General features: G+C 50.4%; 7 protein-coding genes and 1 non-coding gene across 8 annotated transcripts; 4 read left to right on the forward strand and 4 right to left on the reverse strand.

The window, feature by feature from the left end:
- Positions 1-60,432: 60,432 nt before the first annotated feature.
- DUSP26 (dual specificity phosphatase 26) lies at positions 60,433-64,299 on the forward strand. The gene is made up of 4 exons (XM_062015864.1): positions 60,433-60,523; positions 62,517-62,789; positions 62,936-63,144; positions 63,591-64,299. Exons 2-4 carry the CDS (start codon positions 62,611-62,613, stop codon positions 63,788-63,790), a joined length of 588 nt encoding a protein of 195 aa, XP_061871848.1. The 5' UTR covers positions 60,433-60,523; positions 62,517-62,610; the 3' UTR covers positions 63,791-64,299.
- Positions 64,300-70,901: 6,602 nt separating this feature from the next.
- RNF122 (ring finger protein 122) lies at positions 70,902-72,738 on the forward strand. The gene is made up of 5 exons (XM_010205695.2): positions 70,902-71,026; positions 71,845-71,890; positions 72,111-72,152; positions 72,437-72,519; positions 72,608-72,738. Exons 1-5 carry the CDS (start codon positions 70,917-70,919, stop codon positions 72,720-72,722), a joined length of 396 nt encoding a protein of 131 aa, XP_010203997.2. The 5' UTR covers positions 70,902-70,916; the 3' UTR covers positions 72,723-72,738.
- A 448-nt stretch (positions 72,739-73,186) lies between these two features.
- Positions 73,187-73,280, reverse strand: LOC133628074 (small nucleolar RNA U13). The gene has a single exon (XR_009820524.1). It is a non-coding gene; the product is annotated as a small nucleolar RNA U13 (small nucleolar RNA).
- Positions 73,281-73,668: 388 nt separating this feature from the next.
- Positions 73,669-76,708, forward strand: TTI2 (TELO2 interacting protein 2). The gene is made up of 7 exons (XM_010203189.2): positions 73,669-74,274; positions 74,505-74,691; positions 74,803-74,895; positions 75,257-75,441; positions 75,529-75,672; positions 76,148-76,310; positions 76,566-76,708. The coding sequence occupies exons 1-7, from the start codon at positions 73,727-73,729 to the stop codon at positions 76,644-76,646; spliced, it is 1,401 nt and encodes a 466-aa protein (XP_010201491.2). The 5' UTR covers positions 73,669-73,726; the 3' UTR covers positions 76,647-76,708.
- Positions 76,676-79,637, reverse strand: MAK16 (MAK16 homolog). Its single transcript, XM_062015973.1, has 10 exons — positions 79,582-79,637; positions 79,264-79,313; positions 79,012-79,121; positions 78,816-78,880; positions 78,568-78,719; positions 78,362-78,416; positions 78,201-78,275; positions 77,824-77,940; positions 77,539-77,595; positions 76,676-77,275 (listed from the first exon to the last, which is right to left on the reverse strand). The coding sequence occupies exons 1-10, from the start codon at positions 79,594-79,596 to the stop codon at positions 77,102-77,104; spliced, it is 870 nt and encodes a 289-aa protein (XP_061871957.1). The 5' UTR covers positions 79,597-79,637; the 3' UTR covers positions 76,676-77,101.
- A 2,062-nt stretch (positions 79,638-81,699) lies between these two features.
- SLC18A1 (solute carrier family 18 member A1) lies at positions 81,700-88,628 on the reverse strand. Its single transcript, XM_010207582.2, has 16 exons — positions 88,574-88,628; positions 88,383-88,493; positions 87,806-88,160; positions 87,080-87,138; positions 86,832-86,915; positions 86,602-86,694; positions 86,361-86,450; positions 85,118-85,161; positions 84,970-85,030; positions 84,747-84,842; positions 82,947-83,025; positions 82,774-82,825; positions 82,563-82,626; positions 82,372-82,491; positions 82,115-82,248; positions 81,700-81,813 (listed from the first exon to the last, which is right to left on the reverse strand). The coding sequence occupies exons 1-16, from the start codon at positions 88,626-88,628 to the stop codon at positions 81,700-81,702; spliced, it is 1,611 nt and encodes a 536-aa protein (XP_010205884.2).
- Positions 88,629-92,279: 3,651 nt separating this feature from the next.
- ATP6V1B2 (ATPase H+ transporting V1 subunit B2) lies at positions 92,280-100,982 on the forward strand. The gene is made up of 14 exons (XM_062015974.1): positions 92,280-92,396; positions 94,577-94,632; positions 95,340-95,438; positions 96,043-96,136; positions 96,237-96,314; positions 96,777-96,916; positions 97,049-97,150; positions 97,491-97,588; positions 97,832-97,955; positions 98,381-98,531; positions 98,707-98,789; positions 98,880-98,984; positions 99,178-99,307; positions 99,383-100,982. Exons 1-14 carry the CDS (start codon positions 92,294-92,296, stop codon positions 99,523-99,525), a joined length of 1,506 nt encoding a protein of 501 aa, XP_061871958.1. The 5' UTR covers positions 92,280-92,293; the 3' UTR covers positions 99,526-100,982.
- Positions 100,983-104,394: 3,412 nt separating this feature from the next.
- LZTS1 (leucine zipper tumor suppressor 1) lies at positions 104,395-109,685 on the reverse strand. The gene is made up of 3 exons (XM_062015856.1): positions 109,337-109,685; positions 108,123-108,944; positions 104,395-107,037 (listed from the first exon to the last, which is right to left on the reverse strand). Exons 1-3 carry the CDS (start codon positions 109,682-109,684, stop codon positions 106,372-106,374), a joined length of 1,836 nt encoding a protein of 611 aa, XP_061871840.1. The 5' UTR covers position 109,685; the 3' UTR covers positions 104,395-106,371.
- Between the last annotated feature and the right edge of the window lie 28,149 nt (positions 109,686-137,834).

Below are 137,834 nucleotides of genomic sequence, written 5' to 3' on the forward strand. Positions count from 1 at the left end.
GTGCCTCGAGTCAAGGTGCGGTTCGGTAACGTGGGCTGAGCTCTGCTGTGAGAGGGTGAGTAGCTCTGCCCCCAGAGGGTGAGTAGCTGCCATGGGCCGGCCCCTGCTGTAACTAGGGGCTTGAAGGAGACTCTCGCTTTTTTGCCTTTAACAGTACTTAAGCCTGGGCTGCTACTCTCTCTCTGGTTTTAAGTCCTTAGCTGAACTCAGCTGTTCCTGCAGCTCTGATGGAGCAGAAGGAATCTGAACGAGGAGCAAAATTTAACAGCTTAGGCTCATCTTGGCCTGTGCTCTGTGCTTTCCATCAAGTACCAAGAGGACACAGACAAAAGGAAGGAGAAAAATACCTCAGATTTTAAAAGCTGTGTTTTCTTGCCCTTTGGGCCCTTCTAATGTATCACTTTATCTTATTTGCTGTTTTTATCATGCTGTAACCTGGTATGCTTCTCAGCATCAAAGAACTTTGCTTTATTGCGACATTTTGAAATGAAACCTACATGCTAGTAATAGCTTTCCAAAGAGTGTTCGTTTAGCTTGGCAACGTTTGTGTGGCAGAATAAAGGGGTGAAAAAATCCCCAACTCTACATAAAACTGGTGCTTTGGGCAAAACTCTGATGATTATTTAGCAAACAGGCTTCTATATTAGAATGGCAGAGAGGAAGATTGCATATCCAGACTAAATTACACTTTACAGAGAGATGGCACAGAATGGCTTTCTGCTGAGGTTATGCTTAAATTATAGCTGTTGCTAAAGCAAACAGCTCACAGTTTATGTGTGAGTTTGAATTATGCATCCAGCAGGCAGTATGGTTATGAAAAAAAAAAGTCAAGTCAATGGATTGCTAAATTGTAACCACATTTGTAAAGGACAAAAATAACTGTGGTAGTAGGACATCCAAAATGAACCACAAACATGCATTATTCACTGCTGTCCAGCAGCAGCTAAAGAAATAGTTTGGGTCTTGAACACCCCAGGAATCCCTGGAAATGATAAAATTCCAAGGTAACAAGGTAAGTTTCTGACTCTTTGAGTGTTTAATTTCATTTAGGTTCTTCAGTGGCTTGAAGGTGCCCAATGGTTTAGAGAAATATGTTCATAAATGTATAGAGGAAGCTCTTGGGAGACCTGTCCTTGCTCTGCTACTAAAGTGCTTTTTAGAGTTCCAGCACTGAGGGTACACGCTTATGCTTCAATAAGTTCATAATGCCTGAGTGTTACTGGGGACATAACAGCAAACTTCCGCAGTGTATCCCTTTCATTTGAAACCATTTGGTTGTTTGGAAATACTGGGGATTTCCTGCTTTTAAAACTGAGCTATTGGTTTTCATATTCCAATAAAATTGTCTTTGTTTTTTTTTCCATTGTTATTAGTGAGTGGAACATATAAAGTATCTAACAAAGATCAAAGTAGTATTGTTACAGCTGTTTTATTCTTACAAAGGGAAGAGTGTAAAAGACAAACAAGACATGGGTTTTCTCTGTCTGTTGGAGGGGAATCGTGCTAAGTGGAGTCCTAGAAGAGACTCTGCACAGTCATGTGCTGCATATTTACTGTGTTCTAATTGCTTTTAATTAGAAGTACAAACCTTAAATTTGTGATCTAATAACCATGATGGTAGGATTGTCAGGAAGTTTTCCTTGCCAGCCTTTTATTAGAACTGAAGTAAAAGCCTAATGCAAGACTCAGTCAAGCGTTTTCTCCATAACATTTCAAACTGTCACTTAAAATGTACAAACATTCCTGAGCAAGGGAGACTTTCTTTCTCCCACCCTTTTACTCCTTTGTGATAACTCCCCTAACAGTACCTTTGACAGCAGAACATGCTTTCTGACTTGTGATCAAAACCACAAGAGAACTCAGTCAGTTCCTCCCGTTGTCTTGCCCTTCTTCCCCCTTTCTTGTGCAATGCTAGCCCTGTGAAAGTCAAATCTAATGATTCCACTAAGGTGTTTGTTTTTTAATAAAGGTAAATGAAGATAAAAATGAACAAGTAATAATATTGCTGCTACTCCTGAAGGAGGTCTTCTGCCTCCTACTTAGTCATACGTTATTTACATCCTTATGAAGCTGAAAGGTCTTTCTAATATAAGTCCATGTAATACAAATGAAACTCCATGAGGTGTCTCCAAGTAGTTGTGACATCTTGTGTGCTGAAAGGATCTGTTACACACCTGCCTTTCTAAAGGAAGTGGAGGTAAGAGTAAGAGGAACTTCCTCCAAAGAACTGGAGTGTGAGAACATTTGCCCACAAGCTGCACCAGAGTGAGGTTTCCTGCACTCATACATCTTAATTGTCTTACAATATAACACCAGAGAATAGGTCAGAGGGACAGAGCTGTTTGTCAGGCTTATTACTAACACTGGGCAGGTTTAGTACATAGTCCTCTTGAGGAGGAAACATGTTCTGTATCAAGTGTGGGAGAGAGTAAATAGATGGAGATGGGTAGTAAATCTAGAGATAAATGACTCATGAAGATGGAAGCAGCCCATAACTTGTCCATGCATAGCAGAGAAAGGCTGAGATGAATAAGGGGATATTTCTTTCAGCAGAGGAAGTAAAATCTGAGACAAAAAGGTGGAGATGTAGGGTAGCATCTCAGCAGGCTATGCTCAAAGGCTAGCTAGTACAACTAAGTATTAACAATCACTAGAAGTGAAAACTGTTCTATGTCATGTCATTTGCTGGTGTGAAGAGCTAGAGATGGCCGAATGAGATGCAAGAGTCCACACTTTGAGGCAAGCTTGCATTCATGAGATACTAGGGGTTTGGATATGGATCTAGGACTGGCACTCAGAAAAGCTAGGTGTAATTCCTCATTTTCCCACAGATCTGAGTCAGCTAGGGGAAACATAGAAGCACTGTCTGCCAAGTTTCCCACCTACAGTTTTCTGTCCTTAAGCTTGTTTCCTGAAAGAACAAAAACTCAGCGGTCATGCTGTATGTGTGTCTGTCACTGCCTTCAGGACTGGAACTGTTTCTTACTGTGTTAAGATGGAGCAATAGGGTCTGACTTTTTGGGAAGATAGTAGTTCCTAATGAAAAGAAAGGTGAATTGGTCTCAGTGAGACCTAGGGATGTAAGCAGTATCTTGGAAAGAAAAACACTTGGGATTCGGGCAGTAAAGTTTGTGAAGAATTAAATTCTCATCTCAGTTCTCAGCTTAATTTTCCTGTTTTACTGACAAACTTGCCTGTCATCGCATTACCAGTGAAGAATTAACTCTAAGGTGTTTATTGTATAAGCCAATTTGCTGTTTCAGGGTGCAGTTGTGTTGTGATTCATAATCTCTTGGTCCCAGATGTTGTGGAATAACTTGATATGCTCTCATGAAACAAATATGCAGATGTGTATCTTACTGAACAAGCCATGAGCAAATGCAGTCATCTTTTTATGTATGCATGAACAGAAGTGCTGTTGGAAACTGCCAAAGAATGTTGCACTCGGATATTTTGTTTTGTATTTTTTCCAGAAAGTTCTCCTGGAAAACTTCTATCAAAACACTAAGAAATGAGTTTAGAATAGCAAACAATCAGTTACAGTTACAGCACCAAACACAAGGAGGCCAAAAACCTTTTTGGCCTTTCTAGACTCTATTATCATACAAACAATAAAAACCAGTAATCCAATTATTCATTTCTTTCCTTTCCTTTTTGAGATATAAAAATACCATCATGAAGAAAGGGGGAAGTAAGGAAAGACCTGTAATTGTTTTACAGAAGCTATTAAAATGTGCTATTAAAATAAGCTTAATGAATAGATATTAATATCTGGTTAGGGCTGCTCTGACCTCCTGTCTTACAGGTCCCATTTATGTCTTGTTTGATGAAAGTTCTCTGAGATTGCGAAGGAAAAGGGCAAACTGATTTATGAACAAGACTTATTGTTGCACTGGCAGATTTGTATAATGAGAAATATATTAAATCTAATGAAGGGAAAGCGTGCCTTTCCAAGGGAGTAACTTTCCACCATGATGAAGTGATTCAATATCCCTCAGTGGATTAATTTAAACAATGCAGTAAAGCATGCAGGCACTATTGCAGCCTTCTGCACTTATGACAAACATTAAGCAATGTCAAGTGTTTGTTTTCTGTTGTTAACTTTTGGTAATGGTGAGAAAAAGTTCACTGAGTGACAAGTTAACAAGTCCCCCAATGCCAGTGTCCCCGACGATTGTGTTGGAAGAAGATGCATCAAAGCTTCTGTCACTTCATACAGGAGAATGTCATTGCTTATTCCATTTGACAGGAATTGACTGTAGGGTATACTTTTTTCATCCACTGGCCTCTATAGATGAAAACTGTGCCTCCAGCCAGTTAGTCATGAGTTCATAGTCCTTAACATTTAGGTTTCAAGTGGGAGAGCAGGGTGAGAGTTGTTGCTGGCAGTACATTATGGTAAGATGTGAAAGAAGCAGCATTGTGAAGAGAATTCAGAGCCAATGTTCTCAGAGCAGGCATTTTCTTACCTAGGAATAACTCCCCTGAGGCTGAAGACTTTTCACTTTCTGAACAGGACTGTATACAACCTTATATCTGTGCTCTATAAATCAGTGTGGGCCTGTTACCTTCTGTTTACATCTAGTGATACATTGGCTTGAGATCTGTACAGTCTAAGCATCCCTGACGTGTTCTAGAACTATGTCCCTTTTGAAAACAGCACATGTGAAGGACCTGCTGTGCTAAATTGAGAAGATAAATGAAAAAAAAAAAAGATGAAGAAGGCTTAATATATATGGCCAGCATCAAAAGTATCCATCTCCATTTCAGCTTTGGAGTTTGTAGTATCGCTGTTCAGGTTTGATCAGATGTCTTGGACTGTGTCTGAACTAATGTAGCTACCTTTGTGCTCTAAGAAATGCTCATATTCAATGTAGATGTGCCTTTAGCATCAAAAGCTTGAACTTAAAGCCTTGATGTCCTCTCTTAGTGAAGTGTCAGAGCATCATTTAGGCAGCAGAGGCCGCAAGTATATCCCTCACTTCCTCTGCTTTGAAATACAAAGAACAAATTTATGTCAAGAAAAAAAAAGAGAAAAATTAAGAAACAGGGGAAAAATATTTCTCCTCCCACCTCAGTAAAAATATTGATTAAACAAAGAAAAGCCTGGGGAAGATGGTGGAAAACAGGGCCAAAGAAGCAAAACATTGATAAACTTAATTAAATTTCTAATGAAAACAGAGGCAGCCTGTGGTGATTACTCTGTGTAACTGAGACTAATACACCAATTAGGCTAATTCATCCCCTGGTGCTCTAAACACAGTTACAAACTTAATCCATACTTCTCATGTCAACAGTTTGAGTTCTTCAGTTTTGGAAGCTCCTGGTTTGGACATGGAAAGCAGCAGATCCTTTTTCACTAGGGAGATGTTATATAGGAACAGATAGTGTCCTATTGTGGCTCTGTGTTGTCCTCCAGGTATTCTCTTTTCTTTCTCAGTCTTTTGCAGGAACCCTAATCTGCATTGAACACTTTATGAACTTGGTTCGAGATACTATTAATTAGTGAATTCAGCAGTTGGAAACATTATCTCTACTGGAACAAATGCACAACGAATGGAGAAATTCCTTATGTCTTTGAGTGAAACCTGCACAAGATGAAGCTCAAACTATTTCTGTTGGGTTTATAATTTTTTGGCTTGATGTCACAGACTTTGACCAAAGCATCAGGCTCATACAAAGCAATTTCCACCAAAACTGAAATAGTTTCTTCCTAATGTGTAATAGAAAATAATGGAGAATTAAAGTGGTTGGTTTCCTGCTTTAAAATGTCTTTGGGTAGGAGTTACTGAACCCAAACTGTTTAAAAAGACACAGAGGTTCAGAAGTGCCAGAACAGTTTGTGTATTTGTGACTATGTCAGAATGCAGGCCTCTGTAACGCTGATTAATCCTCTTTGTGATTTTGCAGGAGTTTTAGGATGTGTTTAAGCTTTTGACATATCTGCACACAGATAAATTGTGTTGCATATGGGAGTTAAATAGTAGAAAGGTCAGAGACTGCTTGATGCCCATTCTGTACATCTTGGAAACCAATCCCAGGCAAAATGGAAGAGCAAACATTTAGCAACTTTGGCTCAGTTGTCTGTCAGTAATGTAAACTTAGATTAGCTAGTTAGATACAGTGGCTGTACCAAATAAATACTCTTCTGGCAATTAGCAACACTTAATTTTGAAAATGAGATAATACAATCAATTATGTATTTTAATTTGCTAGACAGCATTTTACAGGGTTTAATTTTCTGCTACTACACCTTTTAAATTACCTTCAGGTGCTGTTTTGAGTGTTGTCCTTGATGCTTATTCTAATGCGATTAGCACTGAAGATGTCCCCCCCACATACAGCCTCCTCCAGACACCCACAAAAAATGTTAGTGATCTGTGGGATAGAAGAAATTGGTACAAGATGTCTTGGCCCATAATAGGCTCCAGCTTTTTCCTGTGTCATCAAAACTTTTTGGTTTCCAGATCAATGGATGGGAATCTGTTCTGCTCTTCAAAGCACGTGTCTGGCATGTTTTATTTTATCTGAACCTGCTGAAGGATAACACTATTTCAGGAGGTTTTACATGAGTAGATTAGAATTATTACCAGCAGGAGGATATGCAGTATGCAGATTGTGAATGGCATAAAGAGTTTGTGTGTGCATGTATTTCTTTCTCTGCCTCTTTCTGAATCAGATAAGCTGTGCTGAGCTGCCTGGGGTTTGCACAGAATTCGGAATCAAAAGTTTAAAGAGAAAGCTGAAATTAAGGTGCTGCTTTTTAGATAGAAATTACATACTTAGATAAACTATTGACCTGCAAGTCTAATGTTTTATTTATTGCTGTGGCTAGTAATAGATGGTAAATGCTAGTCATAGCTTTATCCTTTCTCCTGCATTCTGCCAGGCAACTAGCATTTCTGGTAACAGGGAGGGATGGAGAATGGATGAATTTTAATGGTGGTCTGGCTGGAGAGATGTGTTGTGCATCCAGGCTCTGCATTTGTGGTTGCAGCTGATGAACCTTTATGGAGTGGGGAAACCCTAAGCCTATACTGCATGTGTGCTCATAAGTGTGATCATCTGGTAGTGGGTGATAAAGGGGACAGTTATGTAGCACAGGGTACAGCTTGTTTCTTAGCATGATCCTCTTTTTCTTCTGACAGAATTCCCAAAGCAAAGGCCATTGCTGCTGTGCTGTCTCCCTGGCATGTTGTCACACTGCCTGCTGTTCTGCATTGGCAGTGTTCAGAGACAGGCAGGACTGGGGATAAGGCCACACAATCTATTCTCAAGAGCTGTTTGCAGAGTAACTAAAAATGTATTGGAAAAAGTTCTTAAGCTCATGTTTCTCAGTTACTGAAAAGATGGTAAAGAAGCTGCCTCCCTCTCTGGAGGGACAGACCATGGCTCAGTGGTCTTATATCTGTCATACACAGCATCTGATCCCTTTTGTATGTGTTTTCTTACCAAGTTGGTAAGTAATTGAGGATGACATGAAATGAAACAGTCTTTTTTCATTCTTACACAGTTTGGGCTTGAGAGATACAAAGCATTCTCTTTGGTGACACTTGTCTCACCAGAAGGCTTTGTGCCTGGCCTAGGCAGAAGAAGGCATTTAAATCAAAGCAATTATATTTATGCAATTATAGCTACTGTGCTTTTCATTTGTTATTTGCAAGGAGTGCTGTGATTGCAAAAAGGCCACTGATGAATAAAGGGTCAGTAGGCATTGTTGGTGTTTGATTTGCTTCCCTTGAAAGGAAAACATGCTTTAAAGCACTGTGGTTAAGTTATGGCTGTATATGTGGAGTCATTTCATTGAGGATCTTCTCCATTTCCTATTTAAATCGGCTGTTTTCATCCAGAGACCCAAGTGTAAATCCAGAGCCAACTGCAAACTCGCTCCATGTTTCCGAGCTTCTTGTATTGCTGGGCAGTAGCAGCCACTCTGGGCCATCAGCCATTACCAAGGCTGTTTTCTTGTAACACCTAACCTGTGCTTCAGAAGCATAGTCATTATAGTCAGCAGCTATTCAGGTAGTGCCTTCCCAACTTTGAGCTGCTTCACAAGCAGCTGCTGAGGTCAGAAGCCCAGATTTGAATGTAATAACGATTTTAGTCAATTTATGGGAATAATGTGATTTCCTAAAACATGGGAATTAGCAAGTGAAGCCCAGAGAATTAAAATTGCCCAGAGGCTCAGATGTTCTGAAAGGATTCAGTAAAACTCCATCTAAAGTTAGTAAGAAACATAACACAGCATCTATTTGTATTATAGCATCCTTGAGGTTAGACCAGCAATGGGGAGTGGAAGAAATTAAAAGGTAGCTTTTCTGAAGACACTATTTTACAACAGTTTCTTCTTGTAGCTTGTTAATTTTCACAGCAGACTTGCCTTGGGATGCGAATTAAAGAAACAGATGAAAAAAGTCTTGTGCCTCTAACTGTACCGAAGGCCCTATGCATACTCCTGTGCCTTTGATGAAAAACATTAAACATTTTTAATTTAGCACATCAATTTGGAAATCTAATTTTTTGTAGTGCTTTGTAGCAGCAGCCGCTTGTCACGGTGCTGTCGCTGCCACAGAAGAATTATGAGAAACTTGAACCGCGAAAAGTAAATTAGAAAAATCTCATTTCAGTTACTCTAAAAAGAGGGGAAATTAGATTTTGATTAAAATCACTCACACATACAATTTTAGGTAAACTAATTTAGCAAGACTGACTATATAATTTTTGGGGGGCTTGCCTTCACATCCTTTCAATAGCAGCTGCAGTGGCCTTGTACAAGCATCCTCTCTAGCAGCCAATAGAAGAGCTGTGAAGTGCAGTCTTTTCCTTGGCCAGTTGTTGCAAGGCTATGGAAAAGAGATACTTGTTTAAATTGTCATTGAGAAGTCAGTAATTAAGGAAGCTAGAATTTGTTTTGCAAAGTGCCATATTGGATATTTTTCTTACGAAGTTGCTTAGTTAACTGTAAGAACAACTACAAGTAATTTGAGCTGCTCAGAAATCTAGTACCCTTGGATGGAGTTTAACATTTTGACTTTGGGGACAAATGAGTGGTTTCCAGAGGCACTCGCTCTGCTTTTTGTTCTAGTTCATGGTGATTCATGAATTACCAATGAATGCACAATGATGTTTCTGCAACGGATTTGTCACTTTAAACTATTGACTGTGTAATGACAGCATCTAATTTTTGACCAACAATTTGTTTGAAAGGTGCTTATTGAGAGCTGCGTCTGGTTCTTAAATGCATTCTGTGTTTTTACTTTTGCTGTGGGATATCAATTATATAGCCTCATTTTTTTCTTCTCCTGCACTGTTACGGTCATTAAGAGGCAGGTTTACAGTGCAACTATTCATAATGTTTGTAAAAAGTTTTTGTATTGTTGCTTTATTGTTTCTGTTCTGTTTGTACAGTTCCCACGCCTCTTGGTGGTTAAGCATCTTAAGTACTTTATAAAATAGATAATTGAGTTAAGAAAGAATGGAAGAGCAGAGAAAGCTATTTACGGCTCTGGATCTGTAACATGAATCTCAGCAGCAGAGTATGAGAACATGGGAATCCCAAATCCTGTGCTTTTGCTAACTCATCCATCACACATTCAGTGTCTGCTATTGTGGTTTCAGATGTGAGAAAAGGTGAGACAGGAAGAGCCCGTCACTGGCCTTAGGTGTACAGTGGCTGTGGAACATCTAGTAACTCCAGCTCCTTTTTTTGAGAGACATGGCAGATAATTGCAGACAACCTGGTGTGATGGTGTGACTATGTGCTTTTGCATTTCAGCTTGGTAGAAGCAATAATGTTGAACTGAAAATAATTGATTCAATATTTTGTTTGACAGTTGTTTGAAATTGACAGCGATTTTGTGTACTTTCAATACTTTCTTATGACATTATCCTTATCACCTCAACAGGTCTTAGTGGGACCAAAGAGATATATTGCATTGGGCTATTGCCCAGGGATGGATTACACCCATGTAGTGCTGCAGATTGTTCTACTTTGTGTTCTGTTTGCTTTCATCAGTAACCCAGATGCAGTAATAAAATATGTACTTTTTCCCTGGATGGTTGCATCAACTAAAGTCAGCTGGCTTTTATCTCTTTTGCTTTGATTTAATTTGAATATCCTTATAGCAGAAATGCCGTGATCAAAAATGAAATGCGTAAACTGCTAAATGAATTGATTTGGTCCCAGTATGTATGAGCTGTTTGCATGTGTTTTAACTCCAAACCTGAACATTTGTGAGAATACACAAATGACAGGGTTTAATTTTATTTTAGGGACCTATGAAAAGACAGGAGACACGTGTCCCTGAGGGGGATTTGAGATCAAATACCATTTGCCTCGATGTGTGGGGAGCTGAACTGCATACACCAGTGCACAGGGAGTGAAGTGGGAAGAGCTCACAGTGGTAAGATTTCATACCCTTTGCATTGGCATGCACAATTACACCAAATAGAGCAGTGTCAGGACCAAGCAATCGCATAAGGCATCACCAGAGAGAGAAGTGATTGATATGATAAACAAAAAATCATAATGACGATGCAGGATAAGCTTTTGTACAAAAACATAACCTTTAAGATGACAAGGCCAATTGACTCTATCCCAAGCCAGTTTCTCTCACCACCCTAAGCTTCTGATCTTTACAGAAGTAAGGGAAATGTTAGTCTATCTTTTTTTATCACTTGTATTAAATTCTGCTTTGATCATTTGCATCTGAGGGAGCAACACAATCTCCCTGTGGGTAAATTTTCAGCTCATTCAATTCAGCTTAATTCCAGGATCTTCAACAGAGGTATGTAATTTGTACCCATGGTGAACTTGCCCTGTAAGTGCGATGCCCGAGCTCTGGCTTTGAAACTGCAGATTGCTGGCATTGTTTTTCCCCTCCTTCACAATATGCTTTCCTTTTATTAGCGTGTTCTGGCCTTTTAGTATATGATTAAACTATTTGATCGTTTTATTGCAAGAACCATAAAATAAGTAATTTACAAAGAACCTTAAAATTGGTTTTATTTCAATAATAACTGTTTCCAGTGCACTGCTTCTGGTGTAATTGTGAGTCAAGTGAAAAAACTGACCTCTCTGTATGAAGAATATGTTTACTTGAGACAATTTTTACTATGATTAGATGAATGACCTGAGCACATGGACAATGGCTGAAGTTTTGACAATTTTTGCAAGCTTTCCACACAGTTCCAGCTGAGCTCATATTTAGTTGGAAATTCCAACTAACAAGTAAGGCATTTCATGAGTCTTCTCTGTATTGTGTGCTCAGATTTAACAGACAATGTGTTCTCAATATCCAGTCCAGGGATGAAATTCACATGGTTGATAACTGCAGGGTGAGCTGTACTGAGGAATAGAAATAAAAAGACAGTGAAGGTGGCAGGTGTGTTTGTCTCAAAGGAAAGCTAACTGGTGCAGTGCTGAGCTTCAACACAGGAGCTTCTCCTGCTGTTAGGAATGGGCTGATAGCCAGTGTACACCTGCCCTCATGACACCAAGGATTACTTCATAATAGCAGGAGGTCCCTGTTGCAGCCAAAGGGCAAGAATACGTGTCAAAGTTTGCAGGAGGAAATCAGTTGGAAAGTGCCTGTGTATAAGCCAATGAGAGAGGTAACATCTAGACTGTATGATGAGTAAATGTTTGCTCTGTGTGGCCTTAAAGCTGCAATAGCTACTCACTAGTGTTAGAAAGAGAAAGCTGAGATTTAGTGTTAAGGCCGAAGTTTGGAGATTTGGCATCCTTAGTTCAGTATATTGCTGCTACTTTTCTGTGTGTTCCCAGGGAGAAATCACCATGTCCTAGCAAATACTGTTCACTGGAGAAGGTCAGAAAAATTATAGCTGTTATGAGGGAAATGACTTAAAGGGAATTACTAGTTTTCTTTTTCCTATGAGAATTTTCTCTGGAAGAAAAAAATATTATTTCTCTTCTCTTTTCCACCTTTCAGTTGTTTTTCATCTTTTATGAATGGAAAAGGGAAAGGAACGGTCAACTCAGTGGAAAATAGGAAGCTTTGCTTTTCTATGGAAACTGGAAAAATAGGTGATAACAAGCTAAAATGGGGGTGGATGTTATTCAAAAAGGCTTTGTTTTCCCAGAAAAAGTACTCCTGGTAGGTTTGCCAGTTATTGTTACAAAGTGCTTTTGGACTTTACTGGGTAAGTGTAAAGTGCCCTAAGCATGTAGATGTTTTCATGTGGAAAAAATCCTGTGGGCCCTTGCCTGATGCCTTTTCTCCTCTAGGCATTGGCAGACGGTGGAAAAAATTGTGTGTGGTTGGTTTTTTACATTAAAATGATTTCTTAACCTCCTAGAATCTAGATGAGGGTGCTTTTTCCAGAGCATGCCCCGGGGTACCTGTGGTAAATGCATGCATCCCACTGGAGGGGTGAGTTTGGGGCACAGCCCAGCTTGGAGCTCTGGGCTTGGAGCTCTGGACTCATTCCTGGTGCTTGAATTGGAGCAAGTGTGGCTCTTTCCTCACTGCAGTGGAGCAGGAGCTCACTCGGCAGTACCCTGTGATTGTGTGATGCAGGACACTGATAAAAAATTCTCCATCTGTTTTTCATACTGTCTCAGTAGGAGTTTTCTTCCACTGAGGTGTCCTGAGGATATGAATTATAAATTAATCTGAATACCATCCACACTGAATCTTTCTCCCTAAGCAAACGTTGGCAGTTAGAGATCATCAATGTCCCATTATTACATGAGGATGATATGAGCTATCTGTGGGCTTGCCAGGGCTGATATTTATTTCCTTCTTTTCAAATGTGTGTTTGGCCAGGAGCACATAGGAGCCAGTGCCCTTATTCTTTCTGCCTTGCAGCCATTTTCCAGAGCACTGAATCACACTCACATGGGTGTGCAGCCAAGCACATGGCTAGAAGTCATATGTTTGGCAGCTCCTTTTATGCAGTCAGGAGCTTATTAATGCCAGCAGAATCCATGGTGATAGAGGAAATGAACGTGGCAATGCTAACCTTGGAAACCACAGAGCTGCCTCCTGTCCCTGCATCCTGCTCACAGGTGCTTGAGAGTTCACTGTAAATTGAGGGAGATAATCTACCTGCCGGCCAGTATTGTGTTTCAAAGTAGGTCCTAAACATGGAATAAGAAGTGTAAAAGACAATTAAACTGCCAGATGTCTTTACCATAGAGCTGACTGATAGGAGGTAATAGTCACCATTAATATGTTGTCATTTATCTTCCCTTTGCTGCCGATGTCCTTCCTAAATCTCAAGTAAGTAAGTGTGTTTCACTCTGAGATCCAGAGCATGTTACATGGTATTGGAGTCAGTAGTACAGTACTAGCTGTTGTGAAAAATTTTACATCTAAAATTAATAATTGCCATCAGCAATGTTAGCCTAGCTATGAAATCCTTCAGTGGGTGTCTAGAATGAAAAGCTATTGGTCTGTCATGGCCAACACTGATCAGGGCAGGCTGTGACTGAGTCTTTTTCTGGACTCTTGTGTTCTCTCTCTAGGAGGAAATGTTCAAAGTATAACACAGGGAGCAATAGCTGGATTCTGAGGCAGATGTGGGGAGCAGATTTAGTGATTAGTGTGATAAGCAGCAATCGCAGCACACCAGCTGCCTTTTCACTTCCCCAACATCTGTGTGCAGAGCTTAGACTTCTCCTTCAGCAGGACCAGAACTTGAGGCATGTTCTGCAGTGAGCCCTACAGTTACTCTCTGCTAACCTGAGATACAGTTTCCCTTCTGTGAGGCAAATGCAGTGTAGAGCATTATGAGCACACATGGGCTTCTGAGACTCTTTCTCAGTCCCAAGTGACCCTTTTCTCCACTGTTCTTTCTGAACTGTAGCCTGACTTGTATGCCAAGGCATTGCAATCTAAAGGCAGATGCCATTTTTCCCTGATCGTCAGATTCTTCTGATGTGTGTCAGCAGAATGCATCCATCTGGCCATGCTTGCTTTGATCATGTGGTAATGAACTGACATCCAAGTAATTTGCAGAGAACACAAATGCACACACAGGCACCCTCTGTGCACCCATGAGAGTGTGCTTCTCTGGTGCTTCAGTTCAAAAACCTTAGATCAGTAATTCTTTGCCCATATGCAAAGGACCTCAATGTGTCCTGGAAGCAGCCTATCTTCAGGATTTTGGTAGGAACCCCCAGGTTTTCCAAGGGCTTAATCATCAACTGTCAGCTTATTTAGCTGTGGCTGTACTCCTGCCAACAGGACAGTGGTATAAAAAGACAGAGGGCTCATAGTTAAGAATAGGTGCAGTTATTTGCAAAGCAGTACGAGTCTGGTGACTAAGCTCAAAGAGCCTACTGCAGCAGCTGCAGCTAAGCCAGATTTTTTCACTGAATCATATGAAGATAGTTGGTGTGCTCTGTTTGACCAGCAGAGCTTTAAGGATAGTAACTTCTGACAAAAGAACAACGATTTAAACCATTGCAGCTATTTTGATAGTGAATCTTTTTTTATAATCTAAGGCCTAGTTTCTTCCCTGATGCAATGAGGCACTAAAAGCATAAGGTGCCTGTAAAGGAAAAGGCATGGTTATTTCCATTTTACGGGTGGGAAACCTGAAACATAAGGGAGATGGTGTAATTTTCTCCAAACTTCACAGGAACTGATAAAAAGCACCAGACTTCAATGGAGACATATCTCTTTTACAGTTATGTCATGGGAAGCAAGTGCAGCTCATGACTGCAATTGTGACATAAAGTTCTGATTTCAAATCTTGTTGGAGGAAGCTGGATGAAGGCAGTGAAGCTGCTGAGAGAACTGTTAACTGTGCCTATGTAATTACAGGCTAGGGAACAGTGATGGTTGAGAGCCTATGGTCTTTCAGCACAAGTAATAGTGATCTCTTTCCTGCTGCAGCATCTAGGGCTAAAAAATGATATTTGCATAGATTTGATGTTTAACCTGAGACCCCTCATGCCTGCTGCTTGACTTGTGTTCCCTGAGGGTCAGAAGGCTGCAGAAGTCAGTTTACAACTTCTCCTTAGAGCAGTTCCTTGCATAGTGCTCTCCTCCATTTACTCTGAATGCCAGCTGGATGCATATTAGCACGGGAAGCTTTTTTGCATATGGAGAAATGCATCAGGAGAGGAAGGGGGATGTGCAAACCTCCCTACAGGGAGTGGCATAAATTATCTGTTGAAGGGCTAGGCTGTGGCATCACCATTACCTGAATTATAGGTCTTTAGTCTGAGTGGCTTCAAAGCAAGCTTCATCCTTTAATATTTAGAAGATGAAAGGAGTGATTTCAAGCACTGGTGGGGAACTTAGGAACAGAACATTCTGTTTTTTACTATATAGATAGAGGATATATCTTAATTGAGGTAGAAACTATGAGCACAGCTACATGGAAATGCTCATTTCTAATGGCTTACGGGATATGCCTGGGAATGTGATTTCCCTCCTTGTGTTCTGACCAATTCAGGCCAAAAGCAGGACACCAGAAGGCCTGGAGTCCTAAGTCTTTCAGCTCAGTTTTTGATCTGTTGGAGAAGTCTCAAGCCAAAGGTGCTGAAGGCTAGTTAAAAACAATGGATGAAGTTAGTTTATCATTTGATTAATAATGGCAAATTACTGCTCTTTTTCGGAAGAAAATGCCAGGTAACAATAGCAACAAACCTCCATTTTGGGGGCTTTCTGGTAGATGAAAAAGGAGCCCTTGTGAGTCATAACAACTGTGTATGATCTCAAGGAGAAATGAGAGCTAATAAAATGCAGAATATACATCATCCATTTACATTTATTGCACATTAAACCTCAGCACACACAAAAGATAATGACAGATGCAAATTGAGAGCACTCAAAGAGTGTAGTGTGTGTCGATGGGAACAGGCACACAGCCAGAGGCCCATATTTTCAGCAACCACATGTTTTGAGGGAGGGTCAGCAAGAAGCAAGCTGCAATGCAGGGTCTATTAGACTGCAGATTAACCTCACCAGAGAAGTGTGCTAGCACCTTTCCTCCTGTTTTGCATCCAGATTCACTACAATCAATTATTTATTTGCAGAGGTGGGACTGAAGCCGAAGCCAAAATACCACCTTTGCAAGCTTAGTGTTCTGATCCAGCCAGCCTATCTTGGACTGATCTGACTGTTCATTTGTATTAGGGCAGCAGCTAGGAACCCCAGAGGAGGTCAAAGTCCTGTTGTATAAATGTATAACAGGCAGTCCCCTTGCTGAAAGAGTTTATGATATAAATGTTCAATTTGGAGAAAGGAGTTTAGCATCCCTCTTGCTCAGGTGGGGTGGCACTGAACTTTGACACACAAAAGATTCCATATGGAATGTACTACAGAGATGGAAATTGCCTTCTAATGTACTGTCCTTATGCTAATTTATTAATTACAAGGCAAACTTTCTAATCAGCTCTAGGAGAGAGCTGACCAATTCTTTTTTTTCTTTATTCTTTGTATTTAATTTCATCTGTAGATCACTTCAACCAGCAAAAGAGTCTGTTTCTCAAATGCAGGAGCTTCCCTTTTAGATGGGATGTGGATACCACAGAGCAAGGTGAAGTTTCTGCACAGCTGGAGCACACCTATAGTAATGGAAAAACATCTGGATAGCGCACAAAGCATTTACTATTACAAGCAAGTTGACAGATCTCTGTCAAAATAGCCACCTGGACAGTTACCTAGATGTCTGATCCTTGTTGAAGTATTTTATTTTCAAGAAACAATGCTGGCACCAAAGACTGAATATGTTTGCTGTCAGCCTTTCTGTATTTCCCTTTCCTTCTGCAAGAGAATTTCTACAAGAACATTTTTCTGCTTCCTTTGCTTCTGCTGTGCCAAAGATAAACAGCCCATCAGCACAGTGCTGAAAAGGAACAGAGAAAGGGGGCTGGAAGTAGTTTTAATTACTGAGAGTGCTTGTTTTGTGTACAGTGTGATTGCTTCCTATGATACAGTAACTTCTCTTTCCCTATGCATGCTTGGTGTTTCTATTTATCAGAATAAAACTGAAGCAGCAAATTACAGAGGCAGAAGGAGCAACTGTATTGCTCTGCTTGTAAGCAAACCTGGCAATTTGTGTGAAAAGCAGCACTTCTTGTTGGAAACATGTAATGGATTTTTTCCTCTGCAGAATTCCACCTTCTTTGGCCTTTCCTGATGTTAATTACATTTTTTAAGTTCCTCCCAAGCTTGAAAGAGTTGAATATTATTACCATTGTACAGAAGGGAAAACTGAGACCCAGAGCAACTTTCATCTGTGAACATTGGTACTTAACCCTTTTTTCAATAAAACCATAGAGTTGTTTGGTTTGGAAGGGACCTATAAAGATATCTGGTTCTAATTCCCCTGCCATGGGCAGGGACAACCTTCCTCTAGACTACACTGCTCAAAGCTCCATCCAGCCTGGACTTGAACATTTCCAGGGATTGGGGCATCCATAACCTTTCTGGGCAACCTGTGGTAATGCCTCAGTAGCCTCGTAGTAAAGAATTTCATTATATCTAATCTAAATCTTTCTGTTTAAAGCCATTGCCTCTTGTCCTATCAAATATAACAAAACTAAGATTGTGTTGAAGCTTGGAAATCAGACAGTTGACAGCAAAGCTGACTGCACTGTGGCCTGGCTCTTTGCTTCCAGGGAGCTGCCTCTGTTGGGCCCAGAGCTCTTCAGGCTTTGGTGGCATGGGCTATGCACCAGAAAACCTGTCTCAGTGCAGCAGTGCAACAGACTGGAAAGATACACTCTGTCCAGGGAATTCAGGTGCAGATTTGTGCACCATTGGGATCTCTGATGGCAGTGGGAGGAAGGATTCTGTTTACATTAGGTAACATTTCCTTAATCACCTTTTCAGTTTAATTTTCTGTGCTTTGTGCTGCCTGCTAGGGATCGTTAAGCAATACTCTAGTTATCACTGCATATCACTTAGTGTGCTTTGCTCTAATAAGCTTTTGTAAATAAAACCTGGAGAGATGAAAAGGCCAATGCCTGATTACGAGCTACCAATTTTGTCTCATTAAGTTCTTATAAGGCGAAAAAAGTAAATAGAATCTTTATCAATCTCATACACTTAGAGCGCTGAGGAGAGCTTTCCACATTCATTAAGGAGGATGCTGAGAACAGAGTTGTGTTTCCAGGCGCTTTCGGCTTATGAAGCTGTTAAAGGATGTTTTACTGATGATCAGCTTTCACTTGAATCAAAAGATGAAGGTAAAGATGGAATTATAAAATATTTATACGTAGAGCCTGTAAGGGCCATACACAATGGTGTGCCATTTTCACCCTATGTGTATGGGCAGTGTTACAGATACTAAGAATAGCTTTAATGCTGGAACTTTCTGTATTTCCATCTTGGTAGCTGTTTACATGAGATTGCCAAGAAATACAGGAAAAAAATAATGCAGGAATGATAAACAATTCGGTTTAGCTGTCTGCTGATCAACAGGAACTTACCTGCCATTTCTCCATCTAAAATAAAATCCCACCTTGTAATAGGTGTCTTTGATCTCTGTGTCCATCTTTCATCCATACCTTCTTGAATCTGTTAGTCATCAGTTTAAAGACAAAGTTCTCTAGTGGTCACTGGTGATAAAAAAAAATCCATAAACTTCACCAGCTTCAGTTCTTACTACATAAACACTTTACACGGGAAGTCTTCCTGTTGCAGGTGTTTCCCTAAAATTTGGGGTAACATTTACCCCAAAGTCCACAGTCAGAAAATGTTGGACAACTATGAGCAGGCTGCAGAATTTTCAGTGTCAATTGGAACTTCAGAGAGTCCTGATGGATTCTTCTCAAGGGCAAGGCTGCACAGGTATCCCTGATTTGTTAGTTGTGCATTAGAGTTCTTATTTTAATATGCAGAATACAAAAAATTCTTCATTCTTCTCCATCTTCTGTTTTATAATCCCCTTTTATCTCTTGCACTTCTATAGCCCATCTTCAGTGCCCTTGTTTCCTTCCTTCATGAAGGCAAGCAATTCATTCATCAAGTTCGTGAAATAGATGAGTAGAGACAGCTTAGTCAGATAATTTCTTGTGGGCGTCACAGCACAAGCAGATGATTTAAAAGTTATAATAGCATTTGCTTTTGGAGGAAATAGTGTGAAATGTCTCTTTTTACTTTTCATATTTCTCAGTTTCTATTTAGTTTTCCTTATTTTACCCAATCTTCATAGAGTTGATCTTTACCTCCTATTTAGGAACAAGAGCAATCTTACCCACAGGGTACAACAGCATGGAGCTGTAACCTTCACTCCTTCCTTTAAATAGGAAAAGGACTTTTGTGAACCAGTGTGGTTTTAGGTTCCCTGTAACTAGCACGTGCTTGGGGTCTGAGAGAGGGTCTGGAGGGCCTGTCCTTCCGATATGATTTCTGTTAAAACCTCACTAAGGCTGACCCAGGAATGCCAGGTACCAGTTGATACCTCTGGCTAAAAGCGAGGTCAGCAGCAGCAGTAGGAACACGGATGCACCAGACATCTTAATGGCAAAGGTATACATGCAGATGTCAGATTTAAATATGGCTTGTGAAGTTAAACTGTACACAGTTTTAGTCTACAGGCAACTTGATTTAATGTTTTCTTTAATAATAATTAAAAAGTGTATTTGCCAGTGTGTTGCCCTTAACAGTAAATACAGCAGCACCACCTTTGGGTCCTGGAAGAAAGTGCACCCTGAGCCGCAGCTGCTCTACCCCTGCTTTTCTGTGTAGCTGACTTATCTGCTGCATTGATGAAGATTTAATATGAATAGTAAAACTGGGGAGGGAGGAGGGAACTGCTGCAGTATTGAAGTAGCCTATCACAGGGTAGAGGCAATGGCAGGTCCATAGCTATCGTATACATGTCTTGATGCTGGTAGTCAGACGGTAAGCACAGAATGCAGGGACAAACTCAGACTTTGTAGGCAGTATCAGGACCCAGAGTCAGGCTAGAGTGGATTTTTCCCACCTCAGATTCTTATTTTTCATCTGGCAATAATTCATGCTGATGTTATGCATTTGACCAGAAGCATTTTAATTAGAAAGATCAGCTCTGTTACCAGCAAGTCAGGTTTGGGTTTTTTTCAGGAGGGTTTGAACCTTCCCCTCTCACAGAATGTACATGTCTGCCTAAGACTGCATCAGGTGGGTGCACGTGGCTCTGTGAGCGTGCATATGTGATCATTGTGCTGATAAGCACAGCTGAGCACATGCGCCGAGTTCCTGTACAGGTCTGTGTGGCCATGGGCAGTCAATTATCTGCATAAGCAAGTGGTTGTATGAACATATATTCACATCGATTTCATACTGGTGTTGTATTTGTTTATATGCTCCCATGGGTATGCTGATGTCTTATTATGTTTATGTAGATGGTGCCTGTGCGTGCACAGATAGTTATTATGCTTGCTTAAGAATAATTCCTATATAACTGAGTATGTGTGCATGTGGGAGTGTTTGCCCAAATACCAGTGAAGTTAAAACATTCCAGTAGAAGTAACTGGGCACAGTTGTTATTGTCAGTGCATTCAGAAAGTGAGATTCCTGACCAGAACAACTTTTCCCACTAAGAAAACAAAAAGTCTCAACCAACCAAGTATATGAAGTAAAAATACTGATGCTTTTATATGTGAAAGGTAAAATTCTAAACTTTTTTAGCCTTTTTTCTTTCACATGGTTTAAGAGACTGGAACCATGCTTATCCCATGGAGGTAAACTGGAGAAGTGTTGCTAACAAGCCTTCAAACTGACAGTAGGATTTGGCAGGGTTGCTGTACTGCTGTGTTGAAGGTCTTTTAACTTTAGAGGTCATTATCCTCTGACCCTGGATAAAACCTTACCAGATATCCATACACACTGGCTGCACAGTTCTCACTCTTAATTGGACATACAAGTGTGCTGAGGAGCATCTGACGCTGCTTGATGGACTGTCTGCGCAGTAATCGTGTCTCTATTTCACACCTTTACAGAACAAGAGAACAGCTTGCACTGTGTATGTCCAAGATGGTCATCAGCCTTACATCAAACTGTGGATGCCAGTCAAAATGCTCCCATGGGCTCCAGCAGGCTTTAAGCCAGACCTGACCAAATCCTCTGCTTTTGGAGGTATTTGTATGTGAGTGTAAATGACCCCAACCTTGATCCTCTGTACTTCATGTTCACAGGACCTGCAGAGATTAGCAACCTGCAGAATGCCTCTTTGCATTTCATGTTCACATCCAGTTGAATGAATTGGTCCCTTTACGTTCAGGCTTGATATTCCTGGGAGTACAATCCTTCAGCACTATTATCCTTCAGTCTGCTTAGCTTTCAGCAAGGTCATTTCCTCACCTTTCGTATGTCCTCTGTCATCCCTTCCTCCTAACTTGCTTTGATGCAATTGATTTTGTTGCTGTTTCTCAGCTCCCTGAAGGGTTTTTTCTCAGATACTGCCAAACATGCTGCAGTCATCCAGCATGTTTCTAGCTAGGCTCTTATTAAGACCTCTTAATTGAAAAGACACCTGAGATGTGGCACTGTATGCATGTGTCATTTGAATTATCTGTATTTTTTTTTCATAGTTCACTTGCATATAATGTTCAAAGGGATTAAATTAGTAAAGTGGAATTTAGCCTATTCTATTTTCTGCTTTTCATTCCCTTCCTCATCTCTGAGGCAATGGTAAAAAAAATGAGGGTCTGCCCATCCATAGGCACAGAAGGAGATCAGCTCTCAGGGGTGGAAAGGACAAAACCCAAATTGGTTCACCTTATGCTCCCTCTGCTCTGTTCACTCCCCATGGGTTCTTATGCTGGAAGACTGAACACAGTACTGATTCCACAAAAACTTGTCTGATCTACGTTGTGGTCTTAGCCACGTGTTGTCAGACCCCTCTGAGCCTCTTTTGAGGCCTACAGAGTGCTTTTAACCACATGCAGCTGCTCTTGGAACAAGCTGTGCAGTGTTTGAGATCAGCCTCTCGAGATCACTTGCTGCTTATACCTTGTTCTCCTTAGGAAGGTCTCTGGGGCCCTAGGCTCTCACTGGTCGAGGTAAGCTATGCATTTTTACAGATGAGTGCAAGGCACCATCCAGATCTGTAGCACTGTGCAGATGATTTTAAGTCCCTGTGAAAAATAATTGGTAGCAGCATTGACACACAACCTAATCCTGCCAGGTAGCGTGGCTTCCCTGGAGAGTGCCATGCTGCCAACTCTCTCTGATCTTGGTGCTTTAGATGGTATTGTGCTCTTGGGGAGGCATCCAGGTAACTTCTCTAGGTCAGGACCTCTTTGTTATCAGGACTTTCAGATCACATCTATTAGAACAAATTATTGGCTGAATTATCAATAAAGGGCAGCTTGGTGAGAGCAGTGGGTGATCAGCTCAACTCACAATCAGATGTATCTTGGGAGAGCTCCTCATAGGAAGGAACAATGTTGCTACTTCCACAGTATTTCTTTAGGGGAAAAAAGAAAGCAAATGAAGTGGAATAAAAGCTGCAAAATAGAACACCACTGACAGTTTGCTACTGAATGTAGTTTTTCATTTAGAACCAAGAGGGTGGTTCATAACGGGAGCAGGATGAGGGGCACACAAGTGTAGGTGCCATCCCAGGGAGATCTCAAAGAAAATCTTGAATTGAAGACTTTGTGTGATAGAATTACACAAAGATGCACAAACAACCTTGGCAAAACGGCATGAGCAAAAAGGGGGAAAAAAATCCAGTGCTTCACAGTGTCTGATGCTATTTTGTCTTTTGATGTTTGTTTTCTTCACAGTGCCAGCAATTTCTGTCATCTCTGGTGCATGTTGCCAAGTCTATTATTTGGGATGATTCCTGCTTTAAATATTTTTAGCAGCAGCGGATCTTTAATCATGGGGAAATTGTTTTCGGGAATGATTATTTTATATGCATCCAAAAGCAAATCTGAAGGTCTAATCCAAAAGCATTTGTGATCATCTTGTAGCCAAGGGACAAAGCAGGAAGGATGGGGCAAACTCAAAGGCCATTAAGGAGAAGGATGTTTCATTTGGATGAAACAACTGATCTCTGCCCTCTGCTGAATCTGTAGGGTGCTTTTGACTGGTAATGATAAATTCGATCTGTGACCAGAGAAAACAAGTCCACCCTCTGATAGCAATAATGCTGGGAATCGTTTGTCTGCAGCATGTTTGTGATGGGCTAAGTAAATCATAACTATAGAAAAGACTTTGTTAATGCTCCAATGTATCCATTGTTCTTTTTAAAAGACGCAGTGATTTTTGCCTGAGAGTTAGATACCCAGCTGGTGTACATCTATATAGTTCCAATGACTTCACTGAGGAAACAGAAAACTGGACAGCAGAAATATAAAGTCAAGCTTGTTTTTATTATTTCATTCCTAAGGTCCTGGATTAAAATGGTCTGATTTTTGAGAAGTCGTATTACAAATTTAAGGACTGTGGCTTTGGAGCTAAATGAGGCATTGACCTCAAATTTGTTCCTCCTGTGAGGTAAATCTCACCCAGGATACTCTGGTGTTTGAGTGCAAATCTTCCATGAATTCCACTGCTGTGTTTGTGTGTGTGCTAAATGCCTTTAACAAGGTTATCTCAGTATCAGAGGCTTGAAGATTCAGATAAGCACATAAAATCTCAGATGATTATCTGAATCAATTTTGGAATGTAAAATTAATACAAAAACTTGAAAAGAGCACAGCTTTTCTAACAGCCTATCTGCATGACTCTCCATTGATTGGTATTTGTGTTAAGGAAGCACCTGTAGTTGTCCACTGAAGTTAAAGGCAAGCATTTTTCATGGTCATGCTTAAAATCCATAACCAGGGCTTGCAAACTCACAGGGATTCTGTGCTACTGGTGAAGGTGTATTGTATTGCTGTTCCTAGTATTGTTGTTGCAGTCTGGCATTCATTAACCAGTTCCTCAACAGCATGGACATACCTTTCTCGGGAAGTTAGTAAGTGTGATTGAGACCATCTTCTGGCTAATGTGGGTTCCAATCGACTCTAAGTCAAAATTTAAATGTATTGGAGAGAGTTTAACCTTAGTAAGTCTCACAATCTGGGTGGTTCCAAGCATATGCTTCTGCCTTGCTTAGAGATAAGGTAACATTTACAAAAGTGGATTCAATTGATAGAAGCATTTGAGGGCAAGGTCAGTAATTTTCCTTTGTCTTTGTAGGACAGCTTTGTTGTTGTGCCTGTAGGCACTGCTATGACAAACACAATGGCGTAAGGTACATGCAGAGCTGGAGTACAGGGGCTGCCTTGGGTCAGCAATGAGGTGCAACAGAAGAGCTTATTAGTAACCTCCGTACTTGAATAATAGTCTGATGCATATTTGTTACTTAACCCTGCAGAGAATCAGTATGTGAAATACTGGTACTGCAGAGGCAAAACAACTATATTTCAAGCTGATACTAAATGCAAAACATAATAATGTACTTAAAATCTGAGGTGCTGTGTACCTGTGTCAAAAGAGATGACTCTAATGAAATTGGCCCCAGGAGCATAACTCAGTACTCATTAGCCTCCTTGCTTTCACGATTATGCTAATCCAGAGCAGATGAGATGGCTGAGGTCATCCTACAAGTGACCTTTTAAAACATATTTTTTAAATGCTTTTATATTTTTGGACTGAAAAGGAACCTGGTCATTAAATCCCATGAGCAATCCCAAAACAACCCTGAAACAAAACAAAATGCTGCTTTTTTGTTTCAGTTCCTGCATCCTTTTTCCGACTCTTAATGTGGCAGTTTCTCTGTGGCAGTGTAAGTGCAAACAAATGAGGGGCCCCAAGAAGGGACTACATTGTTTGCAAATGAGCTAATACAATGCAGTATGTGATTTGGCTGATCCCTTGGCACTCAGAAACAGAACCAGTTAAGCATGGTATTTACACAGTCCAGTCTAGAAGTAAAGGATTGATCTGGTTGCTTTACCAGGTGGGACTCTGACATGTATCAAAGATTTTGTGGCCACCAGCATTCATGGAAACTCAGATGCTTTGCAGTTGTTCAGTAGGAAGAATTCCTGGGCCTGACAGTTCATACTGTAAAGACTGTAATGTGGCAAAGGGCCCCATCGTGGGAGAAACCTGGTCCTGCAAACCTGTGGAAGAATTCCATTTCCTTCATTATGTTGCTGTTGCAAATCAGGGCTTTCACAGAAACCTGAGGCAGTCTGCTTCTGTGGGAGAGCCACACACCGTTTGCTTTTCATTCTTTGTTTGAATTATTTTGGGTTTCTAGTTAGTAAACAGACCTGTATGATTTACATCAGCCAATCTCCCACCACAAAGAGCAGATAGCGATGTAAAATTTACTGAGCAAATACTTCTTGGATTGCAAGCTTTTAAGAATAGGCAGAAGATACTCAAAGTCTCCAAAGGGATTTATAATGTTGCCAGTTTTTGTGATTCTATCAGTACAAGTATCTCAATATTTACTGTTTGTTCTTACAGCTGCATTTGTTGTAGAGATGTGATTACATGTGCATCCCAGCATTATGCACTCGTTTCTTTATGAAAAGTAGTTTCTAATCCTTGTGGATTTAGAGAAAAAATTGGGACATGTGCCTTGCCTGTACCCTGGGGCAGATAGAAAAAATCTAAGCTTGAACTTTAAAGATACTCCATAAATTTAATCAGACTTTTGCATTTGAGCTGTGCCTTTGACATGATAGCCTTAGTTGAGCTGTATGCTGCCTCTGTGTCTCAGTTTCCCTGTCTTTGTTATGCCTGAGGCAGATTGCTGTCTTTATAACACTGTGGCCACTCCAGATGAAAAGTTTTCTGTTTGTTAGTGAAAGTCACTCAGATGTAAATTCCTAATTCCTGATGCTTTATGTATGTTGATAAATCTGTACCAAGGGAATATGATTCAGTCTCCAGGACTCACTGTTTACCTCTGAGCTGCGATGGGACGGGGATGCAGCAGTTCAGTTCAATCATTTCCTCTTCTGCCATAGCCAGAGCTGCATGTCTACAGAAGCTCTTCCAGAGATGTGCTCCCTCAGTCCATATTTCTACTGCCTTACAGCCAAAGCAGGTCCGCTTCCTGGCAGCTATTACCCAGCCTAGTAGTGCACTAAGCCACAGATCTTCTTTTACCCTCTGGCAGTCTTAACTATCTTCTCTAATGTAATTAAGATTATAATTATTCCCTGTCCAGAACATTTCTCTTACTTATAGTCTGTGGAAGTATTAAAATTGATTAAACACATATGCTGCTGGTAGATAGCTCCTCAAATCACATATGGAGTGATAAAGGGTTAGCTAAAGGATGATGAAATATAATGCAATACTCAATGCAAAGGAAAGGGCAACTGGAAAAAAAGGCAAGTCTGTAGCAGTGGAAAGGCCTGCATTCAACAAAAACACCTCTTGCATAAGGTAGGGCTAAGGCAGTAGGGAGGACAAGCCTACATAAGTTTTCTTTGAGAGCTGGGAAAGCATTTCTCACCTTCTTACGTGGTAGAGGTCAAATATCTGCACTGTCAAAACTCATCATTCAGCCAGGGGAGAATCTGCCCTCACTAGGTATCCATGCAATTACTTTGCTTGGTTCCAGTTTGAGAGGTGCACGTGTTCAGTTTTGAGTTAAGAGCACTTGCAGGGAGATGGTGTACATAGGCATATTCCAGGTAGATCTGATCTGTCCATCTGTCTGTATTTGTCTGTCTGTCCATATGTCTAGCCATCCATTTATTCCTGGATTTATTTGCTGTTTTACATGTTTTCTCTCAATGTTAATACAACAGAATCAAAGGGGTAATTATGTTAACAATTATTTCATGGTGTATTTTCTTGCACATTGAAATTATTAAGCAAGGGCTGAGTTTGATGTTGGCACCAAGGGGCCCTGCTGCTATATTTTTCCCCTCAGGAGTGCTTGTGTGGGCTTCCTGCACCTCTCTCCGTTACAGCACTGTCCCAAGCACCCGTGTACACTATGAATGACCAAAGTGGAGCACCATTGCAGTTTTGGGCCTGAAGAACACTCTGGAGAACAGTGTGCCAGCTTGCGTGGATAAAAAGAAATTTGGTCTCTAAGACTTTCAAAGAATTTTGTTTACTGGTGTGGCAACTAATCTGAAGCAAAGCTACCTCCTCGTTTCCTCATCTCATAGACTACTGCAAACTGCTGAAGGTGACTGTCTTCCTCCCCACACACAAGTGTATCTTTATGTATCTTAAAAGCATTAGTAAGACTGTGAGGTGAAAGGGACAGAAATAGCAGTTGCTTTCACAGTGTAATTGCTTGTATTCCATCTGGGGAAGAAGTGTGCATTTTCTAATTTGCAGAAGTCACAATCTAAAATGCTTTAAAATGTATTTTCCCCCCCTTCCCATTTTCCTCCATGGTAAAACTGCTGAGGTAGATTTTTCTTTCCCTGTAAACAGGATGCATTTTATCCTTGTGGTAGATACACTGCAAGCCTTTACAAAGAAAAGAGAGTGGAAGTCAGAGTGAGAGAGAATGACAAAAACTTCACGGATTGAATTTGCTGCCCTGTGTACTGGGAGGAAAGAATAGAAACATGTTGGTGTGGAATGAGGTCTTTGATTATATGAAAAAATAGAGGAAGCTGCAGAGGTAGGGACAATTTATGCATAACTAATAACCAACCAAAAACGTGTTTGGTGCATGCTCTTTGCTCAGAATATGTTCCTTTCTAATTACTACTTCTGAATACTTTTCTTCTGCTGCTGTCAGCAAAGTTTCATGGAAGACTCAGGTTCCTTTTGCTGCTTCTGCCATTATAAGGCTGCATTGCTTGGGCTGTGTATTTTGTAAGACTGAAGCCACTGAAGGCTCAGGCTTGCATTTGCTCACCTTCTTGACCCACACATTTTCAGCCCACATAACCTTCTGTTAATCTGGTTGTATCTCAGGGCTGTTTATTTTGTAATATATGCCTGCACCTGTACCCTGGTGCAAGGGTTAGGTCCAGAGTCTACAGATGCAGTTGTAAATCACAGAAATACCTATCTCTTACTGCCAGGAAATCGCCAACTGTGAGGATTCCCTTCTGCAAGACTTACTTTCCTTCTCCAGAAAAAGCCAGGGATGACTTTTTCCCTTAGGGAGGCCATGAGAAGCTCAAAGGTAAGGATCCAGCTTGTTATTTGACAAGATCTCTAAGCCTGAGATGTTGTTTAGATGAGATCACACCTCTGAACCAGTTCCACGTGATCCTGCCCTCTCCAGTGCCTTGCTCATCAGTGGCTACAGATTAGTGCTCCTGAGTCTCTGAGGGAGATCCTTCCAGGGCATATAATACAGCTGTTCATGACCATCTATCTTGTTCTGGTGCAAGAATGGATGATGAGTAGACCCTATTCTAGTTCATCCTCTGCCCATCTGTCATCCACTTTGCCACCTGCTGTCCCCTTAATGAAGGGAACAGATACAGATGAGAGCTGGACAGACAGACAAATGGACAAAGACTGACAATGGGGTACAGTGCTGGGTTTTATTGCTTACAGCACCATTTGAGTAGAGGATATATTGAGTTAATTGGACTGCTTCCCCTTGGTGGAAACTGTTCCAATTGGGGATTTTTTTCTCTTATTTTTTCTCTCAGAGATTTGCAGAAAATAGTTAATTTGGGAGCAGCATCTGCACAGACACAGCTGTAGGTAAAGCAGGAATCATTAACTAAAATATGTTGGTAGGAACAAATGTCCCTATGCGACCTCATCTAGGTGAACCTGAACCTGCTTCTGCAGGGGAGTTGGACTAGATGATCTCTAAAGGTCCCATCCAACTCCTACCATTCTCTGAATCTATGATAATACTACTGTACTTCTGTGATGCAACATGCTAGACAGAGAAAGGACAGTGTCTGTACAAGTATGGGAACCCTTTAGCTTCACTCTGCACACATGTGTTTACATGGAACCTAACACAAAGGTGATTGATATCTGGGCAAGACTACAGTGACCTTTGGATGAAGCTTATAGTCACAGAGTAAGACTTCTACAAGCATTAGTTGTCCTCAAGACTTTGATGGCAAGTAGGACTTGAAGCAGTTTGCAAAAGCAGGCACTCCAGTACACTACCCCTTGTGCAGTGTTGTTATGCCACCCTGTGCCTGCCAGCCGTGCAATGGAGATAATAAAAAACCTCTCTCTGGCAACTTATGGTCTTAGATTAACACTACCTGTAAGGAGGAACACTCCCCTTATGTCTGACTGTTGTCAGAGAAACAGTGACAAAGCACTAGTTTTCTGAGAGCCTTATCTCTCCCAGAAAAACCACTACAGAATTTCTTCTAACCCAAAGAAAACTGTCTCCTGTGCCAAGAGAACACATACGAGGATGTGTAAGGGCACCATCTGGAGTCACTGCTACAGTGATATTAGCAAAGTCGTCCAACTGAAATGAATTGCAATGAAAGTGCCGTTTGTTTTCAGAAGGGAAGATGGAAATCCGTTATCCTGCAGAGGGGGAAGGTGATGCTAGCGTATTTTTGCACCAGATGCCAGTTCAGCAAGCAGAGATGCAAGCTGAGAGTAGAAGTTCTCAAATATGTACATGGATTCAGGAAGCCATGGGAGGAAAGCTGCCTCGTCTCCAGTTTGTGCTGTTTTACTTTCTCATCTCCTGTGCAGTTATCTCAGGTGAGCTCAAACTCAGAGTTCACTGCTAAAGACTACTGTTGCCCTCGTTATTGCTAATGTATAATTCCATGCCAGAGAATCTCCATCCTCATTTAACTTGACAGAAAATATTACACTGCTACAAGTACCGTTGATGCAATGTTATGTCTGTAAGCTCACCTCTTTGCTGCCCAGGGATGCAAAGATGGAGATGTAGTCTCTGAAGTCTCTGTGCAGTGGGTTTTTGAACAAGGCAGTTTTGTTTGTTTGTTTGTTTCTGTTGTAAAGCAAGCTGGTTTGGTTTTAGAAAAGAAAAAAGAATGGGTGCTTAGCTTTTTGGTGTATACCAGTTCCTTCAAAATACCTTGGAATGAGAAAACCATGTCCTAACATCACCCAGGATTTTCATGGCTCTCCACATAACCTAAAGAGAGATGTTGTGCCAGCTGTATGCAGGACTGTCCTGTATTTATCTCGTGCTTCTTGCCAAGAGGATACAGTGACTAGCATGGATGCTCAGGGATTGGAGGGAACAACATGGTAAGAAGGCAGAGAAAAAACACTGGTGCACATGAAACTCGGCTGCAGAATACCATTGCTCTGCTTCCAAACAAACTCTGCCCATCACCACTAGCAGCTTGCTCTGTGGTATGGATGTATGGTCAAGGCATGACATAAAAGCAGTTAAAATGTATTGCAACCTCCTGAGCCACCTGCAGATTGCAAAGTGTTTCTGATGATATATCAAACCAGACCTGATGAGAAGTCACTGCATTCAAGTTGTACGAGGTCCATTAGAGGCAGGTAGCAGACTCCCCAGGTGGAAACAAATACCTATTAACTGAGGCAAAGTGTCTGGCAGAGCCCTGGGAAACAAGAGACAGAGAGGTATCCATGATCAATAATTAATTGCCATACACAGTGTTTTACTGAGACATGATTACACTGTTCCAAAACTACCTTTCCTTTTTGTCATTCAAGCTTTCTATCCATCAAATTCTTTTTCAGGTGAGTGTCACAGCAGTGGCTGTGGCTTCAGTCCTGACTGGGGACCAGTAAACACAAATATTTTTCAGGCCTCTGATCACATCCAGTGCAAAAGCCACATGAACACTAATTGTCTCCCTGTGTACTTCTTCTGGATGCTGTACACAGGCTGTGATGAACATACCAGCTTGTTTGGCATCATCCAGATGAAGCAAGTCTGCTGCCAGTTATGCCTCTGTACCTCCTTTGCCAGCAGATAATTAGACCTGCACAAGGTGGTGCTGGCAAATGATACGATACTCACATTGTTTGACCTGTGCAGATTCTTCCCTCACTTAGATGAAGATAACACCTTAACATCTCACCAGCATGAATGCTGGATCCTACCAATGCTGCCTCTAGCTAAACAAGGGTTATTCCCATTTTGTAGGAAGAACTGAATCACAGATGGATTAAATGATTTATCACAGGAAGTAGATGGAAATGAATGTAGTTCTGATGCCTATCAACAATTTTGATTAGCCTCTCTGAATCAGGCCACACGGGGTTATTGGGGAGCTTTTAGGGGCTTTGCCTCAATATCAAGAGAACTTTGCCATTTTTCAGTGTTTCAGGGTAAAAACAGATGCTGTTTCTCATCGAGTCCCTTTGTTTAGTCACACAATAAAACTTTTTCAGCATTTAAGGACATTTCACATAATGTCCCACAAGCACAGGGGATAGAAACAGGCAAACCTCCCATTGCCTTGAAGTGAATCTCTGCCTACCCATCTTTCAGCAGCAGGGTATTTGAAGAGAACTGGGAGCTTGTTAAGGTCAATGGGAACCAAGCACAGACAGGAGTAGGGAAGGCTGCAGTGATTTTAATACCATGTTCTGCAGGAAAGAGAAAGGTGCCTTTCTGCTTCAGCTGAAGGGAGAATGGGAAAAGACAGCTCTCTTCTTTCCTAAACGAACCCATCTGCAACACTTCCAATTTGAATCCAAATAATATCAGAGGTTTGGGATTCTGCAGCAAACTAGCTTTGAGTCCTTAATCCCAGCGCCTGATGTTTGGGGGTGTTGGGATTTGGAGCTAATTAATTCAGCCACCTGTAATTTTTGCTCAGATATGCTGTCTGGCTTTTCCTTAGATATATCATATGGTTTGGAAGGCTGCAGACAATGCTGGCCTGAATCCTAATACTCATGTACTGCTTTTTCTTTTAATCTTTCCTTTATTCTTTTTTTCTTTCCCCACACACACTTTTTCTTGTTTCTTCTTCTTTTCTTCCATCTTTCTCCCTCTGCTGTCTCCCTCTTCTGAGTCCTTACTCAAAAAAAACCTCTGACATTCAGTAGGTGATTTGGCTCTGCACGAATGGAATGGTCTTGTTCCCTTCAGGGCTGTCTGCAGAATGATGCTCCCAGTGCCTGTCCCAGCCTCCCTAGCTGGTTTCATCTAAGCACAAAAGATTCAGTGCTGAGTGTTCCTGTTGGGAACAAGGCTTCAGGTGATAAATATTGCAAGATCTAGAAAGCCCAGGAGTCCTGTCCTGATTTATTTCCCTTGGCAGTGAAAGGATGGAAGAAGAATGAAAAGATAATTAGTTTGGAGTTTTCAGAAATGAAATGGAAAAGGTTAGTTCATTCCCTTCTAACGCCAAGTGAAAGCTTGGGCTTAAACTATCCAGGCTGCAAGGTTCCGCAGCCAGTGAATGTGTCTGCTCGCTTGTTCACAAGACACCCTCTGCTTTTTTGTTCCTGTAAAAACAATGCCTTGCAATAACCAAAGCTGGAGTCAGTTTTCCCACATCTGTAGAGCCTGGAGCTGTTATTTTTTACGACTGCTTTTCATATTGCGTTAGTGCCAGGAGAGCCTGGGAGCCTGATTCTACCAGGTGCTGCACACACAGGCGGCGGGAGGCAGCTGCAGCCCGAGCAGCTTGCAGCCGGGGGCCCCTGTCCAGAAACCAGCTCTCTGCAGCAGTCCTGGGCGTTCATGCAGAGGCTTAATGGCTTCAGTGGGAGCGCCGTGCCGAGGAAGGGTGTCTGTGCAGATCTTACCTGGGCCCGGAGGCTAATGAGTATGTGAAAAAGTGAAGAGGGATGGAAGATGTCAGAGCAACAGGAACAAGTTAGTGTTGATGCGCTGGTTACCTTTACATCCAGCTTGTAGGTGCTTCATATAGATGCACTAAAGCAATCAACAGTACAAAGCTCATCTCGTCCTATGCCAGGCCGGTATCAGAATTGTGAGTTCCTGAGATGGTCCATTTGAATTTCCAAATGCTCGCCAGATTTACCTTGATTTTGCGAGGGAAAATGGTCAGGCTTGGCAGGATTTCCTAGTTCAATCCCAGTTTTCCCAGGCTGTTAAGGATGGCTGATAATAAAACTTCCTCTTAGCCACATTTGTCGTTTCATAAAGTGAATTGGTATCAAACTTGAGAAAATCCTTCAGCTGCAAAGCCCTTCCTGGGGTTTGGAAGTCTCTCTTGCAAATATGTGCTGCTGCTCCTGCCTGATTTTAGGTATGCCTGGTAGGTTCAGGTGAATGAAAACCCTTCTTTGTCTCCTGCTACCTTAGCAAGAATCAGCTTATTTTCTTGTCTCTTGCAATCAGGCAGCAGAGCCGTAGTTTCTGGTGCTGGCAGCTGTTCATTAATATTGTCATCCATGCGTACATCTGTCTAGAGGATTCGGGTGAAGCACTTTGATACTGGTATAGTCAGACTGCTGATGCCTGTTACCATTGTTTCTTTTGCAGAAACTTCTTTTGAAGGTACAGAGAAGCCGTACAGGTTGTTTCGATCGAAGGTCAGGGGACGGCTGCAGTGACAAATAGGCCAAAAGGACCCTGGAGCTCATGGGCCATTGCTGTTTGAATGAGATAAAGTTATAAGTATTTAACATTCTTGGGTGTGAAATTAGAATGATCACATAATCTCCTTAGTCTCTGACTACAGGTCCAGCATGGGAATAGGAATCTTAATTGGTATTTTCTTATCAATACACTCAAGTTGAGGGATTAAGGATAAGGCTCTTAATACAACCTGAATTTTTGGAAGATGCTTCTGATTTTAGTGTGATCAAGGAAGCATGACTGGTGCAGGGAGAGCCTGGGGAGGAGGCATGAACAGGAGCATGAACATCAGTTCTCCAGGTGCACATATGCTGTACACATGGTCCCACCCATCGTGTTCATCACCTGCACCCCTAATGTACAGGCTGTGCAAAATGTCTCAAAGAATCAGTAACAACAATAGGTAGGAAATGCAAATGCATCATCACTTGGTCTCTAGGTAGGTTTTTGGGCATTTTATTTGTATGAGAGTGCTTTAAATGATGTTCCACAGATCTGTGACCATGTGAGTAAATATGCAAAGGACTCCTGTTGATTGCTGTATTTTGATTTGCTATTTAAAGTTAAAGTCATGGTTAAAGACTTTGCTGAACAGCGATGATAAGATGTATCCCCTTAATGCGTACCAGAAGGTGCATTACAGCCACACACTGCATCTCCTCTGTCTTCTCCTAAATACAGCGCCGTGAGTTACTGTGTTAATGCAAAACTCTTGCCTTTCTAACAAATGAAGAGTGGCAGGTATAATGTACCATCAACCCAGCCCCAGTGCACCAGCTGCTGGCTTTGTCAGGGTGACCTGGAGCAACAACAAGATGTGTGAATTGGTGTATTTTCCTCCGATTAAGTACAAACTCAGGGCTCCATGGAGTACATTAGTGCGCAGGAATGCCCTCTGTGAGAAACTGCCTGCCAGCACACATCCTTGTCCATCTTCATTTACAGTGAAAGGCAGAGGTATGTACCTTCTGTGATAGTAAATGGGCAAATACAACTGCAATAACCAAATCTGCAATTCTCTTCTGTTGTAGGAGCTCTTCCTATTTATTTCATCCCCGTCAGCTCCGAGTTGCATTTCTCTCTTCATTATGTCAGCTATAACTATATATCTCAACTCTCCCTGCCTGCTCCCTCTTGTTCCCTAGAGCTTTTCCTCTGAAGTTTTTGTATTTCATTCTTTCTTAACTGCAGTTATGTCCTCTGCCTGACCATCAACCTTACAGGGTGAATGGATACAAGGAAATACTGCTATATAGGGGAATATTTCCACCATCTTAGTCTTGAAAATATCTGGGTTCAAAGCACATCTCTCTAGCCTCCTCTCACAGTCACGAGACAAATTCCTCTCGTGAGCAATTTAGAGCCAGACCTAGCTCAGGAGCAGAGGCAGCTTGGAGTGAGGAGGAGCCAACCATATCAGTTTAATAAGCATCCCTTTGCGAATGGGAGCTTCTGTGCAGACGACCCTGAGTGCAGAGATGGTAAGGCAAGCACCTTCACTTGTTTTCAAGCTTGCTGTCAAGCAGGAAGATCACAAGATTTGGCTGTTGTATTGTGGTGTGTATACATGCTGGGCAGACAGAGACTGACAGAGCTGTAGACCAGACAGTGGCCTAATCCAGCCTGTGAATTGCAGTGGGTCCTACATTAGCATGCATCAGGAGTATGTACAATTGCGTGTTCCCACCTTGTAACCAACAAAAGAGTTGTACTTTGTTTTCTTAGCTTCAGTGGATGAAAGGTTAGATTGGGAAGAGGCATTTTATTCCTAGAACTCAGGGCATTTACATTTCCCTCATTGTACAGATGGAAGTAGGGGCACATGAAGGGCATGACTCTGTGTATTAAGATTGTCATATATTAAGTCAGTAGCAAAAACTCTCATGAGTTCCAAGACCAAACAATATTAGAGGGACCAGAGGAAACACCTGGCAGAAAATGACAAACACTTCCTTTCCAAGGAGCCAGAACCCCATCTAACTCAAACAGCCCCATCTAACTCAAACAGCCACCAGTACTGTTGTTGGCACCATAGTGGCAGGTCTCCTGAAATTGCCCTGCTGCCTGATCCTTCATATCGAGCATAACATGATGCTTAATTAAACGTACTGTTTCCTCTTCCAAGTAATGTTTCAGGAGCAAATAGAATCCTTGGCCTCGATGAACAGGCCATTTTGTGTGTAGTTACTAGAGTCAGTTTGTGAAATGAGCTTGCTGTGCTGCAGAGATGAGTATTATAATACAGCTGTCAATACTCAGATCACAGAGGGCGAAGGTGAGGCTGCCCAGTCCAGGGCAGCACAGCATCCCAGGCCAGCCCCAGTCACTCAGGCTGGAGCGTGACAGGGCAGGGCTTTGTTATCAATGCGAGCAGTAGCAGCCCAGGTTATATGCAGGACAGCATTGGGTGAGCTCACCCAAGCTGTGCTGCTACCAGCCTGCTTTCAACTAGCTTTTCTTCTCTGTGTGGGGTAGCACCAAACTCCAGAACTTAGGAGCCCGGTGATCCCTGGCTCCTTAGTGTGACATACCTGCTTTTTGCACACTGCCAGCATAGGAGAAATGTGCAACTGGTGAAACCTTTGTAGGGAAACAACAAATCTCTGCATGGTGCAGAGCTATCAGGTTATGTCTACAGCTGTAAGCATGCTTTGCCCACACTCAGGGCCAGCTGGATGTGAGCCAGGCCTGAAATGGAAGCCATATAGAGGTATTAGTGCAGCGCCAGCACCAGACTGGTCAGCTCTCCTGAGAGGCTGGGCATATTATCTTCAGCGTTGTTCTGAAACCGATCCACCTCTCTTTGGACTGGAGCTGGCTCAAACTTGCCCATAGCTGACCCTGTAGATACTCCTTTAAATGCATCATTTCCATACAAGTTCTCTGCATAATGATGTATCTCACCCAGTATAATTACTGTCCAACTCTAGTCCCTCAGGTCAGAAGCTGATTCCAGGGTGTTAAAAGCATATCCAGGACACTTGGGGTGATGTGGTATGCACAGGCTCAGACACAATCTGGAATAGTTCAGTTCAGGAAGCTGCACTTAATTAAAACTGCAAAAGGAACAATTAGCTGAGGCTGAAAATTTCCTACAGCCTCAGCTGAGTGTAACGGGTGTTTTCTAATCTCTCTGTTGGTCTTATTGTTAATCTCTAGCTATCAAAATACTTCAACCTTTGATGGGTCCATTTGGAAACTACTTAGATAGCAACAGAATAATTTAACTTTTCTTTTGTGACGTTTAGCTTGCCTTCGCTTTCTTTTCAGTGCTTGCCATTAGGAAAGGGAATTTATGCTCTGGTATGTTCTGGAGGATGCATCTGGGGTACCAGAGCTGGCTAGGCTGGTGGAAGGGGCAGAAGTATAATGTATGGCAATGCTCAGATGCTGTAGTAACTTCCAGTCATGCTGACAGTTTTAGTCAGTTGAGGAAAAACATTTCCTCAGCAGGAAATGTTTTGGGCCAGGAAAAAGCAGTTGAGGTATGGAGCCTTTGAAGTCTGAAAATTGATTTTCTTCAAAAGGGAAAAAGCTTCCTATCAGCTCACAGCTACGGTCATGGGCAGTGGTGGCGTTCTGCTGTAGTCACAGTTCAAATCCAGACTACGAGTTAAAGAATAAATAGTGTGTAATGCTTAGTCAGTCACAAGGCATTACTTTAGGTCCATTTTCTGCTAGTCAGGCTGGGGGCATCTAATTGAATTGGCACTGGTGAGAAACTATATTGCCGGTTCAGGGTGTCACAAACTTCTGCTGATGCAAGGAAGCACAGTGCAGTAATTTCGTGTGAGCCACACAGCCTCTGTCAACCTGTCAGTGTGTCTGAGGCCACCTTGCAGGGAGGCTCTCTGGGCTTGGAGAAGATTTAAGTCGTGCCATTCTGTCCTGGATCGCTCTGTTTGCACTGTAACAAGGCTGGCAGTCCTGGTGCATGTGCATTTTTTTTAAGTCCAGTGCAGAGGCTATTCTTTCAGGCCATTTCACACAAGTTGCTGGGCAGGCAGAAATAACCTGTACTGTCTGCTGGCCTCAGGCAGTGCCCAGAGCTGCAGTGCAGGGACAACAACAGCTCTCCCTCCCTGCCACCTCTCAGTGGAGCCCTCCAGTTCCACCTTAGCATTTGATTCAATAATCATGAATATACTGTAGGAAGAGGTGACCTTTGCAGTGCCCTTTCCCGCAACCAGCTTGTGTTCTAGCTGAGAGCTGCAATTTTTGTCTTAGCACGAGTTTTGAGCACTCTAATTAAATCAGAGACCTGGTTTAATAATCCTAGTCAGCTCAGGCAGCTGAGACAATTCGTTCATAGTTGCTTTATTAATGCAGCAGTAATCTCCAGGTTGAGAGTTCACCACTTTATTCATTCATCCGATTCTTTGGGAATGGGGAATGATTTTTAAAGCAGCACGTGCTCTGGCTGGCAAGGCCCAGCCTGCAGATCAGTGCCCAGAATTAAAGCACTTGCCCAAAGATGGCAGAGGAGGATGGAGCAAGGAAACTACACTGACAGTTTTCCATCAGTCTTTCACATTATGCCATTTTGTACTTCTGCAGCACCCAGCATAGTTCATTAGGTCTCACATCTAAGTTCCTGGGCACCTACTTCAATTAATAAATCTATGGCCACTCATCCATGGTTTTGAGCAAGCCTAGCAAAACTCTGACCAAGTTTTGAGCTGAAAATCATGTTGTTCTGTAAGTCATAAGTATGTGGCTATTGAGCTTTCTGTATGTGTCTTGGGTTAGAATTTATGCTAGTATCCTTCCTGTAAAACTGATCTATTCATCTGATGTCCAATGCTGTTTGCACTCACTAGGGTGTAAACCAGGAGCTGCTCAATTCAAATTGACAGCTACACCACATAAAAATTGGCATGAGCAAGAGGAGAATCAGTCCCCTGTGTATTTTCAAGGTGTAGAATGAAATGCCTTTCAAAATGCTGCATAATATACAACCTAGTGAGTATACAAGATGGTTTGATTTTTCTTGGTTCTCCCAAATATAGAAGGGAATAGAGATATAAAAAGAAAAAATATGCATTGCTGGATGCATGGAAACTATATCAGAGAGGCTCTAAGGCAGATATATTTTCTTGGATGACACCAGTTTCTTAGTAAAACATCCAACATCTCAACTGCTGTAAATCACCATTGCTGTGTTGACACAAGTAAAGCTTCATTGATTTACACCAACCAATGATCTAGCCTTTATTCATTATTATGGCCTCAAATTAATCCCTCTGGAGATAAACAGAGAAGTTTGGAAAGTTGGACTAGTTTTTTGTGCATGTGTATTCAGTCAAGACAACTTCCAGAAATTCAGATAAGGAAAAACATTCAAATGAAGCAAAGATGAGTAATTGATGCTCACAACTGTGCTTATAAGGTATAATTACAATTAGCTGCACAAGAGTGTTAATCATGAAAATAATTACGTCAGCTGTTTCCAGAAGAAAAGAGAATGTAATTAAGTGGCCCAAATGGGTGACAAAAACATAGCACAGGAGTGTGAGATGGTATTGGCAGAAGGGGAGCAGGAATGAGCTTAGAGGCAGTCTACTGGACATTTACTATTGCCTCTCACGACTTTCTGAAGAAGGAAAAACAGAGACTCAAGCTCTTAGTTGTGACAGTGGGCAGTTTAGGTTGATTGATCCAATTTTAACACTACTAGAAAATGGGGAGAAAAAGAAACCTCAGGGTTACAGCTATCTGACTTCTCATCTTTCTTGGGGCTGTGATTATCTCTTTTGCAATAGGATCCAGATCAGACCACTATTCAAGCCACCTCTCCTCCACCAGACTCTACTGCTAAATGAAGCTTCTTATTTTGTACCACAATGTAAGGCTTGAGGCAGCCACACAGTTTTTGGAAGATACAGCAGGTCTTTTTTATTTCTCATTGGGTTGTTTTAGCTAGCTCTACTGGAAGCTTGCTTTTGGTCCTTCTCCTGCTTAGACAGCTCCTTCTTGTTCCAGCTGGTGTTGGGTGAATCAAATATTGCGGCCCCCAGAGCAGGTCATTGTGCCACAGGATATCTGTCAGAAAACCCAACCGGCCATTCCCTTACACACACATCGTGAATTATAAAAAGCTCTCTTCGGGGAGTGAGGGTGCCAGGGTCCTGTAATTTATCTTGCATGAAATGAGCTTGTTTGAATGGACTGGGAAAGCCAAGCCATTAATTTAGAATAGCTTCTGAAGTCTGCAGGCTGCAATTCCATTCTACATATCCATTGCCATAAAAGTGATGGGATTTTAGTACCCTTTTTGTTGTTTTTGTTCTGTCCTGCTGCAGACTTGGTGCTGCTTTGGTTGCAGCTGCAGAACGCTGCTTCACCTCACCACTTGGCGTGAACTATTGAGGAAGTTTGCTCACTGTAAATCCTTTTCTTTAAACTCATTAAAGTGTGCCAAACCTCTCCAAGAGCCATTTGACAAACTCCCTTGAGCAGCAAAGCAGTGTTTATTATGATTGTTATTACTATTATTATTTTTCTCTCAGCTCCATCTCTAATGTAAACACCATTATGTTTTAATTATCTGTTTGCAAAGGAGATTTAAAAGTGAATCCCGCAGGAACCTGGCCAGCATACACAATAGGAAACCCCTTGAGAGTCACTCCAGTAGGCAAAACCTGACACGGGAAGCATCAAAGATGCGCTGGAAGGAACAGAGCTGAATGTCACCACCATCCTGTACCCACAAAGTCTTTCGTCCCGTAGAAGTGAGACTGAAAGTTGATGGACCACTTCCTTCAGGAGGGTGTTTTTCTGGGTCTGTTCTCAGCTATGTGTTAGAGGAAGGAAGGTGCTGGCAGAAAGATGTTTCTCTAGCTTTGGTAAGGGGATTGTCACCCATTCAGCAGGGAGAGGACATGAGAACTAAAGGAGCATCGTCCTAACGATGAGGGAATGAAAATGCATTGGTTGCCATGGCGCCTCCTCTCAGACACGATAATAACAAGTGTGAGACCTCACAGACAGCGTACCTCTGCAGACCCCACACACATCACTAGCTAGAGATCTGCTATTCTTGGCCAGCTTTTCAGATCCCTGTTTTTTTCTCTCCCTTGCTTCTAAGCCAGCTCTGTCCTCTCCTCTGTCATGCCCTACAAAGGAAACTGAGAGTATCTGCTCTTTGCTGGTTTATCTCCCCTTTATAACACCTAGGACTGTGCTTTAACGTGCAGGATTTTGCAGGGGACACTTGTACTCAGCCAATTAAAGGAAATGGGAAGGATAAGTCATTGAGACAGGTCACCAAAGGGCATGCAAACACATTCATGAATTAAAAATCCTGACAAAATGAAAGGTACACTAAGGGAGTGAAGTCAGATCCAAAACATTACAGTGAATTGTTGCAAAACCTGAAAAACATCTCTCTGTTCTTAAGCATGAAGTAAACTCAGCTTTGTGACCCCTTTTTCACACCCTTGCATTGGGACAAATCTATTTGCCAGTCCTCCTCCGCATTGTAATCACTCCACTGTTTAATGTTCTGCATTTTCCGTTATTGCTAATCTCCTCAAATGAAAGCAGGAGCCCAGGCTGCTCCTCTGCCAGTGCCAGAGCCAGCGTGTCAACGGCAGCCTGCCCGCCTGCCAGGGCTGGAGGAGGGGATGCCCTCCTGCACAGCGCCCTACCCCTGCCCATCCCCTGCACTGAACACAGGGAACACACCTCTAGAGAGGATGGACAGCAATGCACAGTAGTCTTCTGGACTGCAAAGCTCTTTTTCCCCTCCCTGTGCTCCGGAGAGGTCAGCAGCCACCAACGAGAAAGTCCTGTAACACCATGACTTACATGTGACTGTGACATCTTAAAACTAAAGGGTTCTCTGAAGCTTGGAAGAGGTCCTCCTGTGTCTTGGAAATCCACAAAGCTCGGAATTCCTCCAGGAGGGATTGCACAGGAAGATGTGAGATGAGCATATTAACACCCCCAGGGTTACCAAATTAAAGAATTGGTTTTTAATAACTCTAACCATCTCTTCAGCTTTCATTAGCCTCCTCTTTGGCTTTAGAGTGCTGGGCATGAAGAATATGAGGATTTGAAGAATTAACTGAATTAATGAAGGCTGATTATTAGTGTTCAGAGCTCAATAAAAAAGGGAGAGAGAGAAATAAAACACAAAAAAATGAGCTGAAAATAAGGGTAATCTTTCATTGCCCCCAAATGAGATACATTGAATTATTGCCATACTTAAAACTGAAGCACAAAAGGAATGGAAATAAATACCTCCCATTAGCTATTGGAGGACCTGTGAAATTTGCTGCAAGCAAATGTCCCAGTCAGGGGAAGAGGATGATACCAAAACCGTGCTGCTGCAGCTTTGGGCAACTCCTTTAGGGCCAGGCTTTGAAAAACACACAGCCTCTGAAACCAGTGCTTCTGCCCTGCCTGAGGATCGTACGTGATCCTGGAGTTGGGAGAACCTGGTCCATCATCCAAGGCTGTTAAGGCATTCAACTCCTCTAAAGGTTTTAGCATTCAGGATTGTAAAAGGTCTGTTTCTTTGCACCTAGAAGTATCTGACTGTTAATTCCTCATCTCCAATGAGAGCTGTGCAGACAGAGCCATTAATGCTCCCTTGTGTTTCGGTTGCAGTGTCTTCAGGAGAGGAATTGTCTGTGGAAGTCCAAACTCAGTCTGGGCCTGAAGTCACAATGGTAGCACAGATATTACTGTAAGTAATCCCTAGTTTCCTTCCATCCCAGAGTCCTAACCAGCTTCACACTTAAAAGAAATGCAAAGCATTTAATTATGTGCATAGAAAGAAATACAGAATTGACTGCCATTGCTCCTTCTCCATGGGTGGGATTGTCCAGGATTGTCAGGGCTAATGGTAATTGATGTTTCCTTTCACACCTGCTCTCTTTCCTGCTTTATTAAGCCTCTGCAAACACTGCTGTCTCTGGGGAAACAGTGGGAGTGGAGGAGGGAGCCTGTGGAAGAGAACAATTCTGGTTGTTCAGCACAGTGCTTTGCTAAATTGCATTCAGCCTCTTTTGCAGAGTAATAAAGTGTTGTCTGAAAGGCAGCGTGGAGTTTTAATTTTCTCATTGTCAGTGGATGCTGTAATCACGTAATTAAAAAGCGCGGGAGATGGTCATTTAAAGCAGGCTGAGAGAGCCAGGACATGAAGCAGATGCTTGGGGGAGTGGAACAACTTTTATTTGAACTCTTCTAGACCTGGAGACCTTTTTAGTACTTGAAAGATGGAAGAGTCACATTTGGATAACTGCAGTAGTTAAAAGGAGGAGTGTATTTTAGTTTGCTGTTTTATCCCTATACTAACTTAAAACCAGAAAGGTTAACTTTCCCCCTGCATTGCCCCAGTCTGAGAGTCTGGGTCAATAAGAGATAAATCCTATCTCCAGTCCCACTGGCTGCAGGGCACACTGATCCCTATGATCCTGCAGTCCCAAATGTCATGCTGTTTTCTTCTCCCACAACCTCAGGATTTCTCCCTACTCCAGCAGTCTTCACTATCTCTGTTTTTCACAGCCAAAGTTTATTACTAGCTGGACAGAGCCCTGACTGCTTTATATTACAGTGACACCAGTGTTTCTTCTGCTGTGGTTTTGTGTTTTTCTCAGAAGCAAGCAAAGTGCTTTTTGGACGAAATGGCCACAGTGCCTCCTGCTCCTGACGGAACGTGGTGGGTTTCACAGCACCTGCACGGCCACAGCCTCCATGTGCCACATCAGAGGAACAGCGATCTTCGGGGAGACAGCAGGCAGTGGCACGTAACCAATGACTTCTCAGGCTGTGATCAGCAATAGGCAGCTGACGACTTTTTCAAAGTAACTCTAATAACCCAGTGCACAGAGCATGGGCACAAATGCACAGCTGCACCCAGACAGCTCCCGCAGGCAGCCCCGGAGCCTGTTTCACAGAGGGCAGTGGCTTCTGTGCCTTTGTCCTTGGGCTACAGACCAGGTCTGGCACTGTGTCTCTTCTCTGCCATGCCTTTCCTTGGCATGGGCAGAAAGCTCTACAGGAGCAGACTGTGGTGTGCCCAGCAGCCTCCATAAAGCATCCTCCTCTTCCACTTTCTTAGGGCAAGGAAATGTAATCTGTCTGCAGGGAAAGCTTCCTTCCTGGGTGGCTACTGACCAAAGAAGCTGACTGTCAGGAGGAAGAGAGGTTCTGGTTTTTATGCAGGAAATGCCTCCCTAAGTCTGGGAACCGAGTAAACAATTAGAGCAATGGAAGGATCCCAGAGATTTAGAGATGCTAGAGTGCTGACAAAGGCTAAGCTTGACCCATTTGTCTCTCAGCCCCTCTCAGCATATTTAGCAGCAGCTAAGAAGCACCTTGCAAAATTGAAACGGGTGAATTTAAATGATAGCCTCTTCTGTTCTGGCTTTTTAATTTCACATCCCTTGGATACTCCCCTCCCCAGCTTTGAAATGTGGAGTCCTCTTTTTCTCCAGTGATGTATTATGTGTCTCTCCCCACCTCCACACGTCTGAACTGGAAATTGCTTACAAAATGGACATTACAGGTCTTCTGACTTTAATTAGGAGGAGATATCAGCTTACAGGCTGCAGGCAGTGAGTGCAGACTTTGGGAGGAGGTGGAGCCTGAGCTGTTGAATTGTGAACCGAAGTGAGCTCAAGGAAACCTTGCAGATAATCAAAGGTCACAGTGTTCCTCTGGGTGTTTGGTGCTGGGGAGCAACTTTAACTATCAGACCTCTTTAATTTTTACAAGTATAAAGCTTGTTTGCTTTATATGTCATTAACTGAGGAAGAAATCAGCTGACAGAGACCGTAACTTTGTGCTCCTAACTGTGGATGCTCTGTACTTGTATGGTTTTGAAGAAACCATCAAAATTTGTGGTAGTAGTTACAGTATAACTGGGTTTACAGGCTCTGGCTGAGAACCAGCCCTACAGTATGAGGTCTCATACATACCTGTGAAAAATGTGTCAAGTATGAGCTTATGGGCATAAAAGTTGAGGGGGCAAACAGGCTGCAGGATTGCATAGGAGGACAGTTCTGGAGAATGTCACTGCTCTGACACCCTGCCAACAGAGCAACAGGTTTGAGACAGAGACTGCTGATAGAAATGCCTCTATAGTCAGTGGAGGGAGATGGTTGCAGTTCTTGCATAAATTGTCTCTAGGATACAATGTTACTTCTTAATGTTATACCCCTAAATAGTACCTGATGTGCATCCCTCAAAGCTGTCTTGAACTTAGGCATCATGGCTGGTGGTTTACCTCTCAGTGCCTCATTTAGTGTTTTGGATGTCCGGCCAGAAACCAGAGACATCTGATTTCTACCCATAGCAACACCACATCTGTGCAAAATTGATACCAGATTTGTACACAAGCACAATTGCACTAGTTTGCATGGGAGTAAGTAGAAGGAACATTATTTCAGCGTGTGCTGCTCGCAGTCATGCAGAGATTTTCTTCAGGACTCGCACTGTCTGCAGTCACCCTTCCAGGTGTGAGAACGGGAAACCTCACTGGCAGCTATAGTGCTAGCAGCAGTGCAGAGCTTGTCTCATCTGCAAGTCACTGCTTGCACAGCCTGCAGCCACCCACTACAGTAATTATTCACAGCTCTTTAAACTCCTTTTGTACTGTTCCACTGCAATTTTAAATCACTCCATCAGTTATGACAGTTCATGAGAGCTGATGTGGCTCATCTTCTGCAACAGACAACCATACATAGGAGCGATTATTCCATAAACTCCATTTTTTTCACCGTGTCTTCCCTGATCCTGAAGCCATTAAATATCAGCTGCTTTCCCTTGGTTGTTTTGTTTTTTCCTTGAACAACTCTTGTCAGCAGGGCTGGAGCCCAAGTTATGTTTTTCATTGTGTTCATTGTGTTTCACATTGTGTTCACAGCTCCACCACCCCCCTGCAAAGAGGGGGTCAAGCGCACCCTCAGTCAGTTTGCAGATGACACGAAGCTGGGTGGGAACGTGGATCTGGGAATGAAGGCTCTGCAGAGGGCCCTGGCCAGGCTGGAGCGATGGGCTGAGGGTGTTGGGATGAGGAGCCAGGCAGTGGAGCTGGGGAAGGGACTGCAGCACAAGTCTGGCTGAGGGAATGGGGATGTTCAGCCTGGAGAAGAGGAGGCTGAGGGGACGTGATCACTCTCTGCAGCTCCTGACAGGAGGTGAGGGAGAGATTGCAAAGCCGTGGAGCTGGGGTGCTGAGGGCCATTGGCTTAGTGGTGGGCTTGGCAGTGTGAAGGGAGGAGTTGGACTCCATGAGCTTAAAAGGCTCATTTTCCAGCCAAAATGAATCTATGATTCTGTGAAATTACAGGCTCCATATTGTGCCAGGGAAAGGTAAATTGTTCAGTGCATTTACTTCTGTTAACACAATAGTCAACACAGTGCAGTCTCCTCTTCAAGCTGCCAGGTATCCATATAATTTTTGAGCAGCTGTCATTTAGCTGCCTTGGAAGGATAAACTGCACTCTGAAAACTCAAAGATGTGAGGAAAGGTATTTGCTTATGTAGCTCCTGTAAAACGATGAGCCCTGTTAATTAATCACTTCTTTTCCAGGATAGATGTCAGAATCAGACAAGATCCAATCAGTAAACATGGGAGCACGAGTATCATGCAGGGGAGACGCTGGCAGCAGCAGCAGGAAACCAGACAAGGCAGAGAAGCAGCTGTGATGGCATCCCTCCTGCTGGTGTGTTAGACCACAGCATAAGCTGCCCCAGAGCTGACCAAGGCCTTACAGGTAAACTGAACCGACTCCTTAGCATGCCCACAGCAATGCGTAACAGGAATAGTGCTACTGAAAGTTAACAGGCTGTGCCAGTGTAAAAATCACTGAAGCCTGGAATTTGAACATTCATTTAGATGCCTAACAGCCATTGAATTCAATGTCAGATACTTAAAATCCTTTAAATACAGCAGCTCCTATGGGAAGGATTCCTGTTGATTGTGGCAGATACTCATGAAATGTGCATTAATTGTCTAGCAGGAAGCATTTGCATCTACAGGTGTAGCTGAATTTTGCCTTAGGGTGTGTCAGGTTTGTCTCCATTTAAAATGGCAGCAGTATCAGCATAGCAAAGGTTGAATTGGTGCAAGCTTGGAGCAGCAAGCTAGACCAAGGTGGAAAGATGACCAGGGCCTTCTCACATTCGTTTACAAAACTGGCCGAGGTGAGCCTGCATTTTGTTTAATATCCTCACAGCGTTCAGAAGCACAGAGAATTATTTCAGGCTTTGTGTTGAGTCCCCTTCTACTCCGGAAAACAGCTGTATAAGGCCACTCAAGTGTCTGAGGAGAGGAATTAAGCTGCAAGGTGGCTGGTGAGGTCATGCAACACCATGAAAGCTGTAATTTTCCTGCAATTGATTTCCTAAAGACAACTTGTGGTCTGTGTGCAGTGAAAGCTAATTTAAACAAGAAAGACGAGTCTTTCCAACACACCTTGATTGGCAATTGTGATAAATTCCTATAATTACTATTGACTGCACAGAGGATTTTCGTTTGTTAAAGATGTTGCTGAAATGGGACGGCAATGTCCCAGCAATGGGACGGAACAGGCAAAAGGGAAAGTCGCATGAAATGTGTGTCCTTGCAGGGTTCTCTGAGTAGATCTGGGATGAACTCCTACTCTCTTTTCTTTCTTCCATTAGCATCTCACTTCTCATAGTCAGATGTAACACACTGAAGTTTTGTTCTGTCTTCTGGCCAGGCAGTTTCAAAAATGGTCGTTTGTTGTTCAGTCCTCCTTCCAGAACATGGAATAGTGTGTACTTGAATCACACGGCGTTTAGTCGTGGGAGTAAAACGTTTACAAATGTGAACTATTTCACAAGTCTGTGTGGCCTCCACCAAGCACTGAGGAACTGTGAGTATCACCCAGAAATATTTTGATATCTTTTTTGAACACTGCAAGTTTAACAGTGCCATAACACATGTGGCAGCTTCTAATTTCAGATTGGGCAAGTTGCTCTTGCTTCATGTTTTCAGGCTTTTGTCATTCCCCTTCTCTGTTTTTTAAGAAAAATGGAAATTGTGATGTTCCTGCCGTGATTCAGCTGCTGAAACTGTAAGAAAAAAATCAGAGCTGAGACCCACAATAAAATAGCAAAACCAGGCAACATTACTACACGCTCCCAAAATGAATCAGGAGGTTTGTAAAGCCCTAATCTCTAAGGAGTCTTTTCAGATCTGTTTGGATATTTTCTTGCCTCAAAGCTTCCAGGAGAAGAAAAACAAGGAAAAATGAAAACTGCAGATGGTCTCTGTGTTAAATCAGCAGTGGGTAGGAGAAGTCCTGGGCTCTGATGCATTGGTTTCAGTGGGATTTGGAAGGGCCCTAGGAGGGAAAGAGCTCCAGAGCTGTTTTGCTTCTATTAAGGAGTGAAAGTATGAGACCAGGTCACTCAAGAGCTCATGTTGGATACTGAGCTATTTTTAAAGCAGGCCACACGTCCCTAAGTTCGTTATTCCCTTCCCTGCTCCTTGGAGACAGCCCCGGAGCCCGTGCTGTTTTGTAACCTCACAGATTAAGAGACACAGGCCTGGAGCTGCAAAGAGTGCCAGTTTGCATGATCAAACCCAACAGGGACAGATATTTTCCCTCTGAAAAGAAAAACCCATGTTTACATCTGCTGTTTGTTTCCAAAGGAAACACGGTTTGTAAGCGACAGACCGAGGCCGCGTCTTCTGTGAGAAACACTCAGCAGCAAGCAGGAATCAGACTGGCCACACATAAACCTGCCTCTCTGCAGTACACGTTTTCATACCTTAAATTTGGCCAATTGTGTGGGTGTGGAAAGCTCAGCCAGAAGCCATGCTTCTTGCAGTGAAGAAGTGAGTGAACACAAAGCAACAGAAAGGGAAAAGAACCCCAGGTAAAATGAGTGCCTTGTAGGAGCCCTCTGCTCATTACTGCAATGATGATTTGACTTGTGCACTTTTGCTTTTGGGCTTTATCCCTCCTTGGAGACAGAACACTTAATGATAAAATAGCACCTTTGTTAAAGCAGAACTAATATTTAACAGGTGCAACACAACCAGCTCGCGCTGGAGTCAGCTTCTTCAGCAGAGAAGGAAGGAGGAAATGTCAAGGGCACAGCAGGTGCTGCAGTTTCCTCCCAGCCTGCTCACAAATTTGTGTGAAGTGGGTTTATGGATTGCTCATGCCCAGGTCCATAGGCAAACTGCAGATCCAGCACTACACACGTGTGCAAGGACCGTAACATCTGCAAGTCACAGCAAGGAGCACACTTGGCTGCCTGTGAGATATGGTGTTACCTCTGTCTTCAGCTACAGTGGTGGAGCTGGAGCAGATGTGTCCCCAGACACACATTATAACAGACATCAGTGTGCCTCTACATGAACTCACATATGATTGCAGTCACCTCTGCTAACAGCTGCAGAGAGGTTTGAGCTTTCCCTCCTATCCTGAGGAAGCAGAGCCTTTCAGAAGGGTGTGTCGACTACATCTTACCAAGATGGGAACTTGTTTTCACTGGGGAAGCTTCTTGGTTCCACCAGAACATCTTGGAAATAACCCTACAGAAAGCTCACATACACAGCTCAGTGTTACAATGAAGAAGAGTACGTGGGAAACAGGGTCCTGCATCTTCAATGGGCAAAGACAGATCTCAAAAAATTTGTTTCTCCACCTGTAGTTTGCCCTGTTTCTTGTTGCCTGCATCACCTGAGATCAGCCCCTTTCCACTTCTTCCTTAACTACCTCCTTGCCAACACAGCCCTGTGATTCCCGGTGGAGTTACTTTGTAGATCTGCTCTTTTAGTGAACAGCAGAATTTGGCCTGTCTTGTGACTGACACAACACTTCCCTGTCATTCACACCATTCCTAAGCAGTTACAATAGCTCTGCATCATTGTAAGACATATAATATTGGCTTATTTCTCCTCCTCTGGAATTCCAGGAGTATGTAGATGTATTCCAGATCCAGTTGGCACTATAGCCAAAGCTTGGTGAGTGCAGTACGTGTTTCACACCAGTTACAGCTATAGCATGAGTAATTTGAGGGAGGAGGGAGGTGAGGGAGCAGAAGAAGAGCGAGCTTCACCACATCCTTCAGCTCTTCGCTTGGACACCGTGAATGAGATATTTAAATGTGTTGCCGTGGAAACAATCAAAGAGGGGGTCTTTGTCTGTGTGTGAGTGTGTGTGTGTTAGTAATCCCAAAGGGTGTTTAATTGGAATCAACCACAGCTTTTTAACTGTGTTTTAAATTGGAGAGAAATAAAAAGAAGCTGACAGAAAAGGAACATTAAATAAAAGAGGGGTGGGGGGGAGCCCACATGAAACAAGAGGGGGGGAGAAAGGGAAATCAAAAGAATAAATTTACTGTAACCAGCAAAGGATTCATTAGGGTTACAACAAAGCTCAGTTCAATTTCCCTCCTATTGACATTAACGAGTTTGATGTAGGTCCAGCCTGAAAGGCAGCAAGAATGTCTTTCTCTCTCCCCTTTCCTGCCTGGTCCAAGGGGACCGAGCAGCTGTCTGTAAATTGCTCCACAGAGGGGAATAAGGTTTCTTTTCTGTCCTAGTTGGGTTTTTCTTTATCCAGCTGTATCTGCATTGAGCAGTGCCCTAGGAACCTGCCTCACCACTTGCCACTCCTTGCAGCATCCCTCCTCCCTCCTGGGCTCCCTGACTGGGGCAAGTCATTTTATTGCTGATAAACCCGAGATGTTGTTTAGTACTGTCCTGCAGCTCGAATAATTGAGTTTACCAGGGTTATTTTTGGTGCCAGCATCAGCTCCTCTAGGTTCATAATTAACTATTGTTATTGTTAACATTAGTATTGAAGTTGCTATCTAAGCTAAAGGATGGTGTTAGTGTAAGAGCAACTCGTGTGAGTGAACTTACGCTGGACATTAGATTTCTGCTCGGTGGAAAGACTGATCTCAGACCAGGGGCAGCAGGAGATGAAGCCTAACCATTTTAAGAGAAAATTTGGTAGGGTGTGACTGAGATTTTATCTCAAAAAGCTGAACTTTGTCCAGAAGGTCTTTTCCAATTTCTTACTCCTATGTTTTATGCTTTTGGTATTAAAATGAGACGTCAAAGGGTCTGAATTACAATGCAGTGTTTATTCAGTCATGCACACGCAAAGTGGGAGCCAGCTCTTGACCCTTGTGTAAAAAGACAAGATTACATTGAGATTAATTCTGCATGGACAGAGATGCCAGTACGTGCACATTAAGGAAGGGGCATTGATCCCAGATGCCAGGGATGCATCAGGCTCTGATGCTCTGCTGCAGAGAAAGCCAGCACAAAATTAGCACACAAGACAGGCAGTGGCTGGGAGGAGTCCAGAGCACAGCAAAAGGAAGGGACTTAGTCAAGGTCCAGTCGTGTTATTTTTAGATACAGCACATTTTTACCATCCTCTGGAGAGTAAATGGAGGAATGCTGCTTGGTGCCACTGCCTTTCCAAAGGATTGGAGCTCAGGTTAGGCATTTTTGTCATTATTAATGTTATTAAAGTGCAGTTTTTAGAAAGTGGGAATGCCCAGGGAGGTGAAGAAATCGAAGCCTGGGCAGGACCAGGCTAATGCAGCCTCAGCCTTGTGTGACCCTGCGGGCTGGCTCTGTTACACTGAACGGTCTGTGTGAAGAGTCCATGACTGTGTACTTGGTACTGTCCCAACACACAAGAAAAGCAGTCTGTCAGAGATAAGCCACAGAGACCCTGGCACACTGTCAGGAGCAGCTTTACCTCATGGACCAGAAATTAGGACACGCTGAGCTGCCGTCAGTTGAAATCATTATGTTTTGGCAATATTCTCTCTCCCCACTTGGCTGAGTCTTCCAGATTTCAACCACGACAGCTCCAAGCCCCGGCTCAAGTGCAGAAGTGTCTGTCTGCTGCTCCCTCCTTTTCACATAAACCAAAACTCCTCCTGCCAGCCTTTCCCCCTCGCTGCCCCCACTCTTTGCAACTGGCACCTTCCTTGAAGAAGAACAGCAAGAAAGAGGATGTGTAGCTGTAATAGATTTTCCCCTCTGGAGTGTACATTAAATTTAAGGCTTTGCTCTGGACACTGAATGGTTGGTCATTAACGCACCTCGAACCAGCAGCATAAAACAATCCTCATAAGTGCTGCCATGAAAAATGGTGGCAGAGATCAGAAGTGATCAGAATGCAGACGGGAGCTGCAGCTCTCGGCGTAAAAATGATTAATGAAAAATCCCCAGCATCCTTTCTTCTCTTTGCAAGGGAGGAAGCGAGCGACTTGACAAGAACAACGGCTCCTCGTGTGAGGAGGATAATAGCAGGAATGATATGTCTCCAGGAGATTCCCAAGGCCTTGTGCACACATAATAAATTGCCCTTGTCGCTTTTGGGAAACTTATGAAGAAAGATCACCAAAGCCCACAGGAGCAGCAAAGGAGAAGAACAAAAGAGCCAGCCCAGAAGAGCCCAGCCTTGCCTGGGAGACACACCGGCTCTGCTCACCCCTTGCCTCCGTTTGCTCAGAAAAGTGATTTTGAAGCCAACAGAAGGAGCTGGGTCCCGAGGCTCATAAAATATCTGTCAGTGTATGACGGCAGTAAAGCCAAGAAGGGGACTGCCACGTGCAGAGCTGCAGCCCCGTGCTAGGGAGAGCCGAGGATGCAGCGCTGGCCTGTGCTGCCTGGCAGAGGCTGGCAGTCCGGTGTCCAGGTGACAGCTGAGGCTGCTGTGGTAGGTCAGAGCTTTGGCTTAGGACAGTTCACTTCCTTCTGGAATCCAGGTAAATTTCGTACAGCAGTGGTGCAAATCAGCTCATCTCTTCCTGCCTCGGTTCCCCACCTGTAAATCTGAAATGTTTCAATCCTTCCTTGGGTACCTAGAAGCAAATAATCTGTGATACAAATAGAGGCAAGCCTTTGGATGCTGCCCTGGTTCTCCTTTAGACATGCAGGGCCATTCGGGCAGCACCACACAGACCGAGTGAGTGTGCATCAGCCGACTGGTGAGGTGAGGGGAGATTCAAAGAAGGGGATCACGCTGGGAAATCTGCTTTAATTTCCTGTTCTGCCTTGAGCTTCATGTGGCATTGTAAATCACTGGAAGCAAGAAACATGAAGATAGATGGACTGTGCAATGTTTGGCTGGTACTGGCCAAAGCACAGGAGCCATATAACAGTAGAATCAACACAGTTCTGGGCAGCTATTTGTGCATATGCAGGAAAGGCACGTTAACAGAGCAGAGGTCCTTCAGGCAGTCACTCAGGACTGAGATCGTTTCCCTTTGTGAGTCATCTGGTAAGACTCAGGGTCTCCCAAAATGGTCTTCGTGTCACAGTCTGTATTTTGATGATGGGGATGGCAGCACTTGCTGTTATCCCTTTTCCCATGGGCAGTCATTTGAACACCTGCTGCAGGTGGCTCATCCTCCTTTGCTAAAGCACCATCCACCTCAGCTGTGAGAATATTTCCATGAATGCCAGGTGCATGCAGAAGATAAAGGCAGGTCCTGCACTGATGGCTGTTCTTTGGATTTCTGCCATAGCTCCAGGACTGGCTGTGAAAGGAGGGCTGGATGGCAGTAGGTAAAAGTACCCCCTGGCAGAGCAGGAATGACTATGATCAAACAGATGCCTCTAATTCCACTTTGTTATTCCACTGAGAAAAATGGAGAGAAATGACTTTTGCTCGAGCACCAGCTCTCCCAGGTCTGTGTGGGGAGATAACAGCCCATTGAGGACAGGTTATCGCTGTTGGTGATGCGAGGCACATTGTGGAGCTGGAGGAAGAGCTTCATTCCACGTTCCACCTCTGGGCAGTATAAATCAGCCAAGAGCCAGTGCCCAGTAGTGACTCCCCTCACCAGGATGGCCTCACCTGGACACACTTGTTTACCTGCTGTCGTAGCCTATTAGTCCCAGTGCTTCACGTAAGGCAGGCTCTGGCCTCCCAGGCTCAGCCAAGTTCTACCCAGGCATTTGCCTTCCTCTGTGCAGCACTGGAATAACAGCGGCCAGTAGCAGGGCCATTTATTTGGCCTTTCATCCTTCAGCATGGTGGATGAGGAAACTGATAAATAGCTGCTTCTATGAGAAAGTCTATTTTTGGTCCTTAGCTCCCATGTGTGGGCGTATGAATTGTCTTCCTGCTCACCTGCTTCTTGAACAGCTTCTAGATCTTTGCATGCTGTGCCCGGGGTTAAAGCTGGGCCGTATGATAAGGGCTGGTGATTTTCTACTCCCTTACTGGAAAGAAAAGTGAGTTTCTTTCCTGCTTACAGTCAGATCCCTCCCGTGGGGCAGCATCTCCAGGGAAGCCCCACAGACACCCCTGGGGCTGCATCAAATCTTTGTGGATTTCACAGCCAGAGTCCAATCCCTTGGTATTTCCCAGCTCTGAAGGCACTCTGTTCCTGAGGGACTGGTGTTGTGACTTCCAGGTCGGGGAATCACAGCTGCATATCCCTTGGGAGAAGGACAGAGTGGGATACAGGGAAACAGCCTCATTGGTTACAGAAAAGTTAGGAAAAGGAAAGCATGGCATGGGAGTGGTGTGCAAGGGACATGGGTTTAGGGCTGGTTTTGCCTTAGCTCCCAGCATGACTTTGCAGCAGTCAGTGTGCAGAAGGATGTGCTTTAATTTTCTTTCCTCTTTCTAAGCATATTTTCTATTATTTTCTGGCTTGTCTATGCAAGACAGAACTCAGGATAGATTTAGATACCTGCATTCTGTGACTGTGTATCTCCTGGTGCCATGGGACACTGATTTCAGTTGGATTTCTAATTTCTTTCACAATACTGTGGAATAATTAGAATTATTAAAGCCAAAATGTTCTTTGCTGCCTGTTTCTATTAGGCAAAGCAGCTCAGACTGTCAGGTCTTTGGGGAGGGAGGAGAGGGTTTGTTTTCTACCACCTTCCAAACTTTTGTACTTTGTGACCTCTATTTCTTTTTGCTAAAATTAACATTGATGCAAAAACCAGAGGTGCAAAATCAGTGCCTCCTCCCATTGCACCAAACATTCTTGCAGAGGAAGGCTTATTCTTTTCACAGCCAGGCAACAGGGCATATCAGATGATAGGATCTGCCCTTTCTGAGCCTAAATCATCAGCTCTAATATGTTTTCCTACTTTCATCATTACTATCCTCTCTTTGGAGCATGAGCACTTTCCATGTGGGCTGTAGCATTGCCGTGTCTGCCGGTAGCAGATGGAAAGCCAAGCTAGAGCTAACGCCGTGTTACCATTAAGAGCCAGCAGTGCAGTGTGAGGGTTTCTAATGTAACCTTTCAAGGCATTGACAGAGCTGTTCCTCTAACAAATAATAACAATTAAAAAAAAGACACCCAACAGCCCTGAGGCACAGCTAGATGAAATGTGCTGGTGAAATCCTGTCTTTGAGGTGTTGAGAGTTTTACAGCTGGCTTTGATGGAGCTGGGAATGTTTAGCTTTTTATTGGAATAAATCAGCCAATCAAGTGAGAGCTTTCCTGGGGATAAGCAAGAAAGAAATCCTGTGCAGGTTTTCAAAAGGAGGACTATTCCCAACAATCTAATTTGAAATATCAGTTTGGGGTCTAATCAGCTGAAGCAAATCAGGCCCCTGTGATCCTGAGTGCATGCAATGAAAATCAGAGCTTCTGTCTACTGGGGAGAGCCACCGTGCCTGCGTTTGTTCTAAGAAAATGAACAATTTACAAATGGCAAAACATCTTGTTGCAGTGAGTTAACTTAAATTGTTCATTTTGAGTTGACCCAGTGTAATTTTTCCCCCTACTGAATGTTTCATTTCATGCAAATGTGAGGTTCACATCTGGATTCTGGGCTGGTTTCGTGCTGATGCTGAGACGTTGACTTCAGGGGTGTCCTGCTCATTACCTTGCATAAGCTGTAGCTGGATTGTTCTCTGCAACCAAGGCAGAAGAGTGATAAGGTTCAAAGGGGGCAGTAGTGACAGATCTCTCCTGACCCAGCCATAAAAGTCAGCTGACCATCTGGGTTAGGGGGTGCTGGAAGGGCTGAAGTGAACTCACGCCATGCCACGCTCCTGGATCTCTGGATATTAAAATTAATATCCCTTACCTGTTGACTTGCTGAGGCCTCTATGAGCTTTCTAAAGCATCATTCTGGGTTTGCTCTTGGCCAGCTCAAAGATCCTTTCCTCCCTCCCTTCCCAATTCCATTGAGCCAGCTGCCGTCAGAGAGTGAACCCTGAACTCGGAAGGAAAGAGAGGAGCTGATTTCGGTTGATGTCACCTGTAAATTCAGTGTCCTGCAATTGTTACATCTTTAGGAGCCCTATAGCAAGCATGAGGTTTTTAAAAGCTCTCTGAATTAGCCATCTCTCTCTTGTCTCATTCCCTGCTCCCCCCGAGCCTCCTCGTTCCCCGTTCAGGGAGCCTCAGTGAGCCTTTGTGCTCCCAACACCCAGCAGTCACCGTCGCCGCTCCGTTCATCAACAAAGAGAAACCTTATCTTCTGATGGACACATACAGCACATCCTCTGTGACATTTAAATCTCCCTTTGTAGCCAACTCAGATATTTTTGCTGTTAAAAGAAGACCATGCAGCCGGCTGATTTCATTACTGCAAATGTTATTACAGTGAAAGCCTGTTTAAGACATAATGTCACTGAAGGGAAAATAGGATCTAGCAGCAAGTGTGGCCTGATGGAGGGTACTGGGATTCATCACAGGCTGAAAGAAACCTCTCAAACATCAGACCTGTTAATGGAGCTGCTTTTTTCTTCATCAAATCAAACCAGCCACTTCCTCAAAGCCCTGAGGCTAGGAATTAGAAAGAAGATTGAAAGGAATTAGGCACCCAACCCTCAGTGACTTTATATTTGAGCTCCTAAGCTGTTCTTGCTGCTTTAGAAATTATAGCTGGGCTGCTGGGGTTCTTGGTTCCATAGATACAGTGAATAGAAACTCATTGTGTTAGCAGCAGCCACAGGCCTCAAAAAGGCACTGTTGCTGTGTGTCCATGTTCACAGTGATTAGTTCTTGGTGCAAGAACACTCAAGATCAGAAATAATCACAGGCAGGTCCCAGCCTCTCTGAAGTCAGTGTGAATGTGCTGGGGACTTGGCCCCAATTTCCTCCCTGTCGTAGATGTAATTCCTTTTTCTCTCCAAAGCAGATTTCCCCAAGGATTTGGGATTTGCAAGAGTAAAATTTGAGCTTCTAGAGTCAGAGGTGCCACACTGACTGATCAGCACTCAGCTCTGGGTGCATTTGGCTTTGCACACGTGGGTTTGAGCTGCACTGTGCAGATGAGGTGGTTAGTTACAGAGCAGAGCTGTCCAAACAGACCTACCCTGTGCTCCCGAGCCTCTGCCTCTGAGGTGCTGGTTTCTTGTGTTGATTGGCTCTGGTTTGAAGATCAGGTTGCTATGCAAGATAGATGTGACCTTCATCTTAGCCTTTGAAAAGTGCGAGTGGCTCAGACTCCCTGCTAATGGAGCTCATGAATGTCTCAGCAGTGCTCCCTTCCCAGGGGCAAGTGGGTAGGTGGGTAATTCTCTTCCATTTGACATCATTCCAAGTGCTGAAACACAATGAGCATCAGGTCAACAGCAAACCTCCCACCAGCTTCAAGGTTTGGACTGTATGCCCCAGCCTGCTCTACTAACAAGATGAGACAAGCTGAAGTGATCAGTTAGACACAAAGCATCAGGATTTCACAGCATATTTTGCCACAACTTACTGTTTTTTCATATGGGTGGTTTTTTTCCCTGTGAATTTTTTTCCTCCTTGTGCTGTAGCAACTCAAATCTATCCCAGGCTGCTTCTGACAGTAACAAAACAGTGCATGACAGGCAAAACGCATCCACGAGCAACTCAGAGTCTCCCTGCTAAGTAATCATAAACACTGCAAGTTTGCAACAAAGCAGGCAGCTGTCTTTCTCCCTCAGGACAAGGACTGCTTCCTCACAGAGGGAGGCTCTGCAGGTTTTACAGCTGCTGGACAATGAGTCTGGTGCCTGTTATTTCCTCTTCCTCATTTTTTTCCTTTTTTCTTTCTTTTAATGGAAAATATCTCAGCATTGCCAGAATGAGAGTGGTCCCCTCCAGCAGTGAACCAATGCAGCCAAGTGACAAGTCTTTGACCTTCTGGCTGATGCTACTGCAGTGGGCACAGAGGGGTTGTGTTGCACATCCTCTCTTCCAAGCGTTTGTAACCTCCAATCACATTTCTTACGGAGAACAGATATTTATCTGGTGACTGGGAGAGGATTCAGCAGCACAGGACTTGTGTTCCAGAGATGCTGAGGGTGAGTGGGCTGGGGGGGTGGGATGGACGTTGGGAGAGCCCCTGATGGGGTGATCACCTTGAGCTTTGCAATTTCTTTCCAGACTGCTAGAGCAGGTACAGAGCCTCAAAAGAAATCCTTATCCCTGACCTAAATCTAGGCAAGTAGAGAGTGAAGACTACTCTTTATTACTTCATTACACTGGTAGAGAGTTGATCCTACCCTGGATTGACTGGCCACACAACCTCTGCCTTTTCAGATGGATTTTCTGTGATGTGTCCTGAGGCAGCCTGCAGTGGACTCTCCCTCTACAATGCTTCATCTGTGGTGCAATTAGGGAACAGCCTGTGCCACAGTGCAAGGGGTGGATTCACCTTCCCCAGCTGGTAGTGAGTGCCCCTCAGATGGGCACACAGTTCCCCTGGGCAGCTTCAGTGCTGAGTAAATCTCATTTGTTCAGACCCCTTCAGAATGTGGCTGTAAAGCTGCTCTGCCATCCTGCACTGCCCATTTGGACTATGCCACCTTCTTACCCTGGCTGTTAACTTACAGTAGGATTAATTTTACAGTGTGCTACAGCTCCCTGGGCCTTCTGCACTCCCTGTCTGCCCCCCTCCTCTGCAGTGGGTCTGTCAAATAGCAGATGCTGGATGAAATACCGACATTCTTTCTGTTTATGATTGCGTATAATAGCGCCTGGCTCCTGTGCCTTCCAGGTGGCTTTTGGACATGCAGCATTTAGTGTGTGAAGTGATTGATCTCTGATCTTTCAAATAGAGCTGTGAAGACAAATTTGCATGCGTGGGGTGTGTAAAGCCAGGAAATAGCAGCTCTAAAACTCTCTAACCCCTGCCCGTTATTTCCTTGTGTTGAGCTTTCCACATCACACACAGCGGTGATTTATGTATAACCAGAGCAGCCTCCAGTGGTTGGATCTGTGAACTTTTCCAAGCAGCCCTTTATCTTGGCTCACTTGTGAGTTTTTCAGACCCCAACCTTGGTTCCTCCATGCTTCAATCTCAGCCTAGGAGAAGGTGGGGGGCTGGGGGCAGCAGGTGCCCTGCTGCATCTGCTGGGAGCCGATTTCGTCCCTAATTGAGCTGAAAACAGCTGCTCCATCCTCACTGCCTCAGGCCTGCTCCACAGAAGTTTTTGACAATAGCTGAGATACAGGGACACCAGAGCTGCCTGTGCCAGCATCCCACCCCTGTTGTAACAGCAGCACCCTCCCAGCAGACGAGTCTGACAGTCGGGATATCAGAAGTCTCTGCCAGTGCCACCCTTAAACTCTCTAGCCCTATGGTGTTCTCTGTGGTGGTGTCCATGACTGGGGGAAGCCAGACTCTGTGTCTCCATAGATGTCCTCCCACATAATCTTTATCTGCCAAGGGCCAGGTGATCCTTCTCAGTTAGTGACACCTTTGTGTCCTGTCCTGCAGCTCGATAGATGCTTCTCAGCGGGAACAGCTTTGAGAGAATCGCTGCCAAGGAGAAGAGAGAGTTCTGAGGGTTGTCTTTTAAAATCTCTCCCTGTGCTTTGGTGATTAGTTCTCAGAGTGGGTTTTGCTTCTCGGGGCCCTTCAGGGCAAAACAGGCGAGAGACGGGACTCTGACCTGGGGGTGATTAGAAGGAGGTGAGGAAAACGAGCAAGATGTATCTGAAAGTCACAGTAAAGCCCAAGAGGTGTTTGTGCCCCTGCCCAGCCTGCAGCCAGTTCCAGTGCTCTGAGTGGCCTCTTGTGTTCAAGGACAGGAGCTTCAGAAGCAATGTACTGAGCTGGTAAATCCTGCCAGGGAGCAAGGAGCAGCTCAGTCGCTGCTGCAGCACCGATGTTTAAGGAAAACAAGGCAGGGAGGTGAGGCAAAGAGATCTGGTTTGTGTCTGAGAAACTTCCCTTATAAGAAGAGATTGCTGACGCTTTTCCTTGATGCAGCTGCCCAGGCATTTCAAAGCATCTGAGAGTTCATTATCTAAGAAGCAGTCACTGCTTTGTTGGGGACTTCTGGCTGCTTCACAAAGCAATTACAGCATTATTATAGGAATAAAATTCCTGGGTTTTGGTCGAATCGGAGTGGGGGAGGGAATGCCTGAATCTCCTTAGGGTGTGTCATTCGGCCTGGAATGCACGTCTCATCTCTTCCTCAGGTTGTTTTTGCCACCACACTCCTCTACTTTCTGATTTGGGTCAAACTTTTAAATTGAAAGCCAGCGCTTCAAAGGGAAGGGGAAAATATTCTACCTGGAAAGTGTTTAACTGAAATATTGCAGCACTTCTGGAAGGAACGATGTTGTTTAGAAGATGTCAAAACACAAAGCTTCCATCTTCCGAGCTGCCTCTTTTTTCCTCCTCTTCCCCAGGAAAAAAACGCCAAAAAGTCTTCCCAGGAATGTGTAAATAGTTTGTTATCTCAGCACATCCATCCCTGCCCCAGGCTTATTCTCCCAGCAAGTGAGGAAAATGTCACCAAGCCCTGGCTCTGCCAGAGACCCCATCAAGGGGGGAGGACAAGGTCAACGGTAAAAAAAAAGGTGAAGCAGCATCCCCCGGAGACAGCTCCAGGTTGGTGATACGGGTAATCATGTCATCAGCACCACTTTATCAGCTTTTCCTTCTCTCCTTCTCCTCGTGCCTGTGGCTCCTGGCTTGCTGGAGGAGGAGTGAGAGAAAAGCTGGCAGCAGAATTTTGATATGTTATTGTTGCTGTTGTTTTTGCCTGCGTAGTCATGGGCACTTCTGTGTGTGTCTGTGCATGCCTGCGTGCCTGTGCTCTCCCTCATCCCTCCCTTATCCATCCATGCACAGCATGATATAAACAAACCTGCCTCTGGACATGTCATGGCTTAAAATAGATGTTCATACATCAGCCTTTCCACAGCAGCGGCGGCAGCAGCAGGAAGACATGGCCGACTGGATCTGACGACAGCACTCACTTCGAGCCCGGAAAACAGAGCCCCGACAAAGGTAGAGAGGGGGTGGGCGCCTGCTCCCCCTGCGCGGGTGTGTGTGTGTGTCCCTGCGGAGCGGGGCTGAGGCGCCCGTGCTGCTCCCGCGGCTGCTGCCCTGGCTCCACGCACGGCGCAGGGCAGGGGGGCTCCGGGGCAGCCCTGAGCCTGCCGGGGGGAGCGGAGGCTGAGCCCCCGCCTCGGCTGCCGAAGCGGGCTACAGCTGACAGCTGGGAGGGTGCTGGGTGCCCGGAGTGCTCTGGGGTCTGTTCTGGGGGCTTTGGGATGCGGGGCAGTTTCTGTTCCCCTGCAGCCCTTTCGGAGGCTGGCACGGTGGTGTGGTGGGGGTGGGATACTGGAAGTCAGCGTTGGGCCTGAGGTTTCTGGAGCTGCATCCCAAGATAGATGTGGGTTGCTATTCTTCCAGCCAGCTGTAGCAATAAGAGGGTCTGCTGTTCAGCTAGTTACAGCCTTATACTGATGATTCAGTTGCTTTTTTCAGCCCCTTCTGCTGTTTGTTTCCTAATGCTTCCCCGGGGCTGGTGGCATCTGGCTGTGCTGCAGCCAAGGTCACGCAAGGTTTAAGGGCCCTGGCACATGGCCGTGCCAAAGGCCTTTTCCAGGTGGGGTGTGCCAAGTCTGAATTCTCAGGGTGAAGGAGTCCAGAATTCATCAGAGCAGGGGAGACGTGGCAGGGTGAGATCTGGCCCGCACCCTGTGCTGGGGGAGCATGCTGTGCTTTGTGCCAGGGATGAGCAGGGAGGGCTGACCTCTCCTGTGCAGCACCCTGGGATACCAGGCAGGATCTGAACTACCGCCCTCACACAGGGAGTGGGGAGGGAGACATGAGTTTCTGTGGACTCCCTCTGAGCTTGCCTGTGCCCTTGCAATGTTTTCCTCCTCTGCACATTACCAAGAAATGGCTGGAGGCTTCTTCCTTCTGTGCTGTTGGCTGCTGGCCGGTGCCTTGGGCAATGTCAGGGCAGACAGACGTGCTCTATCCAGCCTGGACAGCCCAAGGCCGCTGCTTTTCCTCCCTGAGTGTTGCAGAGCTGAGCTGCTGCTGGGGAAGGCTGCCATAGGATGCTTTTTGGACACCTTCCAGGGCAGCTCAGGGCAGCAGCAGTGATGGTGGGAAAGAGAATTGTGTCCTCCCAGGCCGGGAGATTCTGTCAGTGGTGCAGCAGCAAGTGAGCCAAAGAAAGGGCAGCTCTGCTGAACGTGTGGCTGCAGGGACTGCTCACTGCCCTGCCTGGGTATTGCTCACAGATGTGTGACAAGTGTCGGTATGATCTAAAGGTTTGAGTGCAGACCTGCATCCTAGAGGATCTGCTCTGAAAAATGAGCTTTCTCATCCCCTGAAATTAACTCTTCCCACCCCAAACCAGTCCTAGATGCCCAAATGCAGCGGCAGGACTGCTGTAATGGGAAGGGTTAATCCCGCCTCTCCCTCCCCACGGCCTTTCGTGTCTGGTCCATAGGAGTCTGGGTCCTGGCCAGACCCTGTGTGGTGCCATATGGAATCCTCCACCTGTCTGGGGGCTTTTCCTCCCCAGTCCTGGTGGCTTGCCCAGACCTGGCTGCCTTTCATCACTTCTGATCGCAGGTTGGCAGCATCAGTTCTTGAGCTGGCATTGTCCCGCTGGCAGGCAAAGCCCCAGAGCCAGCTCGGAAGGAAGGTGGTCCTGTGTAGAACATCTCTTGCCAATATGGCCTTAACCCAAAGTCGTGGGGCTGGAGCAGAACCTCAGCCCATGGAGACTCAGCAATCTGGCTGCTTCTCTGGCTTCCCTCATCAGCCCTGGCAGGAAAAACTTCTCCCCAGCAGCATTGCTTCTTGGAAGGGAGTGTAGGTGGTACTCTGTCTCACACTGAGAACCACTGGGTATCTGACTTGTCACAGCCCTCTCATCAAGAAGGTGAGAACTGACTGCTTTAGGCCAGTATTTCTATGAAAGGGATGGAGTGAGAAGTCCCCAGTTCTAATGGCATCTCCACTGCTTCCATGACAGGACCGTGGGAGGCAGCAGCAGCAGAAGCGACCTCCAGGCCACTCTCCGGCCTTCACGAACCCACAGGTATGCCTTGTGGGTCTCGACAGCTCCGATGGCTTTCCTGTCCAGGTTCTCCAGGAATGGCACCAGGTCACCGAGCCGGGGCTCCCGGGACGAGCGCAGCCACCACCCCATCCTCAGCGTCTTTGAGCTGGAAAGGCTGCTGTACACAGGAAAGACAGCCTGTAATCATGCTGATGAGGTCTGGCCAGGACTCTACCTGGGCGATCAGTACGTATCAGCAGGGGTCAGGAACCGGCGAGGGTCGGAGCTGCCCTTGTGAAATGGGGAAATCTGGGAGGGGGAGGCTGGGAAACGTGAGAGAGAGGAGGGCATGGTGGTGGTTCTTGTCCATAAGTGATTCTTACTCCTTGCAGAGATATAGCAGCCAACCGGCGGGAGCTGGCCCACCTGCGCATCACCCACGTCCTCAACGCCTCGCACAGCAAGTGGAGGGGGGGTGCCGAGTACTACGAGGGCACGGGCATCCGCTACCTGGGCATCGAGGCCCACGACTCGCCTTCCTTCGACATGAGCCCCTACTTTTATCCTGCAGCTGAGTTCATCCACCAAGCGCTGAATGAAGGTCGGTGGTAAAAGATTTCGGGGAGAGAAGTTGGGAGCAGGGATGGGAAGAAACTGCCCCGGGCAGGTGGGAAGCTAGATTGGCACCCTATTGTAAGCACCCTAGAAAACAAAGGTGTTTTTAGCCTGGGATGGTGTCCCCTGCATTGGATCACCTCCTCCAAAGAGGGAACAGGCTAGAGGAGAGCTCCAGCTTCCCAGGTCACAGCCCCAGCCTGTGTCCTGAGCCGTGGCTGGGCCTGTTGCATGTTTTGGGAGATGACGATAAGCTCATCCCTGTTGCCAAGAGGGGACCTCGGTGCATCGCAGTGGTGCAAGAGTTGGGGCCCTGCACCCGAGCCCTGAGGCTGCACACCTGAGCCATCGTGGCACATAGCTGGGCCTCAGCAGCTTGCTAATTGGGCTATTTTGGTCTGCTGTGACACAGCCCCTGTGTTTCACTCCCAGGAAGGATCCTTGTGCACTGTGCTGTCGGGGTGAGCAGGTCAGCAACCTTGGTCCTTGCCTACCTCATGATCCGCCACCACATGCCCCTTGTAGAAGCCATAAAGACGGTCAAGGACCACCGTGGTATCATCCCCAACCGGGGTTTCTTGCGCCAGCTGGTCGCCCTGGACAATGCCCTGAGGCTGAAGAGGAGCTCCTGAAGGAGGGTGAGGGGTCATGCGGTGGGACCCTGCCGAGTGGCAGACAGGGCTTTCCTCACAGTGCAGATGCTTGGCAGCTAATGGGTTACACACAACTGGCCCCTGGGCCTCCCTCTCAGCTGAAGGGTCCCCAGACGTGAGCTATTCCTGCTGGTAAAGCCCTCCACCTGCAATCTTGCTGCCTAGGTAGGCCTAGTGTATAGCCTTCTCCCAGCCTGCTCGCTCCAAGATGCTCCAGAGGGACTCGGTCCCACTTTTCAGGTGACTCAATCCCTGTTGGCTCCAGGAAGCCTCTGAGGCTTCGTTGCCCCACGTGGCAGATGCATTTGCCGAGCCAGTCCTGACCCTCCCTCCCAGGAGACTGAGGCTCTGTGTGTTCTTTGTCTTGTTTCCCGTCGTTTTTGGTCTGTGTAGCAACGCGAATTAGGTCTGGTGTGTGGGCTCAGGCAAACAGGCCTTTTGTCATAGTGTTTGGATGTCCTCCATGCCTAGTGTTAACCTGTGGAAATAAAGGCAGCGCTAAGGAAAAGGTTTGGCCATCCCTTGTGTGCTTTGGGACAGGTGTGTTCAGCCCGGGATCCGTCCCAGAGCTCGGTGGGAGAGCGTCATCCCGAGGACCCGAGTGCTCCCAGATCCTTGGTCCAGGGGCTAAACCTGTCAGACCCCGCCGGTGCCCAGTGGCTGTGCTGGGCCTCCCCACTCCTGGAGGCAAAGCAGAGCCGGGCTGGCAGTCACCAGGCTGGCCGTGCATCACGCTGGTGTCCCCAAGGCAGGCAGGACCGAGCTGTCCCCCGGGCTCACAGCAGCGCCAGCTGCGCGCTGGAGCCTGCAGAAAGCGCCCTCAGCTCTCGCAGGGGAGAGGGGCGAGCGCAGCCGCGGGAGCCCGGAGCCAGTGCCCGTGGCGGCCCCGCGGCTGCTGGGCTGCCCCAGCACCCATTGTCCGCCTGCTGTTATTACAGCCCCATTCCTCCTCCCTCGGCTTCCGGACGGCGCCGGGGGCTCCGCGGGCTCCTGCGCGGCGCTGGCGGGACTGCGGCGGGACGAGCCCCGGGGCCGAGCGCGGTGAGTCGGGGCGCGGGGCAGCCCCCACACCGCGGAGTGCAGCCGCCACGCAGGGCAGCACCGCCCTCGGCTCCGAGCAGCAGGGAGAGCAAACCTCGGCTTGCAGGAGCTGCGGGGTGCTCCGTGTGTGTTACACAGCACCCGCGCGGGGGCTCAGCTCTCGCAGGCCCGCGGTACCCCGAAAGGCGCTGGCGGAGGGAACGGCCGCCGGCAGCGGGGCCGCGGCTGCCCCGAGCGAGGGCTGCAGGCTCCAGCGGCTGCTGCTGGCACTGCGGGCACGGCCGCAGCTTGGGCGGGCACGGTGGCGGCTTGGCGAGGTCCCGCGGGGATAAAACGCCTCCGGTCTGATTCGCGGTTGTGCGCCGTGCTGCTCGCTGCGGCGGCAGAGCTGGCATCGGGGAGGCTCTGGGCGGAGGCTGTGTTTGGAGATCAGTCACCTAACCCAGTGAGGGGGATCACCGACGGCCCCCGTGGTGTGATGTGTCTTACTGTGTGCAGTGCCTGGGCACCCGCGCTGAGAAATCCAAGTGTAGCGTGGGAAAGTGCCCCGATTTCGGGAGGAGTCAGCACAGCCCCATCCACCAGCAGCTGGAACCGGCCTCGTCCCCGGGGCTGTCGGTGGCGGGGGACACGGAGCCCACGATGCTGCCATCCCTGAGGTTCGGTGGGGCACGGAGGGGGCACACAGAGCCATTTCCCTGCTGCCCTCGGGTCTGCAGCTCCCCTCCGCCCTCCGTCTCCAGCGGCCCCAGCTCAGCGGGGCCGGCGAGCGGCCGGGGGCCGGCCGGGTGCGCGGCGCCGCGGGGGCGGCCCCGGGGGCGGCTCCGGGGGGGGACCGGGGCGGGGTTTGCGGGCAGAGCCGGTCCCGGCCATGGCCCGGCGGAGCGGCTCCCGGGTGCCCCCGTTCCAGCGGTGCCACGGTGAGCGGGGCCCGGCGGGGCTGGGGGGGCCGCGGGCAGCGGCGGGGCGGCAGGGACGGGGTCCCGCTCCCGTCCCTCCTTGCCGGGGGGAGGCTGCGGGGCGGGAGTGCGGGAAGCCGCGGGGCATCACCCAGCCCCTCCGTGCCCTTGCTTGCCCCGCCGCCCTTCCCTCGCGTCGTCCCCGCCAGCCCCGGGGCGCCGGTCGTGCGGCGCGGGGGCTGCGCCGGGCGGGGGGCGGGCAGCAGCGAAGCGGCTTCACGTCCAGAGCAGCGAGTTCGTGCTCAGTTCCCAGGGTTAAAGCCAAGTGCCAAATGAATTTGCCACGCGTTCGCTCTGTGTGCTCGCTGCAGTGGAAAAACAAGGAAACAAACCAAAAACCCCTCAAACTTCTCTCATATGTCCGCAGAAGTAGAATAAACTTCTTGTTACCGGCCCCCGGGCAAGGCCCTGGCTCCTCGCTCCTGCGTTTGCGGGGAGAAGTCCTCAGGAACGTGAAGCCGAGTTTGCACATGTGAGGGGGGTTCAGTTTAAATGAGAAGTGGTTTATTTTTATGACTAAGTAGTCGAGAAGCTGCGCTGGGAATTCTCCCATCAAAGCCCTGCCTGAGCAACAAAGGCTGAGGGGGGTTAATTTATGAAAGGGTTACAGCCTTTGAAGCTAAATATAATGCAACCAGTGGCTTCCTCTCCTGTAACACATACCTCGTGTGCGCCTGTGCAGCCCGGGGCTGGGGAGCCGCTGGTCCTGCAGGCAGGCAGCCCTGGGCATGTGGTGAGTGTGTGGGCTGCCAATACACACGGTGCAAGTAAATGCTCCACAGCAGAAAATGTAACTACGGCTGAGCTAAAGAAACATCCTAAATAACACTTTTAGAGGCTCTGAGCAGACGCAGCTCCCAACAGCTTCCCAAGGCATGGGCTTTGGGGAACACGGAGAACAGAGCCCATCCTTGTTCAAAGGCCAAGACGTGGGCTCAGGAGACCAGCCGTGGGCATCAGACTTGTTACACTGAGCTCACAAACCAGCAGGCTCCAGTGAAATTGCTTATTGGTGCCCTGTGCAGGACCTGAGCAGAAGTTAGGAATCTGAGGCAGAACTTCTTCCCTGAGAGGGGTGTCAGCCCCTGCCCCAGGCTGCCCGGGGAGCTGGGGAAGTGCCCAGCCCTGGAATGATCCCAAAGCCGTGGGGCTGAGGTGCTGAGGGCCATGGGGTAGTGATGGGCTTGGCAGGGTGAGGGGAGGGCTGGGACTGCAGCAGCTTCAAGGGCTTTTCCAACCAAAACAATTCTATGAAAATGATGTAAATAAGTCTGAGACTCAGTAAAGGAATCACAATTTCAACGTAAATAGATGTATTCAGGATACCTCGACAGCTGGTGTGTGCTGTGCTGACTTGGCTTTTCAGCTTCTCTCTGCATCACAATTTTTCCTCCTGTTGCTCAGCTGCAGTTCAGGGGACTTTCCCATCAGCACAAGCCCGGTAACTGTTTGGAGGGGAGCTGGTTATCCCCCATGGAGAGCTGCTTGGCTCAGGGGCTGCTTTTGCAGGAAGCCCATTCCAGTGCCACAGCAAAAATTATATGGAAGCTGCATTCAATTTTCTGATGCAGAGCCCACAGCTTTTTGTGTGGGAGTAAAAAGAATGGTTTTATTTAATGACCTGCTGAGTTTTCCATTTGTTTTATTGAACAAGAATTGGGGTGAGGGAGAAGCTCTGCTCAGCAAAAAACCCTGTGCCTGCACAGTATGGGCAGAAACTTGTGTCTGCCCTGACGAAGCACTGTGAAATCCCACAAACTGTTGTGTCCAGAGAGCCAGACCACGCAGCATCACTGGAGCACGAGGGGCTGTGCCTGCAGAGGTGTTGGCCAGGCTGTTTCAGGGGTCAGTGATGCCCAAGGTCACACTTAAATCTTCCAGGGAGCCATGTGGGTTGGAGGAGGATGAGGTGCAACCCACAGCCCCGACAGGTCAAACTGCATCTTTGCTGCTTCTGCTTCCGAACAGGAGGTTTTGCAGTTCGTGTGAAAAATGCTTCACTGGCAAAACAAACCACCTTTCTGAGCATCCTTCGTGTAGTGAGGAGAGCCCAGAAAGCCAGCACATGCCTGCAGGCACTTGCACGCGTCTTGTGGTCCCTCTTGTCTCGTTATTCATATCAATAATTGTTCCAGCACGCTGGCTTCAGGGATCCTGGTGTCAGGTACAACACTGGCAGACAAAAGCCGCTGAAATGCGTCGCTTTGGTTTGGTGCCCATCAGGTCTTCATTTTGTGTTGGTTAAAACCAGATTGGGTCCATCCCGTGGAACTAAAAATACGAAGGCGTTTGTCAGGCGCAGGGGTTTGTACTAATCAAAAGCACGTCGGAGCCCAGGCGCCCACCGCCGCGGGGCTCGGGGGGAGGAGCGGCCGGGGAAGGGGCCGGCCGGGCTCGGGACGGCCGTGCTCGTTGTGCAGGCTGTGCTCCGGAGCTGCATCGCCTCGCCGAGCCCCGCGGCTCGACAGCTTGTCCTGGGGGACCGCGGCTGAGCCAGCCCATGGCAGCTCCGCAGCCAGCGGACGGCACTTCCCCGCGGCCGCGCTCGCTTCCCGGCACCGCGGGCGGCAGCTCGTGAACTCCTGAAAGCCCGTTTAACAGGAATGAGCCTTGCTAAGCTGGTGAGTCTAAAATTAGCCTTGCCAGCTGCGTTGCGGCTGGCAGGGACGTGTGAGACCGGCTCCTCTCCGCTTCCTTCGGGACAGGGTGCACGTTACAGCATCTCTTGTTCCACCTCAGTCTTTTCCCGGCTGCTGGTTTGCCTGCACCCCTCTTGGCACCCGAGTGGCTTTCTGCACCTGTGGGGAATCGCGGTGTCTAACGTAGGGCAGAGCTCAGTGCCCAGCTCGCGGGGTCGGGGGGGGGATTCCTGCCCCGTGGGACTGGGGCTGAGCCGGGAGGAGCGCGGGGAGCGTAGGGACAGCCCCCTGCAGAGGGGCAATGTCTGAGCCTGATGTCAGTAGTTCACATGTTGGGTCTGGAGCCCCTTCAGTGCAGAGGGATGCTCTGGGAAGGTGACCATGGCATTGGAAGGTCTGTCTCCCCCGGGACTCTCCCATTCTGCACAGTACTTCTGGAAAGACTGCTGGGACACACATCCCAGCCTTCCTCTGCTCTGCAGAGCCGATTCTCCTCCTGCCATCCCCAGACAGGGGCTTTTCCATCTCATCTTGGGTGGCCACAGAGCTGCTCAGGGAACGTGTCTGGGCCATACCTCGGTGGCCAGCAGTGGGCAAGCACTTGCCACAGGAGCAGCAGCCCCTCAGGTCCCTCTGCCCTGATAGGACTGTGACTTGGGTTTGAGCTGCCACGTGGCTCTCGTGGCATGGAAGGGAACTGCTGGTGCCTTTCAGCAGACTCTTGGCAAAGCCCTCAGCTTGAGATACGTGTAGGAAGCGTTATTGTTTCACTCGTGACCCATTATTGTCACCACAACCCACTGCGCTCTGGACAGCTTGGAACGAGGCTTCCTCTGTGCCTTGCTGGCTGCTCTGCAGCCTGTGGCCCACCACCACGTTCACCACCATTACCTCACTTCATTGCTCACTGCTTTTTTTCAGAGATTATAGACTTATTTGAGCATTTCTCAGACATTTCCAGCAAGGAAATGAAAAACAAAAATAACCTTTCCTTTGTGTTTTCCTGCACCTGGTGGTCTCAGGAGCAGAAGGCCAGGAGAGGAGGAGCCGACACACAAATCCTCCCTCTCTCTGTGTATGAGGTGGCTGTTGAATTGGCTCTGGTGATTCCAAGAGGCAAAGGTCTGCAAGTGCTCTGCCCTCAGCAGCAGGAAAACCCCATTTCCTATGTCCCAGGCTCTGGTCTGGTGCCTGCTCCTGTGCAGCAGCAAACTGTGGTCCCCAAAGCCGAGTCCCTCTATGGCCACCGTGGCTTTGGCCAGTCAATGAGGCACAAATTCAAAACACACAGCAAAGTGATACCCGGGGGCAGCTGGGACGGACTGTCCAGGGCAGGATCTCCCCTCAGGGGTGCTGCCTGTCCTGCTCAGGCTCCCCTTGCTGTGCAGACATCCTGGGCCCCTGGTGAGCGGCAGCAACAGAGCCCAAACTGCTGCTGCCTCCTCATCACAGCCGGGAGGGGACCGGACAGGCCCAACCCAGGACCTCACTGCTTGTGCAGAGGCTTCTGCCACCCACTCCCTGCCTGTCTCTGCCCTCTGTGGTGGAGAGTAGATTTCATCCTCTCATGAGAAACAGGCAGAGGATTTCAGTGGGCTGTAATTAAACCCAGAAGTGTTCCTGTAGGAGCTTTTTGATGAGAGTGCACAGCACGGGAGCAGGGTGCTGAGCGGAAGGGGTGGAGGGGAGATGCTCTGTGGAGCACAGATGGGGCTCAGGGGCTGCTTGCTCTCCTTTAAAGTCCCCTCGGAGCAAGATCTGATGAGAAATCAAAGCTCCAGCTCTTGCGGGGTCAGCGTGATTTCAAGACACGAAAAGCAGCACTTGTTGAGCTCCAGAGCCCAGCTTTGCAGCAGGCCCCAGCCGGGCAGCTGCGGGTTTGCTGTTTCTGTGCCGTTCCCCTCGGAAAGGGCATTTGGCCGCCGTGGTGCTGAGCGTGCCCCTGCACAGCCCCGGCGCTTCTCCCAGCACCAAGGACCGACCAGCCACTTGCTCCTCCTAATGACAGGCACCAACTGTTCTTGTTTATCAGGCTCTTCTTTTGCTTTGTCCTTTCCTAAATCCCCTTCCAGCCTCCATGTGCTCCTCTGGAGATGAGAGCATGGGGCTGTATTTTCTCCCAGGTGCCTGGATTCTGCCTGGGGTGCGTTTGTGCTGCTGGAGAAGGGTTTTGTGACTCTGGGAATGCAGCAGTGACTGCTGGCCGTGCCACACGGAGCTGCTCCAAGGGGCTGCTGCTCTTCCTGGGGACATCTCCAATTCACCCGCCACGGGATGATGTCTTGGCATTGGTTTCTGCCCACTTGGCAAGCTCCGGAGGGGACGGAGTCAGCCCAGGCTCTCTCTACTCTCACAGCACATCTTCTTCACCTCTTTTCCCCCCTTCTTCCATCCTAAACGCTGACTTTTCCCCCCAAAGGGTGCTCCTGCAGTCTGGGGCTGATTTATACCAGTAAATCCTGCACGATGCCTCCCGTCATGTTCCAGGACCTGCCACTAAACATCTACATGGTCATTTTCGGCACCGGCATCTTCATCTTTGTGCTCAGCCTCATCTTCTGCTGCTACTTCATCAGGTGAGTCGGGGGCTGTGGCAGAGGGTTGGCATCCCTGGGGCATCCCCAGCTCTTCCCAGCGCCCTGCTTTGTCCCGTGACACGGGAGCTGCTCTCCATAAGGATCTCCTCAAGGCACGGGGCCGGCTGCCTGCTGTGCTCATGGTCCCCTGCGGCAGGAGCAGGGCAGGAAGCGCAGGAAGGGGCTCTTGTTTTTCAGGGGACCATGCAGAGGGATGCATTGTGTCAGGCAGGGAAGGAGCAGTGCTGCACGGGAGAGGATGTGTCTTTATACTACACTCCCTGCTCAGGGAGGGCTATTTTTAACCCCAAAGCCCAGGCAGCAGCTGGTGGTTCTGCAGGGCCTGGGTTGCTCAGTCCTCCCCTGGCTGATGCCCCAGCTCAGCTGAGGTCCCCGCATCTCTTGGCCATTTTTGGGACTGCAGAAACACATCAGGGTGTGAGAAGCTGGGCTGCAAGCTGTCGCCTTCTCCCTACACCTCTCTGGGTTCCTCTGCCAGGCACTGGCCCTGGCCTGCAGGGCCTGGAGCTGCCGGCAGTGTGTGCCACCAACGACCTCCCATGGCAAACAACCAGGGCTGCGGCTCTTATCGCTCCCCAGCGCCGATCCCTGACGGTGCTGGAGGCGGCACAGGCCGCGGTGCAGCTGCTCCTGCAGCACTGCACAGCCTCAGAGCTGCTGATGCCCAGATCAGAGCTGCTGGTCCCGCTGGCAGAGCTGCCTTCCCCTGGCTTCAGGTGCCTCCTGCGTGTTTTTGACTGTGCTGCTCAGATGTGACACTGTGAGAACTCACGGTGCCTCTTCCTCTCCCTCTCCAGCAAACTGCGGCACCAGGCTCAGAGCGAGCGGTTCGGGTACAAGGAGGTAAAGTCAATGGTGGCTTTTCTGCACGAACCCACAGCAGTTTGGGGCTGGGTGGGAGGTGGGGACACAGCAGGAAACGATGCTGCTCATCCCAGGGGCCATGTCCAAATGAGATGTAACGGGTCACTGTGCCCGGGCTCAACCTGCCCCTGCCCAGCTCCTGTGGCCCCTGGCACCATCTCTCCTGATGTTAAATCCTCTGCCTCCTTTTCTCTCTCAGGTGGTTTTGAAAGGTGATGCCCGGAGGCTGAACGTGCACGGGGTGAGCAGTACCACCTCTGGGCTGGGCTGGAGTCAGGGCTAATGGGGACAGTGCTCTGGGGCACATCTGCTGTGCTCCATGAGGTCAAAGGGGATGGTTGCTGGGCTGGGAACTGGGAGGGAAGCCCCCTCCCTGGGGGCAGTTTGGGAACTGGGCGGAACTCCCAGCTGGAAATTCCCAGGAAGAGGCACAGCAGCAGAGGGATTTCCCCAGCCACAGCATTTCTGGTGGGAGCAGGGCCACGTGTTTGCACCTGCTCTCACCCTCCATCTCGCCTCCCACAGCAGACCTGCGCTGTCTGCCTGGAAGATTTTAAGGTGAAGGAGGAGCTGGGGGTGCTGCCGTGCCAGCACGCCTTCCACAGAAAGTGAGTACAGTCACGGCAGGCGTCGGAGCGGTGTGGGGAGGGGGAGTTTACCCTCGGGGATGTGCACCCCCACGTTTCTGCCTCGCAGGTGCCTAGTGAAGTGGCTGGAGGTGCGCTGCGTTTGCCCCATGTGCAACAAGCCCATGGCGGGCCCGGCACAGCCCCGCGCCAGCATCGGCACCCTCCTGGACGAGCTGGTGTGAGCGGCCCCGCGCCGCCCTGCTCCCTGACACCGGACCCCGCGGGCTCCTGGGGCTGCCCAGGCGCGGCGGCCCCCGGCCCCGCGCAGCCAGCAGCCTTTCCTCTGGAAGCATTCAGCCTTTCCGGATCGGGTTTTAACGAAGCTGCCGCTTTGTTTCGGGTGGGGGCTGCTGGGTTTGTACCCCGCTCCGAGGCGAGCCGCACCGGCCGGGCGGCCGTGGACAGCCGAGCGCGGGGGCACGTCCTGGGTGCCCCCCTCACCTCGTGCTGCAGAGAACTTTCGTACGCGCCGGCCTCGGGGCTGGAGCTCCGGATGTACAGCTCTGTGTAACGTTCATTAAACGGGAGATTACCGTCATCTCAGCGAAAAAACCGCCCCTGAGCCACGCCACGCCACGCCTGCCACGCCTGCCCCCTCCAGCCCCCGCTCGCCCCCAGCCTGGCGCGCCGCCGCCGACCCCCCGGCGCTCAGATGGGGCTGTGCCACGTCGTAACGCGGGTCGCACATGTCACGCAGGCGCGTGCCGCTCCCATTCATCAGCGCTTTGAACCGGAAGGATCGCAGAAGTGGGTCCCGCGCCGGCGGGCCCCGCCGCGCCTCTCACCCCGGCGTCAGGGCGAGAGAGACCGCAGCCCCGTACACACACACACACCGCCCCGCACCGCTCCGCACCACCAGGACCCGCGCTCGCAGCCACCTCGCTGCTCTTTACCGCGCCGTACGGACGCTCCGCTCCGCCATTGGGGACTTCTTACCTATGCTAATTTATTCTCTTATTGCCACGCCCCTCCCCATATAAGGATCCGTGTTTGCGACAGGGGCGGGGCTTGCGCGGCCGAGGGGCGGGGCCTGGGCGGAGCGGGCAGCAGCCGGGGCTGCGCTGTGGCGGGGACGCGCGAGGGAGCGGCCGCCGGAGCGGGGAGGGAACGGGAGCGGGGGCGGGGAGGCCGCGGGGGCGGGGACGGGTGGCCCCGGGGCGGTCCCGACCGCGGGCTCCGCCGGGCGATGGAGCTGAGCGAGCTGGTGCGGGCCCTGCGGCTGTCGGAGGCGCCCGGCGCGGTGGCGGAGCTGGGCGCGCTGGTCCGGGCCGCAGACGGCCGGCGGCTGCTCGGGGCCGCGAGCCCCGCGGCGCTGGGCGAGCTGGCGGCAGCGCTGAGCGGCCACGCGGCTCCCCCCTCGCGGGACCAGCACGCTGCGGGTCTCCCCGGGCAGGACGGCGCGGCCGCGGCCCGGCGGGCGGCACAGGCCGGCGCCGTGCTTCTGAGTCTCCTCGCAACGCTGGAAGCCGCCGAGACCGAGGAGTCGCTGGGCGCTGCTGCGGTGGGTCCCGTCCTGCGCTGCGTGGCGGGGCACGTCTGCATCTTCGCTGCAACGCACATCGCGGAGAGGCCCTGGACGGATGCGGAGTCTCGGTCGGTGGCCCGGGACGTGCTGGCGAAGCTGCTGCAGGTCACAGGCTGCGGGTCGGTGGCTGAGTTCCTTCGGGGAAAGAACGAAGACGAAGAAGGGAGATTTGCAGCAGTGATGGGGCTGCTGCAGCAGGAGCTGACCAAGTGAGTGGGAAGGAGAGGGCAGCCGTGAGGAGGGTGGTGCCTTAGGCTGGGCTCTGTGAAGGGTGTGAGCATTGCAAGATGCTCAACAGTAAGTACGAGGCCACGTACCCTGGTGATGGAAGGGGGGGGAGGGAATCATTTGGACCCTGTTGTCAGCAGAGAGGCCTGGATGTGTAGGAAACAAGCATTGGTTAGTTTCAGTGCTCACTGAGCTCGTGTTGCATTTGCAGAGACACCTGGAAGCGTAACCCCGCCACAAAGTCCGTGTTCTGCTGGTTGCTGCCCCAGGTCACCCGGCCCTGGCTCAGCTGCCACCTGGAGCGTGTCCTCCCCCCGTCGCTGCTGCTCTCAGACGACTACCAGGAGGAGAACAAACTCCTGGGTGTGCGCTGCCTGCATCACATCATCCTCAACGTGGTAAGGGGCTTGAGGAATTGGACCCCTTTCTGGGTGCTGTGCTCTACGTGTGGGTTAAATGGGTGCTGAATGTGATGCAGGGGAATGATGTCCTGCTCTCTGTTGTTGCAGCCAGCTGCTGATCTGTGCCAGTTCAACAGGGCTCAGGTGGTGTACCATGCCCTCTACAACCACCTGTATTCTCGAGAGGCCCCTCTTATCCAGGTAGGACAGCACAGCTTCATCTGCCTTGTGGCGTTGCATATCAGCCCCATGAGGCACAGACAGCTAGCTTAAGGCATGAGGAGGCAGAAACAGTTCGGTCAGGCTGTTACCAGCCAGTGCCAGTGGCCAAGAGACAAAGTAACTCAGTAGGTTTTAGGAAAATATCAAAGTAAAGGGAAGATCTCTTGCCTTCTGTCCCCTTCCTGGTGGCAGCCTTGCTGCAGAGGGATGGTAGCAGAGGCAGTCAGGTCTGTCTGGTGAGCAGGAGCAGCTGTGGGTGCTCAGTGGGGTTGGAAGTTACCAGTGTTCTCGAGAGAATATCAACAGGATTGCTTGGATTTTCCATCTCTCACCACACCAGGCAGTACTGCTGTGCCTGCTAGACCTGCTGCCCATCCTGGAGAGAGCCCAGCGGCACCAGAAGCCGCCCAGAGCACCCACCGCATCGGACGAGGTGCTGCAGCTGGTGCTGACCCACATGGAAGCTGAGCATCGCCTGGCGCTGCGGCGGGTGTACGCCCGGGCCCTGCCTGCTCTCCTGCAGAGGTGAGCAGCGCTGCAGCCCTGCACAGGCTGCTTGTGGCCGTGGTGTGTGGGTCTCCCCTCGCAGTGTGCTTTTGCCCGTGCCCACAGGCTGGGCATCCTCATGGTGCGGCACCTGAAGAGGCTGGAGAGAGTGATCCTGGGCTACCTGGAAGTCAGTGACGGCCCTGAGGAAGAAGCCAGACTGGGAATATTGGAGACACTGCAGTGCACCATAGAGCACGCCTGGCCCAGGTACCCATCTGGGGGTGAAGGACACTGAATGCTGTCACTCTGAGCCAAAGTTACTGTTACTTGAGGAAAAGGCCCTGAAATCCTAAGGGAGAATCTGTCCTGGGGAGGAATCACTGGCACTATTGCTCTGCTGAAACAACCTGGCTCACAAACTAAGCTGGGTCCTCATTTTGATCTGAGTTCTGCCTGTTCTGGAAGCACCAACTTCCCTGAAGCCAAAACGTGTGGAGTGAGCCCAGGGCTGTGAGTGAGGCTGCCCAGTGACAGGCAGTCCCCAGCCACCCCCAGCCCCCTCGGGTGCACATTCTGAATGAGGCTTCTCGGGCCACTGCTGCAGCCACGAGGCTGATCTTAGGCCAATCTCACTCCACTCCTGCCAGTAAATGGCAAGGAGCAGGCCCTGCTGAGCCAGGCTGTGCTTTGCTGGCGTGCCAGGGGGCTTTGGCATGAGGGCAGGTGCCGTTTCCCTCTGCAGAATGCCGTGCAGGCTCGCTGTGCTGCTCCAAGCCCTGCTGAAGATGATGTGGGATGTCCACACTGAGCACGGCCCGACACCAGAGCCCGTGAAAGCTGCTCTGCTCCAGGGGGCCACCGAGTGCCTCATCCTGCTGGACCGCTGCTCCCAAGGGCAAGTGAAGGTGAGTCAGGGGCCATTGGATCCCCTCTCCCTCGAAGGAAGGGGCAGAATGGGGCAGGCAAGAGACCACTTGCTTCCTCACTCCAGTATTTTGAAAGCATATTTCCACTCAACATTGGTGCTTGAGAAGCGACTTGACAGATATTGGCAGGTATCCATGTACCTGTAATTGCCCTCTGACAGCTAGAGGAGGGCTGACCAGACCATGAGCCAGAGTGTGCTACAGCCCTGGAAGTGGATGCTCTTCTTGTTTCAGGTCCTGCTGGAAGGAGTCTACAGCAGCTGTGAGGAGAACCGTGTAAGGGAATGCATCAGAAGGGTGCAGGAGAGCACGTGAGCTGTGGCTGACCAACATCCACGCTGCTGTTTGTACAGTAAACTGGGTTTATTTATTTAAAAGTTACCGTCTTTCTCATCCCACCCATTAGCCCCATACTGCTCCCACACACGAAACACTCCTGTGCTCCCCTGGCCACACGGGCTACTCCACCCCAGAACAAGGCAGCAGGGCCCCTCAGTCCAGGTTCCTTCCCAGAGCTGAGCCCTGTGTGGTTGTGGAGAAGGTGGGGACTCCTCTTCCTCAAAACTGCGCTTCATGCAGGTGTACAAACGCGCTGCAGTTGCCTGGAGCTGGGACAGAAACCTCCTTTTTTTAAAGAGAATTGTATTAGTCTGGAGTATGGAAAAAGGAGCAATTTTTGAGGGTCCTACACAGTGGTGTGAGCCGGAGGGAGCTGCAGTGACAGATGGAGAGTCCTGTCATTCGGTACCAAGTGTGAGTGCAGGAAGGAGTCAGGCTGCTTTTGTCCTGGTGGCTGGCTCTGTTTCTTCTTCATACTCTATTTCAATATAGGGCCGTTTTCTTCTGGCAGGTCCTTTCAGGGGAGTTTTCCCTTTAGATTTGGAGGCAGAGGCTTTCTTCTCTACTTCTTCCTCCTCTTCACTAGTCTCCAACTTATCCATGTCCTGAGAAAGACAAGAGTGATGTCAAAGCACATGGTAACAAAACCTCCTCTTCTGTCAAACCGTCCTGTGTCTCCAATTGCATTTTGGAAATCCTGGCTCCTCGCTGCCAGAGGAGCTGGGGCACAGGGACCTGAGGCAGCCTGACTGCATCTGTGTTCCACACATCTGACTCTGCTGGCTGTTATCACCAGGGACACCACGAGGGTGGAAGATACTTTCAAACAGCTTTGCCCGTGACATGTTACACCTGGTGCTTCACTCACCTCAAAGTCACTGAGGTCACTGTCATCTGCTTCCACAAACTCTCTTTTATCCATGTCCTGCAAGAAGCAAAGTCAGAAGCTTGTCTGTGCACACTGAGCACAAACAGACCTGTGACAGAAGAGCCATCGAGGCCACTGCTTGCACACACGTGCTCTGAGTTCACCTCCCCTCATCTCTTCCTCTCACCCCGACATTCGGGCAGCGATGCCCAGCACGTAGGTGGATGGGAGGTGGTGCCCAGGCCGGGCAAGGACTAACTCTGCAGCTGTGGCTGAAAGCGTTACCTCCTCCTCCTCCTCGTCTTCTTCCTTCTCTGCATCAGACTCGCTCTCACTTTCCTCCTCTTGCTGCTGCAGAGCTTTGTCAAAGGCGTGGATGGGGAAGTTGTAGATGTCTCCATACTGCAAAGGAAAAGGTGGATCCTCTGTAAGTCACAGCAGGAGGGTGGCTGGGAGTGGTAGGGTCACCTGAAGCCCATGGCCTGCTTCTGAAGCATGTGCTCCCTTACAATGAGGGGCTCTGGGGAAGCAAGTCCTCAGCCTGTTACAAAGCCACTCAGAGCGTGGTGTGCAGCCATCCCCTTGCCTCCCCTGGGCCATGCTCTTCCACGCCCAGGCCCTGGCCCTTCCTGAGCCAGCAGCACTCCTGCTGTGCTCCTTACCGTGTCCTGCTTCAGTCGCTCCAGTAACTCCTTCTCAATGGCGTTATCCAGCTGGGCAGCAATCAGGGCTTTCTCCTGAGGGAGCAAAGTGGGGCTGTGTCAGTTTGAGGCGTGTGGAACAGCAGCAACAGACGGGAGAGCACGCGAGGGAGTGGCTTTACCTCTCTTCTGTTCTCTCGCCTTTCAATCTTCCTGCGCAGAGGAACGAGCTTCCTCCTGCAGGGAACAACAAACAGCAGTGAGTGTGACAGCCTCTTTCAGGCAGGGTCAGATGCAGCCTGGGGAAGGGGTGAGGTGCACTGGGGCTCTGCACAGACGGGCTGGGGCTTCACAAGGCAAACCAAAGCCCCCGTGTCGTGCCACTCACTGTCGCTTGAGTGTGAGCTTGCGGATGCGGATGAGGTACTGCGTGATCTTGGTGAAGCGCTGCTTGCACTTGTGCCGCAGGAACCGCGGCCAGTAGATGAGGTTCTCATCGATCTCCTCCAGCGCCTTCTCGTAGTTCTTGCTCAGCCGCACCTGGGGAGGGGAAAGGGAAAGAGCTGAGCTCCAGAGCAGCAGCAGAGCAGGGCCAGAGCTGCTCTGGGGGAGGCACCCGCTGCTCCCCTCACTCACCCGCTCCCACAGCCGCCGCGGGAAGGCCGCCCGCTCTATGGTCTTCATGTACAGGTAACAGCGGCCTGAGGGGAGGAGGAACGGGACCCCTGAGCACCAAGAACGGGACCCCTGAGCACCAGGCCCCTCGCAGCCCTCGGGCAGGGGCCGTTTGCCCCCTCCCCAGCCTCAGGCTGTCGGTGCAGCTGCCCCTCACCTTTCTCCTCCCTGATGGTGGCATACTGGCTGTTGGCCAGCGGGCAGGAGGAGCGGTTGCACAGCCCTGTCAGGTTGTACTCATTGCGGCAGAAGTTCTGGGTCTTTGTCCTGGAAGGAAGGAAGGTGAGAGCGGGGAAAGTGAGGGCAGGGGGTGTGAGGGCAGCCCGCGGCCCCTGCTCGGCCCCCGCCGTGGGTGACCCCCATCTGCCGCCCCGTCCCGTCCCGTCCCCGCAGCCCCGCCGGGACTCACGTGATCTTGTAGGAGCAGAACTGCCGGTTCCCCAGCGTGTCCCAGACCACCTGCGGGACGAACAGCGCTGTCACGCCGCCCCCCGCCCGCCCCGCCGCAGCCCGGAGCCCCAGAAGCGGCGCCTCTCCCGTGCGCGCCCCGGTGCCCGCGGCCGCCCCCCGCCCCGCTCCCGCCCGCGGCCCCGGACACGTGCTGCGGCAGCCGCCTCGCGCCGGGGCGCCACCGGCTCCGCGGCGAGCGCCGATTGGCTGCGGCGCGGCCGGGGCGGGCGCCGATTGGCTGCGGCGCGGCGGGAACCGGAGAGACCGGGAGACTCACGTCGTCCGAGTGCATGGTGCCGCCGGCTAGCGCGCCGCCATGGCCGGAACGGGCCGGATCTCGCGAGAGCGGGGCGGGGCGGGATCTCGCGAGAGCGGCGGCGGGCGGGAGGCGGCGCCGTGAGGCGATGGAGCGGCGGGACGGGCCCCGCTCGGGCCGCACGGCCCCGGCCGTCAGGGGCACGGCAGCGTGTCCAGGCGGGGCTGAACGCCTCCGGGAAGGAGCCCCCACACCCCCCCTGGGCAGCCTGGGCCAGGGCTGCCTCACCTCGGCAGCTTCTCCCGGGCCCAAGGCGGGACAGCGCGTTTCCGCGGCGCCGGCCGCGCTCGGCTGTGATGGTCAGAGGTCGGGTCAAAACAGGACAGCGAGGCCGTGCCGCAGGTCCTCGGCGCGGGCAGGGGCGGCGCAGGCGGGGCGGTGACACAGCCTGAGCCGCGCTGCGCCCGCGGGACGGATGGGGATGGAGCGCGGAGCCCGCCCGGCCGCGCCGAGCGCTCGTCCCCGCGCCCCGCAGCTCGCGGTGTGCGGAGCGGCCAGCCGCCGGGCACGCAGGCCTGCAGCCTGTGCAGCGGGAGGTGTGCGTGGGCACAGCCCCGACAGCAGCTCGGTCGTGTTCCTCCCGTCGCTGAAAGCAACCGCGGGTTCTGCCTTTTGCTCTTGGCAAGGCAGGGAAACAGATGGAAGATAAAAATAAGCGTTTTTTGAGAACAGGCTTAGCGTTAGTCATTTCCAGTCTGCCCGAGAAGCGTGATTTCATCTGGTGTGTGCGGGGCGAGGGGCAGCGGGCCCGCGGTGGCTGTGGGACCGCCTGGCAACAGCCATTCCCGACCTTTGGTAATGAGTCATCACGTACCAAATCTTGATGGGTTGTTATCCTCCTGTTTCCCTGCTGGCAGGCACATCTGCATTGTGCTGCCGGGCTCTAGAGCAGTGAATCATCTGCTCTGTCTGGCAAGTGCAACGGCTGCGTGTTACACGGCTGCTCAGCCAAGGCAGAAATGAGGTTCTATAAACTGCCAGCCCTGGAACCTGAGAAGTTGTGAAGTTTGAGGTTTCACTGGGAAAAAAAATGAGATAACAGGAATTTCTCTGTTACTCATAAAATGAACTTGGTGCTTCGCTCACTTCATCTGTCAACTGTAACGTGCTTCTAAAGACCACTGTACTCAATAATTGCTGTGAACAACTGCTCTCTTCCTAAACTTGTGGCCAAGAAGTTGAAACAGGGCAATTAAATCCATATATTGCACTTGCCACAGCGAGGGGTGAGGATGACAAACACAGCCCGTTACCCCATCCCAGCTGAGGGGCAGGGATGTTGAAAAGTGCTCTGTTACTCCTTGATAATCACAAGGGATCTGACTGGCTTGGCTACCTGAGTCTGTCCAAGAGTCTAAAGCTGCTTTCAGCCTTCTTTCTACCGGGATTGCTGAGGGTTCTGCAAACAACTGAATTCGTTTAATGGAAGGTGGAAGGGTGATACAAGCAGCCGTTACAGCACATCAGTAGCACAACACATCGAGGCTTGCAGGGGCAGCAACGAGCTGGCTTTGAGCTGCCCTCAGAGCAGCGTGGGGCACGTCAGCAGCGCGGTGACAGACAGGCAGGGGCACGGTGCCCTGTTGTAACAGGAAGGTTTCATGCTGAGGGTTACAGCAGTGTTCTGGAGAAAGCAGCTCCCACAGCTGGTGCTGCTGATCTCACGTTTGTTTTCTCCAGAGCTTTGGTTTCAAGAATAGAAAGTGCTTTAAAGTCAGATGCTGCTGGACTCCTGTGGGAGAGATGTTGGTGTTCTGCCCCACTGCATGGGCTGTGCCCAGGACAGTTCTCTGCAGGACACGTTGACAGGATTCTCCTCATCTTTGTAACTCTTTGTTTATGGATGAGCCTGGGTAACCCACCCAGAAGTCACACACAGCAAATGAGTGTCACACCTAAAGGGACAGAGCCTCCACACCCCGTGTCTGTGCTGCCCACGGTGGGTCGCGTGGCCGAGAGAACAGGTCAGTGACACAGCCCAAGTCCATCCTGTGCCCACAGGCTGCTTCGTGGGTGCCGGTGGGTCCGTGCTCTGTGAACGTGGCAGTGGCTTCACAACAGGGCACGTCCTTGCACTCACTACTGCGCGTGTTCTGCCTCCACGTCGCTGTCATCCGTGAGGGGGAAGTCGCGAGGGGGCTTCTGCATGGTGTAGCTTTTGGTCTGCATGGGGCATCCCTGGCTGAGGATGGCCTGTGTGAGGCAGAGGGGAACCATGGCTTAGCACTAATGGGGATTCATTTGAGTAGCTGACAGGAGCATTACCACTTCTAGCGAAAACCAAAGCAGCCAACAGCTTTTGCCCAGCTGTGAGTTAAGGAAAGGACCATAGCTCCAGCTTTTACAGGTTCACTGTGGGTTTTGTCTCCTTTGAGGGCAGAGCAGAGCCCAAAAGTGAAGGCACAACCCCTGGAAAATTCATCCTAACCCCCTCCAAAATGTCTGGATTAACCATCCCCCGTACTTTAAGGGAAGAAAGTGCACTTAAACCAACCATCTTCTCGTCCTTGGCGGGGGGGCTGCGCAGGAGCCAGCAGAGGGGAGCGTAGGCGATGTTGATGGCTCCGATGCCGACCATCAGCCAGGGGAACCCCACGGCTCGGACGATCGTGCCGCCTGCAGAAGGGCCTGCAAGCGGGAAAACGGGCTGAGATGAGGGAGCCAAAGGTGCCCTCCCAGCGTGGAGGGGGGCTGTGAACCCCCCGGGGCTGGGCTGCAGGCTCAGCGGGGTCCCGCGGGTGAGGCTCCTACCGATGGCAAAGCCCATGCAGAAGGCCACGTCCGCGATGGCGTAGACAGTGCCGTAGACAGAGGTGTGGCGCAGGTCCACGAGCTGCCCCATGATCGGCATCACCGAGGAGTCCACCATCCCTGCCCGGAGCAGAGAGGGGATCAGGCACCGCCCAGCCGCGGCTGAGCCCTTCCCAGCGCCCTCAGCTCACCTATGGCAAAGCCAAGCCCCCCGTTTGGGACAATCAACCCGTAAATGGTTTTGGCCAGAGGCACCTTTGAGAGGAGACAGGTTAGTGAAGAGCTGTGTGGGATGTGCAGCCGTAACAGGGGGCTGTGCAGGCGATGCAGACCTGCAGCCCCTGAGCATGTGCCTGCTGGCTCTCCCACAGAAAGGACTCGAAATTGCCTTGTGCTACTTACACAGAGGAGACTGAGTCCCACCACAGCCATGCCCACCAGGGAGCACAGCCACCTGCAAGGAGGCTGCGGTCAGGGGGCAGGTGCTCTCAGTGCACATGCCTCCATGAGCACAGTGCATGCTGAGAGCACAGGACAGGGCTGGGCTGAGCTGACAACTCTTCTGTCCCACTTACCGGCCCATCTTGTTAGCCAGAATCCCAAAGAGATTGGTGCCGATGAGGTAGGAAATGCTGGCAGGGAGAAATGCCATCCCTGGTGGGGGGAGAAAGAAGGGACTGTGTCATCCCCAGGCAAACACAGGGATTTGCACAGCGTTCCCTTCAGCAACTGTCCGACCTGGAGGCCATCCCGAGCCAGGCCTGTGCCCCAGGTGGACATCCTGCTCTAAGACAGAGGCACGGAAGATGTGTTTGTTTGAGATGTGGGGGAAGCTGAGGCACACAGGGGTGCAGCCGTTCCCCACAGACCTGTGGCACAAGCAGAAGCTGAGTGCAGGACTTCTTTTGTCCCCACTGCTTTAATAAGCTTGTCCTCACCTCCTGCCAGAGATTCTTCCTCTTCCACCTCTCCCTCCCTCGCCTTCTGCTTTTTACTTTCCTAAAGAGGAGCAAAGCAACTGCTCACGTGAAACACTTGGGGTCGTTGTGCAGCCAGAATGAAACATGTGCACTGTGTGCTGACTTACCCTCTGTTTGTTTTTAATATACTCTGACTATAAATGACACTGATAAACCCCGTCTCCCTGAGACAGCTTCCTTATTGGAACACACTGTGTCATGTTTCATTTTCTTCCCTCTCTTTAACAGCCACAGGACACAGTTAGTCCTGCAGGTTCAGTTCAGTTTCTTCTGTATGAGGGTTTTGTTTTGTGTTCTAGAGTGATGGGAGTGAGCAAACTGAAGCACACAAAGAAGCCCCTTCAGGTCGTAATAGCTGGTGAGATGGGTGGCTTGTTTGTGTCTAAATCCCAACTGCTCCCAAATCTCGGGTACCTGCAAATCTAGTGGATGTATCTGGGATTCTCTGTGCTGTCTGCTGACCTCTGGGTCCTGCTCAGTCACCTCAGAGATTCCCCTTGAGTTCAGTGGCAGCAGGGGCAGCCCTGAGTGCTTCTCAGCCGTGACATTTGTGGTTCCCAGGCAGCTGTGCTGTCCCTGCTGCCCACTGTCAGGATCCTTGGGGACCTGCTTTACCCTCCTCCACCCTGGCACTGTCAGTTGCTCATGAGAAGGCTTTTACAGGGATGGATGCTCTCTCCTGAGCAGAGGATAACTTGATTAGGAGCTCTCAGCCCTCCTGCTCCTGGGCTGTAATTCAATTTGGGATCTGAGTGTAGCCTGGGGCACTCCCCAGGTCATTCCTCTTCCAGTTGGGGTTTGTAACAATTAGGTTTTATTTTTGTAGCAAACACAGACAACTTTATCTCCCTCCCACATTTTCTAGGCAGCTGGTAATTGACACGTAGCATCCTGTCCTGCCTGGGACACTCTTAAATGGCCTTGTTTTACTCAGAGCTGCCTCTGCAAAACCCATCTGGCTGCCACAATTCCAGCCCAGCACGATGCCATTATCTGCCCTGCAGAAGACGGGATCCAACAGGCTTCTGTGCACCAAACAGCCTTTCTGCCTCCATTATTGCTCTTATGGGGGGTCTGATTCTATACAATTTTTTCAGTAATAGGGAAAAGCACATTGCACAGCCAGCACTGAGGACATTTCCAGCTGAAATTGGAGCAACACGCAGCCTGGGATCACTCGCTCTGTGCAGGGGAGGGCATATGTTTTCCTCTTTTTTAGAATGATAGAGGAGATTATCCAATCCACCTCACAGTGCCAAAACAGGGTCAGCTAGAGCTGTATGACATCAGGCAGCTGCTCAGGAGCGGAGGCTGCAAAGCTCAGCACCCACCTAGCACAGCACCCACCTAACACAACACCCACCTAGCACAGCACCCACCTAGCACAGCACCCACCTAGCTGCCACTTTGGGGAGCACATGGTTTGCATCATCCAGATGGGCAAGGTGGGCTCCAGCATGGCCACCCCCATGTTGGAGAAGCAGAGGGCTCCTGATGGGGAGAGAGGAGAGGTTTAGGCAGCTTTAGCTCAGTGTTAGGCAGCTTTGGCTCTGTTGGCAGCAGGGGCTGTCTCGCTCAGGAGGGGAGGAGCGCGGTGCGAGCCGCCAGCCGCCGTTACCTGCAGCCACCAGGACGTAGGGGTCCCGCAGGAGGGTGAGCAGCGGTGTGCCCTGGGTGCTCTGTGGGATAAAGGGGGTCGTGTGGGACAGAGCTGCCTGTGGGCCCAGGCTGCTGGCTGCCCCCTTGGCACACGTGTCTGCACTCACCTCGGGGGAGATCTTGGAGGGCTGCAGGATGCAGAGCTGCAAAGCTGGGGAGAGAACACTGATGTTAGCTTGATCCTGGAGACACTTCTGCATTTGGGTTGGAAAAGCCCTTTGAAGCTGCTGCAGTCCCAGCCCTCGCCTCACCCTGCCCAGCCCACCACTACCCCACAGCCCTCAGCACCTCAGCCCCACGGCTTTGGGATCCCTCCTGGACTGGGCACTCCCCCAGCTCCCTGGGCAGCCTGGCACAGGGACTGACACCCCTCTCAGAGAAAAAGCTCTTCCTCATCTCCAATCTCAACCTCCCCTGGGGCAACTTGAGGCTGTTTCCTCATCTCCTGTCACTTGAGAGCAGAGACCAACCCCCACCTCAGCACAGCCTCCTGTCAGGGAGCTGCAGAGTGCTCCTGTCTCCCGTCAGCTCCCTCAGTGTCAGAGACCCCCAGGATGCAGGAGCTGTGTTTGGGGATATTGTTCAAGTGAGTCCCAGCCCCACTCCCATGGGAGGGAGCAGCCAAACTCCCTGCACTGTGTTAGAAGTGTTTTGTCAACCCATGAAGCAGTCACATATGCAAATGCTGCCTGTCAGGCTGCCAGCTGCCTGCTGGGGAGCCACAACTAGAGCATGACAGAAATGAGATGTGGAATAGAATGGGATGAAAAGAGAAAGTTTCGCGTGTGTGGGATCTACGTTTCATTTTCCAAAGCTCTTACATGCTTCATTAAAGATGTCTTGTGTTACATCTGGGCAAAGATGGTAACTGTGACTATAATTAAATTAGCTTAATGCTTCCCACTAGCAAGGCACACTTATGCTGTCTGTAATGCTGCCTTGCCCTCTGTGGGCTCTCCTGACCTGTGTCTGTAACACAGCTCTGGGTTGGGGAAGGAGGAGCTCTGGCAAAGCCCAGTTCCTTCCCAGTGTGGTGGAGAGGCTGCACACAAATGTGCCTTTCACAAAGACTGTGCACTTCCAAAAGCTTCTCCTAATGTGCTGCTCGAGCCGTTAAAGCAATCAGGGCATTTATTAAGCAATGAAGGACTCGTGTTGCTGTGTCAGTCATCTGGCCGTAGGAATCATGATTTAGCAGTAACCAGTGCTGATGGTCTCACCCCTGAGGTCTCACTGTGCCCGCCCTTCCCACCAGCCCTCTGAGCTTCTCCCCAGAATGTCTGCACTTAAGCCTTTTCCCAGGTTTTGGGGTTTCTTCTCGTGGTAGGATTACCCCCTTGGGCTTCTCACCTCCGTCCAAGAGGGCGAGGAACGCCAGGACCAGGAAGGGAGCGGATTTCCCCACGAACTCGTACATCAGGCTGCCAAAGGGTGCCCCGACTGCGAGGGAAGGGCTGTGTCACACAGCAGCACTGCCCTGCCGTCCTGGCCTTCCCCACATCCCCGGCACGGGTGGACGTGGTAGGTGGCAGCCAGCAGAGCTCTGGAGGTGCTGCTCATGCAAACCCCGTTGGGAGCAAGCTTCCCTTACTCAGCACACCCAAGGCCAAGCCGCCGAGAGCGATCCCCATGGCGTTGCCCCTCTCACAGTCGTCTGTGTACACACTGGCCAGCATCCCCAAGCCTGGGGGCAGAGAAAGCACAGGCCACCTCAGGCTGCCTGGTACCCTGGTGCAGGCTCCTCTCTGAGAGCAGCCTGGGCTTTTGGGGGCGTTCCTCTGCTTGTTGGCTGCACCGTGTGGGTGCAGCTAAAACATTTACCTGCAACCGATGAGAAGGACGAGCCAATGCCCTGGAGGGCTCGGGCGATGAACAGCAGGGTGTAGGTGCCTGAGAAAGCAAACACTGCAGAGGAAGGAGAGAGACAGCATCAGGGGGAGCTGCAGACTGAGGGTGAAAACCCTGAGAGCGTAACAGCGTCAGCTTCCACCAGTTTGGGTGCTGGAGGGTGCTGGGTGCCACTCGTCCTTTCGTGCCACTGGGTTCTGAGGTGGAGGGGCAATACTCACTGACTGTGGAGAGGAACATGATGATGAAGCCGATGAACATGGGGATGTGGTATCCTATCCTGGAAAGGGGGAAGAGAGGCACCATCTCAGGGAGGGTCCCTCGTTCCAGCTTGATGTCTGATCTGACTGCCCAGCCTTAACACATACGTCTCTGTGGGCTGGTGTGCATCTCCTGAACATGTGCATGTGCCCTTGAGTGCTGCTCAGGGAAACATCCAGTGTCTGAGTGCCCTCAGATGCTACTGTAAAGCACATGCAGACACATGGCTCTGCTTTGCCAACTCATCTGCCCACATAGACCATGTGGAGATGAGCCCAGTGGCCCTCACACGTGTCTGTTAGAAGGAAGGAAAAGCTCAGGAGCAGACAATCCGGACAACATTCTGTCCATAGCAGGGTGGGAATCTGTGTTTGTTCATCTGCCAGTTACTGGTATTAAACAGCATCTGTCTGCACCTGAGGACAGCGTTGTGAGGCTTATGTTGCCATACAAACTTGCAAACCATTTGTAGGCTTTTAGAAAGGGCAACCTTCAGGCTTATTTTGATGCATACAACCTCCCTCTTGCTATTTTCCACCCCAGTTCCTGTGACTGTAGGGGCTGCACAGGTACAGCACAGACCCTGCACAGACCTCTGCTGCTAAGCTTAAGGTGATTTCAGCAGTAGGAAGGAGCTGCCTGTCCCTGGAGGGCTGCACCCCAGTACAAACCCGGTCTCTATCTACCTGTTGGTCAGGAGACCGACGGAGGGGTTGACCACCAGCTGCACGAGAGCTTTGGAGGCAAACAGCAGCCCCACACGGACGTTTTCCTTGGCGAGGAACTCGTCCCCCTCCAGGCAGCCGCTCGGCAGCGGGGAGCTGCTGGTGGGGGGCTGTGGCAGGATGCTGCTCCCTGGCCCATTCTCCACGGAGCTCGTGGAACCTGAGACTGTCACCGTGGTGTTGTCAAAGTAGGAGAAAAAGGAGGAGAAAGAAGGAGCCTCCAAGGCTGGAGGAGCCGTCTCAGCTGGGGCTGGGGCAGCAGAGCTGTTGGCACCTTCGTATTCTGTTGCATAAAGGAAGGTGGGGACGATTGGTACTGGGGAAAAAGCCATGGAAGGGGTTAGTTAGTGATTTTACTGTTTTCTGTCTCAGCATATGGCATCGCAGTACCCAGCCCTCCCCACAGCTCCCCCTGTGCAGGGACTCTGCCGGCATCGACCAGAGACCAACCAAGGAGCAAAGCCTCAGGAGCTGAGCCCGAGGAGCAGAGCCCCAGGAGCTGCTCCCCAGGAGCAGAGCCTGAGCTGAGCTGCCATACCCACGACCGTCAGCAGCATGTTGTCCAGCAGCAGCGCGACGAACACCACGAGCAGCACCAGCCCCCGCGAGGCCCGGCCCTCTGCCAGCCAGCCCATGGCCACAGCCACAGCTCAGCAGCAGCCCAACACCTCCTGGTCTTCAGAGCTGGAGGGCTCCTACCACCCTGAAAGAAAACACTCCAGGTTATACCCTCCCACAGCTCATGGTTTCTCCCTTGAGGAAGCGAGTCCTGAGGTGGCTTCATGTCTCCTCCTTTGGTGCTGAGGTGAGGGAGCCCTGGCCCAGGCTGCCCAGGGAGGGTGTGGAGGCTCCTTCTCGGGAGGTTTCCAACCCCACCCGGACACGTTTCTGTGCCCCCTGAGCCAGGGGAACCTGCCTGAGCAGGGGCTGGGGCTGCAGCAGCTCTGCAGGGCCCTGCCAACTCCCATCATTCTGGGATTCTGGGATTCTCAAGCTTGCATTTAAAGTTGCAGATGGAGTGCACTCTAAGCCATTTCCACTCTCCTGAGACATCTTGTACCTGTTTCAAGGCATCATGTAAGTCTTCTTCCATAGACTCAAAGCACAGATCAAGCCAGCAGCTTATCTGTGGTAATCTCTACATCTTTGATTCCATGTTTGTTCTTTGGAGATTACATTCAGTCTCAAAGGAAATTAATTTACCTCACATGTCTTTCTGTTTGACCTAATTGAAATGTCATGGCAAGATACAGGACTTAAAAGCCTTCCCACGTGGTTAAGATCAGGGCTTCAGAGGGGCCGAGAGAAGATTGCTTGCTCGGTCACACCGACAACATCAATCAGAAACGTGCACTAAACCGACCAAACCATTAGCCCTTTACCTTCTTACAGCTCTTAAGCACCTCAGAGACTAAGTGGCAAAATGAGTGGAGCTGAGTCTGAGCTATTGCTCTTCCCCATCATCCTGCAGATCCCTGAAACCCTGGGAAATGGTATTTATCCATTTTTTACTAAAATGAGCAAAGGCTCCAAACCCTCTGTGATCAAACAGGAGTCACACAGGTCGCTGAGCTGGGAAGCAGGGATGGCTCCTCACTGCTCTTCCAGGTGCTAGTAAATGCCAAAGAATAGAATCCATGCAAGACAAGATACAGATATGAAACTGAACTGAGAGAGAGAAAGAGTAAGGAAGCACAAAGACATGTAGACTAATGTAACCCTCCCATCTCAAGCCACAAACCCTGTCCCCGTCTCAGTGCCAACCTGTTGTGTGGAGCAGAGGCAGAGGAGCTCGTGTGGAGGCAGCAGCCGAGGGAGGAGTGAGGTCTGTGGCCGCTGCTCCCGCAGGGTTTATGATTACCTTTTATCAGAAGAGGATATGAGTGCTCCTCTTCCATGGAGATTTAATTGGAACCTCAAACAGGTTTCATTCAGCCCTGCAGCTGCCTTTGCGTCAGAGCAGGGTGGTGGGGTGGGCTGAGGGGGACTGGGAGGAGGGAGGCAGGAGTGTTTATCTGCAGCAGAGGTCTCTGGGCTTTGCAGGGAGATCTGTGTTCCTTTACAGTTTGCAAAGGGAGAGGAAGAAGCTGCAGGTCCAGCAATCCCACAGCAGGCAGTGCCAGAGTTGCTGCCTCTCCTGAGGGATGTGGTACGAGGAGCTCCCTCCAAAGCATCCCCCCTGAGGCAGGCTTTTCCTTTAGGTGCTGACAGTTTCTAGCATTAGGGGGAAAAGGAAGCTGAAAGAGAGCTCTTCCTCAAAGGGAAAAGAGGGTCTCTAGTCTCCTGCTGTGGGCTGGCCCAAGGGTGCTGACAAGCTGCCTTTGCCCAGTCTGCAGCACAGATCAGCTTTTCAGGGCTTCCAGAATCATGAATGTGTGATGACCAGCATTCACCATGGAGGGAAATGTTTCTAAGGTCAGAACACACTGATCAGGCCCATGCTTTCTGAGAGCTGTGAGTGAATCTCAGCTCTCCCCTGGGTGGCCACAGGTTATGGTCCCTCTGCACTCAGGTGCTAGCAGTGAGGTGCCAGCCACAGCCTTTCCCTCTGCTGTTGTGCTTTACCTCCAGCGACAAGGGGATGTTTCTTGGGCTAACAGGGCTTGTCATAAGCAAAGCTGGATGGAAAATGACATCTGTGCACGGGTGAGGAGCTGCCAGTGCCATTTACAACAGGATCTCTTTTCTTCCATCGTTTCTGCTTCCTTAAACTTTTGACACTTTTCTCCATGATTTCTTTTTTAACCCAAACCTGGTGCCATTATTCATTCAGGATGTGGAGCTTTACCACAGAGAGAGAGAATAAATCCTAAACTTACCTTTTCTCTGTTGGTGTGTAAATCTGCCATTGAGGCCATTTGTCTGGCTCCTGCACGGCCAAAAACCATGGCCAATAATGTGAGATGAGCAGAGCCTACCAAAGAATTCCCTGGGTGCGCACTGGATCAGAAGTCGAAGCCTTTAAGTACATTTCATGAGCTGAGAATGGGATGTCTAGGCCTGGAAGCGACTGTGTAACCGGCTGCAGGGAGGCAGAGGATAAGCAGTGCAGCACTACCATCTACTGATGGAGCTCGGAACTGCTGTGCCTTGGCCTCTGCGCTGTTGTATAGGCTCCGAGGTCAGGACACTGTCTCATTTGTCGGCCCTAAGCAGCCGAAGGGCTCTGCAGCATCACATCTTGTGCAGAGATGATGGGAAAGCTTACTCAGATGTGCTTTGGAAGCATTTCCATGTGTCTGTCAGATTTTTCCAGGGGGTTCTCTCTCAGATATCTGTTTTTAGCCATTAGAGATGTCTGACACAAGCTTTTCTTTCACGAACCCACGGAAAATCAAGTGACTACCGCCTTGTACAGAGGTACAGTCAATGTTTCTGATGCAGCGAGAAGGGAATTCATGGGCTGTCTCAAGGCCCAGCGGAGGGAGTGGGTCTGGGAATGTCTGGCAGCAGTTTCTCCCTGCCGGTGAGACCAGTTAAGAACCGACTGAAAACACAAGTGCTGTGTTTTGGGCACAGCACCCAGGGGCAGACGGGCTGCCAGGAGCGTGGGGCGAGGCTGGGTCCCGCTGCGCTGTGTGTGTGCAGCCCTTTTGGCTATTCAGGAGAGCTGGGTAATGTGCTCCAGGTCACGTTGCATTAGGAGAGCTGAAACCTGGCCAAAGCTGTTCAGTTTGGTGTTTAATCCACTCCCCGGCATTGTCCCTTTGTCTGGGGATTATTTATGGTGTTTACTCCCTCAGCCAAGCCCCTCGTGCGACTGTTCAGGGTTTTCCATCAGCCTCACCGGTCCTTGGTGCTCTGTTGCTTCTCCAACCGAGCACAGCATTGCAAACACAGATTTCAAATGTCTTTGAAAGCACATTCCTCACAAACACTTCTGGGTTTAGTGTGGAAGGAGCTAGAACATTGCTTTACATCATCAGATCATTCTGTAACTCTTGCTTGCTTTTATGTTCCTTTTTTCTTCTTTTTTTCTTCCTTTTCCTTTTTGTTCCATTCCTTTTTCCTATCTTTCCTTTTTTTTGCCTTTTCCTTTTCTGTTTATTTTTCCCTTTTTCATTTTCTATTTCCTTTTTCCCTTCTCTTTTTTCCTTTTCTTTCTTTTTTCCTTTTCCCTTTACGTTTTGTTCCCTTTTTCTTTCTCCTTTTCCTTTTTTCTTTTTCTTTTTCTTTTTCTTTTTCTTTTTCTTTTTCTTTTTCTTTTTCTTTTTCTTTTTCTTTTTCTTTTTCTTTTTCTTTTCTCCCTTTCCTTTTCCCCTTTTCCCCTCTTCCCCTCTTCCCCTCTCTCCTCTCCTCTCCTCTCCCCTCCCCTCCCCTCCCCTCCCCTCCCCTCCCCGGTCCCGTCAGCACCCCGGACAGCTCCTCCCCTCTCCCCGCGGGTGCCGGGCGTGGCTCGCGCGGGGGCGCTATATGAGCGCATGCGCGGCGGCGCGCGGGGCGCAGAAGATGGCGGCGGCGGTGCGCGCGGCGCGCGGGATGGTGAACGGCGGCGGCGCGCGGGAGCAGGCGGCGGCCCTCAGCAGGGACTTCCTGTCGCAGCCGCGCCTCAGTCAGTGCGGGCCGGGCCGGGCCGGGCCGGGCGGGCCGCGGGGCCGGGCGGGCGCGCTGGGCCGCGCACAGGCCGCGCCGCTCCTGCGGCAGCGCCGCCGCCCCCGGTCCTGGGTGCGGGGACTGTGCGGGGCCGGGGGCCGCGATCGCCTCGGGCCGCGATCGCCCCGTCCGCGCTGGGTGCGGGGCTGCGGGAGGAGCAAGTCCTTTGGTGCTGGGAGGAGGGAGCCCCGGCCCAGGCTGCCCAGGGAGGGTGTGCAGGCTCCTTGGGGAGGTTGTCGGCCCCGCCTGACACGTTCCTGTGCCCCTGAGCCGGGGGAAGCTGCTGGAGCGGGGGCTGGGGCAGCTCTGCAGGGCCCTGGCAGCCCCGGCACACCGAGCCTGGCGCCTCCGGGGTCGCAGCGGCTCTGTGTGCTCCCAGAGCAGCCGCTGTTTGGAGCAGGAGCTGCTGGTTGCTGCAAGCTGTGGGGAGTGATGAGGATTCTCTTCCCTTAAATTGAGTTGAGCAATCTGATGAGAAAGGGGAACTGCATCAGCCTTGTCACAAACGCTGTGCTGCTTGGTGAGGGGAAGGTCGAGGCCGTTGGAAGGTGCGTGTTTTTCCTGGCCTTTCTTTGATCTAGGTGGCAATTACACGAGTGACTCTACGCCACAGCTGAATGGTGTGAGCACCGACAAGGTGGCGGCCAGGGAGCTCCTCTGCCCTGCTGCCTCTGAGCGTGTCAGCCTGGCTTCAAGGCCGGGCCGTCATGGCCACTGCTGCTGCCCCAGGTCTATGCCTGGCTCTGCAGTGGGGGCTGCACACGAGGCTGGAGTCAAGGTGTCTTCGTGTTCAATTCATGGTTTTCCGTGTAGATTTTGGCCTTTGCACAAGCTGTCGTCACTAAAGACGTCACAGTTGCTTTTGGTTTGTCACAGAACTGGTTGATCTTACTGGCAATGGGAATTTCCAGCCAGGGGCAGCTGCTTCTGAGGGGAATGGATGCTGCCTGGTGTCAAGGACATTCCCTTGGACAAAGGCAGGAGTGTAAGCCCTTGCTACAGTCTGAGGAGGAAGTGCTCATGAGGCAGTCATGAGATGAAGGGCTTTGCTCAAGACAGTGTTTTCCATTTCTCACAGACAGCAGGCTGCAAACACTTGCAGTCTTAAGCAGAGTCCTCCTCACAGCGTGGTGTCTGTGAGTCCTCTTGCTTGGGAGACAGGAGCAAGCCAGCTTGTGCTTTTGGGCTGGGGACACGTGCCCTGTCTTGGGGTGTTCAGTGGGGTTTTGGCAAGGGTTAAAATGGAGAGGCAGGAGTTCCAGCCTTAGACTGCCTTATACACCCGGTAGCCCTCACACCTTATCTAATGCAGTTGTGGTTATTGCTGTTTAAGAGATTACATTGCAACAGTTCACACAGCTTGCTTACCTGTCAACACCACATTGTTGACAGGCAGCACAGGGGGAGTGTGCCAGGCCTGGGCAGGCTGAGGCAGCTGAGCTGAGTGATTCCCTGTGGCCTGGTGCTTGTGGAACTCATGATCTTTCCCAGTACCACTGGTGCCTGTTTCCTCTGCCCTGTGGTTTGACCAAGAGTGGGTGCTGGTGTCTCTTGTGTTCTGCAAATGGCTCCATTTGCTCACTTTTCCATCCCAGGGATGAGTGATTAACAGTCACTGATCCTGTGACTCTTGAGAAGGCTTTGACTCAGCAGTGCTGCTCTCTGTGGGTCAGGTGATGCTGGGCTCCGGCTGGGACACTGGTGTGTCCTCGGGGCAGCACAGGGGACTGGTCACTGCATTCCCACAGCCTTTCTGTGGGGCTGGTGGGTTCTGGCTACATGGTGCCTCAGGAGCTGTGTGCTGTGCTAACACTTGAGCTGCTGATGTTTAAGGCATGAGCATTGTACCTGTGGTCTACAGGTGTGAGTCCTTGAGTTCAGCCAGGACGACTCCAGAGTGGGAGGAGTTTGGTTAAAGTGAAACTCAACCTCTTACAGTATAATGCATTGACCTTTTCTCTGGGTTTCCTCTTAGTGTGCCAGAAGGCCCAGCTTAGTGCAGATCAGCTTCTGAGCACCAGAGTGGGTTGCTTCTCTGAGCACAGGCTATTCCAGTGCCACGGAGCAGGATGCTTCTGTGGTTAAAGCCAGTGAGCCCCGAGGGCTGAGGTACCTGACCTGTGGCTTGTTTTCTTTCAGCTTATAAAACTGTGTCGGGTGTGAATGGACCTCTGGTTATCTTGGATCAAGTTAAGGTAAAGATTCAGATTCTTAAAGAATGCAGCTTTTTCAGGGAGAGTTTACAGGAAGAGCCCTAACAGGTTAAAACCAGGCTGTTGTAAACCCATGAGATCACTGAGGCCTTCTGACCCAGCGTCTGCCTCTGGCTGAGCTAAAGGAGAATGTGCCAGTTACTGTAGAGCCCAGGAGGGTTGTCCCTGTCCTGGAGAGGGAAAGTTGTTGGGGCACAGAAAGGAAACAGTGTTTCAATTCAGCAATATCCCCAAAATGTTGTCTAAACATGAAAGCAGAAACACACCTATTTGCTTTGTTCTTGACCTTTGTGTTGTCAAAGCATAAGGGCCAGGGAACTGCAGGCAGTTCCTCTTCAAGTTCCCAGGCAGTCACTGGTGCAAGCAGCTGGAGCTGTGTGCAGGCAAAAGCCAGTGCTGTCTTCTCACTGCCAGGTGCTGCATCGTGGCTTTGCATTAGTGCTTCAGAGCAGGTTCTGTTGGGTCTCTGTGCAGCTGCAGCTCTGAGCAAGTGAGCTGTGGGCCCTGAAGAAATGGCTTTAGCCTGATACGTTTCATTTGCCTTGGAATGAGTTTTGTTCTGAAGATAAAATTACTTTACACACAATTGAGCAGCTGCCAGGCTTAGGGACTGCTGGAAACTGATCACTTCTCATGGGGGTTGCTCTGGGTTTCTGATGCTTTCCACCATCTCTCGTGCTCGTCTCCAGTTCCCTCGGTACGCAGAGATCGTCCACTTGACCCTTCCTGATGGCACAAGAAGAAGTGGGCAGGTCCTGGAAGTCAGTGGCTCCAAAGCTGTGGTTCAGGTATGACCAGGGACAGGAGGGTCTCTTGTTGCAACAAGAAGTGTTTTATTAAACCTGTCTGAGCCACATCAGATCTGTCTTGTGGTGTGTTCCTTTGGTCCTGTAGAAAGTACATCACCAACTTATGCCAAGTGCAAGGGGTGTGAATAACTTCAGAAGGGTGAAAGCTGCAGTACAGTGACACTCTGTGTGTCCCCCCCAGATTTCTTTGCTGCTAGATGAAAGGAATTACTGCAATGTAGTTGTGCAGTATCAGATTCAAGATCCACTCCCCTGCTCTGTGGCTGCAGGTGTTTCTTCTGAGCAGCTGTTTCTTGTTAATATTCATTCTTATCTGAAGAACTTTACCCTGTTGGCAAAGGGAGATGCTTGAGATCAAAGGAGTGGCGCTGGGTTTGGTGGCTGGGGCTGGATCTTGCAGACAGCGAGGTTCCATGTGACGCTTTGTTCCATTGAGCTGGAGCCTGTGTCTGCTGAGGGCTCTTTGCTGCTCTGCCCTGTGCCTGATCCGGCTCTCAAGCTGTGCAGTGCAATTCCAGCCTGTCTTTTGTAAAGCACAACACTTACTGCTTTTCATGTGGTGTTTTTTCTGGTGTATTTGCAGGTGTTTGAAGGAACTTCGGGTATTGATGCCAAGAAGACGTCCTGTGAGTTCACCGGGGACATCCTCCGAACCCCTGTCTCTGAGGACATGCTGGGTAAGGACTTGCCTCTTGCTTTGAAGAATGAGCAGACTTACCACATGATAACTTATTCTCACAGTAATTGACATTTTGCTTTTACTGCTGTTTCTTGTAGGCAGAGTATTTAATGGATCAGGGAAACCTATAGACAGAGGCCCCATTGTGTTGGCTGAGGATTTCCTTGACATAATGGGTATGTTAATCCATTTCTGAGTTGAAGACAAACCTGGTGTTTCTGATTTGGGTGCTGATTTGATGTGGTTTTTGAACATGGGATCTAACTGTTAAGGGGAGTTGAATCTTACATTTTTAAATACATGTACGGCACCAAACTCGAGTTCACTCAAGTGCAGGAGGATGAGGCAGCAGAAAACAACTGTTTCAGCCACACTTGGAAGCTGTTCTTTGAAGTGTTTGTAGACTGTTTTAAATACACAGCCTGCAAAGATAAAAAGCTGGTAACCTGAAAGCAGTGTTACCATTCATGTGACCATGGAATGCCAGAGTCTTGGGATCTGCAAAAGGCTCAGGGTTTGACCAGGCTTAACACTGGGAGTTGCATCTTTTGACTTGAGCCTCAGATCAGTGCTCAAGGTCAGTGGTAGTCTGATCAAACATGTACATGGGGTAATACATGTTCTCTTAAACATAACAGGCCAGCCAATCAACCCCCAGTGTCGTATCTACCCAGAAGAAATGATTCAGACTGGCATTTCTGCTATAGATGGTATGAACAGTATTGCCAGGGGGCAGAAGATCCCCATATTCTCAGCTGCTGGCTTGCCCCACAATGAGGTGAGTGCTCAAAGCTGCTCTCTAAACAGTTAGTGGCTTGGATTGCCCTGGGCTTAAAGGGTAAACTAAGTTAACTTCTGCTCTGTGTAGCAGCATCCAATACACAGCTGGACTGAAGTGTTTTCTCCTTAGATTGCAGCTCAGATCTGTCGCCAAGCTGGCTTGGTGAAGAAATCCAAGGATGTGATGGACTACAGTGAGGAAAACTTTGCCATTGTGTTTGCTGCTATGGGGGTAAGTCACTGTTACTGGAGGAAAATGATGCTCAGGAAAGAGCTGAGCCACTGCTGAGAACAGCTGAAGTGCTTTAAAGTGGGTCTGACATACGTGACCAAAGAGTGTGAATCTTGGCTGTCTGAATGGCTGAACATCCCAGGTGGCCTCAAGTACTGTGACAGTGTCTGGTCAGGATAAAAGAGTCTTAAAGTCACTAGCCTGGATTTGTAGAAGGAATGTAGGAGAGTCTTCATGACAGAGAGCTTTGCTTATGGGTGATGAACCAAGTGTTTAGACCTTAACAAATGTGGTAACCTAAAGTCTGTCCTGGAGCTGATGCCGTAATGTTGTGATTCAGGTGAACATGGAAACTGCTCGGTTCTTCAAGTCAGACTTTGAGGAAAACGGGTCCATGGACAATGTGTGTCTGTTCCTGAATTTGGCCAATGATCCAACGTAAGTAGCTGTTCCACCCTGTTAGTGGGGAAGGAGCTGTGAAGAACAAGTGAACTGGGAGCTGGAGCCTCGCTGGTGTCCTGCCAGGTGTTGCTTCACGTTGACATTTATTGCAGCAGAGCTGAATAGGAGATGCTGCTGCTCCAGCTGGTGCTTGTAGCAGATTCTCAGAGGGTTTGAAGGTACTTGTACCTTGCAGTCGCCCTTCAGCCTTAAAGCCCTTGTGCTGCTGTTCTGTTTCAGCATTGAACGCATCATCACCCCTCGCCTGGCTCTCACAACAGCAGAGTTCCTGGCATACCAGTGTGAGAAGCATGTGCTGGTCATCCTGACAGACATGAGCTCCTACGCTGAAGCTCTGCGAGAGGTCTGTGTGGTAACTGGTGTGCTGGCTGCTGGCAGAGACGGTTTGCACCAGGCAGTGGGAATGTGGGCTTCTGCTCAAGCTGTTACCATCAATGCTCATTACAGTGTTCTTAAATAGCCACTGAGGCTTTTAGTTATTCACTGGTTGCCCAGGATTATGTTTGGCAGCCAAACAGCTCTTGCTTCTGTGATAGCTGAACTTCTTTAGCTGGTGGCATTCGGCAGTTTGATATTGCAGCTGTTGATTTTTCTGTTTGCACCTCATCTTGTTGTGGTGATTCTTCTCTTGTTGGGGGTTGTGTGGCTCTATTTGGGTGTCCCCAGCAGGAATAGACACTTGTAAGTCCCTAGTGTAGCTTGCTTAGGGGAGGCAGCAGCTCGTGTGAGTGATCTGACCTCTTGGCAACGTGTTTCTGAACTGCCCAGGTCTCAGCAGCTCGGGAGGAGGTGCCTGGCCGTCGTGGCTTCCCAGGCTACATGTACACAGACTTGGCGACTATCTATGAGCGGGCTGGGCGTGTGGAAGGCAGGAATGGGTCCATTACTCAGATCCCTATTCTCACCATGCCCAATGATGGTGAGTTATGTTCAAGTATTTTTGATGAACAGCACGTTAAGGGGCTCCTTTAGAGCCACCTGCCTTATTGTGGACACACAGCAAGGTCTGTCCCTCGGCAGCCAAAGGCTGCCACAGCAGTGCTGGCATGGGTATGAAAGCTCTGAAAACCAGACAACCATCATTTTTTCCACAGATATTACTCATCCTATCCCTGACTTGACTGGATACATCACTGAGGGACAAATCTACGTGGACAGGCAGCTGCATAACAGACAGGTGTGTGCCACAGCGGGCAGAGCACAGTGAGCTCTGTGCCTTTTGAGGTATTAATGCTCAAATGCTTGTGTGTCTTTTTTTCCTCTCCAGATTTACCCACCCATTAATGTCCTGCCCTCCTTGTCTCGACTGATGAAGTCAGCTATTGGGGAGGGTATGACCAGGAAGGATCACGCAGATGTGTCCAACCAACTGGTACGCAAACGCCTCTCACGAGACGCGTTTCAGACACACCTTTGACTGAACAGCCTGTGAAGGGCATAACCAGTCACAACCCAGAGCGCTCCTGGGGCTGCTGTAAAGCACTGAGAGTTAGTGAGACCCTTTGGGTGTGAGCAGGAGTTGTGTGGGGGATGAGGGTGAGCAGTTGTGTTGCTGTCCCTTGCAGTACGCCTGCTACGCCATCGGCAAGGACGTGCAGGCCATGAAGGCGGTGGTTGGGGAGGAAGCTCTTACCTCAGATGATCTCCTTTACCTGGAGTTCCTGCAGAAGTTTGAGAAGAACTTCATTGCTCAGGGTAAGTGTCAGTTTGAAGAACAGCCTTTGCAGGGCTGCCTGGTGCTGAGGCACTCACCTGTGGCTGCCTCCGCAGGTCCTTACGAGAACCGCACAGTTTACGAGACCTTGGACATCGGGTGGCAGCTCCTGAGAATCTTCCCCAAGGAGATGTTGAAGAGAATCCCCCAGACAACACTGGCTGAGTTCTACCCTCGTGATTCGACTGCAAAACACTAGCCACAGCTTCATCTCCCAAACTCCTTGCTCTGTGAAATGCTGTTTGTTTCTTTTTTCCATGTGTTGGTGTTTACTTGTCACCCTTACAATTAAACCCAAGAGTAGGTGACGTTGTGCCAGTGTTCCAGTGTACACTGATACCAGTCTTTAAAATATCCCTTCTTCCAAAGCCTGGATCTTGAGGAGGATCGTTAGGGCAGCTCTCAGACGTGCAATAGCTATCACTGAGCATGTGTGTGGAACTGGACCTTCTGTAGACATTCCAAGGGGATGTCTGAGGATTACCCAAGATGGCAGAACTTTTACTTTCAAACCAGGAGCATATGGGTTAGAAAACACAAAAGAGCAAATGTGACTTCTTTTGTCCAAAGCATCTGCTCAGGCTGCTGCAGGACAGATGGCAGCCCCTGTGCCTGAGGAGCAGGCTGAGGTGTGGAAAGCACAGTGCAGGACAACGTACCCTCCTGGAAAATGCAAGCCACTGCTTTTTAACTTGAGATGGCTTAAGGTTCTTGAGGATAGGCACAACTGAGGACACTAGTGAGCACACTTGGTGCTTCTCCACTTGCCAGAGGTCACAGGCCAGTGAGTTGCTACCTGAAGGTGGTGTGATAAGGCTTAATTGCTGAATGGAAGGTTTTAAATTGAAGCTTGCACAGTAAGTTTCCTTTTTAGTCTTGGCCCTTTTTCTTCTGGAAATGCCAGAGACCAAACAGCTAAAGCCTGCTGAGACCAGTAGTGTCCCAGGGGCAGAGCTGTGGGTAGTTCCAGGCTTCGTGCTGCTACTGAGGGGGATCCTAGGAGCTGTGAAGAGCGTCTCACAGCACAGTCCTGCTGGGAGGTGAGCTTGGAGGGCCTGTCCTGTCCTGTCCCGAGCAGTGTGCCAGGAGACAGCACTTAGATGTGAATGGATATTTTGAATTCTGCTATGAGCATGCTCCAGGTGGCACTGGGCCCTGAGGGGTGTGAGGAGCTGCTGTGCTTTGCACTCCACGCACAGCTGTGGCTGGCCAGGGCTGCTCAGCATCCCCAAGCGCTGCAGGTTGGCTGCTCAGTTAGTGTGGGCTTTGCCAGGGGGTTAGAGGAGGCTCTGAGCCCGGTGCTGGCAACTTGCTTGCTTGCTTTATCTCCAGGCTTAGTGTAGTGTAAGCTCTGGTCTAGCTAACCAAAGCATGTTGCACCTCTCGGAGCGCCTCCAGCGCGTGTCTGGGAAGGTGCTGATGTGACTCAGTGGCAGTGAGCTCATTCCAGCTTTCCCCAGCGTCTCTGATGTGCAGTTCTCTCTAGTTTGTTCTGTGTTCTCTGTAACTTGGATGCAACAGCAACTTTTTTTTTTCAGTGCATTCCACCCTAAAGCTGTGTCAAGTCTTTTTCTTGAGGTGGGGATGGGAGGTTGGAAGTGTTGGCATGAGAATACTTTAATGTAGAGGATATCTAAATAAATTAAATATTAAAAGTGTTGAACAAAACAAGCTTCTGTGGTTGAAAACAACTTCAGGTCTTTCTCAGCAGTGGCTGAGACATCCTCTGCCACCAGGGATCGTGTTTGTGGGAAGAGGGAGGTGTCTAAAGGTGAGGGGGTACCTCAGGAAGGTTTATTGGGGAATTTTCTGCAGATAGCCTGAGGTGTGACTGCTGAAGTTCCTGGTGTGGCCTCTCAGTGAATTAACTGCTGGAGGAGTTTCCCCAGTGGGAGATGGGGGAAATGAGACCCAGATTCTCCCGACACACTCAAGGGTGGGGGGTGAACCCCAGCACACCTTCCTCCGCTCAACAACGTGCACATCAAAACCAGTCAGAGGGAAGAAAGCACCTTCCCTTTCTGCTGATGCTGCTCCTCACCTTCAAAGAATTGTGCCCTGATGTGCTGAGCTGCACTGACACCAGCCCCAGCGTTTGTTCTGCCTGGTGAAAGCCTGAGGCTCCAGCCTTCTATTAAATGTTGTGCTCTGATATAATTGGAGCTGTTTCTTGTACAGAAGTACAAGTCCTTGAGGTAGTAGAGACGTTAGCTCATTTTTCAACTCATTTAAATGTCCAAGCTGATTCCTGCAGTTTTGTTTTTCACCAGGAGAGACACTAAGTCAGGAATCCCATGTCCTCAGTGTTAACAGTGGCTGTGATTGTCCTGCAGAGGAGAATATAGTAAGCTAAAGCCATGTCTGAGGGCTTATAAGTGGGGGTTAAGTGCTTTTTCTCTACCCATTTATGCTCTCAGTTACAGTGTCTTGAGGGAGAACCTGTGGTGAGGGCACAGGGTGACTTCTTGAGCAGAGGGCAGTGGTGCAGGGTTTGGAAACACAACTCAGGAGAAATTCCAAAGTCCATTGAGTTCCTGAAATCCTTCAGCAGGTGAGAGGTTTGAGGACAAAGTTTGAGCAAACATTCCCGAGGCTGTGTGGATGACACTAAACACGCCTCTGTGTGTGGGGGGGACACTGAACACCGTCTCCCGAGGAGCAGCTCTCCAGCAGGAAACAGCCTGAGCTCAGCACAGGGCCCTGCACAAGAGGAAGGACAAAAATAGCTTCAGGTTGCACCATCCCAGTCCTGGTTGCAGGCTGGGGCTTGCAGCACAGCTATTGCAGCTCTGAGCTGAAAGCATTGCTCTCTGCCAGGAAAATGGGGTGGGAAAGCAAAGGAGCACTCGGTGCTGGGAGGAAGGGGTGTCCTCCAGCCTGGCACTGGGGTGTCCCTGGGGCGCCCCTCAGCCTGGCATCGGGCCATGAGCCGCCGCGGCCGTGCCCGGGGCTGCAGCTCCCGCCGCGGCGCTCAGCGGGTGCTGAGCAACAGCCCCGCGTTTGCCGTCAGGAGACAGCAGGTACCGCGCTAAACGGGACGTGCTGATCCCGCAGCTGCTGCCTCCGTGCATTTACACACTGGGGGGAGGGGGGTGTTCTTTTCTCTCTTTTTTTTGGTAGTGACTAATGAGGGCTGCCTGGGGGTCCGATCCCCCTTCGCCAACCGATGTCAGCCGGGCCGGTCCCCACACGCCAGCTGTCTGCTGCTCGGGAGGGGAGGGGGCGAACATTGGCCGCATTTCCCTCGCCTGCCCCTTGGGTTTTCGGCTGGGGCTGGCAGATGTAAGGCCGGGGAGCAGGCTGGTGCCGAGAGCTGCCGCAGATGATTTGCACATCAAAAGCAGCTTTGCCTGCGACCCCCTACCACCCTGTGAGCGCGAGGTGGCTCGATTTAATTGCTCTTTCAAAGGCGGCCCTGGTCGTGTCTCTGCTGAGATATTGGGTCTGACTCTGACCCTCCGTAGCCAGAAATTGATGCGGTGGCACCGGGGTGTTAAAAGAAGATGCAAATCAGCTTTTCTCTGTCTTGAAGCTTATTTGCATCTGCTGATTAGCTCGGTGGCTAATTCAAGCTCCTTCTGTTGGCGACGGTTGGTGCTCGGGCAGCTGGGGCAGAGCAAAGCCAAAGCACCGGTGGAAAACACGCACAACCTGGTGCTGCTGCTCCTGATTTACCCCTCCAGCACCTGAGCTGTGCCCCCTGTGCCCAAACGCTTCCTCAGCCCAGGAGCAGGGCTCAGAGCCCTTCCTGTGGGGGAACACAGCCTTTTCTCATCAGCAGCTTCATTAGGGTTTTGATGGGAAAGGGGTGGGACCTTCACCTGCTCTAAAGCAAGAAACAGAGAAGGGCCCTAGGGTTGGATTTTTTGGCTTCTTATCTTGGGTATTGCCTAGAAGCCGTGTATGTGCCCTCAGGGATGCTGCCCTTGCTCCTGGACCTGCCCTGTCCTCCTCAACCCTGGTGAGTCTGCCTTTGCTGCATTTTGGTTGTGACCTCTCTGAGACAGGAATGTCCCTGGGACAGCAGCTGCCTTGGGGGTCTCCTTCCTGCTCCCCTGATCCACTCAGACCCACGGACAAACCTGGGAAGGGCTCAACCGAGGGCAGCACCCCACAGCTGGGGCAGGTGATGTTTGGAGGTGACTTGTAACAGAAGGTGCTGTGCAGGAGAAAGAGCCTTTGCACGTGGTTTTCTGTCTCCTTCCTCCTCGGTAGTTTTCAAAGGCTCTAAAAATAAACTTCCCTCACGCCTCAGGCAGCGTGAGCAAAGCCAAAGCTTCCCTGGAAAGCATCTGCAGGAGCTGGGTGCCAGGGCTGGGTGCCCTTTCAGGGGCACAGAGCAGCCTGTGCATGGCTTGGGCCCTCCACCCTGCCCTACGGTGGAGCAGGAACCCAGTGGAAAGTGCCAGACAAGTCAGGGTGAATGTTTTCTGCAGTTGGAGTGTCTCCCCGTGTTTTCTGCCCCCCCTCAACCTCCTCCTTTACCTCCTCCCACGCTGCTTAGGCCGGTGAAACTGCACTGTGTGAACAGACTCCCAGTCAATCAGTTTGGGGGCAAAACAGCTTAAATAGTCAAAACAAGTCCTTGATTTTGTTGTTTCCACTGTATCTGTCCCTTTGTAATTGTTTTCTCTGGCTCCCCGCAGGACAGGCATCTCCCCTCCCTGGGGACGGCGGGTGGGGGAGTGGGGCTGTGTGAGATGGGGATGTAGAAGGGTCTCAGAGCCTGTGGGACCAGGTGGATTATCTCCTCTCCTCTCCGTGTGCCGGCAGCTTCTCTGTGGCAGCTGCAGAGCGGAGATAACGCGGCTCCCCGTGTGCCAGCGCTGGGGGCTGGACGAACGCGGCCGGGGGGAGCAGGGGGTGCTGTGACAAAGGGGCTGGGGGGCGATGCGGCATCCCCATGTGAGAGCCCTCCCCCTTCCCCCCAGCCTGGGCAGGACCCAAAGCCCAGGGAGGGTTTACAAAATTTATTTATAAATAAAAACATAAAATTACCAATAGTTTACATCGGTCACCAGAAAGAACATCCAAAAACCTGCAGAAAAATAATTCTATGTACAGAGGGAGCCCGTGGGATTGGGGGTGGGGGGGAGGCTGCAGCTCCCCTGGCGACCCCCGCGACGCGACGGGGGCACACAGCATTGTGCAAAGGCAGCTGGGCACGGCTCAGCTCGGCTCGGCTTGGCTCGGCTCTGGGCACGGCTCGGCTCCGGGCAGCGCTGGCGGGGAGGGGCTGGCGGCACGGGGATACAGCGACAGGGGGCACGGGCATTGCCTCGCCGGGGGCTGTGGGACAGGGCAGGTGGGGAGGGCTCTGCGCCCCTCAGCACCCGCCGCATTGGGCCCCGTGTCCGTGGGCTGTGCGGGGGGTGAGGAGCCTGGGGTGCAGGGCTATGGCTTGGATGATGCAGGAGATCCCTTCAGGCCTCGGGGGCTGGGTGCTGCCCTTCAGCTTCTGCTCTTCTCTGCAGGACATCCTTCGGCAGGTGTGGGCAAAGGCTGTGTGGCCCAGCGTGGCCCTGACCTACAGCCGCAGGACTGGGACTGGGGTTTGAGGTTGGCTTTTCTCCAGTGGCCCATGGCTACGGACTGGCTTGTGCCGTGATGGCACCGGGACCGGTGGGATGGCACGTGGCAGAGGCTGGGGGCAGGTGCAGAAGGCACAGACTGGTTCCTGTGTGTTGCCTTTACAGGCAGGCTGGAGCTGGGGAAAGGATGCTGAATTCTGCTGCTTGTGCACAGCTTGGAGCCCTTGGCCAAATTTGCAGCAAGGGATCGTGCAAAGAACCCACTCACAGCCCTGGGATGGGGCTTCCCAGGCTGGTGCCCAGCTTGTTAGTGGGTAAACAAACATTGCAGTGAAAATACTGTTGCACTGGCACAAAGTGGTCCTGCCTGCAGACCTCCACCCTGGCAAGCTGGATGCCGGCTGGTTCCCTCCTGTGCCAGCCTGGGGAGGATAGGAGCCACTGCTGGTGATGTGCTCAGAGCCCTGATCCACTCGCTGCTGGCAGGAGCAGGTTTTAAGAGCTGGGGTAGAAAACACACTGAGAGGTTGTTTTGGGGTCCTGTTGATGGGATCCTGTGTTATGTGAGGGCACAGGAGGAGATAAGGCAGCCGCGGTTCCCGAGAGGGACGGTCACCACGAGCATGTGAGAGCATGTGGGGCAAACACAACTGATTTCCCCTCAGTTCCTCAGGTCAAGATGTGGCTTGGAATTTTCTGTTAACTCTTAAATCAGGTGACTATCTGGCAGCTGCAGAGAAGGGACAGAGTGCTTGTCTGTGGGAGTGGGGAGCGCTGGGCAGCCATGGCCGTGCAGGGATGTGCCCAAGGCTGGTGCAGGTGGGCTGTGCTCCTTAGTGAAAGGGGTTGGTTGTAACGAGGTGAGGGGCTGTGTGTGGGGAGGGTCCTTCCTGAGGCACTACAGCAGCCAAAGGACAGGAAAAGTAGATATGCAGCCTGTGCTGGTGGAGGGAGGAGGCTCCTTGGTCCCACGGCGACCGGAGGAAGGTTCAAGGGGTGAGAGCAGCGCGGTGCTTCCTCCAGGCTGCGGGCAGGGAGCAGATGGAAACGTGCCACGGCCTCTTGAAGGTGGTGGGAAGGGCTGTAGTGTCCCCATCTCCAGAGCTGTGCCAGCACACGATCCCTCCAAGCCTGGAGCAGAAGGTCCCCTGGGAGTCTTGCATCATCTCGTTACCTGACGGGAGATTGTTTTCTGAAGTCCTGTTCCCTGCCTGTCCCCAGCTTCAGCCCTACGAGGGGGCAGGAGGGCTGTGGAGTGGGGTGAGGGGGAGCTGCTGGCACGTCACCATTGGCACAAGTTGCTTCTTCACGTGTGTAACACGACAGGCAGCGGAGGCACCGCCGCAGGGAGGGGGGACAGGAGGGCTGGCGAGCTGCCCGGGCCACCAGCCCTGACAATAAATACATGGCTCATGTGAACTGTACAAGGCGCAGGCTGAGCTGCGGGGCAGCGCTTCTCACCTGGGAGAGGTGCCCACCCTGTCCCCGAGCTGCAAGGAGAAGGCAGCCCTGGCTCAGATCTCGGTGGCGATGATGTCCTCGTAGGGGACGTCAGCGCCGGGTATGTCCAGCTCGATGGGCTCCTTGCCGTCCTCCCCTGCAGCCAGCTGCTGCAGCATCTTCTCCAGGTTCTGGTTCCTCTTGTACATGTGCAGGTAGCTTTGCTGCAGCTGCTTCTGGTAGTGAATCACCTTCTCCTTCTCCTCCTTCCACGTCTGCCGCTCGTGCTGGAAGCTGGAGGTCATCTGCTCGTTGTTGTCCCGCTCAGCCTTCAGCTCTGCCCTCAGCCTCTCCAGCTCTCCCTGCAGGGCCTGAGCGTCGTCCCCTGCAGCACAGGGTCTCGTCACCTCCCGGGCGTCGCTCAGCTGCTCCTTCAGGACGGCGAGCTCCGTGCGCAGGTCCACGATCTCCTGCTCCAGCAGGTTCACCTTCTCCCTCAGCAGCTCTGACTCGTTCTTCTTGCGCTGGAGCTCGTTCTCACACACCTCCAGCTCCATGGCTTTGGTGCGCAGGGAACCCTCCAGGTCCTGAGTCTTCATCTCCAGCCCTTCCATCTTCACCCTCAGCTCCTTCAGCTGCGCCTTCAGGCTGAGGATCTCGGCAGTCTTGGTGTTGAGCTCTGTCTGGGACTCCTTCAGCTGCTGCTTCAGGAGGGAGATCTCTCCCGACTTCTGGCACACCTGTGGGGAGGGATTGGCACAGGAGTTAGGGCTGTGCCTCACAGAAAGCCCACGGCACCCTGTGCCAGCCACCCTGGGCACAGATAGGGTTTGGCATGGGGAGACCCTGGCCATGAAACCCCATCTAAGGAGATGCCCCAGCACTGGGACCAGTGCTCTGGGCTCTCAGTGGGGCTGGAGGGTTTGAGGGAGCTGGTACCCCTCAGCTGAGGTGTGGAAATGGAAGGTGTCAGGAGGTGCTCATGGCTCAATACCCTGACCAACACTTTTGCTTGTGTCAGTTAAACTTGCTGAGCTTGTTTCGCAAGCAGACACCCAAGTGCACCTCACAGTCACAGCTGGAGCAAGGCACGTAAATCCCACAGAGGCCCAAAGTGGGACTGGAACAGCCAGTCCCAGAGCCAGTGGTCAGGGCTTGGCCATCCAGCAGCTGCCACTGCAGTGGGAACAGCCTGGAAGAGTGGCTCAAAACCTCCACAAACTACAGCTGCTGGAAGCACCGTGAGAAATCCCTGCCTGTGGGGAGCCAAGGTGAGAGCTGTGCTCCCCACGGCACAGGGGGAGCAGCTTGTCCCTGTGCAGCCGAATGTCCAGCAGTTTAATGGTCTGTGTTCAGCCATCCCCCATCACTGAGGAAATTCAGCTGAAGCAGAGTGGAAGGTTTTATTGCTCTCTAATAAATGAGCCAAAATAGCGCCTGTTTACATGGGGGAAGGCAGCTTTACTCCTACTTGGGGGAAGGCAGCCTGAGACACCCTGTGCTGGAGGCTGGAAATGCAAAGTTATCCTAAGGACTGAGATTATGTGTCAGTTGCTTCCCCCTGTGAAATGCTGAGGGTTAAGAGGGGCAGTGACTCAGCTGTAACTTACACAGCCCTCGTGTGACAGGCTGTGGCTCCCTCCAGCTCTGGCACCTCTCTCCCCCAGCCTGGGCTTGGTGTGTGCCCCAGCTGCTCGGCTCAGCCCCTGAAGCTGAACATGGAGGTGGAAAAGGAGAAGTGGGTGGTTTGTTGCTGGTGCTGGAGCTGCCGCCTTCCACACACACTTTGCTTTCTGATGTCTCTTGGTGCTCCTGTGCCACTTACCTCCCACTGGGTCTCCTCCAGTGCCGGGGCAAAGCTGGTCTTCTCCTTCTCATAGGACCTCAGCTTGGTCTCCAGCAGATTTTGCTCTTTCATGAGGTTCTCCAGCTCTTCCCGGAGCTGCTTCTTCTCCTGCTGCAGCTGAAACACCTGGAGGTGAAGGACCTGCTGCGTGCGCTGCGTTTTCTGCGAGGTTTGTTTGAGCTTGCTGTTGCATTTCTGCTTGAGGCCCTCCAGCTCTTCCTTGCAGCGCCGCTGCTTCTCCTCATAAGCCTGACAGGAGCTGACTTCCTTCTCCTCGAAGCTCGACTGAAGCTCCTGTAGCTCTCCCTCCCTCTCCAGCAGCTTCTGCTCCAGCTCCTGGATGGTGGACTCATCTGTGGAGATGGGCGACCGGATGCAAGCGGCCTTCTCGGCAGCGTGGTGGTGGTGGGGGGCTTTGCCAGGGTTCAGGATCTTGTTGCCTCCGTCAGAGAAGGACATGGCTTTGAGGCTCATCATGTTGCTGTCCTGGATGATGGCACACTGCAGGATGTTGTGGGCTGAGCCCCCGAAGCGGCTGATGGGTCCCATGGGCGTGACGAGGGGCTCGAGCTGGTAACTGCTGCTGGTGCTGTGTGTGGGGAGGCTGGACATGGAGTTCCTGCCGGAGTCAGACAGGCCCCCCGAGCACCGGGGCCGCAGCTCCTGCTCCTTGGCTTTGTCTGGGGGGTGCAGCTGCTGGGAGAGGTGCCCCCCGTTCTCCGGGGAGGAGTGGAGGATGGCGCCGGCACGAGGCAGCACCGGCTTGAAGGCGGTTGGTCGTGCAGACGGCTTCTCTGTGCCCTGGGGAGAGAAGCAGAGCCCGTCAGCACAGGATGAACCCACCTCACCTGTTCTCCTCCGTCCCCAAGGATGAGACCCCCGCGGTGGGGACAGCTGGAGTCTCCGTCAAGGGCCAAAAGCTCGGGAGGATACCGATGGTTAAAACTGCCTCAGCTGGGAGGCAAACAGCACATTTGGAAGTGAAAGGACACAGATCACGAGGCTGCTCCAAACCCCGGAGAGCAGAGGGTGGCTGGGTGCCCTCAGCATCCCCCTGCTGCCCTCTCCTCCCGCTGCCCCAGCACAAACTGTCCTCTCTGAGCCTTCTCGCAGCCCAGGACAGCCCTGCAGCGGGACCCGTGGACGCCCCTTACGCCCCCCACACGTCTGGGGCCGCCGTCTCCGTTACTGACCGCTTCCAGCTGACCGGGGAAGGGCATCAGCTTCTGCGGCGTGGGCACCGCGAAGTCGCCGCTGCTGGCCCCGGGCTGGCCGCACAGCTCCCCGCCGACCAGCGCCGGGTACTCACGGTGGGGGCCGTGCGACTTCTGGCTGACCTTGATGTAGAAGAAATCCTCATTCTTGCTGCTCTTGGAGCCGGACTTGTGGCCAGAGTCCTGGGAGAAGCCGAAGCGGAGCAGCCCGTCCGAGTACCTGTTGAGCTTTTTCAGGTGTGAGGACTTGCGGAGCTTGTACTGGGAAGCCCGGCAGTGCTTGCTGTGGAAGCCGTGGCCGGAGATGAGGCTGCTGACGCTGCCCATGCTGGGGAGGGCTCGGGGCTGCGGGCACAGGCTGCTGCTGCGATCATAGCAAAGCCCTGGCTGTGCCTGGGGAGGCAAAGAGAGCGGGTGAGGCTGGGGGCTCGGGGGCAGGCGCGGTGCCCACCACACAGACACTGCAAACACACGGCTGGGGACAGGCTGGCGTTGGCTCGTGAGGGGCTCTGTGCAAAGGGGCTGTGCGCTTCCCTGTGTGCCCAGGGATGGGTCAGTGTGTGCTGTTTGTGCAGATGGGACGGTTGGTCCTTGGGAACATGCAAAGGGAGAGGGATGCTCTTCCCCATCCCTCCGCAGAAGCCCCATGTGCAGGAGGGCAGGGGATGAGGAAGGCAGGTTAGAGCAGGGCTTTCCCTGCGCCTGGAGATGGCTCCAGGAGCCTCTTGAGCTGCCTGTGTGCCCCAGCCTGGCTGCTGGCAGAGCTTCCAGACGACTGGGCGCATCCTGCCTCGTGCTCAGGGGCTCATCAGGAGCTGCCCAGCACCCTGCACCTGGATGAGGCCAGGAGGGCTGTGAGAGCCTCTAAAAATGAGGAGAGCAGCAAAGGGGTTTGTAGGGATTTTTAGGTGCCTAATAGGCACTAATCTCAACAAGCCCCGACGCCTCCTGCTTGTTCCGTGCCAGATGGATCCCGTCTGCTGACAGCTGCCTCAGCACCACCAGCTCAGCCACAACCTCTCCTGCGTCAGTTCTCTCCAATTTCCAGTGCTCCTCTTAACCTACCTGAAAAGGGATGCTGTGAGATTTAATTATGCTTAATGTCTGTGCAGCACTTCAGAAGAGGAGAGGCGTTCTGTGTGTGCTAAGTGTTGTGATTAGGGTTCAGAGGTATGCAGGGCCCTGCATTCATTCCCTTTGTTATGGAGGGAGGAAAAAATGGAAGATAAAATCCAGGCTTCTGGTGGCCTTTGTGATGCCTGGCTCCCCGTGTCAGAGCTATAATGGAAATGCACCTTCCATCTAGATAATTAAAGGGTGAGGTGGGGAGAAGGGGGAAGAGCTGCTCGTAGGCAGAAGTTAGTGCATAATCACCATGAGCTAAATCCCAGTTGCACGGGATGATGAGATGGGAAACATTTCTGCTCTCTGCTGTGTGCTCAAAGCTCCCACTCCCAGCAGCTCTGTGTGGTCCAGCTCTCCTCCAGAGCTGCCCCACACTGGGCTCACACCAGCAGTGATGATGTCCTGGGGGTAAAATATCATCTGATAGCAGGAAAGCATTCAAGGTTGGATGCTGGAAGGTGCAGGTTGGTGTGCCAGGGCATCCTGGCTGCCTCAGCCTCCAGACCCAGAGACTTGCTCCGTTATGTCCTGCCCTGTGCCTGCTCAGGTGCAGGCTCCACTGCACCCCACACAGGGTAACAGGAACCTGCGCTCAGACCTCAGCTCTATTTGTTGTGTTCTCCTCTGTGCCCTGAGGACCCAGATTGATTAAGTGTCAAAGAAAAGCCTCAGAAAGACAGAATATCCGCTTTAATCCTTAAATCCATTTTGGAGAGATTAAGAGAAGTAACTAAGAACCAAGGTCTGAACTGCTGCCTGGATGCTGATATGCTACAAGTGATCCATGGCTTTGGCTTCATTCAGTTGCACAGGGTGAGAGGCATCATGTGCGCAGAGGGGGAGGAATCGCTGCGGGGAGTGGGATGATGGGCATGGGAGGCTGTGTGCTCCCCACACCACACTGGTGTGTGTGCCTGCCGAGGAGGAAAGGCAGTGTCAGAGCAGCAAAGCTGCCAGCGACAGCATCCCTGGAGCGCTGGGAGCAGCCGCTGCGCCGACACGCGCCCATGGCACAGGCATCAGGGAGGGCTGGTGCCTCAAAGCACAGAGGTGCAGGATGCATGGACCTGGTGCTCTGAGGATGCCAGGCTCACTGTGCCCGTGGCCAGAGCCCAGGTACCCCTGGGACAGATGCACCCTTGTTTTTTTTAGGTGCTTGCAGAAGACAGGAGCAATGTGGGGAGGGAGAGCTGGGACTTTCCAGCCTCCTGGCAGGAGGCGTTTCAATCAATCCCAGCCCTCCTACACATGCCTGGGAGGGTTGGGCATGTCTTTCTTCTTCTTCTTCCCTCTTTCCATTAAAAAATGAACACTTTGAAAGCCGTGGAGGAGTTGGCATTCATGCAGAGAGAGAAAGGCTCTGGAGACAGCACAGCTGGAGCACACCAGGCAAGCACAGGGCACAGGCTTCTTCTCCAGCTTTGGGACACCTCTCAAAGGACAGACCAGGCTTGTTCCCACTCCTTGTTGAGCCTCTGGCACATGCTTGTGCCTTCTTCTGTGTCAAATCCAGTGACCATGTGGCTAAGGGGAGCCAGATTGCTTTGCTGAGACAAACAAAACCTAGCCATTATGTACAGAGAGATTTAGATGCAGGTATAGATATACTTTAAGGGGGTTCTGCATGCTTGGCAACAGCCACAGTTTGGTTGGGTTCAGCATATGGCAAAGTGTGAAAGGCAGGTGGAAAAAAAAAACCAGAAAACTAACGTGATTTGCCCCATCACTCACCAATGAATGAGGACAGAAAGCCAGAAAAGGCACAAGCCCTTCCCTCTCGCTCTGCTGCCTCCAGCAAATGAGCCTTTCAAAGCTCTTTTGTGGTGCTGTGGTGGGGAGGGGGCCGGGGCAACCAAGGCATGAGCCCTGTGTGGGTCAGACCCCCGGGATGGTGCTATGCCCAGGGGCAGCATCTGTGCTCCGTGAGCCTTTGAGGGGCTGTGGTGAGCTGAGGGCCTGGCAGTGGCTGGCTGTGGGACAGACCCCCAGTAAACCCCCAGCAGTGCGTGAATGGCATCCCAGCCCCATGGCAGCGGTGCCTACCCTGCAATGCACGGGGGAGAGCAGCTCTCCCCAGTGCCTCAATGGGCTGCAGGAATTTAATCTTATCTCCTTGCAGCACAGTTTCTTTGAAGCCTTCCCCTCTCCCTGGCAGAGTTTTTACAGGCAGTATCTTTCTCTGCCTTCCCCAGACAGGTCACTTTCGTAAGAGCCTTCTTTTCCTTCCCGGCTCTGCAGTTCCTCCCTCCCTGCTTATCCTGTTCTTCTCCCTTTGGTATGTGAATGCTTCCTTCTCCCCTGCACTCTCTCGCCTACTCTTTTTCCCTCTTGCATTATTATTCATCATTTCTGTGCAGATGCACCCACACATTTGGGTGTTTGTTGGGAGATGCAGAGATAATACAGAAGCAGCAGCAGCTGCCAAGAGCCTGGATCCAGGAGCAGACTCCTTCCTCTTTCCCTCGATGGCTGCCAGGTGATGTGTCCTTGCTTTACTCAGAGATTTGCATCTTTGTGACACCAGGAATGTGGCCCCAGGGGAAATGTGGACATTTACACTCAAGAGCCCTGCATGTGCTACCTGCACCATCTGGCTTAGGTTTTTAATTAAGAGAATGGCAGAGTGCAGCAATTCCGCTGGGCTGGATTTGGCACCTGCAATCAGAACCAGGTTCTGGACCCTCTGACCCCACAGGCTGACAGGCCCTGGGCTGATGAGACAAACCCTCCCCGGGCTGCCTGAGCAGCCTGTCCCTGCTCAGACACGGGAGCTCAGCCCGTTCTCCACGTGCCCAGCTGCAGCCAGGCTCTCCAGAACCTCCTCAGTTTGGTCTCCAAAGAAATGGCAGCAATAGGGTTTGGAGAGCCCCATCAGCAGAGCCACCCCCTCTCAGCCCTCCCCTAATCTTCCCCCTAATTGTGCTAATGAGGGTGAGTCCAGAGCCCGCCCCGGCAGCCGCCGGCCGGGTGCTGGGTTGTGGTGGGCCGCGACAAGGGCCCCTCACAGGGCTTTCATTCACTCCCCTCATTGTGCCCAGCTCATTCATTGGCATTCATTGGGATCGTTTTGATCTGGGAGTGAATTGAGTCGGGATTCACAAAGCACACACCATGTGTTCTGCCCTGATTTGCCATTAGTGAAGGGGGACACTCCAGATGAAGAATAACCAGCCTCAATTACATGTTACATCCACTCTAATAGCCCAGGAGTCCATCACACTTAATGTTATTTCAATGAACACTAAGAGAATTCACACCCACGGGCTGGTGCTTGTTAGAGGAGCCAGCAGTGGCTTTGGCAGCGATGCGGTGGCTTCGTGCCAGCGCAGCAGCCGCAGACTCTGCCCTGTCTCTGCCAGTGTCCCCTGGCAGCTGGGCTCTGACCAGTGTCCCTGCTGCAGGCCCTGGAGGTGAAGGTGCAAGTGCCTCACAGGGGTAAAAAAGGCCACCAAAGGCAAGCTGCAGCTGTTTGAAGCCCACGGGCAGCATCGAGCGCTGCCTCTTTGTGCCCAGCTCCTGCCACCCCTGTGCCACCCTTCCCAAAGTGAAGCTGAATTCAGCTCTGTAAAAAGCTGGAAAGAGCTGTGTATGCCTGTCTCCCATCCACCAAGCAATCCAGGCACCAATCCTGACAGGGATGAGTCAACAAGTGGCTTTACTGGGAGAGCAGGACGGAATCGTCCATGCGAGGGTGTAGGTGGCACTGAGGCGACTGGCTCGAGCTGTGTCTGGGGAATCCAGTCCTAGAGACAGAGGAATTTCTCGTATTAACAATGAATCACATTGGCAGAGCAAGTTTCAGAGGCCGTGGGCTCAGCACCCGCTGTGCTGCGCCTGCTTCCACAAGGTCTGGTCTCTCTGATGGGAGAGGACACCCGGGCTGGGAGAGGCTCCTGTCCCTGCCTGGGGACGACTGCTCGACCCGCACGAAGCAGCGTCCCCTGACTGCCCAGGGCTCTGCAGAGCCTGTTGCTTTCTCTTCAGCAAATGCTTATTGGGCAGCTAACCTGAGCACAAGCTCATAGCACCTGCAGACACGTGGGCTGGGAAAAGTGAGGTGTTGTTTTGTCTCCCCCTCCTCAGAGATGAGAAGTGAGAAGTGAGACAAACCTTGTGCTGGTGGCTGAAAGGCTGCGACCTCATCCAGCAGCTGGCTGTTCCCAGGAAAAAGCTGGTGTTTGGGAGGTCAGGAGATGAGCAAAGTGAGCCATGGTGGGCTGGGGCAGTGGAACTGATCCTTGAGCTTGGTAGTGATGGGGGAAAAAAACCTCACCTGGCTGAGCTGCTCCCCCCACCAGCACAGGCAGTGGTCAGCAGGGGGCCGGGGTCATCGCAAGGATGCTGTGCTGGGAAGCTGATGTTCCCTGGGCAGCCTGTGAGCATTGCTTGTGCCAACCCAGGTGAGATGGGGCTGTTTACAGAGCCAGTCCCTGACTCTGTGTGCAGAGCCACAGGGGGCTGCTGTGCCCAAACACCCCACCTTCCCCCTCACAGCTGCAGCTTGTATTAAATAGCTTCACAAGCAGCAAATCCCAACAGCATTAGCATCAGCTGGGAAAGATGGGCCTGGCCTCCCTGTGCCTGTCCCTGCTCTGACCTGGGGGCTGGAATGCTCCCAAGGTGTCCTGCCTGGGCTGGATGCAAGCACAGCAACAGCAGGGCAGTGTGGGAATATCACTGTGACCCTCCATGTTACTACCTCCTTGGCTTAAGTCTGTAGCTCTTCTTTGTGCTCCTCATGCCATTTATCTCCACAAGTAACCCTCAGTCCTACCTGTCATGTCCCCAGCTCTCCACTCAGCCCAGAACCCAAAGGCTTTCTCGCTGTTTTATGTTAAATGCGGATCCAGGACCCTCCAGGTCCCAGCATGCAGCGACACCCCACCTGTGCCACAGCTCCCCACAGCTCCAGCCCCGCTCCTGCCCGCTCGGCACGGGGATGTGGGAGCTCGAGGGTGACTCAGCAGCCCAGCACAGCACCCACATGAGTCACATCAGCCACGCTCCTGCTACAGAGGCAATGCTTGTATGAGGCACAGCTCAATATTCCTGGGGCAGAGAGACAGATCTTTTCGGCTTACTTAGTTCCTGACAGCAGCTGGCTTTTCCCACTAATAAGCTACTAATACTGCCATTAAAGCCCTGCTAATTGGGAACTCAGAAATGCTCTGGTCCTTGGTTTGTCCTTCACAGGTCTGGGGACTCAAACACACCTGAAGGGCCACACCAGTGCTGGGGAATGGCCACCACCTGCAGTCTGGCAAAGTCACATCCCTCCCGTGACAGGCACCATCGGTTCCCAGCAAAGAGCCAGGTCAGTGCCCTGCCACAGACCCCAGGCCACCAGCCTCTGGGGACCCCAGCCCCCACTCCACAGGCTGCTTGCAGGACCCCTCTGTTAGTGGGGCAAGTTTTGGGGAGGGTTTTTTTGCAGCCCAGGGATGCTGTCGGGGAGAGGGGACTCGTGTGCCCGGGGAGGGCCGTGCAGAAGGCACAGTCCATGGCAGAGCTGTCAAGTGGCCGCTGCCTCCCTGGCAGGAGGGCACGGGGGCCCTTGCTTCCTCACCACGGGCTGGTTATTTTGGGAGCCTTCTGGGGTGGCAGCTGCTGCTGGGGTGGGTGACAGCTGAGCATGGCTTTCACTTGGGATCTGTGAGGCCCCTGCTCACGCATCTATTTCCGACTCTGTAAAACACAATCTGCCAGGGAGTGAGCACGGAGGGGTGAGGGGCATCCAAAAACGCTGTCTGCAAAGGACTGGCTGGCACTAGGCAGCTCAGCTCCTCTGCATCCTGCAGGTGCCTCTGAGCATGGCTGGGAAGTTGCAGAGATGCTCTCCTTTAATTCCTGCCTGTGCAGCACTGACACGGAGAAGTCTGTGCTGGCTGCCAATGAGCATCAGCACAGCCCCTGTCAGCAGCCAGACCAGGGAGGTTTGGTGTCCCACACGTCTCCCACGCGCTTTCTCTGGGGGTCTAACTGATGGAAAGGGTTTGCCTGTCCAGCTAAAAATAGCAGGAACTTCATGTAACTTGAGATGAGCCCTAAATACTTTTCCTCCCGGCTTTCCACTTCCACAGGCTTTGTGTGGCTCTTCCTGTCCCCCTGGTTATGGATAAAACAGTAACAGGGGACGGCGAGCCCCTTTTCCCCAGGTTATGGCAAGATGGTAGCACCAAGGGTTTCTTACACAAGCCAGTCCCTCACCAGTGACCAGAAAATACCTGGATTCAGGCTCTTTCCTCTGCAAAATTCCCCCAAGAACATGCAGGGGAGAAGCATCCTCTTCATGTATAGGGAAAATTTAGAAGTGGAGCTGCAGGCTGCCATGGAGACAGGGCTCTGTTTGCAATCTCCTTGCTTTTCTATTGTCTCTCCTCCTCTCCCAAGGGGTTGAAAAGCAGTCAGGAACATGGCCCGTGCTGCCTCCTGTGCCACAGCTGCCCAGCTCACCTTCCCTGGCTGCCACAGCAGTGCTCAGGAGACCCACCTGGACCTCCTCTTGGGTCCTTCATCTCCTCCACCCTTCTGGCACCTCCTCAGTGTATCCGGGGATCCTACAGCAGATCTGTGCTGCTTCTCTCTCAGCTTTGTTGGGTTCACATGCAACACGAGCACTGCTGGGTTGCACTGACCCACTGTCTGCTGTCCTTTGCTCTTTTTTTGCTGATGAGTGACAGGGAGCTGAGGACATGAGCAGCCAGAGGCTGAGAAAGGGATGAGTCTCTTGGGACACTGCTCCTAAAATCACAGTCTGGAATCTGCCTGCTGCAGTGAGAAGCTTCAGCTGCTTCCCTAAGGAACAAGAGGGAAAGTAACTGTCCCTGAAAAGCCCCCATCTCTGTCCCTATCAGTGAGTATCAAAGGAAGGATTTCTCTCAGGTAGGACCTAAAGATCTTCCAGCAAACTGAACTTCTCCATGTCAAGTCTCTGCATGACTTCACAACACCTGAGCTCCAAAAGGAAGCTGTGCATCCCTCCTGTGCTGTCCTTCCTCATTTGTGGTACCACTGATGCTGTGGTGGTGTGTTTTGTAGCCTGCACAATGATGAACCAAGCGGGAGCTGAGAAAAGGCAACTTCTGCTTGTTGATGAAGGGCCAGTCTCAGTCCTTGATGAAAAAAACATGTGCTGCTGCACTGTTTTCTCATCCTTCAGTTCTCTCTCCCTTCTTTCCAGAGTCCTACATGCCTCTATCCCTGCTCTGCTCAACCAGGCTTCAATGCGGCAGCCACAGAAGAGCAAAACAAGGCAAATTCAGTTCTTGCTTCTGATTTTCCTCCTCCTCTTTTTTCTTCCCAAACTTGGCCCGTTGTGAAAACCACCCCTTTAATGCCTGGCTGCCAAACAGAGCAGCTCTCTCAAAAGAGAAATGTACATCAAAGTTGCAAAGAATATTCAATTAACCTTTAAAGGAGATCATCCATAACTGGCTTACAGAGATGTCATTGAATTGTCTGACAAAATAAACACAGGCCCTTGTGTTTCAGAGGAGCAGGTCTGTCAGCAGTTCCAGCTCATGTCTTGCTAAAAGGCAACGAAACATCTAAACATGCCTTCCAACTTGCATTCTGAGCTGGAACCTCTGACATAGTCATTTTGCTCAGACAAGATGGCAAGTGGCTGAGTTCGTCCCTCCCCCATTTAGGAAGCCTGGCTGAACTTCTCTGACAAAAGGCCGTGGATGGCAGAGCCCCGTGCCACTGCACAGCAGGTTCAGATGGATCCTTTGGAGGCTTCTGCTCTTCCAGCAAGGAGATGACAAGTCAAGTGCCCACCTGCAGCCTCGCTGGCTCTCAGACCTGAGCACTGCCAGAGATGCTGGGTTCTCCCACAGCAGATGAGGCTCTCCGACAAATGACAAGAAGTCTTATTCTAAAGAGGAGAGTGTGCCCATGCATCGCTACTCTCTGCTGGGAGGAGATGGCTCTCACAGAGCTTCACACTGTGAAGGAGGTGAATGGAGATCTTTTAGCTCAGGAGGGAAACTGCTGTGTGTGAGGAAGAGGAAAGTCTGTTGAGCAAAGCTGCTGTTGAGCAGACCCAGCTGCAAAGCAACACAGTGCTGGCATTTGCTCCTGCAGCTTGGGGTAATCCCAGCTATGGGGTGTCCCCCTTCCCCCAGATTTTGCCCCCCAACACCAGGCAATAGCCACATGTGCTCACAGCTGGGGCTTCCTGCTCAAGGGAGGAGGCTTTTCTTAATTAACTGAGCTCACAAAAAGCCCCAAGGGTAGCAAACAGTCTGTGTAGGAAAGACTGTGTGACCCACGTGCCAAATCTTTGTACATTCCCTGCTATTTTTAACTAATCCCTAATGGCAACCATCTACTGAGGTCCTGCCCACTCCTGTCCAGCCTCTGTACTGCCTGACCCGGGTGCTCAGCACCTCCTCCCTCCATCCTGTGCCCATCCATGGAGCAGCTTTCTGTGCAGCCTCAAACCTACAGGTCTCTTGGAAAAAAAGAAACCCCGTGACAGCAAACTCAAGGGCAGCTGGTAACCATATAACATCAAATAAATCAGGCAAGGGGGAGGGATTTTAAGACCTTCCAAGAGAGAGAAATATTTATAAACACACATGCAAGTCGGTGGTTGGGGAGACTGGAAAGAATGCCTCCAAGCTTCCCGTCAGTGCTAAGCTGTTCCTCAGTGCTGGAGGATTAAAGTCCCATGCCTCGGGGTGCAAGGCATGGTGGCTCATTCCTGAGCAGTACAGGGCCACAGTCTGTGCCAGTCTGTGCTGCTTTGAGGAGCAATTTTAGCACCAGTTTCCTGGAATGGCTGCAGTGATACTATCTTTTCACACTTGTCCACGCAGCACCTTGCACCGCGGGCTCTGAGCTCTGCCAGCACGTCTGTGGGTGACTGAGTGTCCCTGGGAGTGAGCTTGGAGCTCAGCTTTTGCTGTCACAGATGGGGATGGGTTTTTGAATGGGCTCAAAGAAAGCAGATACGTCATCCAGCCCTCGACTGGGTTTCGCTGCCTGTTGCACTGAGCGGCTGCTCTGTGGCTGCCCACCTCTCTGCATGCCTCAGATGCCTCACCTGAGCTTGTGCTGAGCATGACTGTACCTGCCTGCAGCAAAATAGAGGCTATTAAAGAGGGGTAAAAATAGTGATTTCAGGCTATCATGAGAGCAGAGGCTGTGTGAGGCAGCAGCAGCTCGCTGGGACAGCACCCCCGGCCCTGCTCTGCAGCACAGCATCTCTCTGGGCTGTGCTTCCCCCTTCCTCTGGTGCTGCCCTCCCCGGCCCAAGCCTGGGGTGGAGGTCTGCCCCACACACCCTCACGGGAACTCTGCCCTGCAAGCCCCTACATCCGCTTCAGTGGCTTGCAGGGGAGCTGGCTGTTCTTGAAATCTCATTTTCCTGCCTGAGTTTCACATTCGTTTGCCTCCCACCACCCCGCAGCTCTGCCTGCCAGGGATGAGTGACTAAGGAGTGGGTGGAAAAGAACGACTCAAGACCAATTTAGCAGCCTGCGGTGCCAAGAGGAGGGGGTCACCCAGGGAGCAGGAGGGGCATGGGCACAGCTGGGGACGCCGGGGCCGAGGAGGCAGCCTGGCAGGGAGCTGAGAGCATCCCCCACAGCATACGATTGTGTTCCCAAGTGCGCTTTTGCAGCTGCTATTAATTGCCCCCACCGCTGATTGCACCAATGATTTTGCACTTACAGTTCTTTGTCCCAACTGATTAATGGCCACGGTGATTAATTACTGGGGTGATACGGCAGAAGGGGTAAGGGAGGACTCTGCAGAGGCTGGGAGAAGCCGGCTGAGGGGTAGATGTGAGCTGGACAGGTCAACGTGGCATGAGGAGATGGTGTGTGACGGTGCGTGGCTGTGACTGCAGGCTGCTGTGGGAGGCTGGAGCCAGGCTCTGCCCTGGCAACCATTTCAAAGGGAGGTTAATCAGCGTCTGGAGCGATGGTATCAGGAGGATAAATAGTGGAGACTCATGAGGACTTTTTTTACTGCTCGGATTCCACTCACCGCAGCCTCCAGTGAGGAAAACAAGCTCTGGGCAGGAATCTGGACAGCCAGGGCAACTACTGCAGACAGGCAGCCTGCTCAGGGAAATGGGTCAGGTGCTGGCCCCTCTGTGTGGAGCACACCGAGTCACATGTGTAAGGAGTTCACAGGCCTCAATGGTCAGGAGCCCCAGCAGGCGTCCAGCCCCTTCAGACATGGCACAGCGCAAACTCCTCAGCTGGCTGGGCAAGGAGGGGAGCGTCATGCCCTGAGCCTGGGCCCTGGCCCTGTGCCTGTTCTCCGGGGTCAGGAGCTGCTGGTCTGTGCAGATCTGGCACCAATTGTCAGCGGGGTGAGAAGCGACAGCCCAGAGCTGACTTGTGCCACAGCCACGGCAGCGCTCCAACGCTGCTTTTCAAGGCAGAGGTTAATCCCTGGCTTTCCAGAACCCCTGAGAGCAGTACATCCCCTGGTCAGCACTGACCTCCCTCCCACCCACGCGTCTACCTGCATGCAAAACCAGGCACAGGCGCCGAGGGAGGCACTGCGGGACCTGCCTGGCCGTGTGTGTGTGCACCCAACAGAGCTGAATCACTTCCAGCCAGGGTTCCTGACCGCACACCCGCACGCAATGACCCGCATCCAGACACGGTTATTATTTGCACACTCAGGAACCCGATGCCCACACGAGCCTCTGTGCTTGCTAATCCTCTTCCACCCACGCTGTCCACTCGCTTGCTGCCCGTCCTACAGCACTCACAGACACCACCGGCAAATTATTTCTAGCACGGGCAGGCAGCCCCTTTCCCGAGGACGGCTCAGCGCCGATGGCAACAAACCAAAGGCATCTGCTCCTTTCTTTCTCTTCCCGGAGAGTTTGGGGACTGTAACGGGCAGCAGGCTGAAACAAGATGCTGCACACACAGAATTTTCTCGCTGCCTCGAAAAGAAGTTTGCCAGACTTCAGAGGGAAGTGGAAAGATGGAGCTGAGCCCTGTGGGAACTGCTGCCGGCTCCGACACGGCAGAGCTCGAATAGGGATGAGTAGACGGAGCGGGGGAGGACGCACGCACTCGATTTCAGCCCCTCTCCCGGGCAGCTCCGACCCTTTGTGCCCGAGCCCCGGCCCGGGCAAGCTGCCCCGCTGGGCGCCCCCGGAGCCCGTCGTGCCGCTGAACTCCGAAGCGACCCGCTGCCATCGCTGTCCCCCGGCCGCGCCAGCCGGGGCAAGTCCCGACCGCGCAGCTCGAGCCCCCCCCGCCCCGGCCGCGTCCCCTGCCCGCGGGACCGAGCTCCCGCCCCGCGCCGCCCCCGCTCCGCTCCGCTCCCCACCTGCGGCGGCCGCTGCCCGCTGTGCCCGGCGTCCCGGCGCTCCGCGGGGCTCCCGGCGCGGCCCCGGCAGCAGCATCCCCGGCTATGCGGCGGCGGAGGAGGAGCCTGCAGCCCCGCGCCCGCGCATCGGCCCGCCCCGCCGCAGCCCCCGGCCTTTGTGTCCCGGCCCGCGGGGCTCGGCCCCCCCGGCCCCGCCCGCCGCTCCCCCCCCGGCCCCGCGGGGTCTGCGTGGGCTGGGGAAGGGGGAGCGGGGGGTGTCCGGTGCCGGCCGTGGGGCTGGGTGGATGCTAAAGGAGAGGCGAGACGTGCTTTGGGTAAACGCGGCCGGGTTTGGACCGGCGGTGCGTGCGATCCTGCCCGGCGCTGGGATTCGGTCCCTTGGAAAACTCCTCGGGAAAAGAGCCGAGGGCCCGGGGAAAGCAGACGGCGGTGAGGGAGCTCGCCCGGCCGGGAAAGGTCTGGGCTGGAGTTCCTGTTTGGCTTCGTTTGGAGCAGGGACTTGGAGCGGAGTCTCCAGTAGCCCCCATTCGGGATGGGCTCCGGGCTGTGCCGCGGTTTGCCTCGCTCATGCCACGACTAGTCCTGATGGCAGAGAGGAGAACGCGTTCCCCAGGCCTCAGACACGGGGAGCCGAAGCAGCGAGGCTGCAGCCAGAGCCATCCCGGGTGCGGACGAGGCACAGTACCTGCTGAGCTGATCCAGCAACGACGGGTGCAGAGCTTGCTGCGCTGCCGGGGGTCAGCAGAGGGGCCTCACCTTGTGCAGGATGATGCTCAGTTAAGTGGCTTTGGCTCCACAAACAAGTCATCCCTTGGCTGCTCCATTGCGAGTGCCCCTGTGCATATGTTCATGGGCAGAAAAGGCAGATAAATGCAGGACAAGGAGGAGCTGAGCTCAGCGTGGGCTGAGGACAACTTAAGGAGCTGGGACTTGCTGTGCCAAGGTGCTGACATAAGGAGACCAACCTCCTGACTCTTTCTGGCCTAGCCTTTGGTGCTGAACAGTCGGGAGAGATGCTCTGAGGAAAAAAACCCCAAGCATCTCTGCTAAAACACCTCTCTGAAGCGAGACAGGCTGGTGCCCCAGTGCTGATTTCTGTAGCCCGAGCAGGCTGTGCTTGTCCTGCTTGTGTGGATGTGATTTTTCCACTATTAGGAGGAAACTGAGTAGGTACCCACAGGCACTGTGACATTCCAAGCACTGCGTAGCTGCTCCCTGGCAGCCTGGACCCGGGTTGGAGATGCAGTTATGTTCCCACATCCCTTCCTTCCCCGTATATCTGCCCCTAGGGAAATCTGTTTGCCTCCCTCTTCCTCACCTAGTCGTTAATCTCTTCCTACACAGAGGCAGGATTGCTGGCTGTGCTCTGAGCAGGCCTGTCTGCCACCGGCCGCTGACACAGCACTCAGGAATTCGCTGGGTGGTTGGCAGCACATCTGGACTTGCCCGGTGCACGGTGCTGTGTGGCCGTGTCCCGGTCAGGTATGTGTCAGGGGAGGCTCCAGCACACACCTACAACATGACAGGAGTGTCCAGAGGCCCCCGAGCCCTGTGCTGGGGGGCTCAGCACAGAGGGGTTGGTAAAGATATGAGCCCCAGCGTGAGCTGCACACCACAGCGTGTGTCTGGCTGTATGGCAGGAGAGCTGCAGATGTGTAGGGCATGAGTGTGCATATCCCTGCACACAGGGACTAAACCAGTTTCAAACTGGTGTGTGCACCCATCATGTGGGTCCCCGTGGTTGCCACCCCTGGGTCTGGCTGTGCTCTGTTCCCTCACCACGTGAGCAGAGAGAACTGGAGCAGCGAGCTGTGCTGCAGCCCTGCCCTGTGCTGGCGTGTCCCGAGCCCTGGCCCTCGGCTCCCAGTGTCAGGGCATTTGACACTGAGTGAAAATAGTTACACCGGGGTGGAGCAGAGCAGAAGCGAGGTTTTGGCTCTGCACAAACCACAGGGCTTTGATTCCTGGAGCTGGAGCTCGGCAGACGAGATCCACCCCCCTGCTTTTTTAAATATTGTTTCCTGGCAGCTTCGTTGGTTTCTCTGCCGGTTTGAGCAACACTCCCACAATCCTGCGGGCGCTGCGTTGCCCTGAAAGCAATCAGCTGGAATTTGCTATTTTAGGACCGAAAAATTGAAGAGAGGAAGAGGAAGATGATGAAGAAGAAGATGAAGAAGCAGCAGAAGAAGAAAGTGTGTCCACGTGAGCGCAGAGGAATGGGTTAGCAGGGCTTCACTCAAGGCAAAAAGGCACCAAAAAGCATTATGATTCATTTTCAGCCGAGCAGAGCTTCGTGTTTCTATAGTAAGTCATAACAAAACAAGGCAGCAAAGCCAAGGAGTTATTTGTACCAGATGGGCCAGTGGTTTTATCTACAGCTTTTCAGGAATCAGCCTGACTTGGGCAGCTTTTACCTTCAGGAGCTCGGGTGTTCAGCCCTCATGGGGGGTGCAGGGCGGCAAGGGGCTGCAGCCCACGGTGTCCCTTGGCTGTCCTCAGCTGTCTGCGGGGCCACTGTCCCCCAGGCCTCATTGCTGCCCATTGGCCTCACACAGGAGCAGCTTCTCCTGGGCTGAAACTCTGATCCGTCCTGTTCGTGTCAGAGCTTGCCCCGTCTGCCGCGTCCTCACCCCCGCAAACGAGTCTGACTATGTGGTGTTGCTTCACCTCCCCGAGTCACCTGGAAGCTTTCCCAGGGCAAGGGAGCCCCAGAGAGTAATAGTAAAGGGCTCTGGCTGAGGTTTGGGTTAGAGGGACATGGAGCTTGGATTTCCCCAGTGCTGGGATCTGAGCCCTGGTGAAAGGAGCTCCCTGCAAACATGCCGCTGTCTCCCACCTTCATTAACGGAGGGGCCAAAGATTCTTCCAACAAAAGCCAACAACAACAAAAATCAGAATAATCCACTTTTTGCACCCTCAGTGCAGGCAGATGATGAAATACCAGCAACTGGTTTCCTTGGGGGAAACTTGGGCAGAGAGTGGCTGAAGCGTTCACTGGCAGCGTGGGATGGGCACAGGCCGTGGGGGAGTGAGTCAGCCCCTGATCCTTCCACTTGATACCAGTCTGTCTTAGGCACTCAGCACAGTCATCCTGGATACAGCCCTAAGTGGATTTGCATGGATAGACTGAGTCCCTTCTCCCTTGTACTTTAGGACAGAGGATAAGCAGATTTTTCCTCTTTTGTTTTTTTCACTAACAAATTGTTTATAAATCCATTGAAATTGGACATAACTCAGTTCACACTAATTTACTGCTCTGTAAGGGAATTACAACATCATAAGATCAGGGTAAAAGCAAGAAGTAGGTGTATTTAATGACTTTTTTCCCTCTACAGAATTATGAAGCAATATTGGAAGGCTGATGCAAGACTGGGAAGAAGAAATGAACCTGCAAAATGCTCCAGAGGGTTGGAGGGCTCAGGTGGTACTTGGGGGAATGGGTATGTCAGTATAGGAAATAGTATGTTTGATTCTGCACACAAATTTTAAGTAGCAATACAGTCACTGGATGTGAAGCTGGGGAGAGCTGGTGGCACAGGAAAGGGCTTGGGCTTCAGGGCTGGTGATGCCCTTGGGATTGCAGAGCACTCATCCCTCATCCCTCCTGAAAACCTGGATCAGACTTTGCTTTTTGTTCCCTTTCCTGGAGCCCCAAGAAGTGGTTGTCAGCCCTGGTTGCAACCCCTGCCAGTTTAGTGGCAAAATACCTCAAAAATCCTGAGAAAAGCAGACTACATCTGAGTTTATCAAGGCAGACTGAAATTTTCTCTTCCAATCCTGGGATTCATCTACTTGTTTGCTATTAAAATGAATTACAAGAGCGCATCTCAGTTCCTTGGTAGCTCTTCAGCTTCTTCCTTTCTTGCTGCTAAAATAGAGACAAGCCCAGACTACATCCCTGGAGCCTCAGAGCAAAGTTTGCTTTTGCAGCTGAAGCAGCTTCCTCTGCCTGGAGGAGTTGCCAAACAGTGATAAGTCACTGTGTGTCTCTCGGTATTGATCTGCGTATGTGTCAGCTGGACAGCCCACCCCACAGAGGCTGCTTGTCTGGTCCAGACCTCATGTGACCGGGAATCCTTCTGAGGCATCATCCTGGCAGCATTTCATAACACGAGCCCTGATAGTAAACACAGTTTCTAGTCCTCAGGGCCAGAAAGAGAAGCTGGAAAACTTGTCTCCTCCGGGTACCCAAGACAAAAGGCAAAATCCACAGCCCCCCTGGCAGTTTATCTTGTAGAGCACTGTGTGCTCCAAACCCTGCTTGTGCTTTGCTGAGGGAGCTGGTAGATGGTATCTCAGTGGGTGAAGGTGGGGAGGTGGAACTTGTGATCCCAAGCTGCAGGCAGGAGCTGGAGCCACATCTGGGGTCAGAAACAGAAATCCTCTGCAGAGCTGCAGCCTCCCCAGCCCCTGTGGCACCTCCACCCCGCAGCCCAGAGGAGGTTCCTCACCGGGCAGAGAGGAGCAGAGGTTTTCCCTCTTGCAGCCTTTTCCTCCTGCTCCTCCCCTCCTCCCCAGCATTACTCACTGTGTTATGCAATGCTTATCTCCCAGCCCTGCACATGCCAGTAACCAGTTGGGCAGCAAAAGATATTCTGCTGGAAAAAGCAGTTTGTCTGACTCGTCTGCCGTGCTCCAAGGACTCACCCGAATATTGTACAGGCTGCTTTTCTACAGCTTATCAGGGGAAAAAAGAAGAGGAAGAAGGGCCTGGCTCTCTCTTGGGACTATTCCATGTGCTGCTCAGCTCAGTTTGCTTCTGCTTCATTGGCTTACAAATCCAAATCCTCCTAAATTATTCAGTGGAGCTGCTGCACTACAGGTCTAAATAATTAATCCTGGATCTTTCAGGAGGGAAATGTGGTTACATCACCCTTCAGAGCAAAGCTTTTGAGGCTCTTCCACTCTCTTCCAGAGAAAAGTTTCCCTCTGATCAGGGCAAGATGCTCCTGTCATCAGAGCTGTCAGGAAAAGCTGCTGTGGTCAGGGCTTTGAAGGGAGCTGGATCCCACACAGCCACTGAGGGCTGGGGTCCCTCATGGCTCCCTTTGCATGGGCCCCCAAAAGTGAAGGTCGTGGGTCCCCAAAGGTGGAGGTGCTCAGGACAAAACAGCAATCATTAACCAGTGAGGGGCAGGAGGCTGCAGAGGGCATCAGTGGATGTCACACACACAGTCATCTCTGTAGGTTCCAGTTTCGGTGCCTGGTGTAAGTAGCACGCAACACACACGTATCATGCTGAAAGTATTTGGCTTGAATATTTATGAAATCCTTCTAAGTCTGTAGCACAGCCAGTTCTGGAGGTGTGCAGAGCTCCACAGCAGCAGGGCTGGGGGCTGGAGGGGCCATCTCCGGGAGCTTTTGGGGCTGATGCTGTGTCATCTCAGGCCATGGACAGCTGTATACCTTTGTGACTTAGAGTAGAATGAAGCAGGATGGTAACATATGCTATTCCCTGCTCTTCCATTGCTCTTCCTGGAACCCAAACCCATCCTAATCGGCACCCCAGACCTCAATTGGCTCAGAGAGGAAGGAGAAATGCAGCTTGAGGTTCAGACTGGGCTGAGGGTGACAGCGTTTCTCTTGAGGGAATAGATGGGGAAAGAGCTTGAGCAAAAGGAAGGGAAAAATAGATTATACCCTTCCACTGCTCAGGCTCTCTTTGTTTTCCTGACCAGCAATGCTCTGCTCTGCAGGCTGCAAAAAACCCCACCTAAACCCCCAACCAGTCTCCTTATATTTCCCCTCCTTTTCTCTTCTGCATCCCTGTGATAAAAGCTGTCATACAGCTTCTTTCCCTCTATACCCTTGCTCCCCCAGTGTGGGGCTGGGCCTTGGCCTTATCTGTGCACAGAGTTAATTTGATTTTCACCGGGGTGGAAACGTTGGCAATTACCACAAGAAAAGATCAGATTTGCATCCAAGGCTGGGCTGACACCACCATCACCCTCCCTGCAGCCCAGGGGTTCCCCAGCCTCCTGAGAGCCGTGCACTGGGGAACAGGAGCTTGGCTGGGATGTTCGGGGTCACTCATCCTCGGGGACACAACATCCCTGGTGCTTGTGCCTGTCCTGGTGGAGCTGCCGCTCACGGTTATGGCTCCCATAAAACCCAAATGCACTCAGCAGTTTGGCTTCGTGTATTATAAACTGTAATCCAAACCCCATAAAGCAGCGAGTCCTTTGCATAATGATCACATACGCTTCTTTATGTGCTTTTACAAGCCGCTGGGGCTGTGCTTCAGCAGCTCTGCCCCTCACAGATGTGCAATTAGAGTGGTGGGAGAGGTCAGACATGGCTCAGGGGATCTGTCCCCTGCGGGGATGTCTGTCCCTCCTTGGGAGGATGAGCAGAGCCTGGACAGTTTGCCCTGGAGGGACCCAGCTGGGCTGGGACATGGGAGCCAAGCTGCCAAGGGGAGAGGGGCTATGTTGCATACTGCTGCCACAGGGACCCATTCCTGAAAACAAAGCTCTGGTGTAGCCCAGGCTGAGTTTGGGTCAGGATGGGAGGATGTGGGGTTACTTTACCGTGAGCTGGAGGGTCTCTGGGTGTGTTTGTACAGGGCAGGAGGTCACAAAGTGTGGTCAGGAAGTATTTTTAGGGAAGTAGTTTGGGGTTTTTTTTCTCAAAGCCACGAATCAACCCTTGTCTCTGTGCCAGTACTGTCACGGTTCAGGACACCTCAGACCTGAGCAGAGACACGGCAACAGGAATCATCATTCAAGGTGAACTGGTGATCTGGTAATTTGTTGTATGCAGAACCCCCTTGCATTTTCCCCTGCCTGGGCCCATAGCTGGATCCTGTATTCTGCCTTTGCCAAGGATCCTGGGGGGCTCACAGCTCTTTTTAGCCATTGTTTAACCCCAGCTCTGTGCAAGATTAAATACTTGTGGTGCATGTACTGCAACCAGACAGAAACTGGCCTCGTGGAACAAGGAGCTTCCACTGCTGAACTGAAGCTTTCGTAATGAGGGTTTTCTCTCAACTCAAGTGCAGGATGTTTAAATTGGGTTAAAAGGCCCCAAGGGGACAGTTTAGGGGATGCAGCAGAGCTCAGCGTGAGAGCCTCCGGTGCTTCCTTAGGGGAGGAGGAGGAGTCAGTGCGTGTGAAATCAGCTTTAGTGGGGTCTAGGAGCAATTCGACAGGATTTGTTTATTTATTTTGCCCTGGTGTGAAATACCTCTTTGGCTACACTGTTGCAAATTTGCATCTCTTAAATCACTTTCAAAGGCAGGCTGTAATCCAGGGATTTATTGGAGCAGGGTCTGTACAAACACAGATATAAACTGGTTTCACTAAATCAGGACAAAACCCGAAGCAGCTGTTCTTCTCTTGATTTTTCTCCAGTGTAGCTTAAGCCAGTTTCAAGCTGATTTAAGCCAAGACTGGTTTGAGGAGGCAAAAGACTTGATGCCTGAAGCAAGTTGAGTGGCATCTGGTTGGAGTGGTCCTTGTTGTGTGCATGGAGATAAAATCATGGCTGTGCAGTGCCTGAGTGGGAGACACTGGAGGAGAAAACAGGATTGCTGACAAGATAAGGATTGGTTTATCTATGCAGAGTGTGACTTGAAGTCAGCACTCAGCACAGACAGTGCAATAGGTAGAGAAAGCTGATTTAACAGCTTAGTCACAAGGTAATTTTGTCAGGTGAAGCTCTTTTAATGTAGTATCTTTTACATGTAATTCCTGGATAATTCTGCTAGATCTCTGCACTGAGCAGAGGCACAATGTAGTCGGGGTGAGGAGCTGGGTTGTGAAGGGTTTATAGAGGCGAGCGTGGACCGCCAGCATCCTGCCCAGGGATAAGCGCTTGGTTTTACATCTGTACCTTGAAGGAGGGAGGGCTGAGGGCTTAACGGTGCTGCCTTGAGACAGCTCCGAGGAGCTGCTACAGCCGGGGAGCTGCAGGACCCGCCGTGCCCGCGAGAGGCTGCTGGTGCCGCTTGCAACTGCCCCCGGCCGCCAGCCCCAAACCGCCCCGCTGCAGGAGCAGCCCCAAACCGCCCCGCTGCAGGAGCAGCCCCAAACCGTCCCACTGCAGGAGCAGCCCCAAACCGCCCCGCTGCAGGAGCAGCCCCAAACCGCCCCGCTGCAGGAGCAGCCCCCCGGCCGCCAGCCCCAAACCATCCCACTGCAGGAGCAGCCCCAAACCGCCCCGCTGCAGGAGCAGCCCCAAACCGCCCCGCTGCAGGAGCAGCCCCCCGGCCGCCAGCCCCAAACCGCCCCGCTGCAGGAGCAGCCCCCCGGCCGCCAGCCCCAAACCATCCCACTGCAGGAGCAGCCCCAAACCGCCCCGCTGCAGGAGCAGCCCCAAACCGCCCCGCTGCAGGAGCAGCCCCCCGGCCGCCAGCCCCAAACCGCCCCGCTGCAGGAGCAGCCCCAAACCCCCTGCTGCAGGAGCAGCCCCAAACCGTCCCACTGCAGGAGCAGCCCCAAACCGCCCCGCTGCAGGAGCAGCCCCAAACCGCCCCGCTGCAGGAGCAGCCCCAAACCCCCTGCTGCAGGAGCAGCCCCAAACCGCCCCGCTGCAGGAGCAGCCCCCCGGCCGCCAGCCCCAAACCATCCCACTGCAGGAGCAGCCCCAAACCATCCCACTGCAGGAGCAGCCCCAAACCGCCCCGCTGCAGGAGCAGCCCCAAACCGCCCCGCTGCAGGAGCAGCCCCCCGGCTGCCAGCCCCAAACCATCCCACTGCAGGAGCAGCCCCAAACCGTCCCGCTGCAAGAGCTGCCACAGCACCGCTGGACCAAACAGTGGGAAAGGAGCAGTTTCCCCTCAGAGTGTGCGAGGAACTGGATGCTTCCCAGGTGTGTGGTGGAGTCACCCCAGGGAGTGGTGCTGAGACAGAGTAAGGCAGCCTTGCAGTGGGGTTCCCTGCAGAATAGGGGCCAGCGTGGTCCTGTGCAAAGGATGGAGGAATGGGGCTGTGTGGTGGGTGAGCAGGACTGGTCCTGAGACCCTGTGTGGCTGCACCATCCCGTTTTGTTCAGTGTTTTTGTAGGGATTTGAGGATTTGGGACCTCTGTTCCTGTGGGAATGTCCTGCTGTAGGGGGGGGAGGAACAGTCTCATTTTGAACCACTCAGCAGTTGAGTGGCCCTGCTTAAGCCGGGGGAAAGGGAAAGTCTTGATATCTGCAGCCTCTCAAGGGGAGAGCACACACCTGGAAAGAGCCAGAGGCTCTGCTGGGGTATCTGCTGGCTGGGTCTGTGAGGGGGAGGCCTGGCCAGCCTCCTCCTGCTGTCCTGACCTCCTCCTTGAGTCCTTTTGGTCATACTGCTCATGCATACTAAAATGTGTTTACAGTGTATGTTATTTCACATCAACAAACCTTGTTCCATGCCAAGGGGCCTGCTGAGAGCCACCTGAGACTGGCACTGCTAATAAATGGAGTTCATGCATTTTGCATGCGAATAGGTTGGACTGGATGACTATAAAGCAGCAACACCCTGTGCTGGGCTGTGCTGTCTGATTTTTCTCCTGCCTGTTGGTGGCAAGCAGCTCCTTGGATCTCATCCTCTGCTCTAGCTGAGAAGTGATGGCACAGAAAGTGAGGGGGGAGCATCAATCCTAAAACCAGAGTGTAATTAAAAATATCTCATCTCTTTACTCCTGCAATCTGCTCTGGATGTTGTCTTCAGCACTCTCCCAGTGCTGGGCCAGGAGCTGCTGGTCCTAAAACCTGTGTTCTCCTGTAATCAGCAGCTGGGCAGCCCCTCAGTGCCTTTTCTGTCCTGCTCTACCTCATTTCACCCATGAAACTTGGTGTGGTTTGCCTGTGAAATCCCTATGGATGTTTGTCTTTTATATTGTTGTGGATGTGTCTGTGCATTCAAGCAAAGAGGGAAGGGAGACAAACCGAATGAGCATTCAAGGTTCAGGCTGCCTTTTATGTGGTTATAAACGCAACACAAAGGCAATGCTGCAGATGATAATCCTTGAATGGCTTTAGAAAAGGCTAGCTGCCATTGAGAGGCTTTCCTGAAAAAGCTTGGATGGCCCTTCAATTAAAAAGCTGAGCTGCTGCACCAGAGCAGGTCATTCCCTGGAGCTTGCTGTGAAGCTGGGGACCCTGACCCTCTTGCTCTGCTGTACTGAGGCCAGCAGTGCCCTGGGCACCTCTCTTGTGCTGAGTCCCCAGAGCTGTGACTCCCTGAAAGCCTCAGAACCAGGCAAAACTCTCAGTTTCCCAGGAGATTCCAGCATGCAACAGCTAATTTAATTCAGTAAGAACAGTCTAAGGATTTGATTCATAACTAGCATGAAATCTCACAGGCATCAAATGTCATTTTCTTTTTTAATCCTAATACATATTAGTAATTAGGTTTTAGCAAAAAACCCTTGTTATTCCAGAGAAGACAGGTTGACTATGAAGAAACCTCTCTGACAACTGGTAAGGGTTTTGATTTCTGACCTTGGCTGAGCCTGTGGGCAGTCACTGTGGGCAGCTTCTGCCTGTTTCAGCAGTCTGCTCTGCATTCTACCCCAGGTTTCTTGTGTGACTTTGACAGTTTGACTGCCCGTTCTTCCATTTTTCCAGCCTCAGTCTGTTTGCCACTTCCATACTGTTAGGTCATGGGCTGGAGACTGTGCCTTACTCCCTGCTGAGATATCCTTTGTCTTTCTGTGGAGATGTGCTGCAGCTCTGCCACTCCTTGTCCTCTTCTGGAAACCTCTTCAGTGTATGGGGCTGCAGTGGCTGTAGTGTTCAGAGCAGGAAGTTGGTTTCTTCTGGCTACGTTGCTTTGGTCATGGAGGAGAAGCCAGGAGCAGAGTTCAAACCATCTGCTCAGAGCTTCCAATCTATGGACACAGCATGGAGGGGAGGTTAGAGTCAGCCAGGTCCCCCAACTCCTCCCCAGCAGTGTTGACTAAAAGCCTCTCTAATTTCCTTGCATCTCATTGTGTATTGATGGTCAGGGATGTTGGGTAACCATGGCAACTCATTGATTAGCATCCAGCCCCTGTGAAATGAAGAACATGCAGCCATAAGAATTACAAATGATGCTGTATTGTCTGCTGCCAATAGGCTGATTACTGCCATTTTCTGCCAGGTAGACCAGCTTTTACAGGCAACCTGGTGCTGTGTAATTACCATGCTGTGATTGATGCATTGCTATAGTTACTATCTGCTGTGTTCCCTGACTAATAGTTTTTAAATTCCTCTTCAGATGGAAATGCATTGCCTGTAAATGTCAGAGGCAGAGGTCTACATAGCCAGGAGAGTCATCCTGAGAGGAGCCAGTCTGGGTGAGGAAAAGCATCTCGTAATGTAAAATGTGGTGGTCAAGTGCATGAGTCACTTGGATCAAACTGTTGATGAGGTTGGGTGAATGGGGGGGCTAAACTGGGCTATGAGTTGGGAAGCTGTGGCAGCATAGGCAGTTTACATGTTTCTCCAGGCCTAAAGCTTTTGTCACCTGTTAATACCACATGGTTGTCTTAGGAAACAACACAAAAAGAACTCCCCAAACCCCTTTAGATCTGAGCAGGACCTGGCATCCTGCATCATGCAAACCTCACAAAGCAGGGACAGTTTTTACCAGCAAAGTGATGCAGCCCTTGGGGTGGGCACTGAAAACCGAGTCTTGAAATGTTGATTCATCTTGCATCCATCCTCCTGCAGCAGCCAGGAGGGATGTGACATGTGCCAGGGATAGCTGGGTGAGCTGCAGAAGTTGGTGTGTTGTCCCCTCGGGTGTACATGTGAGGTTTCACATCCCAGCTGCACAGAGACAGTGCTTCTGATGAGTTGGTGATTGATGTTCAGACCACAGTGTTTTAAGTCTGTCCTGGAAAGGGATCAGTTAGATCCTGGCTCAGATCTGGAGGGCTCACAGATGGACTTTGCCTCTCCTGGAGTGAGGATGGCAAGCAGCGCTGCAGACCTTTCCCCTCCTCTTCTCTCCCCTGTACGTTGCTTCTGGTGTTTAGATATCTGCATAACCTACACAAAGTTAAAAGGGGTTTGTTTCTTTTCAGACTGAGTGCAGCTGGGGTAATTTAGTAGAAAAATGTCATGCTAATGCAATTCAAAGTTCAAATGATCTTTCATTTTGAGGGAAAGGAGAATGTGTGTGCAGCCAGAATGTTAAAACCCACTACTTGCCCTGCAATTCAAACAGAAATACGAGCTTTGGGGGATACATAAGTCACATGAAGTACTGTGAGTGAAACACAAAATGAATACAAATGATCCGGAAGCTGTTATTAGCATTGCTGGGGGGCAGATCCAGCTCAGAACAAGTGTAGCAGCAGTCAGGAGCTGTGTGGGAAAGGAGAACTTTGCATGAAATTGCAATAACATGGAAATAATGAGGAAAAGTTATCAGTAAGACATTTTCCATATTGATACCTAAATGTTGTAGCCCAGGTGCACCCAACCCTCTCCAGTCTCCATCAGCATTCAAGTGGGTACCTAGTTGAAGAGTGGTATGTGGTAATGAAGCTGTGGTTCTTCTGCCAGGGCTGTGTCTGGTGATGGCTAGCACTGCAGCAGTGTGAGGAGGAGCCCTGCTCTGGCTGGAGGATGCTTTGGTTTGGAGTCCCTGTGGGATGGCTCTTGGCACAGGCAGTGAGAGTTACCGGTGGGAGCCATCCTCTGAGAGGGAGAAATCATCCCAGTTTGAAGATCAGTAGCCTGCCCTCTCTCCTCTCTTTTGAAGCACAGGATGGGGGAACTTAAGTGACATTGTGAGAGATTGTTTCTAAACAGACTTGTTCAAGTATCTCCAGGAGGCAACAGCAGTGCTTTTAATCCAGGAGGAACCAGCAGAGCCTCCACTGCTGCCTGTGAAGTTGATAGAGAAATCTCCCAGAGGCAGAAGTCCTCCTGTCTCTCCTGAAAATGGCAGGCAAGTTCCCTGCCAGCTACAGAAAACCAGCACTCAAAGTTTCCATTGTCTTTATCTTCCTTTCAGAGCATTGTCCTTTGGGTCTCCTCAGCTCTCCCTCCCTCCCTCTTTCTCACCCTCCTGATGGCAAATATTTCCAGCTCCATGGTTTTTATTAGCACGGAGGTTTAACACTCACATAAAGCTTTCAAGACCAATGATTAAAAGTCAATAGTGGAAGCATTCACTGGCCTGCTTAGGGAAGGAGGAGAAAAGGGAAGACAGCAGTAAAAGCATCTGCCAAAATAAGTGGCCAGGGGAAACCCAGGGCTGAGAGGTCAGGCACAGAGGCAGCTGAGGCTCAGGTGTGTGCTCAGTGTGAGTTGTGCTGTGAAACAGAGGGGGATGGATGGGAGTGAACAGAAGCGTGTTTGACAGCAGTGAGGGGTTCAACCCTCTGTTTCAGATAGGTTTGATGTTAAATAATGATCACTAAACCCCTCCTACCTGGCAATGCAGGGGAATTCCATCTGGTGAGAAAGGTTTAAGAGTCGCACTTAAAACGCACGTCACTATCCAAATCCCTGGCAGAACCGTGTCTTTATCTAATGTAATTGTGTATAATTTTAAGGCTTCTGAAAGTTAAATGTGTGCATCAAGAGAAAAGGTATTACCGAGGTAATTGGGCTATAAAACGGTACATAGACAGGAAGGGTTTGTGCCTGACACTGGCAATCTGGAGAGCAGAACTTGATTTTTCTGTAATCCTGGAAGGTGTGTGTTGCTGAATTAATATTTTTCTCAGTGGTACTGGAAGGATCTGAAAGGTGGAATATATCCTAACAAGAATGTTTTATTACAATCCAACACTGAGTATGACTCTTCCCGGAGTCCTCTGGGTGATTGTTTGCAAGCATCTGATTGTTGCAAGGAAAAGGTAATTGAAGAAAGAAAATGAGACTCCAGAAAACTTTTTGAAGCTGAGGAGAACTGTGTGAGCAGCAATGTGGCTGCTTGCTCAGTTGGTAAAACTAATTTGCATGTTCCACTTTTTCTCACTGCATTTGACACTTCGGTGCCTCTTTCACCGTGTCAAACCATCTCTCCTTGTGGCCTGAAGCATGAAAATCAACACCCTTGTGCTTTTTGGTCTGTGCGTACATATGTGTGACTTTGACATATCTGAGGTGGGCTCTTGGTGTAAAACATTGCACCACTGAAACAGATCCCTGTTTCCAACAGCTGACAAACTCTCCCTTCATTTAATACAGCTGCTCCAGTGCAGCTGCCACAGCCATTCGCCTCCCTGCAGTCTCAGCTCTCATCAGGGAGAGGTGGGATCCGCCTCTGGGCTTGGGTGGTGCTGGGTACTGCAGAGCCTCGTGCCACTTTGCAGTTGCCTTCACAATAACCCAGTGGGGGACAAGTGTACAAAACCCAAGGTGACAATTTCTGACCTAAAGAATTAGCTTTCATAAAGGTGTTTAAACACCTGGTCCTTCCTGGAAGCAGCGGAGGAAGGCTTCTTTTGCACCACCTGGTTCTTACAGGTGGGACAGACGAGGACTTCAGGGTTAAGGAGCAGATGAAAAAACACTTGACAGAACAAAGTAAGTGGCTGTTGCAACCCACTGTTTGAGCCCACATTTCTTGTGGTCTGAACCACAGAGCTGTTAACCATGTGTGGTGGGGGGGCTGGATGCAGCGATGGGGCTCTGGGAACCTCTTCCTGCAAAGCTTGTGTTAGATTTTGTCGCTTTTTGGGCTTGGTAAACTGCTTAAACACCTCTGGGACTTGCTGGCTCTCTTCCTGCAGGAGGAAGATAATATTTACAGATCTATCCCATTGTTCATCTTATTGTGGCTGGTATGATAGTGCTGTCATAAATGTAAGTAATATAAAGTGAGCTAAGACAGGATGTTTTTCACCTGGTATTTCACATTACAGTTTTCTCTTTTCATCATCACAGAGCTTGTTATTATTATATCATGGATTTTAAGTATAATATGGTCTTTTGTTTTTGATCTGTCTCAAAGCCAGGAGGAGGGAGTTTTCTCCAGACTCAGGAGCTGGGGCTCCCAGGGAGATCAGAGCACACGTGGGGCTGCTGAGCCCTCTGCATCCTGCAGCTCGCAGGCATAGCTTTTGTAGTTTGGGGGTGATGCTTCTAGGTGAGGTCAGTGGAAGGCATCCAGCTGAGGTCTGTAAAGGGCCTGCTGAGCCTTAGCTTCACTCACTGGAAATCTCTGCAAGCATCCAGCTGTGCCTGCAGATGTGTAAAGGAGGGCAATGTTCAAGAAACCTGGGCTGGAGCTCAGCTCAAATCACTGCTGCTGTACAGGCTGGTTGGGAAAATGTCCTATCACCAAAGCAGAGGCATTTGTACCCTCAGGGAGTCTAACCCAGGGATGCTTAAATAAAATTATGCTTGTTTCTGGATAGGCATGAATTTCAGGAGAAAATATGTTGCTGTACAGAACCAAACCTCTTCATCCACTGGGGACATCTGCACTGGCAGCAGAGCAGTGATTTTATGTGTAATTATCAGTGTGGTGGGGAGAAGGAGCCTGCAACTGAGACTGGCCCATGGACATGGATCCTGTCCTAAGGGGCTGGCAGCAAAATGAATCCCTCCCTGGACAGAGAGCTGAAGAAAAATGCCAAGTCTGGTCAAAGAGGAGGGCTGTGGGAAGGAGAACTGCTTTGGGGAATGCTCCTGTGCCTGTCCCTGTGTGCAGAGAGTGGGGGCAGATTTACAATCTGCTTAGCAGCACTCATCACCATCAGGGATGTTTATGGGGTGTGAAACATGTTTGTTCCTTAGATAACACAAGCTGTTCAGTAGCAACTGGCTTACACCAGCAGTGCTGCCTTTGCCATTAGTGCCCTCAGAGGATTAATTACAGCGATGTACACACCTCTCTTCAGAGGGGCATTTGTAAATCAAATTGTTTATTGTGGACAAACTTCTCCAAAGGCTCTTTGCCAAAGGAAAGGGAGGAAGAAGTGCAGCAGCAAAGTGCAGGGGCTAATCTCTGCTCTGGGGATGACCTCAGGGCCGGGGAGACCACTTGCATGGGAGAGGGGCTGTTTCATCAGAGAGATTCTGGCCTGGAAATGAGGGATATAAGTGTCTGGGGAAAAAATTACTTATTCCTCTTGACAGAACTTAACTTAGCTCTGATGGTAACAGATCCTAGAGCACTTT

The sequence above is a fragment of the Colius striatus genome, chromosome 27 (assembly GCF_028858725.1).
Source record: "Colius striatus isolate bColStr4 chromosome 27, bColStr4.1.hap1, whole genome shotgun sequence".
NCBI lineage: Eukaryota > Metazoa > Chordata > Aves > Coliiformes > Coliidae > Colius > Colius striatus.

Coding starts and splice junctions, on each gene's coding strand:
- DUSP26 (XM_062015864.1), top strand. CDS start 62,611: ATGGCTTTCCTGTCCAGGTTCTCCAGGAATGGCACCAGGTCACCGAGC. Junction 62,790..62,935: donor GGACTCTACCTGGGCGATCA/GTACGTATCAGC, acceptor TACTCCTTGCAG/AGATATAGCAGCCAACCGGC. Junction 63,145..63,590: donor CCACCAAGCGCTGAATGAAG/GTCGGTGGTAAA, acceptor TTTCACTCCCAG/GAAGGATCCTTGTGCACTGT.
- RNF122 (XM_010205695.2), top strand. CDS start 70,917: ATGCCTCCCGTCATGTTCCAGGACCTGCCACTAAACATCTACATGGTC. Junction 71,891..72,110: donor AGCGGTTCGGGTACAAGGAG/GTAAAGTCAATG, acceptor TTTCTCTCTCAG/GTGGTTTTGAAAGGTGATGC. Junction 72,520..72,607: donor CAGCACGCCTTCCACAGAAA/GTGAGTACAGTC, acceptor TCTGCCTCGCAG/GTGCCTAGTGAAGTGGCTGG.
- TTI2 (XM_010203189.2), top strand. CDS start 73,727: ATGGAGCTGAGCGAGCTGGTGCGGGCCCTGCGGCTGTCGGAGGCGCCC. Junction 74,692..74,802: donor ATCACATCATCCTCAACGTG/GTAAGGGGCTTG, acceptor CTGTTGTTGCAG/CCAGCTGCTGATCTGTGCCA. Junction 74,896..75,256: donor GAGAGGCCCCTCTTATCCAG/GTAGGACAGCAC, acceptor TCACCACACCAG/GCAGTACTGCTGTGCCTGCT.
- MAK16 (XM_062015973.1), bottom strand. Junction 78,417..78,567: donor AAGCTCACACTCAAGCGACA/GTGAGTGGCACG, acceptor TGTTCCCTGCAG/GAGGAAGCTCGTTCCTCTGC. Junction 77,941..78,200: donor AGCGACTGAAGCAGGACACG/GTAAGGAGCACA, acceptor TTTCCTTTGCAG/TATGGAGACATCTACAACTT.
- SLC18A1 (XM_010207582.2), bottom strand. CDS start 88,628: ATGAAGCCACCTCAGGACTCGCTTCCTCAAGGGAGAAACCATGAGCTG. Junction 88,161..88,382: donor CATGCTGCTGACGGTCGTGG/GTATGGCAGCTC, acceptor CTTTTTCCCCAG/TACCAATCGTCCCCACCTTC. Junction 86,916..87,079: donor CATGTTCCTCTCCACAGTCA/GTGAGTATTGCC, acceptor CTTCCTCTGCAG/TGTTTGCTTTCTCAGGCACC.
- ATP6V1B2 (XM_062015974.1), top strand. CDS start 92,294: ATGGCGGCGGCGGTGCGCGCGGCGCGCGGGATGGTGAACGGCGGCGGC. Junction 92,397..94,576: donor CCTGTCGCAGCCGCGCCTCA/GTCAGTGCGGGC, acceptor GTTTTCTTTCAG/CTTATAAAACTGTGTCGGGT. Junction 97,956..98,380: donor ACGCTGAAGCTCTGCGAGAG/GTCTGTGTGGTA, acceptor TGAACTGCCCAG/GTCTCAGCAGCTCGGGAGGA.
- LZTS1 (XM_062015856.1), bottom strand. CDS start 109,684: ATGGGCAGCGTCAGCAGCCTCATCTCCGGCCACGGCTTCCACAGCAAG. Junction 108,945..109,336: donor TCCCCGGTCAGCTGGAAGCG/GTCAGTAACGGA, acceptor TTCTCTCCCCAG/GGCACAGAGAAGCCGTCTGC. Junction 107,038..108,122: donor TGGAGGAGACCCAGTGGGAG/GTAAGTGGCACA, acceptor CCCTCCCCACAG/GTGTGCCAGAAGTCGGGAGA.